The sequence below is a fragment of the Pygocentrus nattereri genome, chromosome 1 (genome assembly GCF_015220715.1).
Source record: "Pygocentrus nattereri isolate fPygNat1 chromosome 1, fPygNat1.pri, whole genome shotgun sequence".
Lineage (NCBI taxonomy): Eukaryota > Metazoa > Chordata > Actinopteri > Characiformes > Serrasalmidae > Pygocentrus > Pygocentrus nattereri.
Genome location: NC_051211.1, coordinates 15,721,507 through 15,863,133, shown reverse-complemented (window position 1 = coordinate 15,863,133; position 141,627 = coordinate 15,721,507). Strand labels below are relative to the sequence as shown.

The window sequence follows — 141,627 nt, the reverse complement described above, 5'->3', positions numbered from 1 at the left end:
AAGCTGCTGGTTTTATATGTGATTCGGTTCCCCATCAAATTCACATTCCCTTTGATAACTCAGGCCCTTAGACGCGCACATTAACTGAGCAGGATACCTCACCAAGCAAGTACGGAAAACGAAAAAGTTCAAAAAAGGATGAACGGCCGTGTGTGTTCACCCAATCCCCAATATAAATGTAAAGATAAGCTGGCATAATAACAATAACAAATATATCACATATATGCCATTTTTGCTTTCCGTAGTTCCGATGTTGCTTGGCGTTGTTTTGTGTTCCGTGACTGTACACATGAGCCTGATTAGTCAAAGAGAAAGTGAATTTGAAGGGGATCTGATTTGGATACAACACCAGTGTTAGCTGTGCTGAACGGCTGTAGCTACAGTCTAGTAACTACACAAGCACATTAGCTTGTGCATTGATCTCAGTTGAGAATGCGGTTTTGACAGGAAAGACAGAAGTGATCTGGGAGTAATATTTTTATTTAGTGAAAATACATTTTACACCAAAACTTTATAACAAATCTATCACAGAACAATGCATCAGATATCAAGCAACACATTCATAACCATTCTGTGTAATAACTTAATGGGATGTAACTTTTAGAGCCATTGAAGGCTTTGGATGTCTGGTTCCTAGTACTGTAATGGTGACCAACTCTCTCAGTAAACTTCTCTAGAATTGTACATTTCACACCAAACCCCTCCCCTTTAAACCTGAGAAAAACCCTTCCCCTTTAAACCCCAGAAAAATCCTTACTAGATTGCATGTAGCTTTAGTTTATGCTGTAGCGACACTGAATCCATCTAAAAAGTGGTGAACAAATCTCACTGACCAAATTGTGAATAAATGATTGCCTTGCATTTTCATGTCTATTATATTACATTTCAGTATACACTGTATAAGTTACTATTCAAAAACAATCTAATAGATGCAACATACATATTTTTAATGAAGTGGCTTGCAAGAGCATACAAGGGGAACACCAGTTGTGATGGGCCAAAAAAAATTCTGGATCAGTATTTTGTCCCAGTCCAAGTTATTCCACAGCGCCTCTGTTGAGTGCTCCCTCAATTCCCCTTTCAAAAATACGCTCTCTAAAAACATAAAGCTCTTTTATCAAAATAACAGAATGTTCTCTCATCCCGAGACAAACTGACACTTGTTCACCAAAACCAACATGTCTCATAAAAGGACAGAACATTAGATGTGAGCAGATGAAATACAGGTTTAATAGAACTTGGTGTTGTATAATCATTGTTTTTCTACCTAACTTGGTGAAATTGTGACATGAAATTAATGATGCTGAAAATGAATGCTGCTGTGCTCCAATGATAAATGAGTCTAAATTACATCCATGCTTTCATGTCAATTTGCATGTAGAGTGAAAATTAGACTATAACCCAATTTTCAGCATATTAACCAAATTTGGAGCAATTAGCATCACTGTGCTGCTTAATCAGATTCATGTGGAGCTCCTAAGATGAATATCAGCTATGACCATTACTCAGAGAGATGAAATAGAGTGAAGATTTTTCATTCTCTCTCTCTCTCTCTCTCTCTCTCTCTCTCTCTCTCTCTCTCTCTCTCTCTTTCTCTCTTTCTCAATCATTTGCCATCTAAGTTCAGTTCAGTGATCTTTGTTATTGTTAATATATATATATATATATATATATATATATATGTATATATATATATATATATATATATATATATATATATATATATATATGTATATATATATATATTCTGTTAATATGGAATATTGCTTACAATCAGTGTTCCACTGAACACATTTGGGGTGCAGGTCACTGGAGGTCCTCCACACCAAACTCATCAAACCATGTCTTTATGGACCTTGCTTTTTGCACAGGAACAGGAATGGGCCTTCTCCAAACTGTTGCCACAAAAATGAGAAGACCACAATTGTCTACAATGTTCTTGTAAGCTGCATTAACTTTACCCTTCACTAGAATAAGAATAGTAGTTATTGAATAATTCAATATTGGTTGATTCAGTAATTCATATTATGTGGGTGGTAGGATTACATATTTGACTACATAAAGACGTTTTTAGTAGTAGAATAGCATTGATGGTCAGTAGTTACTGAATAATTAATAGCAACTACTGAATAATTTATAGTAGTTACTGAATAATTCATACTTGTTACCATAAATCATTCTGTAACTACTATGAATTCTGTATGTACTGTAAATTATTCAGAAATGACTGAATTATTCCGCGCAACTACAATGTATTAATTGTTCATTAGTATAATTTTTTCAGCAATTAAAAAGTTTTCAGCAAATAGTATGTATATGTGTATGTATGTGTGCGTGTGTGTTCTACAATAACTATTTACATGTAATAAAGTACTAACAGTTCAATTGGTGACTTTCACATAACAGACCTCCAATTATGTACTGATACTGTAACATGTATTAACCCAATGATGTCACAGCTCAACAAAGCCCAATCAGTCATGCTGTTTATTATGTGGGAAAGACTGCTTATTTCCTCTTTTCTGCCATTACACCCACACATTCATTGGTGTTATCTGAAGAAACTGAGATGACAAGTGGGAATAGATAGATAGATAGATAGATAGATAGATAGATAGATAGATAGATAGATAGATAGATAGATAGATAGATAGATAGATAGATAGATGCATACATACAAACATACAATTAAAAAAAAATCTTTGCATAACTACAGCAACATTACTGTACATAATAAACAAAGAACAATTTAAAATGACTACGTAATCTTTAATCATATATAGTTCTATGTTCTATATAGTAGATAGGTAAGACATTATGGTTTAACGGGTGCTTGAATACTGAAGGGAATATAGGCCAAAAAAAGAAGATTTAAATGGATAGAGACTTCCTTTGTAATCGTATTGATGCTTGGATGACTTGAGCCTCTGTGTCCTAGTTTCTGTGAATGAACAGAATCGAGATCTAATTAACACCCCTGATCCTTGAGCCCACTGCTTATTCTCCTTGCATATTTTCTTAGTTCATTAAATCATTAGGGCTCCTACTAGTATCTCATCTTTGTAGGAGAGATGGAGGTAGACAGAAACACAGACGATCTCCTTCATGCTGTTTTGCTGAAGAACTTCACCACATGTCTGTTGCAGTCTGCGAGACGTAACCAAGGTTTCAGTCTGGAAAGTTTCAGCTAATTCTTGGAAATGACTGTGGGGACGATCTTTGTCAAACCAAAGCTGGCAGAATCTACAGAGCTCCCAACACGCATGTGGAAAAATGCTGAATGAAATTCAGTTGGTTTTCAAAATGCCAGTCAGATTCCATGCCAAGATTCAACTAAGGAGGTGACCCAATTTCAGTGGAGTGTATTGTTCATTTGGCTTTGAAGAACATTTTTTCCAGCCCACGCTAGAATAAACATCAAATGAAGTACATTATGTGTCCAAAAGTTTGTAGATACCTGCTCATCCAAAGCGTCTTCTGAAATCAAGGGTATTAATTGGACATTTGTCCTTCTTTGCTGCAATAACAGCCTCGACTCTTCTGGGAAGGCTTTACAGTAGATGCTGGAACCTTGCTGTGAGGATGTGATTGCATTCAGCTACAAGGACATTAATAAAGTCAGGTACTGATGTTGGATTATTAGTTCTGGATCACAAACTCCACTTCAACTCATCCCAAAAAGTATTGGATGGAGCTGCATCACTGCAGAGAACAGTCTTGACTAAAGCTAAACCCAAAGCTGAACCCAGAATTTCCAAAAACATAAACCTAAATTCAAACTCAAACCCAAAATCAACACAAGCTCATATCTGAAACAAATATAAATTCAAACATGAACCAAAATCAAAATTTTAACTCAAACTTAAAGAAAAATGCCAAAAGTTTTTCAACACCTGTCTTAAATTATTGAAAGTGGGTTTGATGTGAAATGGCAAAATGGTGGTTGCTACAGTGGATGTAATAGAAACCAAAGGTAGCAATGTCTGCAATGCAAATATAGCCATTTACTATGGAAAACAACTAGTGAACTTTTACATATGTAAATATTCATTTGTAATGATGATAATATTAAAATGATGGTAACTCCAAAAAAATAAGTTTTCTTTTAGGATACCTTTGCTTACATTGCCTTATACCTTTTCACTATAAATGTGATTTAGGCCAAAATTATGTCTCAAAACTATGATTAAAAGGTGTCTCAGGCACTAGACAGTGTATTTATAATCATTTCATGTAATAGGTTTCTGTGAGGTAGCTTTTATTAGCAATGAATGCTTCAGATGTCTGATTCCTATCACCACCATTTTGAACTTTTCTGACTTGGTAAGTTTCTCCAGAGTGATGCATTTTACATGAAGCCACTCTGAGTGACGTTTTTAAACTTAACAAATCAATTATGCAGAAATTCTGAAAATTTTATGGAATTCTCAATTAACCCAAAACTAAACACAAACCAAAATCTGAGCTTGAACTCTTAACACAAACTCATACTTAAACCTAACACCAAACACAAACCCGAATGACAGCCTAAACCCGAATCTGAATCCAGACACAAACCCAAATTTCAACTTTAACTCAAGCCTGATCCCAAAACTAAAACACAATCATAATTCAAAAGGCCAAACTTGAACATGAACCAGGGAGACTTGCACCAGAGCAGGATTACTAGGTTCACTGTCAAAACATGAATCTTCAGCATCGCTGTGGGAGTGCAGCCAGCAGGAATAAGGTGTTTCTGTATGTAATAGCTCCTGCTTTGGATTTTGATGCCACAAAATGAACATAAAAAGAAGGCTGCAATCATAAATCACACACTGAATCTCTTAATATGAGAGAAACGTCTTTTGTCCGTCTTTTATTGGCCTGCATGAATTCAAATGACCCATTACACATCCAGGAGCCTGTATTATACTTGATAAAATGAAGAAAGCTGGACCTTCCTTTTATGTGAGTGTGTGTGTGTGTGTGTCTGTGTTTGTGTGTGTGTGTGTCTTGATTCTGTGTCTTACTGTGAAAGTGTTTTTCAGAGCCTTTCACAGAAATCTTATTGCCATGGTAACTTTGACGTTTTTTTTTTTTTTTTTTTTTGTCAGAGCTCCAGTTAGTCGTCTGAAACCGTTCCAAAGCACTGTACAGGTCTAGCTCTGAGTTTAACAGCAAAGGTCATGTTAAGCGTATTTGGAGCGTGTGCTAATCAGCACCGTCTAGAAAAGTGTTGTTTGAAGGTGTATGTTAGTTCTGTAGGTAGATTAGGTCTGAATGACACAAAGAGGCCACTGGGAGATAGAGAGCTGCTGGGGCTGGGTGGTGAAATCCAATACTTTTATGGTACTGACCAAATTACTTCAATATTACAGAGTATTGAAATTTCTGTGTCATTCAATACCAGATTTCAATTCCTAAATAGTCAGTTTTATCAATATCAGTAAGACAATAAAAATCCTTGGTCCAAAATCTAGACTGCTGATTGGATGTCTAAATTACATTTCAAATGCATTTTATTCATTTTAATGCTTCTAAATTAGTCTGAAATCTGTTGTGGTGAGTAAATATATCCACATCCAGCACCTCATAGATTGAGGTTCGAGCTACACTCGCTTTTATTTTGTGATTTAAAAGAAAATATGGGGAAAAAATTATGTGGAAGTCAAGGTGTAGTATTGGACAATTTTGGAAAGTACTCAGTCATACAGGCTGCTTTATGTGTGTTTAGGGAGGTTTGTGTGATTGTTTGTGTATGTTTTAGCTCTTTGTGGGGAACAAAAGAAGACATTTTGGTTTATCACTGGACGTCATAGTGGTGTTTTTTTTAATGCCATTCATTTTTCCCATAGAAAAAAAATGTTTAGGCCCAGAGATCCTGGTATGGGCATAAAATAAAGTATGGCATATTCAAGTAAGATCATAAACCTTTTTGTCATATTTATCATTACATAGCTGACTTTAATGTACAAACTTTCACTTTTATGTATATTTTTATCTGATATCTGATATAGCACTGCTATGATCATTTCAGCTAGCTTCCAGATTCAGTCTCTAATAACGTGGCACTCATTGCTATTAAAAGAGGCACAGCTTATGCACATATAGTGGTGCTGTATTTTTCACAGCCATACCATACATAAGCAAAACTTAACTCTCTAGCAGCTCTCGCTGCACTATAAGTTAAGAAACAAAGGACAACTTGAATGTTTACAAATAAATCATAATTGCTGGAACACTAGAAGAAAGACCCTCTATTATTTGCATATATACTTACATATATATATATATATATATATATATATATATATATGGGGACTTCAATGCTCATGTTGGCAATGACTGTTCTAAACCCGAATGGTGAATTGTTATTGGACTTCTGTGCCAGACATGGATTGTCCACAACAAACACGAAGTTCGAACACAAGGATGTTCATAAGTGTACATGATGCCAGAGCTCCTTGGGTCAGAGGTCAATGATCGACTTTGTTGTCGTTTCATCTGAATTGGGACTGTATGTTCTGGTAAAGAGAGGTGCTGAGCTGTCAAATGATCACCATCTGGTGGTGAGTTGGATCAGATGGCAAGGAAAACTGATGGTCAGACCTGGTAGGCCCAAGCGAACAGTGAGGATGTGCTGGGAATGACTGTTGTAGGCACCTGTTTGGAATGTTTTTCCCTCCCACCTCCGGGAGAGCTTTTCTCATGTCCCGGGGGAGGTAGGGGACATGAAGTCTGAATGGACCCTGTTCAAAACCTCCATTGTGGAAGCTGCCAGGCATAGCCATGGCCAAAAGCTTGTGGATGCCTGTCGGGGCGATAACCCAAGAACCCCCTGGTGGACACCAGTAGTGACAGAGGTCATCAAGCTGAAGAAAGAGGCCTTTAGGGACTGGATGGCCCGAAGGACTCCCGACTCAGCAGATAGGTACCGACAGACGACAAAGGTGGCAGCTGCAAGCAAAATGGAAGAAGCAAAATCCAGGGCACGGGAGGAGTTTGGCGAAGCCATAGAAAAAGACTTTCAGCCGGCTTCAAGGAGGTTCTGGACAACTGTCCGGCAACTCAGGAGTGGTCAGGGTGGCTGCGCCCAAACTGTATTCAGCAAGGGTGGAGAAACTCTGACTTCAAATGAGGATATTGTCCGTCAGTGGAAGGAGCATTTTGAAGAACTCCTTAATCTGAAAGACATGCCTCCCTCACAGGAGGGAGGCCAGAGGCCTCTGGCGTGTCAAGCTTCATTTCCCTGGTGGAGGTCACTGAGGTAGTCAGCAAGCTCTTCATTGGCAAGGCACCAGAGGTGGATAAGATTCGTCCAGAGATGCTTAAGGCTCTGGATATTGTGGGGCTGTCGTGGCTGACATGCCTCTGCAATATTGCATCTCAAGAACAGTACCCTTGGACTGGCAGACCAGGGTGGTGGTCCCCATTTTTAAAAAAGGGTGTGTGCCAACTATTGGGGTATCACATTGCTCAGCCTCCCTGGGAAAGTCTATGCCAAGGTGCTAGAAAGGAGACTCCGACCGATAGTTGAAGCTCAGATCAAGGAGGAACAATGCGGATTACCTCCCGGCCATGGAACAATGGACCAGCTTTTTCGTGGATTGTTGAGTGGACATGGGAGTTTGCCAACCCAGTCTACATGTGTTTTGTAGATTTGGAGAAGGCTTATGAGCGTGTTCCCTGAGATGTCTTGTGGGAGGTCCTCCGGGTGTATGGGGTACTGGGGCTACTACTCCAGGCCATTCGATCTCTGTATTCCCAGAGTGAGAGCTGTATTTGTATACTCAGCATTAAGTCGGATCCTTTAAGTGTTAGTGTTGGGCTCTGTCAGGGTTGTGCACTGTCTCCACTCCTGTTCGTGATATACTTGGACAGGGTGTCAAGGCGTATCTGAGGTCAGGAGAGCATTATGTGTGGAGGCCGGAGGGTGGCATCTCTGCTATTTGCAGATGGTGTTGTTCCTTTAGCTGAATCACATGGATGCCTCCAGAGCTCACTGGAGCAGTTTGCAGCTGAGCGTGAAGCGGTTGGTTTGCGGATCAGCACCTCCAAATCTGAGTCCATGGTCTTAGCCTGGAAAAGGATGGCATGCCCACTCTAGTTAAGGGGAAAGGACTTGCCCCAGGTGGAGGAGTTTAAGTATCTCGGGGTCTTGTTCACGAGCGATGGGAAGAGGGATCATGAGATCGGACGCAGCCTGGAACAGGCGGCAGCAGTAATGTGGTCACTGTACCAGACTGTAGTGGTGAAGAGGGAGCTGAGCCATAAGGCAAAGTTTTCTGTTTACCGGTTGGTCTACATCCTGACCCTCACCTATGGTCATGAGCTGTGGGTAATGACCGAAAGAATGAGATCACGAATGCAAGCAATGGAAATGAGGTGGTTTGGGTATCTCATTCGGATGCCCCCTGGACACCTCCCGGTGGGGGTGTAGTAGTCACGCCCTACCGGGATAAAAAAATTTTCATGCGGCACTAACATACAACTAGAAATCTCATAGAGGTGCTAGCAGAAACTAGTATCATTGTAAGGGTGGGTTAGCCTATGCACTACTGAATCACCCAAGCAAATGTTAATAATTGCCTTCTCAAAGTTCAGTAATTGACTTTATTAAGGCACTTAATATCTGTGAACAAAACTAGCATCATCTCTTGATTAATGCTTGTAGGGTTTTGTGTGTTTTAATGTCAATGCTACATTTGCACTGTGTTTGCATGTCAAGACCTCCAGGAATGTTGTTATCTATAATTGGCATCAGGCTAATTCAGTCACAGCTAAATAGAGGTGCCTAAATATAACAGTCCAGTGGCTGTCCTTTCTATATGCTATAATCCATTCTGTGGCACCGTTTCCTATTGACAAGTGTGCATTTGTGTGTGTGTGTGTGTGTGTGTGTGTGTGTGTGTGTGTGTGTGAATGTTCATGCGAATGTTCGTGTGACTGTGCAGTTCATAGAGAGGCCAAAGGTTTTGCTAATCTGGATTATGTGTGCTTTCTGGCTGCTAAGCTGATGCTTCTTTCACACTTTTAAATATCCAGCATCTTACCCTGCAACTGTCCAGCTCATGAAAAATAATCTAATCAAATGTTCTGTTCCAAAATGCCACAAGCAATAAAAGAGTTCCACAGCTCTCTTTTTCTAATCAGGGATGAAAGGCAACTTTTTGTTGCCTATTTCCACAGTAATAATAACGTTAGCATGAATGTGACGTCACCATCACAAACATTGGTGTGGTTCTTTGTATCATGTGATGTTGTTGCTACAGAGTTGCCTGGTGGAGATCAGACATGAGGACCATGTGATGCTTAAGGTCACCCAGAATGAAAGAACACAAGAGACTTTTAGTCAAACCTGTTATAACACTGATATAAGGGAAATAAGTACTATATGAGTCTTGTGAAGCTTCGTATCTGTGGTTTTCAAAGTTTTAGACCACATGTATATCTTGTGAAGCAGCATATCTGGGCTTTGTGTGTTCTAAGCTGTTATAATGGAGCAGATATAAATCTTGTGAAGCTTCTTATTTGTGCTTTCAAGGTTGTTATAAGACAAGGTATATTGATCTTGTGAGGATTTATATGTGTTCTATTTACTGATGTTGTCCAAAAAAAATTGGACCAATGGACCAAAATGCTTCAAAATTACTTGGAATAAAGCCTCTTTACATTAACTTACACGTGAAGTTACTTATAGTTACTTACTGTGTTGGAAATTCTTTGGACAGGAATGAAATTCATAGTTGTTCTGCAAATTCAATGACAATTGTTTTAACAACATAACTGAATCTTGAGAAGTTTCGTATGTGTGCTTTGTATATTTGAAGATGTTATAATAGAACATATTGATGCTGTCCAAAAAAACAAGTATTTCTATTTTTTCCCTCCACATTTTGTGAAGATTTTATGATGAGTGAACCAATGCAAGTGTGAATAAAATCTCTTTACATTAACTTACATTGAAAAGAAAAGCAGGCTTTTGCCCTCTCCTGTAAAGATTTATTGAAGATTATATATATATATATATATATATATATATATATATATATATATATATATATATATATATATATATATATATATATATATAAGAATTAAAATGTACAAAGAATATATAAGAAACACATACATATCTTCTGAGGCTTTATGTCTGTGCATCATATAGTATTGTGCAAAAGGCAGAGACGCTTCATTAATTTAATTTCCAGTCAAAATGACCATTAAGTGCAACCTATTCATTTTTCGGGTGATGTAAAAATAAGGTAATTTACATGCATTAAGAAAAGGAAAGACAAAAGAAAATAAGTGCAAAAATATTAGCTTCTAAACTCAGACTTGAAAAAATAATTAGAAGGTACACAGAAAATGAGACTCCTAATAACCGTTCATGACCTGCTAGACCACCAAAACTGTCACCATCACATAAACAGGACTTAAAGCTTTCATCTTTGAGAAAAAGATCAAGCTCCACTCCTGCTTCAGATCTGAAAAACTGTTGACTTGAGAAATTACAAAACTGTACAGAACCAATTCTGTCACTGTAGAAATTGATTCTATATCTGTACTTGTAACTGAATCCTGACTGTAACTACATATGAATGTAAATCTTGCAGTGTAACCTTTCTTGCTGTGTTGTGATGCAGTTATAACTCTATGCAGAACACAAAGCCCAGCACTGTTGTTTACTATAACAGAATAGAAGCATCTTTGGTGCTTCTAATGGAGCATGAATAAGACTCCATGAGAATATTCTCTTATGATCCTGTTTCAATTAGTCTTCACACAAGAGTCTTAATGCTGCTATAACAGGCCTGAGTCTGAGTGCAGTATCCAGAGGAAGGGGTGGATAGAGACTTTGGAAAGGAATGGGTGGAAGCAGAAGAGGGATTTAGTGAAAGCTTTAGGGAGTGTTTTTGGGACTGCTGGGCCGTTATGTAACTCTTGGGTGCTGGCTGAGGCTGGGCTGTGCTTGGCCAGGCCACTCCAACAGGATCACCAGAGTACAGCACTGAAAACTTACCCAAACCTGATTCATACTGCATGCTGAAAACCCAGTGTTCAGCCAATAGCTAACCAATTCCCAGTTTACCCCTTTGCAGTCACAGTTGTCACAGGTGATAAAAAAGCATGTTGTTTTATATGAATTATTTCTCACCCATAGCTCAATGATATAGGCAGACGAATACAGTGGAAAGTGTGGATTCTAAATGTTCACTGCATACCACATTTGTATTTAAGTAGGAGATATTTCATCTGGGATCCAATACCTTACCAATAAGTAGTCCAAAAAACAAGACATATGACTTCGAAGTCTGATATACTGCAAACATACCAAAGATCAGGAGATTTTGCAGCAGCATTTTAAAGTAACTGGCAACCAAAATGATCACACTACTCCATTTACACAAAAAAAAACATGGTTCATGATTTAAGTGTGTTAAGTGGTTGGAATGTATTGCATCAACATGATTGCTTTCTTAAAGTTTACTTGTTTTGGCAATAATTGTGTTCATATAATACTAATTTTATTCATTTGCAACCACTCAACACGATTGAATCATGTACATTTTAAGTGCAGTTATTTTCAGTGTGTTTAACTCCTTAAAATCCTTGTCACATACTAAGCCTTACTATTATGTAACTACAGGGACTTCGGTGCAAACTGGCTCAGCTATTTAAGCTTATAGAAATGTGTAACAAATCTGGAAACATATTTAACAGAAATTAATAGAGTACCTTTATCAATCTAATCTAATCTAATCTAATAATATTTTTCAGTACTTAATGTCTCCACCCTATACCTTTATTACAGCTTCCATTCTTTCAGGTGACTTGCTTTCAGTTTTCCAATGAGATCTGCAGGGATGTTTCTCCAGACCTCCAAAGTTCAGTCTTAGAAGTTGGTTGCATTTTCTGCTTCTCATGATTGAAGTCATTCCAAACACATTCAATGATGTTGAGGTGGAGTCTGGGGTGATCAGTCCATTGCACTGAGAACAGCAGCAACTTTTTTGTTTGATTTGCAAATTTTCTTCTATTTTGTCTATTCTCTGAAATTGTGACTTAATTATTTTTCCCTCGAATCTATGTTAATGTAATCAGATTTTATTCTAAGATATTTTGGACCATTTCATTTGGTCCATTGATCACAAAATATTCACACTGTCTATACTAATTTGTGACAAAAAAGAATAAAAACAAACAATGAAAAAGTACAAGCAACAATGACGCTGTATATATAAGAGAGGAACAGAAATGATGTGTGCCTATACTATTGCATTGCCATATGTTCTCTTATAAAGAGAGTAGTATTTATGTGTGTGTGTGTGTGTGTGTGTGTGTGTGTGTGTGTGTGTGTGTGTGTGTGTGTGTGTGTGTGTGTTCTCTCTGTGGATCCTGTAGGAAGTGACCGCCCTGCCGTTATCATCCCCCAAAGAATATAAAAGACAGACAGATACAGTCACTCCACCAGAGCGAGACACTTAATACACTGAGACAGTCAGACAAACAATCGTTACAAAAACATACAAACAAACCAGACACTACTGTAGGTTGAACATCAGTAAATGTGTTCTTGGTTCAATCAATTCCAAACAGGCCGTATTTGCAGGGTAGTTGGACTGTACTGAAAAATCAGTTTTACATCATTCATTCAGGCTATTCTATTATTTATGAATCAGTGCAATGTTTTCATGTTCATGTTTTTTCAGTACAAATGCACTGTAAATGTTTAAAGAGCTCATATCCTACTTTTTCTGGTGTTTTATGCCCCTACCTCCCAGTCCATTTATAAGATTTGTGTATAATGTACCAAAAACCATAGCCATAGCTCATTTTCATTTGACCATTCACCAACCTTGCTTTATCCCTTATAATTAAACTACATCATTATTTTTAATTATTAATTAAAACTTAAATACTGATATACAGTCATGAAAACCCTTTAAATTACATGTGTTGTAGATTTAGTGAAGATAAGTTAACACATGCTCTACAGAGAACATGCCAAAACGTTTGCACAGGCTACACTTTGTATCCTTTTTTATATGTTAAAATATGTTAACTTCAGCAAATAAACAAACATATGGACATGTATTATATATATTTGAAAAAAATGTGATCTATTGCTAAATACATTCAAAACACTAAATGTATTTCAGATTATATTGCCACATTAACCAAATATATAATCTTTTTAAAATGTATGGGGTAATGTACCATAAAATAAATATACCAAAAAATAAATGTATTTTATGTATTTATGTTTATGTATTTATCAAATAAACAATAAGCTTTGCTTATTTATATATTTTATTATTGCTTAATTTTAAGTTAATGATTGATTTAATGATTTGATATCTTCTTTATTTGAAAAACATACGGATATTGAAATACATTCTGGTTATGGAAAGTACAAAAAATGACTGCTTTTAATTACTTAAGTGAATTAAGCTTATCACTGTAAGTGTACAGCAGAATACAGCTATATCACATGTAACCTTAGGTGTACAGTTGCTATTTTACTGTTATCTGCTGTTGATATGATTCAGTAAATTACTGTAAAAATAAGTAGCCAATAGTTTACTGTAATTTTACAGTGACTTTTTTACAGTGTGGAATGCTGCATATTTCTAGTTCGGTGTCCGCACTCTTGGGTCTGAAGTCATGTAACACTCTTCATATCATTTAGAAACGTAATACCCATATCAATCACAATAACAACTTGCATGCATCTACAAAATGTCCAAATGTATCCAGACACTCCTCTAATTATTGAGGTTAGATACTTCAAGGCGCTCCCATTTCTGACAAAGGTATTTTAATTGCACAAAAACAGCTCCATAGAAAACTTTTGCCAGTAGAATGGGACACCCTGGTCATCATGCCCAATGGCAAGTGGCTAAAGGGGTATAAAACCCCCAGCACTAGACTTTAGAGCAATGGAACTGTATGCTCTGTAGTGATGGAGCTTATGAGAGAGCCATTCAACATCAATACATGACTCTCATGACTTAAATAATTACCGACCAATTTCTAATCTCCCATTCACTGCTAAGCTGTTGGAAAGAGTAGTTGCTACACAGTTGCAGTCCCACCTGGAAGCAAATAATTTATATGAGCCTTTTCAATCCGGTTTCCGTCCCTTGCATAGCACAGAGACCGCACTTCTTAGAGTTACTAATGATCTTCTATGTGTAGCTGATTCAAGAGCTCTTAGTTTGTTGATAATTCTTGATCTTAGCTCCGCTTTCGATACCATATCTCATGATCTATTACTCTCTCGTATGCGCATCGGTATTACTGGATCCGCCCTTTCCTGGTTTTCCTCATATCTCAGTGACAGATGTCAATATGTAGCTATTCAGAATAATAAATCTTCTATGGTGTCTGTGACTAAGGATTTTCCTCAGGGATCAGTCTTAGGCAACCTCTCACTTATTTTTGACCCTACACTCTCTTTTGACATTCACATCAATTCCGTTGTTAAGACAGCATTTTTCTTCACAATATTTCTCGCCTCAGACCGTTTCTCAGTCAAGCCGATGTAGAAACACTTGTGCATGCATTTGTGACATCATGCCTGGACTACTGCAATGTTCTCTTTTCTGGCCCCCCTGTCAAAACCCTCATTAAGTTACAGTATGCTCAAAATGCCGCTGCTAGGATCGTCACCTTTTCAAAAGAATGACCACATCACCCCTGTCCTTCAGAGTCTTCTTTGGTTGTCCATTACATTCCGTATTCAGTACAAAGTTCTTCATATATCGTATAAAGTTCTGCACAGTTTGACTCCTCAATACTTGGCAGAGCTTCTTCATCTATATGTCCCATCCCATACTTTGAGATCGCAAAATCTAGACCTCCTTCATGTTCCTAGATTTAAACTGGTTTCTATGGTTGTCGATCATTTAATGTAGTAGCTCCCAAAGTTAGGGAATACTCTCCCACAGTCTATTCAGGACGCAACCTCTCTGTCTTCATTTAAATCTCTGTTAAAGACTCAATTGTTTTCACTGTATTATCGTTGTTCTGTTTATACTTGAATGTTTATCTGTATTGCCCTTTTGTTTAATATGTTGTTGTTTAATGTTTTAACGCTCTTTTATTGTAAAGCATCCTTGAGCATGGAAAGGCATTATATAAATAAAAGTGATGATGATGGTGATGACCCCGGGCGCTGCGGATCTTGCTGCCCACCGCTCCGGGCAAGTGTGCTCACTGCCCCCTAGTGTGTATGTGGTGTTGCCCTTCACGGATGGGTTAAATGCGGAGGTGAAAATTTCCTCATCGTGGGACTAATAAGGGACACTTAATCTTAATGATGATGATGATGAGATGTCAAAACATTTTACCTTGTACATATCTTTCAGTTACTCTTTACCGGCTTCCGCAACTGTTTTCCATTTTTACTATCTGATTTACTGAAATGCACTGGTCAGGCTACTGCTCTTATTCACAGTCAGTGACAGTCAAGTGTCTAAATCTTTAAGATTTTTTCACATGAAATTGGTCCTATTTAGTGGAAATCAACACATGATTGGTTGAATCCACTGTTATTTTGTAATTATGTTGGTGGCACTGAAGAGCTGAGTCCTGCAGGGAATTCTGGCTGTCGCATGTAAACATTGTCCAACATGGAATTTCATCCATACTAACCGTATGCCATACAGAGTTAGCAAATCTATTTGAGATTACTTAACAGTCTAGCAGTGCTTAAGGTGTGACATTATTTAGGCATGCAGTTTCTGTGACGGTAATTGGTGCTGTATGAACTTTCACTACTTGTCAGCTACATGAGCCTCATAGAAGAAAACTTTGTATCACAAACATGTCAGGGCTGATTGACAATTCTTAGTAGGAGGTCAAATTTGTGTACATTTGATATTTGGCCATGCCATTGTTTATCATAGCCTCTTTCTGACATGCACTTTTATGCAAGAATCTAACCATAATTACATATGAAAGGGTAAATGTGAACACAAGCTGGAGTCAAAAAATCCCAGAAAGATTGACACAGTAATTTAGCACCAATAGAGTTCCCAGGAAATTATCTTATTCATATGTGAACAGAAGCAGGTAATATCCAAGGACCAAGATGTCTTGATTAAGGCCAGCAAGCAAAATGTTTCTGTAAAGCTTCTGCTGCAGCAAAATTAAGTTTAGTTTTCATCTAAAAAAAAGCATCATGGGAGTGTATTTTGGCATACCACCAGTCCTGTTCTACCAAGGTGCAAAGGCATGCTGTGCACTCTCGGTTTGAGTTTTTGCACCTTCGGTTGAGCTGTGGAGAAAATGCATTTAGACAGCCTGCCTAACTTCTACCTGTGACCAGCCCCTTAACATGCAGATACTGTATTAGGTATGTAGAATGGCTCTGGTAGTGTAGTATGAAGCACTTGTACATCTGACAAACCTGAAATCTGATCACAGCAAATGGTGTATCGTGCTGGCCTTGCTATCTTGGATGTTTGCTAATGGGGGAAATTTATCAAACCTAGCAAGCACTTGATTGACGTGATCGACGATTGCAGTGTTTCAGTAGCAGCACATTTAATTACACATAAACTTACATAAACTATGCAGAAAAATACAAAATAGAAATAAATCTAGACATAAGTTAAATTACAAGAGAAATAAAATAAAGTATAAAATTATATCTATTTACATATTTACATGGCATATGAGACAGAGTCGCTGTATTTACAAGACAGCAGGCACTGAGTGGTATGAGGTAGTCTAAGAGCAAATATTATAGACATGACTAACTCTGAGTTGCATCAATATTGTAGTGAAAGGTGCATAGTGAAAAGTCTCAATGCAGTAATAGTTGTGACATATTGTGCAGTGGGTATTAATCAAAGAGGAGATACAGGAGATGGTTCAGCACAGTTCAGATAGCAGGAGATCAGTACCGTCTCTGCAGTTAGGAGAATTGTTGTAGAACCTTATAGCAGTAGGTAAGAAAGACCTCACACGGCGCTCTTTAACACAGCGCAGCTGTAACAGATGCCACTGAATGTGCTTCTTCATTCATCCAGTGTAGCATGCAGAGGGTGCGAGGTGTTGTCCAAGATGGCTTACAGCTTTTTGAGCGTCCTCTGTTCTGCCACAACCTCCAAATGGTCCAGCTTGACTTCTACAACAGTCTTCCTAATAGTTTTGTTCATTCTGTTCAGAGCACTTTTATTAATGCTGCTGCCCCAGCACACCACAGCATAGAATAGCGCACTAGCTCTAAGTGAGTCAGGTAACTGGCTTGTGCTGTACTTGAATGCTGCTGCTTCATTTATACAAATATATTGTAACATAATCACGCGTGACTTACTGTGCCACCTTTTAGCTTTTACTCATTTGATTCATGTTACTTAAATTGGCAACTATTTTCATTTACAAATTTGAAATACCAGTAAAGAGCAATTAATATTATTTATATAGTTTTGGTGAGAAAGTGTTGGAAAAGTGCTTCATGGGCTCATTTAGCCCACAAGGGTGTGAGCTTCAGGTTTAAAAAACAAAGGGCTAATAAAAATGTTTATGATAATGTTTTCCACACAGCTCCGCTCTCTGACTCCAGACTATTCCCTTTTGGTACTGCATTTCACTTTTAAATGGCCTGAAGTCAACCGAAACCTGTCACACAAGTTTGGAAAGTGATTACAAGCAATGGCAATGTGGGCTCACTTTGTTACTCGTGAAAATATGTAGTTCAAATGATAGGCCCTTTATTGTCACGAATACCTCACATAACAGTGTATCACAGGATACCTCTTCACAAAACTCCAGTCTTTTCTGGACGTGTAGCTCCAGTTCCAGTCTGCAGTTTAGAATTGTGTTTACTGGGGACAGTAGAAGGGCATGTTCTCAGTGTTGACTCAGGGGATGTCCATCTAATAACTGACTGAAACGCTAAAGCATGTCAGCTGCAGATGCTTGCGCATTACAATTTGCACAGATGTCTCTTTACCTCACAGGACTGGCTTGCATGAGTAGCTTTATTCATTTTTGCAATGGATACAACATTTTGACAATTATGTTGAAGACACTGAGTAATATGGTGACAGTTAAAGGAAATGTATTCATTAATTTATTTGTCTGTGTGTTCAGTTAGTGTACACGTTATCTGCTTAATTAATTGCACTAATAGACTGGCGACCCAGTGTTTAACAGTGGTTTAAGAGTGGTATGATGTGATGGCGCTGTACAGTGTTGGGCTGTATGATGTGATGGCGCTGTACAGTGTTGGGCTGTATGATGTGATGGTGCTGTACAGTGTTGTGCTGTATGATGTGATGGCGCTGTACAGTGTTGCGCTGTATGATGTGATGGCGGTGTACAGTGTTGGGCTGTATGATGTGATGGCGCTGTACAGTGTTGGGCTGTATGATGTGATGGCAGTGTACAGTGTTGGGCTGTATGATGTGATGGTGCTGTACAGTGTTGGGCTGTATAATGTGATGGCACCGTACAGTGTTGGGCTGTATGATGTGATGGTGCTGTACAGTGTTGGGCTGTATGATGTGATGGTGCTGTACAGTGTTGGGCTGTATGATGTGATGGCACCGTACAGTGTTGGGCTGTATGATATGATGGTGCTGTACAGAGTTGCGCTGTATGATGTGATGGTGCTGTACAGTGTTGGGCTGTATGATATGATGGTGCTGTACAGTGTTGGGCTGTATGATATGATGGCGCTGTACAGTGTTGGGCTGTATGATATGATGGTGCTGTACAGTGTTGGGCTGTATGATATGATGGTGCTGTACAGTGTTGCACTGTATGATGTGATGGTGCTGTACAGTGCTGGGCTGTATGATATGATGGTGCTGTACAGTGTTGGGCTGTATGATATGATGGCGCTGTACAGTGTTGCGCTGTATGATGTGATGGCGCTGTACAGTGTTGCGCTGTATGATGTGATGGTGCTGTACAGTGTTGTGCTGTATGATATGATGGCGCTGTACAGTGTTGTGCTGTATGATGTGATGGCGCTGTACAGTGTTGGGCTGTATGATGTGATGGTGCTGTACAGTGTTGTGCTGTATGATGTGATGGCGCTGTACAGTGTTGCGCTGTATGATGTGATGGCGGTGTACAGTGTTGGGCTGTATGATGTGATGGCGCTGTACAGTGTTGGGCTGTATTATGTGATGGCGCTGTACAGTGTTGGGCTGTATGATGTGATGGCAGTGTACAGTGTTGGGCTGTATGATGTGATGGCGGTGTACAGTGTTGGGCTGTATGATGTGATGGTGCTGTACAGTGTTGGGCTGTATAATGTGATGGCACTGTACAGTGTTGGGCTGTATGATGTGATGGTGCTGTACAGTGTTGGGCTGTATGATGTGATGGTGCTGTACAGTGTTGCGCTGTATGATGTGATGGCGCTGTACAGTGTTGCGCTGTATGATGTGATGGTGCTGTACAGTGTTGGGCTGTATGATGTGATGGCGCTGTACAGTGTTGGGCTGTATGATGTGATGGCGGTGTACAGTGTTGGGCTGTATGATGTGATGGCGCTGTACAGTGTTGGGCTGTATGATGTGATGGCGCTGTACAGTGTTGGGCTGTATGATATGATGGTGCTGTACAGTGTTGGGCTGTATGATATGATGGTGCTGTACAGTGTTGCGCTGTATGATATGATGGTGCTGTACAGTGTTGGGCTGTATGATATGATGGCGCTGTACAGTGTTGGGTTGTATGATATGATGGTGCTGTACAGAGTTGAGCTGTATGATGTGATGGTGCTGTACAGTGTTGGGCTGTATGATATGATGGCGCTGTACAGTGTTGGGCTGTATGATATGATGGTGCTGTACAGTGTTGCGCTGTATGATATGATGGTGCTGTACAGTGTTGCACTGTATGATGTGATGGTGCTGTACAGTGCTGGGCTGTATGATATGATGGTGCTGTACAGTGTTGGGCTGTATGATATGATGGCGGTGTACAGTGTTGGGCTGTATGATATGATGGTGCTGTACAGTGTTGCGCTGTATGATATGATGGCGCTGTACAGTGTTGGGCTGTATGATATGATGGTGCTGTACAGTGTTGCGCTGTATGATATGATGGCGCTGTACAGTGTTGGGCTGTATGATATGATGGTGCTGTACAGTGTTGGGATGTATGATATGATGGTGCTGTACAGTGTTGGGCTGTATGATATGATGGCGCTGTACAGTGTTGGGCTGTATGATATGATGGTGCTGTACAGTGTTGCGCTGTATGATATGATGGCGCTGTACAGTGTTGGGCTGTATGATATGATGGTGCTGTACAGTGTTGCGCTGTATGGTTTTGTTCTGCACCGTCATTCTCCTCCAGCTGCGCTGCGCACTGTCCCACTTTCAGCCCTGATGACGTCACAGCTCGCCCTTTGCTTTAGCAACCACCGTTACTAAGCATGACAAACGCGCGCGCCCAGCTCGCCCCTTCGCACGCACACTAACATAGAACCGCGGTCTGCGCACGCGCGTCCGGCAAAACACAACTCAGTACAACTTCTGCAAAGATTAGAAATATGCAAAGAAAGCTTTATCAGATAGGATTTTCAAATTGTGCTCGTTCGTTTTTTGGCTCAATCAATTTGGGCTTATTGTTAATTTGTTAACTATTATCTCTCTCTCTCTCTCTCTCTCTCTCTCTCTCTCTCTCTCTCTATATATATATATATATATATATATATATATATATATATATATATATATATATATAATATCTCTATCTAATATATATATATATTGTTTGTTTGTTTTTTGTTTTTTTTGTCTTTTAGACAAGAATCACTAGCATTCTCGGATTCCCCCGCCCTGTCCTGTGTGATGTGTGGTGTGTGTTCTTCAGCATGGCCCAGTCACTCTGTGGATTCGCACACATGACATTCAATGTGCCTGAGTGCGGCAGGCCTCGCTGCTATTGGCTGAAAGTAGGTCAGCGGCTAGCGGCTTCGAGCTCCTCACCGATTAACCGCTTTCTCATCGAGGCAAGCTCCAATTTGGCAGCACACGTCCAACGCCCGACAGCCAGCCAATAGGATTTCGGTGCGATGATTTGTATCAGCGAGCGGTGCTGTTACCGTGGAGACGAGGAGCAGTGGGGATTTCCGAGAAATGGATTTTATGTTTACTAGTACTTGAATTCGCATGGATGCACGACATAGAGACATAAACATAAAAATATCATTGCATTGAATGACAGTACAGTTAATAAATACGTTAGAACCTGAAATTGCTCAGGTTGTCTGCAATTTTTTAACGTCAGAGTAGTTTTTAGCCACGTTACAGTTTCATACGCGTCAACGGAGAGTTGCTACAGAGCTCGGTGTTGTCAAACGAAAAAAATGAGTAAGAAACTGCAGTCAGTTTAGAACTAGCTTAATGTAAGTGAATCTTGATGGACTGCCGGTGTGGCGCGGTCAGATTTCATTTCCCTCGAAATCGCAAAGCGAACAAAAATAAAAACAGGCGAGAATGTGAAACGTAATATTCTGTGTGGCATATTCATGTCCGACGCCACGCCCACTTTCTCTCGCCGACCCCGCCCGCCGCTCGTGACGTCAGTGGCAGCAGGCTTCGCACGCTCCATTTTGGCTTGAGCCGCTCCAGCAGCATCGAGCGAGCAGCAGAGGGACAGGAGCTGCCGTCCCCCGCACACCGACACGGGCTTGTTCTGTGGACTCCTGCGTCGTTCTTGCAAAAAAGTTTTCGGTTTCGGTTGCTTTTTTCCTTCTCTCTCTTAATTTGGACACGTTGTTTGTTATCCTTTGCTTTCCACCTGCGGACAGATTTCTCCTTTCGGTCCGGAGCAATGGAGAAAATGTCTCGACCTATAAACTCAACTTTCCTACCTCCGACCCATGGCGTGCTCAAATCCCTGCTGGAAAACCCAATGAAACTGCCCTTCCACCACGATGAAGGTAAACACAGCCCCCTCCTTTGCCCGCTTTCGTTCCAAACTGCTTGCATTGTTGTTCTTGGCATTTTGTTTTGCAGTGAGCCGGTTTCTTCCATTCAGTAAGGAAAGAGAGACCTTGTCATCTCTGATGTTGGCGGCTGTTGTCTTTCGCGTTGCATGTCACAGGAGTTCACTGAAATATTTGCTGATCATTTTTCTGTGTCAGATTTCAGTCAGTCGTCCTCTGGTTCTCACCATGTCTCCCAAAGACTGATTCTGTCACGGGAGTCGTAAGACATGATTTAATTGCATTGATTTTATTGCCGCAGCCTAAACTTAAATGCACGAGTTTATTAGATGTAAAATGTTTGAAATAAGCTGTTGGAAAATCGTCTTCAGTTTCTGTTAATAAAGAGCGAACAGCTTTTGTCCATATCGACTTGTTTGTTTGGACTTAAAGTTCTCTGGCTTTTAGCGGCGATTTTACCTGTTGTTGCCTGTAGAGGGCGCAGCCGAGCACAAACGTCTAGGAACCAATTTGGTGGTGACGGTTATTGCTGCATTAGTGGCTTTCTGACTATCTCAGTCACCTGAAATCCCACTTAACTGCGACATCATGATGTGCATTTTAAATATATTCCAGCTTGAGTCACTTAAATGTGGATGACTCCGTTCCAGGTGCAGACACAGTAGAGATGCTTTGGTCTTAGTTGGCACAATAAGTGACACCCCTACTTTGAATTCTGCTTTCAGGTTTTGGCAAAGAGAAGGAGAAAGAGAAGAAGTTGGAGGAAGATGGCGTGGGGGTCAACGCCCCCCAGTCTGCCTTCCTGGGGCCCACCCTGTGGGACAAGACCCTACCGTATGATGGAGACAATTTCCAGCTGGAATACATGGATCTGGAAGAGTTCCTGTCAGAGAACGGCATTCCCGCCAATCCACAGAGTGAGCAGAGCCAACCTGCCGCGCAGCCCCTGCAGCAGAGCCCCCCTCCTCCCCCCACGCCCTCTGTGGTCGACCTCAGTAACCGTGCAACCACCTCCGTACACCCGGGCATGGTCACACAGACCTGCCTACAGAGTCCCAGCAGAGCAGGTAAAAACCACATGAGCACTCGGCAACGCAGAGCTGTGTGACTGTGGTTAAGTGTGATTTACATCGATTACTTCAGAACGGATTCGCAGCACATTCTGCAAAAACACCTGTGGTTTGACAGAACCTTCTCAGCGCATTCTGCAGCAATGCTGTAACTGAGGAATTTATACATTGCCGTCTATGACATGAGCACTTTTCATGCCAAGCGTTTTATTGCCTTAGTTCGCTGCCATGCAAACCTGAAAACTGTAATTAATCTGCTGGTACATATTTATTATGACACTATGACATGAAACTACGCCCAGCCCACCTGGTTCATTTTAACCAGCCCAGCATGAGCTGAAAATTCACTGTGCAAGTATATAATCGATATATTACATATTCTTACCTGCATGAAGCTGCAGGTTTTTATTCCAGCCAAGCAAAAGCACACCTCATGTAACTAAACAGTTGTTTGAGGACTTAAACAAGAATAATTCGGTGTGCTGCTCCTTGATTACAATGAAAACCTGCAGCTGCACCACCACTTTTTTGTCACCCCTGTTTTAGTGAGATATTATCCAGTGATCATTATAAGAATTTTCATTTAAATTGCTCAACCCAACTCTCATAAACTCTCACGACAGCACAGCCAGCAGTCGCTCATTTCTTAGCCTGTCATCAGGAGTTGATATTGTTGGCACAGCTAGGCAAAATCAAACCTTTAAACTGCCGCTCCATGCTTATCATACACCGGCGTTCACGTTTCTCACAGGTTAATACTCAACCAAGATAAGTGTGAGCAATGACTCAGCCTTATTTCTAGTGGGATCCAGCCAGGGTTATCATCTGCATATCAATAAATGGCCTTGCTAGCTTTCTAGCATCGCTGATGAGTCAAATTAACAATCTCAAACAAAAGTTTCTTTCTCTTTGAAAGTTTTTTGTCTTTTTGTATCACCAAGCACAAAGGCTTTATGTTCAACACGGTGTTGAATGATGCTATATGAATTATGCTTATGGTAATGTTGCCAATTTGGTATTAGCCACATAAAAATTCTTAAACAGCATTTAAAATTTGCTGTCTCTCTATATTGCCACCAAACTGAAATACCCTTCATCTGACACCTCTGAAGTAGAGATTCAAAGCTAGTGGACCCCTTAATCTAAATAGTTCTAAATGGCCTTAGTTAGATTTCTAGTCACAGTAGGAATTAGAGTGTGGCCGGTTCCTTTGGATCAATATGGGAAGCTCAGTAAAAAGTCTAAGATGATGAAATGTGAATTGGGCCTTGCATAATAAGCGCACAGCTGCCCTTCTGCCCCCAGGTGTGGGGCTTTTCATTCCCTGCTAGTTTGGCATACATGAGAAATCTCCTGGGTAACAGAAGGGAGATAAGAAACGATAAGAAAAGGCGAACAGGCAGCTTGACCTATTATGTGTAGCTCACAGAACACGTCAGCCAGAACAGATAACGCAGTCAGCGTTTTGATCAGCGAGTTAGCGTGTGCGCTGTGTGGTACCTGTCTAGGGCTGCACGACATGGGCTGTATACCAGCTTGCAGTTACATCACTATGTATTACAATTGCAATATGTTAGAAATGCTTTGGTGATAGACTGGCATGCCGTTTTCTCAGAGTAATAGATTTTATATTTGTTGGGTCTCAGGAATCCTTGGATTGATCCAAACCAACATCTTGTCTATTGGACAGTGTTAACGAGTGAACCACATTCGCGAGGCCTGGGAATGGTTTAGAAATTTCAGTTTGTTAGTTTGTTCCTTAGAAAGTCTGTGTTCCCATCCACATTTAGCCCAACATTTCTTAGGGTTGTCCCCACATGTTCTCATTGTGAGATGATCTCTGGCCTTCTGAGACTAGTCACGGTGCTGACCACTGTTGGAAAACTCATTTGCATTTTGTAACCTTCTGTAATATTGATATCACAAAAAAAACTGTACCTCGATAAAGACTACTAAGCAAAATACCTCACCTGGCTACATCATCCTTTCTTCTGGGAGCTGAGAAGTTAGCAGTGACGTAGACCTGTGGTGGCTTTGGTGGTTAAACAAATTTCAGTAACTGGGACAGAAGATCTAGCCATGGTTTTCTTTCTCTGACACACACCTTTCCCCGGCTCCACACTCTGCTCCAAATGAAGAACATTCTAGAAAGTTAACCTGAGTGATCGCTCATTGCCTCAGCACACACACACACACACACACACACACACACACACACACACACACACGTGTGCTCTTTCACATATACAGGCACGCGTGAGTTTGCACTTACACAGTCACTCTGGCCACAGATTTACACAGCAAAGCGTGGTTTATTAACATACAGTAGCACTCATGCTTCATTCATGTGGGCAAATTGCATTCATGGTCTACAGCAAGGTTGCATTGTGGAAGACAGTGTTGGGTTAATAGCTCTGGCTCAAAGGTTACACCTACTCATAGGTGTAGAAAACTGAAAGTGCTTTCAAATCAAACTTCAGTAAGACGAGCATTCCGTCGCCATCAAAGCAAAACGTTTTATCTCCGAAATGGTAACTTTACAGGACGAGACCAAAACGCTCCTTACTTCGAATGTAAGTTAATGTAATGAGCTTTTTGCTGAGAAATTTTGGATCTGTTATAATTCTTATGTATGTGCATTCATTATAAAATTTCCACATACTGTACAGAGTAGTTGATGGTTTCAAATCATGCCCAAAAAACTTGCTCCGACAGCGACAACATGCTCCTGTGAAGTACAGCGCATTCTGTAGGAAATGATAGTTATGATGTTTGATGTTTCTGGCTTGGCTTGATAGAGCTGTAAATCTGTGTTTAATTCTCCCTGGTGATCTCCCTGATAAACCTCTCTGATTATTTGTGTTGGGATTATGGTTCAATTGCAGCCACAGAAGAGCTTCATGTAAAAATTGAGTGAAATTGGTCTAATATTGCTGTCTAAAAGCATGTGGCTTGATGATACATTTCCCATAGAGTCCTGTGGGAAATGATGGTTATGATGTTCCCTTTGGTTTGATAGCGCTATAAATATGTGTTTGATTCTCTCCAGTGATTCTCTGATCAGACTGACAGTGTTTCTCCTGTTGTGATGAATCTTAAACTCTTTATTAGGGTCAAAGCATGCAGAGCATAGGACCCCATTGTTTTGCTTTTTCTTCTTCTCTTCTTCTTATTCTTTTTCTCCTGATAAACTGTTGTGGAGAAGAGACCGTAAGTCGTAGAGACACCAAACTTGGTGGGTAGGTGTAGTTTGTGTGTACCTCACCAGGCAACAAAAATGACCCCAGTTGGCCAAAGGGGGGCGCTATAGAGCAGCAAAACACGTTTTGCTTCATAACTCCTACACCATGATGGGTAGAGACAAAATTATTTTTGTGCCTGATTCTTTGGGTCAAGCTACACATTTGGACCATTGAGCTCCGCCCACTTAGATTTTGTGCTAATATGCATAATATGGAAAACCTACTTTTGCAAACTAGTCTTATGATTTTCACTCAATCCTCATGGTTCTAGTGTCAAAAAATTAAGGAGAGTCTGAACCTCAAAAATTATCAAAAAAAAAACCTTGACTTTTCTAAACAATATGGCTGCCATATGCTAATTACCCCTTCTGAAAGAGTTCATAATTAATTTAAAACTGTATAAATCCAGAATGCTTCAGCCAGAAACATTGAAACTTGAAAAGCATATTCATGACAAGATTCTGTGGAATCCTGTCAATTTTGGTCGGCGTACGTCATTAGGGGGCGGTGCCATTGCCAATTAACTGTTTCTCAGCATCCGTGCATCTGATTGAGCTGAAACTTGGCAGGTAGCATCTACTAGACAGACTATGAATGAATCTCTAAGGACAATCTGACACTTTGAAATGTATAGCCACCATCCGCCAATCAGCATTCAGCAGGCTTTTGACAGGCTTAACATTGACCAGTCTTCATGAAACTTGAGTGGTGTCTCTATATAACCACTTTCTAACAACCAGTGAAGTTTCAACAGATTTGGTCACTGGGGACATGATTAATAAAAATCTATAAATTTTCACACGTTATTAATATACTATTACTATTTTGACGCAAACTATGTATGAATCTTATGCTGTACATTGTGTCAAACAATTTTACTATTATATATTTATTACAAAAATGCATTTTTTTGGTAATCATTACATGTTTGAAAACCATGCTTTTCAAACTAGTCTCTGGGTTTTTGATCCATATTTTTGACATTTGTGTTGATAATCTTTTGCATGTTATACAAACCTTTGTAGATCAGTATATTGGGTTTAAAGCCCCCTGCTCATTGTTCATGTCAAATGAAGGCCTGTCGATAAAATCTGGCTTCTTTTCAGCCTCTCTGCCTAGAAGCCCCAAACTGCATTAGCCCTTACTCGGCCTATTTAGCTCAAAGAGCATGAGAGCTTCTTGTGCTTATGCGTTCTTGGACCCGCTCATTGCCGCTTGCGGCTGTATTTCTATTTGAGTTTGTGTCTGTGTTTAATGTGGGTGTGTTAGTTTGGACGGTATGCTTACACTCTCTGCGTGTGTGTGTACAGCAGAGATGTTCAAACGTGGCTTCATGTGAGTCTGAGTCTCGAGTCTCTGCAGTGCAAGTTGAGTCTCGAGTCTTTAGTAGAGAATTATAAATTTGTCTGAAGTATTATTTGAATGCTTTGTGCAAAAGTAAAAACCTGTCAAATTCAATGTGACTTTAAATAGCAAGCATTTCATTATAATAGACCCTCAGTGTGAAGGACAAAGCTGAAGTGCTAGATCCTGTAAATGTCAAAACAACTTGAAATGGTCGATTATTCTGTAATTTATATAGGAAGCATGCTAGCTGGCTAATAACATTGATAATCCAGCTAAAGTTTTATTCAGTTTTAAAGGCCTGTGAGCTGTAATGTACTAAAACCTCAGATAAATTAGCTGAGAACTTTAGCTAAGTTAGCTGGGGCGCTAGCTAGCATACTTGCTATCCAAACTACATGCTAGCCATCCGTTTCAGGTCGTGTTGCCTCCTTCCTTTATAGGTGCAGGATGTAACATGTAAGGGGATCTGTTGGCAGGAATATAGTATACAGAGCCATGTTTTCTTTAGTGTATAATGACCTGTAACTAGGAATCATTGTGTTGTCGTTAGCTTGGAATGAGCTCTTCATATCTACATAGCGAATGGGTCCCCATTCAACAGAGGCCATGACGTTTCTGCAGTAGCCCCGAGCACACAAACCAAACCAAACACGGGCTCTAGAGAGAGACTTGCCCATGTTACGTGGAAGAGACGCTGGTTGGAAGACATCTGTGGCTAACCATTTTGGGTTGTGACAAGTTTAATAACCCAAATGTTGACAAATCTAGGATCATACTTATTATTTAAAACAAGAAAAAGCAAGGAAGAGTGAATCCTCATCATCAAAGAACTGAAAACATGAGGACTGCCGTAGTTTCTACTGCCCATGTGAGGGAGGGGTATTCAGTTGTTTGCAATGCAATCTCCAACCTCACTGCTAGATTCTAATAAACACGGCACGTTTAAAACACCACATCCATCAGACTGAGAAACAGGTCCATCAGTTATTTGAAACCGTGTTGAACCTGCCGCCATGGGAAGCTGTGGGAGAACAGCATTTCAGGAATGACTAGCAAGACAGGCAAATTCACACATGAGGCTTGAAACAACAGTTTATTCATTTACAGCTTTAACAGTAGAGGTCCAAATTTAGTTTGTTCATTTTCTCTGGTTGAAATTTGGCGAGTCCAAGTCAGCCTACTTGTGACTCAAGTCAGAGAGGCTGTCTCGACTCTCCATCTCTGGTGTACAGTGCGGTGCAAAAGTCTTATGCCACCTGAGAAAATTATATTTGGCTTTTGATCAGAGGAGTAAGCATTTTTGTTGTTTTAAAACATTAATATCAGCATACATACAAAAAAATATGAATACAGTAAAGTGTGTGTTTATTGCTGGTGTGTTAGCATAACTATTTCCACTTCCAGTGTCTCCCACTTCAGTAGCTTTTTTTGAAAGCAAGACATTTTGGATGCTTTTTATTGTATTTTTGCTTATTTGCATTTATTCAAAATTCAATTCCTGCAGAGCTGAATAGTTTTAAACAGTTTTCTTGGCTGCCTCAGGACTTTTTGCACACTAAAATATGGTTGGTGCCGTAGGTGTGTAATGATAGAACACCAGTTTTTCTGCACGGGATGGAAAATTCACAGTACACTGTGTTCATGCCCCCCAGTTATAAGCAACAATAGCACATGTGTCTGTGTGGATGTACGCGCTGAGTCTGTTTACATTTTTTGCATGTGCTTTTGCATGTGCCTGTCTGTGTCTGGAGGTGTGTGTGGGTGTATGTGTGGGTGTGTGTGTGTGTGTGTGTGTGTGTGTGTGTGTGTGTGTGTGTGTGTGTGTGTGTGTGTGTGTGTGTGTGTGATGGAGGCTGCAGTTTTCAAGCACATTACAGCTCACGTGAAGTGCGGCCTGTCTCCCAGCATCGTGCAGAGCCATGTGACATACACATGCAGCAGCCGTGTGAGGGAGAGCGACAGACAGGGAGATAGTGGAGAGAAAGAAAGGCAAAGCCAGAGGGAGGGGAGGTTTCTGGTGTGACTAGCCTGATCTCTCTCTCCCTCTCTCTCTCTCTCACTCTCCCTCTCTCTCTGGAACACAGTTTGTACTCTCAGTGAAAATCACATTGCTGAAGTTGTGCTCTAGTCACATGCAGACAGCATTGCCACAAACTTCTAAAACCAGAAAAACTACCATCACTGTAATACACAAAACACTGTGTGCTCATGCAGGTGTTTTTGTACCACATGACGTGTTTCCCATACGTACCTGTATGTACTAATAACATGTGCCCATTTACAGTGTCTGTATGTAAGCATTGATGGGTATTGATGGGTGATATGGTGAAATTATTAGTTTGAGAATTTTTTATGATACCTAAATTGTCACGATATTTATGTTTTCTGACATCTGAAATGTTAGAACATACAAAAAAGATCCAGTCGTGCCACAGTCATAAAATATAACCAAACACTTTGAGTACAAATTGGTTTTATTTAACATGTCACAAACTGCACTGCACTAAATCTAGTTCAACTGGACTAATTATGCTCTGCTTGTAATCAAACAGGCAGTTTGCCAGTGCTTAAGTGCTGCCGATGTCCATTATTTTGTTTCTGCGACTGAAAAAAGACACCAAACCAAAAAATATATACATAAACAGAACACACATTGTCACTGCGGAATGCAGCGCATACACTTTTTATTCGTTTTCCCAATCACTCTGCTTCTTCTTACTGGAAGTTGCAGCTTCATTGCTGACGTTCTTCCCAAATAAGCATCAACTTAGCGCTGCTTTATTATTATTATAATTTTTTAAATTACCTACACGTAATAAAAGTGTCTATTTTATGAAAGATAGTGTTTGATAACGTAGCGCTGCAGTGCTGTGAGGACTGAGGTCAGTTAGTCCCAGTCTGTATGGATGCTAGTGTACATTGCTGTGCATGAAAATGTATGTATATGTGTCAGTGTTTGCGTGTGTGTGGTTGGCAGCAGATGGGGAGAGAGTTAAAGGTGGGTAAAGGGTGTGATAGAAAGGGCAGCAGATAACAGAAGAGCTGTTAGTGCAGATAAACTCTAGTTACCTTTTCTCTCCCTCTCTTTCTTTTTCTGTTTTTCTCTCTTTTTCTTCTCTCTCTCTCCCTCTCTCTGTCTCTCTTTCTTCGTCTTCTCCCCTTTTCTCTCTCTATTTCTACTTCTCTTTCTCTGATCATGATTGCCTCCTGAGTTTCATAACTGCTGCAGGTGTTAATTGCGTTGCTCTTTTGTCGCTTTCTTGTATATTTACTTGTGTGAAAGTGTGTGTGTGTGTGTGTGTGTGTGTGCGGCTGGGGCGAGCTGCAGGAGGGTTTTCCCTCCACTGGGAGAGGGGAGGGAGTTTGTGCTCTCGGAAAAGATCGGAATGTTCTACTCACAAACACGTGGAATGAGGAAGGAGAGAGAGCAAGAGAGAGACTGAGACTGAGAGACAGAGGGAGGGGCACACACACACACACACACACACACACACACACATGAATGCACACATTATAGAAATTATTTTCCTGATGGCAAATCCTATTAGGCTGGAGACCATAATTAGTCTGTCCTCTTCAAACTCTTGTTTTTTCTTTTTATCCGTTCTTTCCATCGCTCTGTTTTCTCTTTTCCCTCAAATAAACATCAAAATAAAAGTGGTGGATTATTGTTTGGTAATGCGTTGTTATAATGTGGTAATGTAGCATATGAGGCCAGGGGAGCCTGGCATGTTATTGATCTGGGTCTGATTTCCCAAAATGAATCTCTCTCTGTCTCCCTCTCACACACACACACACACACACACACACACACACACACACACACACACACACACACACACACACACACACACACAGCATTGTGCTTTGCTGGCTTTTTGGATGTTTTCCACTGAACTGTGTCTGTAAACACTGCTGTGCTGCACATAAACCCTAAATTTATCCTTAATAAGACCAAAGGAAACCCCTTTTGCTAATTAAAATTGTCCTTTCATGATAAGGGAAGTACCCGTGTGGTAAATTGTTGTCCAGTATCCTATGTTTTTCATCTGCATATCTGCCAATACCAATGCCAATATGATTCCTTACATAGTTGAAGTTGATGTGTTTCATTTTCACTGTAAACAGCTGCAGACAGTTCTGTTCTGGTTCAGTGTCCTCCAAGAAACTGTGTGAAACATGTCGGCCACATTTTGTGAGAATTAACCCACTAGAAGCGTAACCATACTGCTTCAACTGTTTCTTGAGAAACTCAGCGAAGTGATGCTTCCAGTTTTTAGAAAAGTTATGCAGTTAACAACTAAACACGAAAGTGTGGAATAAGAATGGGTTATTAGGTTCTAGTAGAATAAAAGCACATTTCCATAATTCCTAAAAAGCATCCACAGACCTCTTCAGTGGAGGGGCACGGCGATGGACAATTATGCCACTGCGCTGTGCATATATAGATGCAGTGTATATATAGTCAGAAATATAGGCTTAATGGAATGTTACACTGATGCAACCCACTCGACTTATGTATATTTTACACCTGGGTGCCCACTAAAGTGCAGTTTCCCACCTTGTTTATCACTACATGCCTGAATAACGGCACTATTTACAACCATAATTACTTTTAACTCATTCACCCACTTGTGTCTACACACTTGTTGACTATACACTGTTTCACTCGGTCAGTACACCCTCATTCACTGCACACTCATTCTGTACATCCTCACTTAGCAAACAGTAAACACTTATTTACTGCACACTCATCCACTCATTCACTACATGCTCTTCCACTCATGCAATACATCCTCATCTACTTATTTACTACACCCTTGTCTACTCAATCATTACACACTCCTCCTCATTCTCTACACCCTCATAAATGTATTTAATACACTCTCATTTACTTGTTCACTACACACTCCTCCTCATTCACTCCACCCTCATCCACTTAGTCCACACACCCTTGTCTACTCATCCACTACACACTCGTCCTCTTTCATTTCCCCCTCGTCCATTTATTCACTGCTATCCACGTTCACTACTCTATTTATTAACTTCACATTCATTCACTACACCCTTCTCTACTCATTCACTGCACCCTCATCTTGATTCACTACACCCTTATACACTCATTCAGCTGTGATCCCTGAATCACAGCTACACCTTATTACACCTGCTCACCCGATTCCCCAGACAAGAAACAGCTACACTTTCACTCATCCATTCACTCATTCACCTTCAAACACATTACTGGCCTCTGAAAGAGAGCGGTCAAAGAAAACAGACTGATATAAGCTTCTGAGTGTTTCTGCTTGAGCTGCTCAGGTCAGATTGGTCAAAGAGGAGGTCAGAGCTTTTAATCAGCTTTACAGTCAGGCCATACATGCGCGCACGCACGCACACACACACACACACACACACACACACACAAACTTGCAGCATTGGTTCTTTACTGCTGCATAGATTTTATATTGTATTTATTGCATCCTACTAAATCATTAGCTGTGTGTGTGTGTGTGTGTGTGTGTGTGTGTGTGTGTGTGTGTGTGTGATTTCTCTCAGCGCAGCAGAAAGGAAGTGAGCTCAGGAGAAGAGAATGTTCCTTCAGTCTAAAATAGAAGAAAGACTGTTTGTGTTTATCACGAGATCACGTGACATAAATACACACACAAGTACGCATTTAACTAACACACAGCTGCTGTTACTGCGGTGGGTCCGCTGGGAGCAGGTAGCCATTAGAGCGTAAATTTGCATCCTTTCTGATGTACGACTGCTCTGATAATCACTATGTTTAACAACACACTATAGCTTTGTTTAGGAACAAACAAACATGAGCAAATGCTTGTGTGAGTATCAGCTTTATATGTTATTGGAATTTACCAATTTGATTTGATTTATTTTCATAGGTTGTGTGCACACTCTGCGGGTCTGGCTCAGAACTCACGTGCTCTAGTGCGGCTCGTTAGAACAAGCAAGAACGTGGTCATTTGAACCACGGTGAGCGTCAGGTTAGCACATCGAGACCCTCCAGAAACGTCTATGCAGACCAAAGACAGAATGAACTGTCGTCTCCTCTCTGCAGACCGTCTGCAGCAGTCAAAGCTCTGATGCTGTTTTGAATGCGGCTCAATTATCAGCCGAGATTTCAACGAGCCAGAGGCTTTATCTGCGTTATTAATGAGTTTTTGGTTGTAGCATCTCTAGAATTCAAACTCTAGAGTTCTTGCCAATACGAATTCATATTATTTGTTATTATTTGTTGAAAATATGAGTTTCTGCTGTTTCTTTTCAGTTCAGAAAATCCGAGGGTTGAGAGCTAACAGCCATGTCTGTTAGTAAAGCACTGTTTAACTAAAACTATTGTATGAAATTGAATTATGCATGATAACTATAACATTATATCAGCTGATAGCACTGATTTCTGAATTTTTAGCCCCTTAAAATAAGTGTGTCAGAAAACCTTAAAACACCGCACTTATAAACCTTATTATGCATTATAACGCAAAGAGCTATTAATAACCGTTGTGCTATTAATGGAATAAACTTTGAACATCATATTGCTTGGCAACTGTAGCCTAATAGCCTATGAACTAACTTACATTGCTTGCTGCAATCTTTGTTTATTGTGATTATCAGTAATATAATAAAATAATGCATTAAACTGTTTAGTTAACATCAGCGCATCTCACAATCTGTTTTTTGACATGAAGAATTAGAAAAAATCTTGTTTAACTGTTGTGTTGTCTAGTGTAAATGGTCCCTCCATATTTATTTATTCAGTGTTTATGTAGAAGTGATTCTGAATCGTACCAAAAAATTCCATGATGCGCCGAATCTTTTCAAATCATAATTGAGCTGAATTGTGATGATAGTGTACAGAATGACTAGTGACACACCACTGAATGGAACTTAAAGTGTAGTACGCTGTAAGTCAGCTGGACACTCTCCATGTCCTGCCATGGCTTCCTGCCCACTCAGGAAATTTCCTTCTCTTGGAGTCAGTGAGCCCTGCAGCTTGTCCGAGATTTACAGAGATTTGTGGTGTTCCAATATTAGTTACGACGTAACACACTCACCTTGTGTGCCTTTGACTTCATTTAGCGGCCGTCTCCTTCTTTATTCAGCGCGGCTCAGTTCAGTTCAGCAGTGCTTCACGGGCAAGTTTGTTTATGTTGTTGTCCACGCAGTTAACAATAGATATAAAGAGGGTAATGAAAAAATACAGAAATGATGTAGCAATAGACTATGCACTGTCTCTCTCTCTCTCTCTCTCTCTCTCTCTCTCTCTCGCTCTCTCTCTCTCTCTCTCTCTCTCTCTCTCTCTCTCTCTCTCTCTCTCTCTCTTTCGCTCTCTCTCGCTCTCTCTCTCTGTCTCTGTCTCTCTCTCTCTCTCTCTCTCTCTCTCTTTCGCTCTCTCTCTCTCTCTCTCTCTCTCGCTCTCTCTCTTTCGCTCTCTCTCTGTCTCTCTCTCTCTGTCTCTCTCTCGCTCTCTCTCTCTCTCTGTCTCGCTCTCTCTCACTCACACACACACACACAGAAACGCATCTGCAGAAGTGTGAAGTTTGACTTTAAGAGCTGATCAGCGGATTACGAAGTGTGTGCCCATGATCAGTTACCTTGTAAGTGTGTGTGTGTGTGTGTGTGTATGTGTGTGTGTGTGTGTGAGAGAGAGAGAGAGAGTGCGTGCGCCTGCCCTGCTTTAATAGATCTTAATACAGGAAGAGTTTTAATTAGGCTGTCTGAACCTTCGCTAATGAAGAGCAGAGAGAGAAGCAGAATGGCAGCAAGGTAACGGAGGCGAGCAAGAAACAGACAGACAGATGGAGAGAGACAGATTGGAGAAGAGAGAGATGGTGAGAGAAAGAGAGAATAGAAGAATAGAGAAAGAGAAAGAATGGAAGAGGGAGAAAACGAGAGAGTTATAAAGACAGGTGTACGTATAGAATGGATAGGGAGAGAGAGAGAGACAAAGAGAAACAGAATGGGACTGATGGAGAGGAGGAGAAAGAGTTGTAGAGAAAAAGCAAGAGAAAAAGATAGATAGGGATAGGGAGAGGAAAAGACAGAGCAAGAGAATGGGAGATAGAGACAGAAAGGAGATAGCGAGACTGTGTGAGAGTGAGATGGACAGATGGAAAGGACATGGGGAGAGGGAGAGGGAGAGAGAGATAGCCAGGGGATATATATATAGAGAGAGAGAATGAGAGGCAGCGTGAGAGAATGAATCTCTTGAGAGAATCTCTCTCGCTCTCTAATTCTCTCTCGTCCTGCAGTTGACCTGTATGCCACTTGTGTCAAATCACTTACTCTTTGTTACACAACTGAGTTCAGGAGAGCAGGAGCACATGTCCAGACTGACTGTCTAAAATTTACATTGTTACAGTTGTTTTTTTTTTTCTCTCTCCCAGTTTGGCTGATAAACAACACTGATTAGGTGACCACTATGTGTATGCAGCTTGTGTGCAGGCTTACTGTGTGTAGCTGCATAGTGAGCACACTGTGGTCTGTATGGTGAACTGCGAGAGACAGTGACAAGTACGGATCATTTTATGGCTCCATGTGCCATCGGGTGGTGTAAAGGTGCAACTGCGGGTCCATTATTTTTGTAGCTCCACTGCAGTTGAAGGTTCATTGATTTCTACCTCAACAGAAGGACATTACATCCGTTTGGGCATTTTATTTTATTGTCATACACCAGTGATTTCCTTTATAATTTGATTAATTAAGTACAGTAAATAAAAAAAAATTGTAAAATAAAAGACTATTTTGTAAACCTTCAAAAGAGATCAGCCTAAAAGCAAGGCGTATGCTTCAACCCACAATGATTACTATTGCATGTTTACTATTGATTACAGAATAATTGCTCTAGTAATATTTACTAGTTGGCCTACAATAATTTTCATTAGTGATGACCATTAGCATATTTATAGGAGGAACTATGCCAGTGCAATTCTCAGGGCTCTAGAGGGCAGTATTACTAACAAGAGTAACACAGGATTATGGATTATGAACAGTAAGGCCAGAGAAGGTAGAGAACCAGTTTGCGATATTGTGAATGTTCAGAATAAAACTTTTTCTTCTACCTCTTTCTCTCTCTCAGTTCTCCCATCTACCCGGAACACACCCAGTCCGATTGACCCAGAGACGATTCAGGTTCCAGTGAGCTATGAGCCAGACCCAGCAGACCTTGCATTGTCCAGTGTCCCAGGACAGGAAATATTTGACCCACGCAAACGCAAATTCACAGCAGAAGAGCTCAAGCCTCAACCCATGATCAAAAAAGCACGCAAAGTCTTCATCCCAGATGACATGAAGGTGCGTCTGCCCTCCTCTTCATTACTCACTCGCTTCTAGTGGTCTATGTATTGTGAATTTTTGAGGATGTAAATGGCAGCTGACGTTTTCGTATGTTTTATGGCCTATTCAAGTCCAAATGTTTACGTTTTTATGATGGTATGTCTTATACTGTTTTTTTGTAATGACAGTTTCTAACCATAGAGCCACTCTTGGCTTTATATTTTTGGGTGGTGGTCCACTCTCAATCTAGAAGTGACACTGATATGTGTAAGACACCCAGCAGCTAAATTGCACCTGATACACTTTTACCACCACCACACAAACTACCATGTCAGTGTCACCCGCTATGCTGGGAATGATATAATATCTGGCCAACGGTGGTCCTATGATAGAGGTAGAGGGTGGGAGCAAATTGTGCATCAACAGATGGGCTAAAGTTGTAACTGTACACCTATAATGTAGATGGACCTCACAGCGTGGCCGTTAAGTGGCAGTACAAAGCAGGGGGTTCTAGTTGTAGATAGTGGGTGTATGTTGCAATATTGAACAGTCTGAAGAACTAATGGAATAGTTGTGCTTTAAATGAATAATCGTGGAATCAAATATTCATGTTCAGCGTCCAACAACATTATCTCAATATCTCTCATTTAAAGCACCAAGCAGAAAACCCTGAGCCAGCAGCACAGCCTGAGCAGCAGCAGTTCTTAGTTTGCTAGCAGAGATTTTTTTGTGTGTGCACAGCTACTGGGTCTGCATAGAAAATGCTTGAATATTTCACAGATGGGGCTGCTGACTGGGTGAGGTGACAAATGGAATTGAGTGTGCTGTGGGGTTTAGTGTGACGACTGATTTGATTAATTCATGCTAGCAGTAAAGATGCTGAAGCAGAGAAGCAAAGTTTTTATGTAACAGTTGTATGTAACAATCCCTAAAATTATATATATATATATATATACACTGAAAATTCTACACTTTACAAAATAAATTCAACCCAACACCCAACATTCAATACCAATATATATATATATATATATATATATATATATATGCAGTGTAGATGTTGCAGTGTTGGGTTGAGTTTCAGTTTATGTTGTAAAGGGTACATTTGTATTAAAGCTGTAGGCTGTGTACAGTGCAGGGTTCAGCAGTCTGGCTTATGTGGTAGTGGTTGGATTATTTTATTTAGGCGGGCGGGAGGGGGGGGGTACTGTGCAGGCATTAGAGCTCAGTTATGTAACCAGGCTGATTCTGTTCAGATTTAAACAGAGAGATGGGGAGATTGAGATGGAGGGAGAGAGAGAGAGAGAGACTGTACAGATACAAAGTCATGGCTCCATTCCAGATGTGTGTGGGGCAGGACAGGGCGGGGTACTGTTAGGGCAAAGGCCAAATGCACAAGCTGGAACAAATGTTTTCAAAATACTGAGAATGAGTAAAAGGCTGGTACAGTTATGAAACTCTGACCTGCAGTGGGCATAGGCAGTGTGTGTGTGTGTGTGTCAGCATGTGTGTGCGCGTGTGTGTGTTTCTTTGGCTAGTACTCACACACTCTCTTCACCCTAATGTGTTCTCAATTCCGAGCTTAGCATATGTCATCAAATCAACAAGTCAACAAATCACCAGTAGCAACCACGCCTCTGTTTTAATAATTAGTTCTTGAACTATAATATTGGCCATAAGGCTCCCTGTGTCAAGAAGGTAGATGCGTCATGGATGTGTATCGCTCATATCATAAACATTATCTGGCTAGCTTATTGCTAACCATCCTTGCTTTCATGTATACGTTTATGTTTTTCCCTGCTTTGTAGCTCAAACTCAAGTCAAGCTTTGACTACCCACCTTTGTGCCGAGTCCAGCGTAGTTGTGGGCATGCAGCTTGCTTGGGCAGTATAAGCTTCCGTGCTGATTACTTTTTAGCATCATTAGTGCTGAAGAACAAGTAAAGAAGCACATTTCCTGGTTGACCATCTTTATATCTGGAGTAGTGCAGGTGTTTAAGCGCTGACCCTGTTGTCGGTCGATCATGAGTTCAGTTCCCTAAGGTTTTGGAAGTCCAACAGAGGTGGGTAGGGAAAATGGCATTCCCTCTGCCTCTGCCACTTAGCTTTCACTCTTCCAGCTTGGTAGCATCATGTGATATAGGGAGACCTAGCTATGTGGGAACTGGCATTGACTAAATTGAGAAGAAAACTGACTTAACTGAGAAAAGCTGTATTGTGGAGCGGAAAATGAACTAAATTAGATTTTTGTGAATCATCGCCTTAAAACTGAACTGTGAATGTCTCCTTAACACTCTGCTCTGTTTTCCTCTGTGCTGCAGGATGATAAATACTGGGCGCGGCGCAGAAAGAACAACGTGGCAGCGAAGCGTTCACGGGACGCGCGGAGGCTGAAGGAGAATCAGATCGCCATCCGGGCCGCCTTCCTGGAGAAGGAGAACGCCGCCCTCAGACAGGAGGTGGCCGACCTACGCAAGGAACTGGGACGCTGCAAGAACGTTGTGGCCAAATACGAGGCGCGGCATGGGGCACTGTGAACCGACCCCTCACTCCCCAAAAAAACGTCCCGCAAAAACCCCAAAACCCCAAAACCAACCTGTTCCAAGGACTTCTGCGTGCCCAGTTTAAGGCACCAGCCCTCCACCTCTGTCTCTCTCTTTCTCTCTCTCTCTTTCTCTCTTTGAACCTTGTTTGAATTCCCTCATATTGTTGTTTTAGTTCTTTTTATTTCCCCCCACCGCTCTGTCTCGTTACGTGTGTGTGTGTGTGTGTGTGTGTGTGTGTGTGTGTGTATGTATGTGTGTGACAGGCTTAGGGGAAGTATCTCTTAGTCCTTTTTTTCCCCTCGTTCATTCCTGCACTCGCTGATAGTTTATTTTATTGGAAGTGATGCTGTACGGTTGCTTTTCCTTTTTTCTTAACCGTTTTATACGTATAGTATGGAGTACCACGCTTAGTCCTGCCATACCTGTCTCTCTTTCTTTTTTCTTTCTTTCTTTCTTTCTTTCTCTCAGTCTTTTTCCCCTTCATGCTCAGATCAGCATTGTATTGACTTTGGTTTGTATTGTTTTTGTGTTGTATTTTAGTTGGGTAGTGAAATTTTATTGTCAGAACTCAACATTGTCTCTCTCTCTCTCTCTCTCTCTCTCTCTCTCTTTTTTCCTTTCTCTCCGTGCAGTACACATAAATAACACTAGGCCCTCCTCTTCTCACTGTTCATTTCTCATCTGTTTTGTTTGGATCCGATACCTAATTTCAGTTATCCTGATCTTGACACCAGCATTCTTTTTATTTCTCTACTTTTTTTTTTAATTCACCGGCCAATCACAGAGCAATAACTCATACTCAAGAGCATGTTTAGGAGAAAGGATGAGAATGCTGACTTGTCCTCCTTCTGACGCATTGTTTGTTTTCCGTCATTTTCATAGCAGAGGTGTTGGTGAGACAGGTAACGTTTTTTTTGAACGGTTCTTATGTGTGCATGTGTTTGTGTGTGCGCGTGTGTGTGCGTATGTAGAGGGGGGACCGATTTTTCTCTACGGCTGCTTTTGGGGGAGAGTCCACCCACACACGTTAAAACCTGGTTGCCAAATTGTTGGGTGGAATGTTTTTTTTGTTAAACTGAGCATTGTGGCATCGAGGCCACAACTATAATACATGTCAGAGTCTCTCTCTCTTCTTCTCTCCCAATGTCTCTCTATCTCTCCTAACAACCTGCACTAAAGCGTCTTTCACAATCTGATCTGGTGCAATGTCTCTACCTTCATTACTAGAATCTGCCTGATCTATTTATGGATATATTTTTGTTTTTCTTTTTTGTTTTTCTTTTTTTGAATGGAAGAACTATTTTGAAAATATTCAACCATTAATTGCTATTATTCTTATTAGAGCTGTTGATATTATCGTTGTCTGTATTGTAATTATCCTTTTTTTTTTTTTTTTTCTTTTGATGGATTTCTCTGCATGATCTCTGCTTCAGAACAGCAACCTCAAGCTAATTGTAAATGTTTTATTTTCCCACAATGACCCTTTGTTGTTTTTTTTTTTTTCCCTTCTTCTTTTCTATGTTTTGGTCGTTTTTCTGGAGCTCGATTTTAGGAGGGTTTTTTTAACTCATCACATACAGATCTATGTAGTCTTTTTGTAGCTTTACCTTTAGCCCTCTTTCTCTCAGATGGCTGTTTGAATGTATTGAATGTATAAGGTGTTTTTAAAAAGAGGCGCCAGTATGATGGTGTTGTCTATAATACTATGGTTAACTCAATCAGTTTGTTTACTACAGACCAAAACATGCAACACACACACACACACACACACACACACGTAAAAAAGATATATTGGTTAAACAGAGATGTAATGTTTATATGAAACTATTCTAGAGTCTAGGTTCTTTTTGTACAGTATTTTTCTTATACTGGCTATGTATTTTCAAGGCACAACAGATTCAGAATATTATAATAGAAAATAAACAGAATATATATATATGAGTCAAAGTCTATATATATATATAAAAATATATATATATATAATTATATAACTGTTCTTCAAGGTCAAATGAGATAGCGTTTTGATAAGTTCTCCTATATCTTCGCGAGTTCTGCTAAGAATCAAAGCGATCCAGGTGTTGTTTTAAACTTTCTCGGAGTATGAGTGCTGACCTAAGGTTGGTCTTTTGCGGATCACGGACAGCACTTGAGCTCTAAGACCAGGGCCAGCGTGTATTATGCTTCTCACAACATCTGAGTGCTTTTCTCTGAAGTGAGTCGCATTCGTTTCGGATGTGAGCGTCTAAACCTGATGCTGGATTAGCACTCTGTAGAACTAAAGGTGCCAGAAAGGGATATTTGGAGGCTCAGAAGAACCACTTTTGGTTGCCTAAAGAACGTTGCAGTTGAATGACTTGGGGATTTGTCTGACCACTATTGTGACTGTGATTTAAATTATGATCATTTTCTATAAATTAAGGTCCAGGCCTGTTGTTTCGGCCAAGATGACCAGCAGTTTTCCTGCCTTGAGGCTTGAATGCTGGGCATAGTGTGTGTGGTTGTGATTGTGCTGTCATGTATACACATGAACTCAGGGGTGATTGGTTGCTTTTGGTCTAACTCATCGACAAGCAGTTTATAAGCTTTTGTTATTAGGTCAGATTTCCCCAATATAAACTTAATGACATTGACTGTACAGGCTATATTTTAAATGGCAGCTCTTGCAGTTTGAAACCTGCTCTTTTTGAAATTGCAATTTATATGTAAAAATGATTAATCAATCAACTCTAGAACCAATGATTGAAACATTTTTTAGGAAAGCAAAAGTGGTTCTTCTATGGCAGAATTTCCCAAACTGGTCCTCAGGATCCCCCCAGGTGGACCACATTTTTGCTCCAACACAACTCGTAACACCTAGTTATAAAAGAAAAATGTGGACCATCTAGGGATCCAAGCTGGGACTCCCTGTTCTACAGCATTGCTCCATAAAAACCCTTTTGGCACCTTTACTTTTAAGGCATGTTCCTGTATCCTGATTAAGCCTAATCCTGCACTAAAAAGGACTTTCAATAATAAAACACCTTTGGCTTTGCTTTTTAGTCCATGTCTAGGCTTAATTAGTCCATGAACCAGAAATTGGCAGTGTATCTTGAGGTGCCTGATACAGTGATGGCCCAGAACTGTGACGTGATGTTTGGGCATTAAAGACTTACACTCCTCGTTCTCTTCCTCGTACGGAAGTTAGCCTATAGTTTCCTTTTTCCTCTTCGTGGAACTGCAGTGCATAGGGTTTTCACAACCATCCATATCTTTCTCTCTCTCTCACACAGCGAAACACCTTCCCTTCTGCCATTGAATGAAAGAGGTGCTCGTTGCGGTAGAGTTATACGTCTTTAGCTTTGGCCTTGGCTCAGTTTCTAGTTGCCATAGGAAGCTAGAGCTATTTTTCGTTCTTCTGCCGGTCATTGGAGATAGGATGTCTGTCGCTGAATGTCGTGTCCCGTGTTGTCAGTGGAATCGTTCTTTATAGTAGTTGCTATGAAGGGGGGTGAGGAGGTAGTTAAGTGAAAAATCTTCCCAAATCTAAAAAATCAGCCAGATTGTTTGGTATGATAAGTTTTCTAACTTAGGTTGCACGGCTAAATACAGCACTTTCATTGTCTATTTTTATAGATTACAGTATGTCAAATGGCATCAGGAAGTCTAACCACTCAACACATTTTTATGCATTAAAACTTGCACTGCGCTGTAAGCTTCAATACTTCTGTGAAAAACTAAACAGGCCAAGTTCAGAACTCCAAACATTTCTCGGCTGATCGATTAAATTTGTAAGTTAGTAAGTTAGTATGCACTATAGTGATTCCACTTATTTTTTAATTTAGAATGATGCACTGCCTCTCCCCTACTCACCCCTCCGTCATCACTGATCTGAGACCAGTGTTGGGGTCAGTGGGATTCAGAGGAGTTTGTGTTTAAGCATCGCATCTATGGGTGACCCCAATAAGGCTAGCGTAGTCAGAGGGTCTACCTGTCTTAGTTCTGGCCAAAGTTAAGCTGTGCACAACCTTAGATTTGTGAGGTTTTCTTTTCATTTTTTCTAGAATTGGTAGAATATGTTTATTTTTTTATGTCCTTATTGTCATTGTCATTTTCTGTACTCCTTTTTTGTTTGTGTATGTCAGAAATGGGTTGACTGAGCTTTATGCAAAGGCTAGTGTGTGAGTGAGAGAGTTTGTGTGTGTGTGTGTGTACGACGCCCTAGCTGTGTGAAAGCTATCTGTGTACAGTCTGTATAAAATAAAAATAAACCCAGGAATAAGCCAATACAAACTCTTGTCAAGCCCCCATTTAGTTTCTATAGAGTACAGGGGACATCTATCCATAATGCAGAATTTTAGTAACATGCACTATATGGACAAAAGTATCGGGACAACCCTCCTAATTATTGAGTTCAGGTGTTTAAGCCATGCCCATTGTTAACAGGTCGATAAAATTAAGCACATAGCCATGCAGTCTCCACCCCACAGCACCAGTAGTTTGTACATATTCTGTGGAGTGATGAATCATGTTCCTCTATCTGGCTGTCTGATTTGACAGGCTTGAGTTTTGATGAATGCCAGGAAAATGTTAACTGTCTGACTTCAGTGTTCCAGCTATAACGTTTGGTGGAGGAAGGATAATGCTATGGGTTATTTATCAGGGCTTGGCCTAGACCCTTTAGTTACAGTGAAGGGAAACCTCAACCCCATCAACACCTTTGGGATCAACTAGAATGGTCATTGTGAGCCAGGCCCTCTTGTCCAGCATCAGTGTTTGACCTCACAAATGCTCATCTGAATGAATGAGTAAAAATTCCCACAGACACTAATAAAATCTACTAGAAAGCTTCCCAGAAGAGTCGAAGCTGTTATAGCTGCAAAAATCCATATTAATGCCTATGGATTTAGAATGGGATGTCAGAAAAGCTCCTCTAGGTGTAATAGGTAGGTGCCCCAATACTTTTGTCCATATAGTGCATTTGTAACTTTTGAAATCAGTAGAAATGCCTATACCCTGATTACATCATGAATGTGTTTCTTCAGATGATGGGATGGTGTTCTGGACACAGTTTTAAATAATCACCAGTAAATTCTGTGAGAGAGGCTTTCATGCTCAGACTAACCTTAATGTTTGAAAAAATAGCACAGTTGAGAAGCAGAAGGCAAATGCCATGAACACAGTGAATGAGTTAGAAAATGAGCAACTACAATATTTAGGGGGGTTTAAAACTGTAGAATAAGGCAAGTTAATAGTTTTTATGGCTGCTTATGTTTTAGGTCTAAGGATGTTTTCACATAAGACCATGAGTTTCCAGGAATGCTCATTGGATTTGAATTCTTTTCTCCATCAAACTGTGCAAAATGATCCATTTTGGGGACATGTATTCCAAATGATTTTGGATCCTGCAGGTGCATGATTTCGGTCTTGCAGATGCACTTCAAGCTAGCTTAGCATGTCTCAATGCACCAGTAATCTCTTCAGGACTCTTTCAGGGCTTGTTTGAGCTTCACATTTTGCCGTTTGGAGGCCTGAATGTTCCAGGGTTTTTGGGAACATGTCCTTAGCCTAGCTTAGACGTTAGCATAAGCATTAGCGCTCTCAGGGTAGGAACACCAGTAAGATTTCAGGAACAGTGGTGCACCCCTGCCCCCACCCCCTTTTTCTGCATCCCTAAACCTTACTACCTCACTCACGAATAGAAGCAACATCTATAATTCTGAGTCTATTGCAGTGCCTTGAACTACACAGGCTGTTTCCACAGTCACTCATTCCCTCTCTTTCCCTTCATTTCTATCAACTCTTCATCGCACATTGCATAGACCTACACAGTAAGGGCTCCCTTTCTCCCTTCAGGTATCCGCTCACTGCGGCCCAGTCCCAAATTGCACACTTCGCCCTTCCCTAAACCCTCCTTCCAGACTTGAGATGACCCCAGATATGATGGACAACATTCAGCAGACAATAAGGTATAGTGAGGGTCATGACTGACTTTCTAATGGTATCTGAAGTTTGAAGGAAGTTTTAAGGAAAGGCCTAGGTAATGGTGGAGTTGGACCACATTATTACTATGGTTATTATTTTTTTTATTCAATCACTGCAGTAGGCTTGTTACCGCTGTATTGATGGCAACACCAAAAGACTGTTTAAAGGAGAGAAGGTGGAAATCATTTTGAGGTGTGTTTTAATCTTGTGTGTCAGAAGCATAAACCTTGATGTCTTTATGCTCCTGTGTGCCTGACTTCCTCCTGTTGTCTCACTGTAATTTCAGTGTGTCTAATAAATTCCTCTAAGTTCCTCTCACAGGCTCTGACCCTCCTTTTTTCCCCCCAGTGGCATGAGAAGCTAGTCACTGAAATGTGCTCAAGTCACTTTTGGAGGCAGTTTGAGACGCACAAATGTTTTTGCATAGAGGTACAGAGAAATGGTTTATGGGTAAAAATAAATAACATTTATCTACAGACAGATTTTCATACATGTAGCAGCTTAAAGTGCTTTACAATGAAATAGCAATTAAAAAAAAAAAGAAGAGGAACGTGCAAGATATGAATAATTATAAAAATGAATAAAATCATGGACAAAAAAGAATCATAAATTAGTTTCATTGTTAATTTAGGTAAAAGCTAAATTACAAACCTCAACTCCAAAAATGCTAATTAAAAACAGAAATTAGTGGTTAATATATTCCGTACCTCTATACCCCTATTAAATTAAAAACAGATTCAATATTTAATGTTTTATCTCATGAACATTTTTGTCGATGTGTGCCGATTCTAAATTTGATGCCTAAAACTTACTTCCACACACTACACTATGACAGACATTGGCTTTCGAACTTTATGCTGGTAACAATGTGAAAGTTTGACTCATCGGACAACAGTACACATTTCCACAGAGCATCAGTGCATTTCAGATGAGCTCAGGCCCAGAGAAGTTGGCGTTGTTTCTGGATGTTGTTAACATATGGCTTCCGCTGTTCACAGTACAGTCTTAACATGCTCTGTGGACAAAGCGACGAATACTGTTTATTAACAGCGGTTTATCAAAGTATTTCCAAGCCCATATGGTTTTTAATGCAGTGCTAACTAAGGGATCAAATAACACAGGCATTCAGTTGTGGTTTTTGCCCTTTTGGTACACAAATTTCTTCAGACTCCCTAAATCATTTGACGATGTTATGCACCATAGTGTGTGCAAAATCTAAAATCCTTGTAATCACTCATTGAGGAACTCTGTTTCTAAAGTGTTGGATTATTTGCTGATGCATTTTTTGGCAAAATGGCGAGCCTCGATCCATCCTAGCTTACAAAGGGTTAGGGTTAGGGTTAATCTTTCCTGAATGCTCCTTTTATATCCAATCATGAGTGAATCACCAGTTTAAGCTGTTTTTTGCTGCACACTGTTCAAGTCAATTTACAAATCACTGCTTTCTGCTCCATATGCATTTCACATACTGTCCCATCTTTTTTGGTTTTCATTTTTTGTTTCTTTAAAATGTGTGCACCAAACCTGGCTGCTTAACTGTGAAAGTTCCACATTTTAGAAGCATAAAATAGTGGCAGGTGGACAGGTGTTCATGTATCTTTTCCTGTGAAAAGGCCCAACTTGTCTCTAGTAAGTTTTGCTGGGATTTAGTATCAAGTATCAGTAGCTCTGTTTTGTCCTGATTGTTCTGTAAAAAATGTTGACATCCAGAAATACGCAGGCTAACCTTAAGCAATGCACAAACCTTTAAAAATGTATGTACATGTGAAAGTATTTGTGGTGCCTTGCATAAAGTAAATGCTGATTAACTGAGCAGGGAAGTACACCTGCTAGGACTGGGGTTGGGACAAGACCCCAAACACAGCTAAACCAAACAGCCAAACTACTGAATTCTCATTTATCGCATCAGATATTTAACTTCTATCCATTCAATCAATACTACAATGTAATATGAGCCTTTTCCTAGGCTTGAAAATCTACTTTCTTTTTTTCTGTATATTCTGCTTTTTTGAGTACAACACTGCCCCCTAGTGCAAACACTGTGTTTGTTGATTTGCATACACTTTAATTTGGCTACCTGATAGGAATGTAACTGTGTAGTTTCCTGTATCTTTAAGGGAAATTCCACAGTAGAAATCACGCTGAGAAAAGCTTGCTGAACTGCTGCACTTTCCAGGACAGGTAACATTTATTTCCTGGTTTTAAACTAAAACCAGTCGTTTACTTTGTGCCACATGACACTTATCAAAAGTATCTAAACAGAAGACAGTCATAGTAAAGAAGAAAATATTTGTATTATCTTTTCATCAACATTTCCGCATGCATCAAACCGGTTGCCGCCAATCTTCGTTCACACGGCAGTTCTTTCAGTTTTGGACTGAGAATTCCAATTTCAAATTTTGAGCAAATTTTGAGATTAAAATCAGATCTAAGAATATGATAGTAGAATAAGAAACTATACAGTCAGCTGTTACACCATAACTGGGGTTCATCACTGTGCTGATGCAATGACAGACCATAGAAATGGTCTGATTGACCCTATTGGGTGACAGCAAGGACCTGACCAATCTAAAGGTCACCATTAGTAACCGCAGTTCAAGAATATAGTAACAACTCTAATAGGAACCTTGTAGTTGTAACTTAGTTGAAGGTTCTGGCAGTAGTTATGATGTCCTGTCCACTGGACTAGATACCAATTTACTCTAAATATAAAGGTTTAATTCTAACAATGCAGCACTGACAAATGCTACTTTATCAACTACCATAATACTAAACAGACACATCACCATTTGTCTCTGAAGGGCTGAGTTGAACTATCCCTTCAATTTGTTACAGAGAAGAACAGAGCCAGTGTGTTAAAGCTGTTATCGTTTATTAATAATTTAGAAACTCGTTAAGAATTGGACACAAGTATTTGTCATGTACAGCACCAAACACTGAATGGATTAAGAGAAAAAGGAACTAGCAGTGCAGGAGGGATTCTCTCTTTCTTGTTTTGAAAAGGCCGGTACAGACATTATGTGCCAGAACAAGAGTATAGAAATATTACAAAAGTCAAGGGATCCTGCTAGTTCCAGGCTACGAAGAGTTATCAAAACTGGATCAGTCTTGTTCACACACAGTCTAAAACGATAACTGAGCTCACTATTTTCCAACCACAGTGAAATTATCTTAAAGCAAAAAGCGTAAGCTTTCAAACACGCTCATTTAAAGCTGGCTGAAGCCCGTGAAGATCCATGCGGTGATTCTGAAGTTAATTATACAGCCAAGCTAAGCCATCATAAATACAGCCAGCTATATTCAGCAAAGTACATAGAAGCAAATCCAGAGGACTTCTTTGGAATGAAAATACTGATACAAAAAAGAGCAGCTTATCTCAGAGTCCTCCATTTCCCACGATTCTTTTAAATGCACACAGAAGAGGAAACAATGATGGGAAGTGCAGTTCAAAAGCGACTTGGTTTTCGACTTGGTTAGCGAATGGCACAGTGAACAGTATGAATGGGTCGAGGAGAGTTTTGGCTGATTTATCAGAACTAAAAACCTCCACTTTAGGACAGAAACGGGAACAAATACCATCTTGAGAACTCCCATCTTCACAAACAAGGGGAAATCAAACAGCAATACAGTGGTCACAGCACTGTAGCAATACAGAACATGCTTCAAGTTCCCCAAAGAGCATGGTAGGAATAAGAAGATCATCTGGGCTGAGTACCTCTGTGGCAGTTGCGATGATCTTAAGGTTTAAAACACTTTTAGGGAACAAGCTAATATAAGAAAAACACATGAATCGCTGCCTCTGGGGGGCGTTTCACAAAGCATGACCGTTCAATAATCTGAATAAGCCAAACGTGAGCACTGCCCAATAAGAATGGGGCTCATTCACCAACTGTTCTTATGAAGAAATTTCCTCTTGAAACCCACTTGCGCAGTTTTATGAAGATTCTGACATCCACCAATGTTTTATTTGGCATTTCTTCTTAGGTCAGAGCAGAATCTACGCAAGCTCAGAAGTACAAAGGAGCAAACAACTCTGTCCTTTAAGAACATGTCATGAATCTGGTGTAGACTATTTCTTAGGACCATTTCTCTTACTCAAATTTAAGAAAAAATAGGGCGCTATTGGTGAATGAGGCCCACTGTCTATGATTTTCTTCTAATGGACAAGCTTATCCAAACATTTGAATGCGGCTAACTTCATAAGATGTAGAAGCCACCAATGTCAACATAAAGTGTTCCTTTACTGTTCTCAATATTAGCATAAGTAATACCAAAGATTTGTCAAAAATGTTTGCATCATTCAATAGTTAAGATGTAAACAAAGTCAGAGTGGTTTAAAAGTGAAATGTGCTGTTCTAGAGAGATTTAAGACACAACTGTTCATAGTAGTGGTGATGGGAACCAGGCATCTGAAGCATTGAATGCCCCTGAAAGCTACATCAAAGAACATTATTAAATAAAATGAATATGAATACATATCAATTTCCTGATGTCGGTTATATGAAAAGCTTTTGAACTAAAATATGTCTTTAAAAGATGTGCAGGGCAGAGTGATACATGCAGGATGTTATAAAGGAAATAAAATAAATAAGATTTTTTTATCTTATTAATAATTAATAGTGCTGGTCAGACAATCCTGAGTGTTTCGGTTCTTTTGGAACCCTTGCATTCAAAGCAGCTTCTGTACATCACATATTAAGTTCCGTTTGCACCAATCAGAATTCTTGCACCTCTGATGTTTCGACCGATCCCACTTGTCTTAGCCCAATGTATAAGCTGATGAACGGTTAAAATTAGCATGTGCTTCAATTGTATACATACTACTTATAATTAAGTTTGTCTTGTTTAACTTCTTAGTGCAAATTCTCAGCAGCAGTTGCTGAATTTCATGAACGAACAAGCTTAGTACAATTTATTTTTTACATCACTATAAATCAATACAATTATCTTGGCAAGTTGCGCTTGCACAGAAAATAAAAGTGGTACTCTATAACGTCCAAGAATCTCATTCAATCAATCTCATTGTGCTTTCCAACAATGCTGACAGTTCATCCTGCACTTAACAGTTTGGTAAGAAGAACAATGTGATGACTAGTCACCTTGATTCACACTGATTCATTTTCAGAAGACGTGTAGGTTCACTGGTCATTCTGGATAATAAATGAAATGGCTATATTTGAGTTGTAAACATCATGACCACGGATTCCTATCACCACCACTGTAAAGAAACTTGAGCTAGTATGTTTCTACAATTAACCATTTCACATCAAACGGGTCCAAACGACTTTGTCTACATCTTAACCATTATTGGTGGCATTCCTCTTTAAGAAATTCTGCTTGTGAACTGCCCTCATATCAAGCCACGTTTGTGTTCACAGTGCTCTCAGAAACTTTCCACTAGAAAAGCTGACTGCTCATAAGTCATTGTCCACTGGCTTCACACTTCTGCCCTCCAGGTACAGATACAGTACAGTTTCTTCAGGACCACTTACAGTAACAACAAGTCTCCCTTGGGATTAGCTACTGAACTAGCTACTCGAGAAAAACAAAAATATGGAGTATCAAATATAAGTGGTTCTTTATGTTACAAAAGTGCTTGTTTCTGGAAAAGAGAGCACTTTCAAATACTGCTGAATATATTACATTACATTACAACACAGTGGAACAACCTTCTTGGAAAGAAAACAGAAAGGTCCATGAGTTGAGTATCGTATGTGTGAAAAAGTGGAAAAAATGTTTGCTTTGATGCAAAAGTACACACTGATGCACTGAAAGCCTGTTCCAAAAAACCTGACAGTACTAGATTATAGCTGCTGAAACCAAAACAAGGAAAGGTGGAATGTGTATGTGTGTGATCACTCCAAAACAAAGTAACCGTAACAGTGAGTGCTAAAAATAAAAATAAAAAGACTGTACAGAAATGACGTTAACGTCCGGCCTCAGTTTGCAGTGAGCTGTGCAAAAACATTGGTCTAAAGGAAAAGAAGAGGTTTTACTTTCACCGTTTGTTACAGAAACAGACATGAGCTGTGTGGGGTGTCTGTAGCCACAAGTGAAGCGTGTGCAGTCACACATGCATACACACAATTACACTGTTCTCCAGCTTGGTAGAAAACAGTAAACAATGCACTGTCGTAGTCGTAAACTTCGGGAGCTGATGTTAGCGCACCTGATGTTAGTGAATTGTATAAATGTTGTGGAAAAAGAGCCTAGCACAAAAAACCTTTTCCCTGTTGAGAAAGACAAGAGTCGAAGGATGAGATCAGCTTGTATGCATGTTGGGTGAAAGGTGAGGGTTCAGGCATCTTTGAGGTCGTAGATGGGTGATCTCCTGTAGAGGTATTTCCAGATGGCGTAATAATGCACAGCTGCAGCCATGGCAACAAACACATGCCAGATAGCGTGAGCGAACGGGATGACACCATCTGACTTGAAGAAGACCACGCCCAGGCAGTAGATCACACCCCCAAAGGCCAACTCGTACAGACCATCTGTATTATTCTGCAAAGAGAAAGAAAGAGAGACATTAAGTGGGAAGCAAAATCAAAGTCATTAGGTGCCCTTGCATTTTCACAACTCTGCCACAAGAGGGTGACTGAGACTAGTCAGACAGGCTGACACTCAGCAAAGCTGCTGTGCTTGAGTCACACCAGAACCACATATACGACCATTTCGCTACCAATTTTAAATCACTACTCTACTAAAAAGGGTTCGCTGCCCAAATAATATGTCACCAGAGGCAGTCTGGTTGAATCTGTCCAATGAAGGATGGGGTAGAAGGTAGACTAATTGTGCACCAACAGAAGGGCTACCAACAGTAACAGTATACCTAAAAAGCGCACCTATATGGTAGGTGTACCAGATAAAATGACTTATGGATAGGAGTATTTCATGTCACGGTTCTGTTATCATGCACACCTCATGTACATACAAACACACAGTCATTCAAAAGATACAATAACCAGACAACATCTAATTATTACCAACTAAGGAACAGAAACAAAACTGTAATCAATATTCAATATATTGATTATTGATTATAATCAACATAATCAAGATCAGGAGTGGTATATAGAATTCCATTATAGGGAACAGAAATGCTCTCTAATCATTATTCTGTACCTTACAGAATCATGAGCACCAAATAGAGCACTATTATGGAGAGCATAATTCAACTGCTGTCAGAAACTTGGAAATAACAACTGACTGACTTATATAATGTCATCAGTTTACTTCAGACAGGAAAACTCTATTAGTTTACCAGAACATTAGTTTACCAGATGTGACGTACTTCACCGTCTCTGTACATAGATAACACTGCATTATTTCCTGTCTGCCAGGGTACAGAGTTTGTACACAGCCAATACCAATACAGTGAGGAACTGAGTAAAAACAGAGGCCCAAAATAAAGCACTCTATAGTGAATCGGGCAGTATAGAGAACTGTATATAGGTATATAGCAATTAGCAAGTTCCAACCACACAACCTTATCTGACAATCGGTTGGGAAGTGTTTGAATGGTTTTTTCCATAACTATCATTCCGCTGAACCCCAGCTGCCAAGTAACAACTTGCTTTATGCTGCAGCCAAACATTGTGAATGCACAAACATTACTTTAGCATACATACATATATGTACATATACATACATATATACATATATATATATATACATATACATATATATATACATATAAACATATACACACACACACACACACACACACACACACACACACACACACACACACACATATATATATATATATATATAACAGGAATCAGCTAAAAACAAGCAGAATACAGTTTGGCTGAAAAAATGGATGGGTTCTGAAGTGCTTCATAGAGCAGCTTGGAGCAAAAGGACATTTAGTTTAATCAGGCGGCGCTGAATCTGTTATATTGACGGTTTCAAGGCTCTGTAATGAAAAAGGCTACTACTTTTTTTGGTGGAAGCCATAGTAACAGGCTCTGTCTGAAACTGTGCCATAAGCACCCCATATTAATAAATTAATAGATTATTCTGTGATCTACTTAAACCCAAGTCATTGAGAGCAAAAAGCTAAATATGTACAGAAACATCATTTACAGAGTATTTTCTATTGGGAGGTGTCTGTGGAAATACTTTCAAATTTTTTTAAGAGTATTGTTTTTTTTTTTTTTTAATCTTTTTGATTCCTGAAGTTAAAAGATTTAGATTGATCCTATATTTAATTTTCAGATAAGTATTTAAAAAAAACACAATTACATGTCACTACCGAAACACAGAGTTTTAGCCCATTGGCGGAGCCTAATTTCAGCTTTGAAATAAATGTTTCCCAGAGTCCAAAAATCTCTGTGTCACATTAACAAACGTCACTATCGAAACCCATTTTCTGCAATTATGTGAAATTGGTGTTTTAATCTAAATATTATGATTTTTATGTGCACAACAGTTCAATGCTATGTCAGGTACATGGGTAGTGTTCTTGAATTAGGCTCAAAATTGGCTAAAATTATCACCACCAAAACATTTATTAAAGTAAATGTTACAGCAATGTTATGGCTGTACTGGTAGAGATAATACAATTCTAATTTAATTCCAATTCATTAAAAAAAAATATCAACAATTAAGGTAAAAGAAAAAAAGAGTTTAATTTAAAGTCCAACTCTCTCCAACACTGCTTAAATATAGTGATTTCTGTTCTATATATAGGTATTCTATATGGCAATCCTGCTTTTCTAGTGTACAGCAGTTTCAGACAGCCTGTTTCCAAAGTCTACCCATCTTAGTGGAGTATGCTGACCTGAATGAACTGATGTACCTCATTCATTATTTAAGCAACTGGAGTGAAAGTTACATCAGCTTATCTGGCCGCAGGGAGTGTATGCAAGGGGAAAGCTCAGGTAACTGGAGAAAGGGGAGCATTGTTAGTCAAGATTGCCTATCAATGTCAGAGGCCGCAACATGATACCTATATCCCGTCTAGTAGGAGGCATAGCAAATAACAGATCTCGGATTAAAAGGGGAAAATAATTTGAACCTCTGTCTTTACTAAGGAATGGTTTCTCCTAAAAATACAGTTCAACTTTACCCCTTATTTCAAACCTAGCCAAGACATGTTTGGTTAGTTTCTTTCTTTTTGCTCTGGAGCTACGGGACTCATTGTAATATCTTCATCTTCATCTTCTAAGCCGCTTTTACTTCTGGGTTGCAGGGGGTGTTGTAGCCTATCCCAGCTGTCATTGGGTGACAGGAAGATGAACTGATCACAACTGTCATTGTTATACTGCATGCCTAAATCATCACACACTCACCCCAAACCTTGTTCATGCTGCATGACTTCTGAGTCATAACCCTTTCATGTCTTGCATAGTCATGCAGAAATAATGAGCTATTTACAGTCGACACCTACCATTGAGGTCACCACCAGGGCTGGGAAAAAGCCCATAGTCAAGTAGAAGGCCAGTTCAACAAGTTTATACCTGCAACAAAACAACACAGTATAAACTCAGCATGCTAGAAAGACTGGAAAGTTTGGGCCATTTATCAGAGGTGTCACAAAACTCAATTAAACTTGATTAATCAGGTTTAAAGAAAAAAACAACAAAGATGATATGATGACAATGCCCTTTTTTGAACCAGAGGGACATATCTGTATTACATATTACCAGTGGTGGACAGTAACGAAGAAAATGTAATTCTTACTGTACTTAAGTAATTTTTTGTGTATCTGTACTTTTCTGAAGTATTTTAATTTTTGGTTAATTTTTACTTTCACTTCACTACATTTCAAAGTCAAATATCTTACTTTTTACTCAACTACATTTTGCGAAAATCTGTCATTCCTTTTGGATTATGTGTGTATAAAAACTTAACATGTCAAAACGAAAGAAGCATGAAGCCAGAACACCGATCAGGGCACATCGCGCAATTCATTTTCAGCTTGTTTTAACCTGTTGGACATACCGAAAGTGCAAGCATACAGCTCAATGTCAGTGCAACAGCATAAAAGTTTGGAAGTGCCTATGCCAACATAAATGATGGAAGAAACTCCTGACTCTAACCAATCTAACCACAATATAGAAATATCTACACATTTGCAGGTGTGACTGGCATGTTCCTTTTTCTGTTTTTATACAAACACTTGCATTTCATAGTAAATTTGTTTTGGCTAGTTTATGTTTATGAACAGAGATCTACAGATGCAATATAGTGAAGGAAAACACAATCATGAACCTGTGTTTAAAGCCAGTTTAAAGCAAACTTGTTTAAATTTAAACTAACTTTTATTTAAACGAAGTTGCACAACACACACTAACACACCAAAACCATGTCAGTGTCACTATAGTGCTGAGAATGATCCACCACCCAAATAACGTTATTTATGTATTCACACGTCTTTTTAAAGATTTCATAGTATTTCTTTTTCCAATCTTTTATTTATAGGATTTGTTTGGCCAAACTTCTAGGTACTGGCTAGCAATTTTATCTAGATTTTATCTTTACATAATTTTACATGTTGCTAGTATACGTGAAGGAAATGGATTTTTAAAATGCTCTACTGGTTTCTTAACATACAAAGTACAATGCCTGACGTGTATATTCAGTAAAAGGAATTGTTTAAACTGGTAATCTTTAAGTGTAACTGCTAATTATGTACTGATAAAGATGTGTTGCAGTAGGTGACAACTATGTAGTGTAAAGGGTTACACAGATTTAAAACTGTTATGCCATTCCACTACACGTTCTGTTACTAAAATTGTTTTTTAAATGAATGAAGCTACAATATTAAAAAGGTCTAGTTAAAAGCATGCAAAAGTATGTGCCTTCTCAAAGTATGAGAGAATAGGGGATTAGGCAACTCTCTGACAGCCCAAATCAAACATTCTTGTATACATAGCTCTCTACTGAACAGAAGATTTAGAGGTCATGAGAAGTGAAGGGTCAGACTTACTTCTCGTGGTAGTTGAAGACATATATTGTTCCTGCGGCAGCCATGAGCCAGACGAACCAGCGCATGTGAGAAGCAAGTGGCCCCAGCTCCCTCAAATTTAACCTATACACACACACACACACACACATACGCACAGACAGACAATTAGGCATTTTTTTAGTGTTCCCTGGCATTCATTCAGACCTGCACTCTTTATACCACTTCCTCTCTCAAGTTACTCCATATAATCTCCATCCATATAATGTTATGCATATTCTGACAAATCAGATATGAAACATTTGATGGAAATGGCAAATATTGAATCGGTCCACATTCGCTATCAAAGTGGATAAAGCTTTTTTGCTGATAAAACAAAATGAGATAAATCATGATAAAATGCATTTGCTGAACAAATAATATGTAAATAGATTAAAGTCATGACTGATCAAGTGACTCTGTTTTTGCCTGGCAGCAGCTGCGCAACACAATAGGAAGCAGCAGGTTCCAGTGAACTGACGAAGAAATGTAAACATACATCTTATCAAAGAAAAAAAACACAATAGTGATATAAAAGAATAAAAGGCAGCATAATGTGGCCTGGCCTGTTTCCAAATGTATGATGTAAAATATATCTGTATAATTAAAGAAAACAATAAAGAAAGCTGCTCAACTTTAAAGATTTGTTTTTGGATACATTTATCAAAATATTTTTACAGATGTGATGTAGAGTTTTATCATTATGTACAGACCTGATGGGAACGCACTCATTTTTTGCAACAATTCAATTGTTATGCTTTAATTTAAGGCAAGTCTGTAAAAATTGTCAAAACTCATCAGAAATACTGTATCATTTCAGCATATTTTATCATTCCCACATCTCACTGTACTACCCAAAAGTTAGCAACTTTTGATGCAAGGGACAACAATACTGTCTCTTATTCATGAAAATCATGTAAATTAAGAGCACAGAATTACTTTAACAACATATAAACTACTCTGCATCTGAATTCATACAGTGTGAAAACAAGTGGATGTTTTAGTGCAAATGGTCAATCAGCTTCAGTACTTGAATTCAAGCACCAGCTTCCTGGGAACTAGTTTACATATCATTTACATGAAGCATCCTGTAATTCATCCAGATGTTTGAGTAGGGAGCAATAAAACGATAGTATTCAGCAGCTTGTGAGCCAGTGGTTGTGCTTGTAGGTGGAGTCTGAGGTCGAGCAATGAGTACACTTCTCCCCTACTGACCAAACTTCACAAATTATGCTAACTTAAAAGAATAAAATGTGAAATAAACAAAAGGTCTCTTATTTTAAGATGGTAGACTGATGTGATTGTTTAATGTGATTATTCTCTTAAGATAACAGATTTAAATGCGCCATTATGAGACGTGTATGAGATGATCCTGCATTGCTGTTTTATATTATTATTGCTATTTTATATCAGGCAGTCAGTAGTTAGTATAAAACAAAAGCACAGTATAATTCCCAATGTAATCAGATGCGAGTTTGATCTACAGAAGCAGCAAAGATTAAACTGGTGATGAATGACAAAACTGCGTGAAATCTGTGTGAGCTCATTTTACATTCAGATTTGACCAGATGGTCACTGTTTCATTATCGTTCTGAAACTTGTTTCCTGTACAATCCTGTAGAAGCTAACTACAGGATAATTTTTTTTTTTTTTTTTTTTTTTACAGCATCCACACATTTGAGATCTCACTGGCTAACACAGTTTTTAAAATGGTTTATCTCCCTCTCAAAAAAAAATTCTCTACATTCACAAACAAAAACTTTAGCTTCTAGAACACCTGCGTTCATGAAAATGTACATCCATATTCTAAAGGATATTGTAGGATTTCCAAACGTACAAGCTACATTTGCTACTATAATAACAGAGCACAGCGCTTTCTTGATGAAACAATAAAACAATGGCATTTCTATCATCTGTCCTGTAAGGTCTTTTCTCTCTGAAGTGTGTCTTTACAATGAGAACTTTGATTCTGACATCATCCGAAGGATAGACTGGTTAGTAGATCAAAGACATAATTCTATAGTGTGATTAGATTGCTGCATATTGCGATTGCAATATACTCAAACCACACTGGTAGATTAATATAGTGATGTAGTTAAAGGCTGACCTGCACTACTGACCAAAGTAATTTACTTTAGGGGATTAGGCAACTCTCTGGCAGGCCAAATTAAATATCTTTGTGAGCCAACTTGCTATACATGGTTTGTTATTGAATAGAAGGTTCAAAGGTCAGAAGAAGTGACCATATGTTTGCACTATCCCTGTGTGTTGCAAAAGTCTACACTGGCATTTTTGAAAACAGAGTGTTTTCCATCGTTATAGCACAAGCACTCTGGAATTTAGCTACAGACACCTGAGGAGACCATAAAATCTTAGATTTTCACTATTCTACAACTCATCTGAACCATCTGGAAACTGAAACAGAAAATGTTGAGAATTTTCTTCATATGGCATTCTTTACACTACATAACACAGTTTCACAGTTCATCTTTCAGTAAACACAAACATCTACTTAAAGCCTGACTACGAATATTACTGAATTAGGATGTTTACCAGCTAGCATCTTCTGAGCTGGTTGTTCCTACATATGTGTCTCTGTTTTACAATAATTTTGGGCCGTTTACTTCATATGTAACCATTTTGTGACTGTAAACATAAGTGAGAATCTGCATTTTCTTTCCACTTCCAAGCCAGACTGTTCCAAACCATCCAACTTTATAATGTCTGTGTGTACATGTGAATTCATTTACTGTAGTGGAAACACAAAGGCCCTTAGGAGGCCATATGTCTGACTCTGACGTGATCTGTGATGCATATAATGACAGATTTTTTTCCCCTCACCATTAACATAAATGCCTTTATTCATCAAAACACCCACAGAAACACTCGTATGAAACCATGATTGGTCAGGATGTTCACACAGTACAAACGCTGTGACTGGTTAGAGGCAGGGTCCAACAATGACTGTCACAACTTGCTCAGTTGATCAAGTGAAGTGAAAGTCTACTGTCAGCAGAAGTTATCTATGCGCTTTTGCTGAACATTTTCAAAGAAGAGAGAGAGAGAGAGAGAGAGAGAGAGAGAGAGAGAGAGAGAGAGAGAGAGAGAGAGAGAGAGAGAGAGAGAGAGAGAGAGAGAGACAGACAGAGACAGACAGAGAGGAAAAAGGTAGAGAAATAGAGAAAGAGAGACAGATTGAAAGTAAAGAGAGAGTAAGGGGAAATGAATATAGAAAGGGAGATATGAGGGAGAGTGGGATAAAGAGTAAGAATGTGCACAAAAGAGACAAAAGTGAGAGACAGAGAAGACATGTGTCTTCTGTACTATTCAGTTAGAACTATTATCTCTGCATTAATCATTTGCAGAACTCCTGAGGAGCAAGCAGCATTTTAGGCATGAAATATCAGAAGGATTGTCACAGCCTTTGAGTTACTATTTCCTTTAAATGGCAGTGTCAACAAAGAACCTTTCAGTATGTTCCGTTTTTGTGTAGAACATCTGTGGTATGAATGGGCCAAACTTAGTCTAAGGAAATGAATATTTCCGAGAGGAAATAAAGTTTGTCCACTCACAGTCAAATTCTCCTGCATCAATGACATTTCAAATCACAACTACCACTACTAATGAGTACCAAAACCTGTGTGTTTGGCTAGACAGAACACCATGAACAACTGAACTTTCCATTTTCACAAGCATGGTTGTTAACCCTAAGGCGAAACATCTTGCCCAGACTGCTGCCGCTCCGGATGAATATTTTACTTGCCTGAAGCATTCGAGCAATTGTTAATGCTGAATGCTGAGGAGGGCTCATTTGCATATCGCAGTAAAATGCAATATCAATACTGAAAAAGCCAAAATCATAATCACCAGACAGTATATTGTGCTGCCCTAACACACACTCACAGACTCATACACTCTTTTAACCTTTAAGCTACATCCACAGCCCACATCCCTTCTCTTCCTGACTCTTGTGCTACATTTATGCCCTACATTGTGCAGCCCTTTCACTTCTGTTTCTATTCACAAACACCATCTCACACACTTACGTGCTCTAAGGCAGTGTTTCTCAACCTCAGTTCTTAAGGACCACTGCCCTGCACATTTTAGTGCTGTTCTTGCTTTAATGCAGCCACTTTAACTCAATAATGGGCTGTAAACTAGCTGATTTAGCAAGGCAGGGGGTCTCCAGGACCAGGAATGAGAAACAGTGCTCTAAGGGAATGATGAGACAGTAGAGACATTTGTCCCATTCTCTTTTCTAGGATCAGATTTAAGTGTCTGAAGTGTTTGCATAAGCTACTGCAGTAGCTCCCAATCCCAGCCTTATACAACTCGTCAGGTAATGGCCAAGCCATTAAAGGAGCTGGGTCAGCTGCAGTAAAACCACTGAGCTAGAAATGAGCATCATGATAAATTGCATCACAAATAGGAGTGGGCAATATGGCAAAACATACTTCAAGACATTTCCACAATACACAACATACATCACAAGGTTTAGTTTGATAAGTAGGAACTATGAGATGGCATAATACTACCTTTTTTCTGGTCCTACTGCCAATATTAAAATCTGGACTATCAACCAATACCCATATCAACTTGACATTTTTATCTTTCCTACTGTTTTTTAAGTGAAGCAATTCACTTAGCATCTAAAAACGTGGACATGCTCAAACTCTCTACTACCCCACTGGAAGAAAAACACATCTACCAACTTCACCTCACACTGAATATGATACTTCAGGCTAGATTAGTTACAGGATTGGATCAGACTGATTTTCTTTTAATATAACACTACAACGAAGGTTACTGGGCTATGCTATCAGTCACGGTAACATTTTCTTTTCATCTGAATGACCAACGGCAGAAATGGAAGCTTAAAACAAATGTTAAAACACCATTGGAGTCGTCCCAAAGTTATGAAAGTATTTAGGAAATCTTGTCTAGCTATGATGCTTCTGTAATACTCTTAGAAGAAGGTAAGATAACAACCTTAGGAAATGTTATTGTGTAATAGCTCTTAGCCCAAATTCAGTGACGCTGCCATGGCAACTAAAGAGATAAGATTAAATTTCAGAGTTGGCATGTTTCTGTAATACGACCTCTGAGCAACTGCATGCATCATAAAAATTGTAACTGGTGCATTTTATTAAGCTTACTTGACAAAGTTTTCAGAGATTGCAGTTTCTGAGCAAGAGCCACAAAACTTTACAGTACAGTTTACAGAACGGGAAATGCGCTTGCACTTTTAACACCAACTGCATGTATGGTTGTTTGCTCAAACACAAACCTTTTCCACAGCAATGTTGAATTCATATTTAACTGCCACTAAAAAAAGCACATATTAGCAACAACCTGGAATACCATAGCAATGGTCTTGCAACATCTTAGGGACCCCCTGGGATTTAACAGCAATGGCTCTGACAAACAAACTTAAACATTCACGAACTTTCGAGTTGTGCGCACTGTTTTTCAAGCCTTTTTTAAGATGTGGCACCAATGTTTTGCTGGTGCAGTCTTACAGTGTATGTTCTGATCTGTTACAGAGGTTGAATACTCACCATGGTGTGTAGGAGGCAGCGATAAAGAAGTAGATGACCACCCGGTCACACATGTGAAAGCAGTGCTCCATGGTCCTGCAGGCAGTGGAACAAAAACATTTGTAGAATTTTTACCCACACCTCACCTAATGTAAATTTCTTCTTGGAATTAGTTTCAATATTTGACCATAAGTTCACACCTAGGGGTGAAAATCTCTGACCTCATTTGACTGAGGTTCTTTAGGATATTATTGAATGCAGGACAAAATCTTAAACTTCATGTCATGTCAAAAACAATGCATTTCACTTCTGAAGAGTATTTTACATTTGAAAAAAAAATAGCCTTGAATTTTATTAACATAAATTTAACATTATGCTTTACTGATTTTTACTATAATCAGTTACAACATTCTGAAATTGATGCAGTTGAATTACTACCTTCAGACAGGCGCATGTTATTCTACATACCTATTCAGAATTACACTTTTTCAACAATTTTAACTCGAAGTTTTGCACAACCTACATGTGTTAAATGTAATTAACAAGAACTAGTTATATAAAAGCCAGGTTTATTTGTGAGAGGGTGGTAGAATGCTGAACATTTATTTATTCTTAAAGCTTTGAAAATCTGAAAATTCTCCCCCTTCCTCCTTCTATCTGTCCATCGGTCCTTCCTTCTCTCCCTTCCTTCCTCCCTCCCTCCCCAGCCCCTTTCGGGGTCAGTCTGACCTCATGTGGCTCTTTTTCCAGGTGATGATGTGGAAGGCGGTGGAGATAAGGAAGAGTGCACAGAGGCCCATGCCATAAACCCACGCTGTGATTCGCTCCCAGCGGTCGTCTGATAGCCGGTGGAGTAGAGCCATGCCCACGATTGCAGGCACAATCAGAAGCTAGACATACACACAAACCGAGGTCCATATAAGTACGTGCATATTAAAAAATGCCCTCTGAAATGACTGTTTCTCTCCAAAATTGTATTCAACAACTGCTGCCTCTTCAGATGAGCCAATGAGCCAAGACTAATCGGTATAGAGTTGGATCCTGATAAGGATCGTCATTGACATATTACTTTGTCAGTGAAATGCTTCTCATTGTTGGGCATATCTAGCGTCAACAGAAGTTGTTCATCTAGTTATTAACCCACACTACCTCTAACTCCTTAAGCTCATCCTTGGCAACAGGTCTTAATATTTTCTCATTCTTCCTATGATGGAACATAACAAACTCCAATATGGTAATTTCAGCTCTTCAATACTGACACCTGGAATGGTTAACTGAGCACTTTAGTACCCGTGCACACTCTTACTGACAATTCACTCCAAAGTCACACTGTTAAGTATAAAAACAGACAAAGGAACATTCTCAGGGTTCTAGATGACAGAGACTACTGTTTTTTAGCAGGCAGTGCACTCCTACCTTTTTTTCTTTTTTAAATAACAGTAGGTCATGCAGTGTCAGAAACCACACAAGTCTATTTGAGCTTACTTAATTACAAATACAAGGTCTGAGGCAAGCATGTGATAATTTTGTGGTGGACATTCATACGCCACCTATTCTTGCAGGCATAAACTTGACAAGCTGACCTTGTACTTGACTATGGGCTTTTTTCCAGTACTGGTGGTAACCTTTATGGTACGTATTGACTCTAAATAACTCATTATTTCTGCATATCTGAGAAATGTTGTGGTTGTGACTCAGAAGTCTCTATGTCCCAAAGGAACAGTGATGTAGTGCAGCACTTCCCACATCACTGTTCAGAGTAATGATGCAGCCAAAAATCAAATGTACAAAGTATTCCCCAATGTTTATGTCTGTACCTATAAAAACTGACAAGATTTATAGTTCCAGCTTCATCATAGAGGATACTAACATCTATAACTCTGTGACATACTTTTATCCATCAGCCATTCTGTTATGGACAAAAATGGACAAATGTACAGAAAAAAAAAAAAAATATGTCAAGCTTCATCTCCCGAACAGCTGTGCAATACTATGCAAGTGGATGCGGGAGTACAGTTATCTTTCCATTTCAGACATACGATCCGTACGAACAAGGGGTATCAGAGCAGAGTAAGCATTTGTGACACTTCATACAGCTTTCTCCTTCATTTTCATGCATTAATCCAAGGTGTCGTACTGAAATATGCTGCCTTTCGGATATTATGTAATCCCTGGTGATCTAAACCTGTACCTGATGCTACTAATCATTACCGAGGCTTATCCCCGGCAGCATGCGCCAACGTAATCCATCGGGTCACATATTCGGGTCACCATGTGACAGGCCAGGTAATGAGAGTGGGTGATATGGCAGGTAACAGACAGGGGGGATGAGAGGTGTCTTACCGCATGGGTGTAGCAGTTGGCTGCATGTTCGTAGCATGTGGGTCGATAGCGACAGTTCGCAGTAGCTCTGCTGTTCATGAATCTGTAAAGACACAAAAACACACAAGAAAAAATTAGGCCAGATGACATAAAGGTTTCATACAGGTTACATACAGCGGACCATCTATGAAAGCAATTCAGTGATGTAACGTCGCACACATATGAAGACTGGGAAGTATCGATAATAAAAAAGACAATAAATAAGAAAGAAAACCAGAAAAGCAAGACACAAATCAGCCGCCTTTTCTTTGGCATCCTTTAGCTTTATCTTTCCTGTCACAGCCAGGCTGAATTTGGCTTTATATTCTCCAGCTTCGTGCTCGAAATTTCCCGTTGCACCTTAAATGGTAGCTACAGCAGTTACTTTCTGGGGCGCCTTTTAAGGTGGAACGGTAACATTCTAACGAGGAGCTGAAAAACAGCTCCGTCCAGTTGTTCAACTACTGAAACAAATGCGAATGATCGGAGCACAGAAATGGCGTTATGTCATATATATGAATTACTCACACACACATGCTGTACTTTGGGTCTAATATTACTGATGATGGATCTGTGCGCTGCTGCAGAGGGGCAGCTCCTCCCGGCTCAACATCTGTAACGTTAACCAGTTAGCTGTGTAGCTACTCCGCTACCTATTTAACTTAGCTTTACAATCCCATTTTTGACTTAATACAGACTTTCGACACTTCGTGAAAACATCTATAATCGCAAAAGCGTTTTCTGGTCGCCGAATGAATGACTAGTCCGCAGTTTCCGTTCAGGAGGCGAGTTCACACTGTACATGGAAAGCTAGCTGCGTTAGCGGAATTAGCCGGATTCACAGCTTTGGTTAAATGAAAAATAACAATTTCTAGTATTTCTAGACATGTGCACGTTGTTATCTGACTCACCTTTGGAAACTGTTTACCCTCTTCATCTTAAAAGGTCACCGAATTGGCATAAAAAGGGAAAAAAACTCGGCGGGAGGAAGGCAAGCTGTATGGCTAAACTACACTAAAGGAAGGGGAAACGATTCCCGTGTCGAGCTACATTAACTCCTCATGAGACTTTGTGCTAAAATCCAACCACCGCATTCATTTGTCCAAAAGGCACGGCTTACAAAACGCCTCAACAACACCATAGCTGACTTCCAGCTCAAACAGAAACCCACAGGAAAACTCAGAGACTCATCCCCATCTCTCTAAAACTGGCGCTACAACAGCAGCACCAGGAAGACCATTGAACGTCCTGACCCTAAAAACACGATTCACAGCCTTGAGGTTGTATATTATAATATTCATCGATTCCTCCCTGATTGACAGGGGCGTCAGCCAATCACAGGCCCGTCAGAAAGCTGAACGGGGCAAAGTTGACCAATGGCGCTCTGAGGGTTTCACCGTTACTGTCGTCATAACTACGGGCGGCACCGAGAATGAGGCGAGCTACTGCACCAGTTTTATTGGTTTATTAGCCGACGTTCATGCAAGTGTGCGTTAGTGCTGTCACGCAAAAGAAGGCTGATATCATCTTCCACCGTGTCCTTCTGCATCATGATTACTGAAGACAATATCTGAGACCAAATGTCTGTTTATGATCTGGTTTTACAGACTTGGGTTAAAGCCAAGCCAACGTTAATGGTGGTTTACATTCACCAGTGAATGTCTTTTAGGCTTTAGGGTTAATCTGCATGGGAAACCAAAAATCATAATCTGTAGCTTTTAGGCTCAAGTCATGCTCTACTATTAATAAGTGGGTTAATGTGGAGTCCTTAATAGGCAAACTCACAGATTTCTCCACATTTCTGTAAAATTAAAGAGCTAAAATGTAAACATCCATCCATCCATCCATCCATCCATCCATCCATTTTCTAAGCCGCTTCTCCGTCAGGGTCGCGGGAAAATGTAAACACACATACAGAAATCTGACATATGGTCCTATATGTCCATATATCATAAAGGGTGAGGCATATATTTTAAAATACATGTAAATATGTGTTGTGTACATACACATATGTGTCAAATAATGGACATGTATGCATTACATATGGTTCTATAAATTTGTCTGATAGGTGAGTGAAGACATCCCAGTACAGTTATAACTGTTACTTTAATCTGTCTGCTTTTTCATTTTAAATTCGATGTGCCAGAGAGCAATTTTTCATTCATGTCATGTTTCAATTATTTTATTTCACCTCTTACAATGTGCACATTTATAGAGTATATATATACATATATACATATATATATATATATATATATATATATATATATATATATATATATATATATATATATATATATATATATATATCCATCCATCCATCCATCCATCCATTTTCTAAGCCGCTTCTCCGTCAGGGTTGCGGGGGGGAGCTGGAGCCTATCCCAGCAGTCTTCGGGCGGAAGGCAGGATACACCCTGGACAGGTCGCCAGTCCATCGCAGGGCAGACACACAGACACAGACAGTCACTCCCACACTCACACCTAGGGACAATTTAGCACACCCAATTGGCCTGACTGCATGTCTTTGGACTGTGGGAGGAAACCAGAGAACCCGGTTTCCTCTGGGTGGGTGGGTTATATATATATATATATATATATATATATATATATGTTGATATATTATAGAAAAACTCAAGCACATGTAGATTCACTGCTCACTTTGGTTAGTTACTAAAATGGCTATGTTCATGTTGTAGCCATCATCACTCCTGGTTCCTATCAGCACTACTGTAAATAAAATCTGAGTTTATACGTTTCTCTACAATGTGCTGTTTCATGTCAAGCTACTCTAAATGATGGAATCGTGCCGACAATGCATAAGGACAGACTACCTGGGTCAAATGTCAACCTGCAGGAGACACCTAAGCCACCTGTCAGCTCTTATATCCTACCTGGAATCTTTGTACCTCTGTCTGCCTGCTGTAAGAGGAAACAGCTACAAGGAAAGGTATTCAAAAGAGCTCAGCATGAAGTAAACACTCACACACGCACTAAATGGCTAGGCACCTAACAATGAAACAGTGCAGATGATTACAGGGCTTTTGTGCTTTCGCGCTTCCAGTGTTATTACGTAAGGCCACAGGAAACAAATCCATTAGGATCTTCCTTATGTAAGGCTTTTAGGGGAAATTTGAGGGTTTCCTATCTCAGAAAAGCAATGCCTCTCTCTCCCTCCCTCTCTCTCTCTCTCTCAGATGAACATTTTTATGCTTCACCTTCTCAGGTAATGTACAAGGCCTTTGTTTTGGCCTTTAGACAGCCTAGAGTAAAATTCTAAGAGCATGATGCCATGAGTAATACTGTCACTTCTGCTAAACAGCCATATTATGAAGTATAATCTGTGCATTAATCTTAATAGTATATGATTTTGGCAGTTTAGCATGCAAAATATTAACAAACAGCAGCGTTTGTACTAGTGTTTGTGGTTAAGAGATTGCCATCCCAACATACATCATGTATACTACTTTGGTAATGAAATATCATATAGACTACTTTGGTAATGAAATATCATATAGACTACTTTGGTAATGAAATATCATATAGACTACTTTGGCAGTGAAATATCATATAGGCTACTTTGGTAATGAAATATCATATAGACTACTTTGGTAATGAAATATCATATAGGCTACTTTGGTAATGAAATATCATATAGACTACTTTGGTAATGAAATATCATATAGACTACTTTGGCAGTGAAATATCATATAGGCTACTTTGGTAATGAAATATCATATAGACTACTTTGGTAATGAAATATCATATAGACTACTTTGGCAGTGAAATATCATATAGACTACTTTGGTAATGAAATATCATATAGACTACTTTGGCAGTGAAATATCATATAGGCTACTTTGGCAGTGAAATATATAGACTACTTTGGTAATGAAATATCATATAGACTACTTTGGTAATGAAATATCATATAGACTACTTTGGCAGTGAAATATCATATAGGCTACTTTGGTAATGAAATATCATATAGACTACTTTGGTAATGAAATATCATATAGACTACTTTGGTAATGAAATATCATATAGGCTACTTTGGTAATGAAATATCATATAGACTACTTTGGTAATGAAATATCATATAGGCTACTTTGGCAGTGAAATATCATATAGACTACTTTGGTAATGAAATATCATATAGGCTACTTTGGTAATGAAATATCATATAGACTACTTTGGTAATGAAATATCATATAGACTACTTTGGCAGTGAAATATCATATAGGCTACTTTGGTAATGAAATATCATATAAGCTACTTTGGCAGTGAAATATCATATAGACTACTTTGGCAGTGAAATATCATATAGGCTACTTTGGTAATGAAATATCATATAGGCTACTTTAGTAATGAAATATCATATAGACTACTTTGGTAATGAAATATCATATAGGCTACTTTGGCAGTGAAATATCATATAGACTACTTTGGTAATGAAATATCATATAGACTACTTTGGCAGTGAAATATCATATAGACTACTTTGGTAATGAAATATCATATAGACTACTTTGGTAATGAAATATCATATAGGCTACTTTGGCAGTGAAATATCATATAGGCTACTTTGGTAATGAAATATCATATAGACTACTTTGGTAATGAAATATCATATAGACTACTTTGGTAATGAAATATCATATAGGCTACTTTGGCAGTGAAATATCATATAGACTACTTTGGTAATGAAATATCATATAGGCTACTTTGGTAATGAAATATCATATAGACTACTTTGGTAATGAAATATCATATAGGCTACTTTGGTAATGAAATATCATATAGACTACTTTGGCAGTGAAATATCATATAGACTACTTTGGTAATGAAATATCATATAGACTACTTTGGTAATGAAATATCATATAGGCTACTTTGGCAGTGAAATATCATATAGGCTACTTTGGTAATGAAATATCATATAGACTACTTTGGTAATGAAATATCATATAGACTACTTTGGTAATGAAATATCATATAGGCTACTTTGGCAGTGAAATATCATATAGACTACTTTGGTAATGAAATATCATATAGGCTACTTTGGTAATGAAATATCATATAGACTACTTTGGTAATGAAATATCATATAGGCTACTTTGGCAGTGAAATATCATGCTCATAGCTTTAAGCTGTATTAATGAAACACTTTTATTCAAAATTTTATTCTAAGTGATTTTTTGATATTCTGATCATTTCTATTGCTCCGTTCATCATGAAATATTCTCATAATGTAAAGAGAGAAGATGGCATAATAAAAATGTGGTGCAACTGCCTAACCATATGTTCACTTTAGCAGGTGACAGAGCGACGTTTGATCAGTCATTTCCAATGGGAATGCAAAAAAAAAAAAAAAAAAAATTGTAAACTTTTATGCAAATTAAGTACTATATAGTGAATCACTTGAACCAATCATAGACATCAGATTCTGAGGTCCTCAGCATCTACTCTGAAATTTTGTTCCTACCAACATTTCATTCCTACTGCCAATAGTGTCACACATAAACAGCGATACATAGTAGATATTGTTGACATTTTCTTGCCAGAAACTGTACAGTGTACATGCCCACGTGATACCTAAAGCGGCCTTGAACGCACCCACAAGGGACAAACTTGGTCCTCTCTCTCCTCCCATCAGTCAGGGTGATGTTGAATTGGAAATGAATGTTCTCCTCCAAGCATGTTATAGTGTCCAGTGATGTTGTGTTAGCAGCAGTTTGCCAAGATGTAAGTCACTTTGGATAAAAGTGTCTGCTAAATGTAATGTAATGTAATGTAATGTAATGTAATGCAGTGGTCAGCTTCACATGGAAGCACATGCTAGCTTTCACCCTCCCAGCTTGGCAGCGTTGTGTGAAAGGAGAAGACCTGGATAACACGTGGAATTGTTCATGACTAAATTGAGAAGGAAATTTTTGTCAAATAAATAAATAAATATGGATATGAAAATGACGAAATGCCTAACAAATGCCAACAGCTCACACTTTTGAATGAATGAAAAAGAGTCGGAGAGAGAGATATGAGGAGTGGACAGCAATCTTTTCTAGTATAAAAACTTTTCTAGGGCAAAAAACAAAAAGAGCAATGATGCCTTTTCATGTAATTAATCGACAAATGACCCAATGTGCTTTTTAACTAAAGCAAAAAGGATATCTTTGTTTCTCCACTTCTCCTGAACAGAATTACTTAATGCAGTGTAGTATAAGGGGATTGATCTCCATGAACTGCCATGACTCCAGCTGCCATTGTCTGTGGTTTAAAGGGTTGCCAGGTCAGTGGATTATGTGCAGAATGCAATGCATTGTCCATGATGAAAAGGAGCTACAGCATTATAAAAAAAGCCAGGGACAATGGTAAGGCAATCCACACAAAAGTGTTTGAGTCCGTGCTGTAGAACATGGCCTGACTGGTCTGCCATGAGTTTTGTATCTCTCACGTTTGTAACTCAAAGCTTCCTTTGAAGGGTGAATAGAGTTCATTTCAAATGGATGACCTTCTGGTGAACCAGGAAACTAGTCATGAACGAAAAAGTGTTATCACTGAAGTTTGCTGCAGTTCTATGGGTTAAAATCACTTGTCATATTAATCAATTCAAGTATTTTTACCAGATATGACAGCTAATAAACTGTAAGGGGTAATTATTTAGAGTAATGTTTTGTCAAGTTATCCTGTAAAGAACATACAAGGTTTTGTTACAAAGCAGTAAATGTTACTATGTGTTACTATAACTTTGTTCTTCATGTTAAGAAGCTTTCTCTGTTTAACATTCTGGACACACCTTAAATGTAATTACAACACAAGTTCAGAAATCAATCTTTTAGTAGTGTCCAGCAATATTGGTCCTATGAGAAAATTTCAGAGATTTTAACCATTTTTATGAAAATTCTGGTGCACTTTTAAATTAAAAACATGGCAATAGCTGTAGAATTTGTAGTTCATCGAGTTCAAAAACTATGCAAATACAAGTCATGTCCAGCAATTGTACTATTTTATAAGTGTTTTAACTTATTTGTGAAAAAACCTATTGCTGACTATACTAAGGTCAGAAGATCAGTGTGTTCAATAAGTGGCTTCCTAAGTATTGAGGTGCTTGGGCCCTGATGATTGCCAATTGTCGTGTAAATTGTAGACTCTCTGTATGAAAGCTCACTGTACGAAAGCTATTCAGCGAAGAACTATGCAAAAATGACTGCTCATGAAACATGACTCTCTTTTCATGTTATCTTAATTCTGTTTTGGCAATAAAAATGTAATCCTATATATCTGCGGGTTGAATGCATATTTATCATGAACTCCAGTGGTGCTGTGTTTGGCAGAGCTTGCATCTATGTTTCTTACAGATCCTCACTACTGACCTGAAACCTTTTCTGCAAGAAAATTTATTTTATATCATTAAAAACATTGTTTTAAAACTTGAAACGAGTTTAGAACAAACTAATTAACAATTGCTTTTGTGCCAACTGTACATTTAATTTGTGACTTCTTTCCCCCCCTGAATCCAATGCTCAACCCATGCATGCTTTTGTCCCCTAACTGCTGTGCCACCATTGTAGACGGATGAATCCTTGGCAGGCCTGTTTCTCAGGCTTAACCCCTGCATATCTATGGCCTAGACAGCAGAACGGTGCCAGACACACATTAGCTGTACTGTGGCTCTTTGGACGCTGTAAGAGTTTGGACTCATTACAGCGTCGACCAAAATTGCAAGCAGAAACTGCAGCCAAGCTTCGAGCAGCCAAGGAAAAAAAAGAAGAGTTCATCGCTGCAGCAGGTACAAGAAGGTCAAAAGTTGCTGCTGCATTAGGCTAAGCCGATGAGAAGAAGACTTATCCTCTTCTTCCTCTTTCTTCTCCTCTGTGCGTCTGTGAGTTTGCACATGCAACAGTCTGACCCCATTTCTACAGACCGAGATCAGACAGACGTGAAGCATCACTACAGCATCCAGTTGCATCATCAGGCCTGATTTGCTCAATGTGGTTTATGGAAATTGTCCCATCAGGATGTTTTTAGCCCTCAGTTGCTTTTGTCGCAGGTGATAACAAAGGCATGTTGTAATTTAACATGGTTTATTTCACGTTTGTATCGCACTGAAACAAATCCTGTTCAAAGTGTAAATTGTAAACAAACCACTTTTGTGTCTGTAGAAGAGGAAATGATCTGAATTTAATGAAAAGTTGCAGAGTTCACTTCCTAATAGAAAAACAATGCTTTACATAGTGTATCAGCCACGTTGTAGTGTTGTTTGAACTGTCTACAATCAATCTTTTAGCTGTTCAGTAGACAAGGTGGGTGCTACTGGGAGGGGGGGTCAGCAACTGGTTAAGAATGGCCATGACCACCTGGCCCCCCTTAATGCTTTTGAAAAACAGCAAGGACACCTGCTACAGAGATCTACTGCAGATTTCTTGCCCTGTATGTTACTTGTTGTTTTCTGTTGCATGCACTGTGTGATAATAGCACTTAGCTAACTGGGAAGGCTTTAGCCAAACTTGAGTAGAACAATCATTTAAAGCTTTCTCACTTTTCACTAAACCTAGACTCATAAGTGTCAAATTACGTACAATTGATAGTGTCAAATTACATTGTTTTTATAATGTAGATGTTTATGACATATAGTTATTGCTCTACGTAACAAATAAGAATGATGTACCTTATTGTCCTGTAAAATTTAAGCTAATGTTATTGTTCTGGCATGAGAAACAACACTGCTGTGCGATCAAGCTGGCGTTTTAAAGCCCTTTTGTAAATGTATGGATGCAACCAAACTGTGTCTGCCCTTCGGGGATAGTTTAAGGTTATAACCATTAAAGCTGCACTATGTAAGTTTTGGGGATTTTGGACCTCTCTGGTGGAAAAGTGTAATTACACACAACATGTGAAAGAACATTTTGTAATTCCGGATCGCTTCCCTGAGTGGATAAATCTGATGACTGTGAGCGCATTGAAAGTATACTCAAAGAGAAGTCAGTCAAAACTTGCTAAAGGATGCGTCATCTGAGAATGTGAGTGAATGATCTACGATTGTCACATCTTCATCAGTATAAAGTTGACTTTGAGATCTAAACATTGAGCTGGATCTTCTTTTTGAGCCTGTGTGTGTGAAATTAATACAGAACGATATATGATGTGGTCTGAAAAACTGAAATCTGACCTGACGACTCTGACTATGAAATGCTATACAAGGTGATCATACACCATATTTAGTTTTAGAATCGTTTTTATTTGGCTAAAGTTTGATATATAAAGCTTGGACAGTAAGCGCAGTGGCTTATCCTAGAGCATGTTTATTTCCTACTGCTCCAGGCAGAGCTGGTTGTTTTTGTGTTCAGGCAGTGGAGATACACAGTATGTACTAGTGGAATGTACTGCAGTGCTGGTAACTGATGGTTAATGGAGGCCCTGAGGGATCAAGTGTACCAGTGTTTTTCCTTCTCAGTAATTGGCTTAAGGTGGCAGGTTAATTAGTGCAGAGACTGTGCACTCCCTCAGATTACAAACAACACAGCCATGGTGAAACTGCCTGCATGGCATTTGAAAGAGAAAGAAAGAATATTTAATTTAATCTACTTTTTATAATTGAATCTGCATGTGACAGCATTAAATATTGTTTAAAATTAATAACACACTCCAAATATTCTGGGGACAACTGTAGATTATGCACTCCAATTTTAGATTGAATGGAAATTTTGGCATGATTTAGTAAGGCTTTTCCAACAGTTGCTATTAACAAACGTATCTGGGGGCGGAGCATGGATAGGACAATTAAGGGTGACTGAGTGATGCCAAAAGGATAAGACTGGCTGCATGCGTAGAGACTGTCAAGTGTGTTTGGACAAAAATAAATGTACAGGACAAAACATCTTACTAATTTTAGTACATGTTTTATATCACTACCACTGCTTTACAGAGTGTGGGATTTTCCCTGCTCTAACACACGTTTGCTGTGTTGCAGTTCAATGCTAAACACTAATTCTGACTTGTAGTGTGTAGTAATTGTACACGAATCCACCAAGCATATTTAGAATCATTCATTTTCAGTAGGTTGGTGATGAACAGTACTGTGCCATAATGCAACACAAAGCAGCAGGTGAAGTGTAAAAGTGCGTAATAGCTAGCTAACAGGGCCGAGCTAGACGTAAATGCACGCATAGTAAAAAAAAGCAGCAATCGTCTATAATTGAGTCTTGGAGGGCCGCAATCCTGCAGAGTTCGGTGATTTTCCTGCTATTATTGAAAACGTTTTTATGTTGACACCTGCACCAAGAGAAATCCCTGGTCCATCTGGTTCTGGGGAAAAATAAAGATTCTCATTCTGATTTAAAAAATGTGATGAAAAATGAATTAATTTGGTGGCATTTCATTTTAATAAATTGGCACCTTAATATGATTATGTTGTTATAGCAACATCACTTAATTACTACAAATCAAGGGGGCAAAGTACAGGGAAGTCTGATACTCCTAATTAATCAGAATAGACTTCTCTAATTAAGAATTTTTAACCTCCACTGAGTAAAAACATTACTACGTGTAGTAATAGTAATAGTAAAATCTAAAATATACTCCCCCCCAGCCATGTCAGAAAGGGACATGTAATATGATATGAATACACCTGCAGTAGGTTATATCGTTTGTTAACTGCTGACTTAGGGCTGATGAAATTCCAGCATTGACCCTGATTCCGATTCCAAGTTATGGGACCTGAGTCTGCACTATAATTGTCTCGGTTCTCGATTTCGCGAAATCGAGACCTAAGCCCCTGTCACACACGTTGTTGCAGAAATTTAATGAAAAGCAAGCTGTACTTGATTTGCTGGGTGAGACCAAAGCAGCAATTTACCTCCACAAGACCGATTACAATTCCCACAGAAAGTAACAGGAGGGTTGAGAAGTGTGGAAATCTGCCCTGCAAGGAATGAAATGTGAAGCTGTGAATTTGACACGCAGTTATAATTATAAAAATAATTAGAATAATATTATCTAAAAATTTGATCATTATAATATTACATAATAATAATCATTATAGTATAATATAATTATATATTATTTAATTCTGAGGAGCAAATGGAAGTATCTTGGAATATTTGGAAAACTAGCTAGCTGGCTTATAATTAACATGGATGTGTGTTGTTGGCTAATGTACTTTGCTTTACTTGATGACGAACTTGCTTTATTGATGTTGGCTATGCACTAGCCTTAACTAGTAAAATGATCTTGCTAGCTAGGTAGCCATTAGGCTGATGGCTTCATTAACCATATAGTTCTTGAAAACATTGAGTAAGCCCAATGCTTTGTATGTGGAGCTCCATGAACGCTATATGTTCTCTGTGTGTCAAAAGTGTTGTGTACATTTGAAGCATGTCCTGCTGTAATTAATGCATTTATTGTAGAAAATACTCTGGCATTTGTTAACTCTTCTGTGGTGCTGTTGATTTGCTTACTCAGTGGATCCACCGCATTATTGTTTGTTTTTTTTTTTTTTTTTAATCAATACAGTCATAACAGTTTATGTAAAAATCCCAGACGTCTAAAATATCAGTGTTGTCAGTGTTGGCTTCTTCTTCAACAGCTGTAGCCAGTCCGTGTTGTCCTCCCTCACACACACACACACACACCTATACAAACACATACACACACAGACATACGCACTCTAACAGCAGACCATGTAGGAGGAGAGCAGAGTGAAGGGACACAGCAACCCCACAATTTCATCCCCTGCGGGTTCACCCCCACACCACATCTAATGTGAAAATGTGACACTGTACACATTTTATTATTTGATATGTTCTTATTTGTTCTTTTATTATTTTATATGTTCTATAATTCTCAGGTTTGTTTTTTTGTGCAGTAAATTGGTCTCTATCAATATCCCTCTCTCTCCTACGTCCTTGTGTCCTGCAGTTGCTGTTTTTGGCTTCATTCAGACCTGGCAGATGACCGTCCCTTATATGTCATAATCTTACTCTCTGGTTTAATTTAATGGAAGTGGGCGACACAGAAGGGGAATTAAGCCTTTACGTTTCTGCGTATCACTATTTTCATTTCACAAATGGAGCTTAACATCAGTAAGCCTACACACACGCGCACACACAGTTCCGTGTTCATTCCTTCCTACAGGCCTTATGTGCTAAGCTATTTCTGTCGGCCTGGGGCTTCTGCATGTGTGTGTAAGCTGTACAGACTAAGTGACAATAATAAGATGTAATGTCTTGTAAAGGCTTTTCAAAATCTTAACGGTGTTAGTTTCAGTTTCTGGTTAGTTTTTTTTTGTAACTGGGTGTGTCTGAAAGAATTGCCCTACATACAAGTTACACTGCACTGAATTTACTTGATTCAAACATATACATAATTTTAAAATGAATAAAATATATTACATTGACACAGATTTTCCTTTCAGTTTACTTAGTTATGGTAATAACTATATAAATATATACCAAATTCTCAAAATGTTGGAATAATAGAAGTAACAGATTTGTCATAGAATATGAGTAATAGTTTAACACAATATTTGATGTTTAACCTATGAATTTAATGTATTTATTTTTTTGTAAATATATAATCATTTCAAATCTGATGCCTGCAACACATCCTAAAAAAGTTGGGGCTAGGAGCAAGTTTACCATTGTGTTACATCACTTTTCCTTTTAACAACACTTAATAAACATTTGGAGACTGAAGATGCAAACTGATCCAGTTTTGAAAGAAACCAGAACTAGAATTTGTTGCTATTTGTCAGGTAAACAAATTCTCAATTGTCCAATCGTACACAGCCTTTGTTATTGTATTGCTGTCAAGCTTAATAATGCACCACCTGTTTTCAATAGGTGACAGTTCTGGACAGGGAGGTCAGTCTAGCGCAGAAAGTGGTTTGGTGTTGTCATGTTAAAATGTGCATGGGTGTCCCAGAAAAAAACACGTGTTGCTCTAAAATGTGTTGGTGGTACTTTCACAGATGTACAGGTTGCCCACTAAAACTATAAAACTACCCTATAACATAGAAGACCCAGTCTTCTGAACTTTACACTGGTAACAATCTGGTGATTTTTTTCTTCTTTGGCTCAGAGAACATGACGTCCATTATTTCCATAAACAATCCGAACAACTTTATGCTGATGCATTTTTGGCAAATTGGCAAACCTTGATGATGATTGACTCACCTGTTCAAGATGTGTTTTGAACATTTCACAATGTTCCTAATCTTAAATTGCCTTTGTCTCAACATTTTTGAATGTGTTGCAGGCATCAATTTCATAATGACTGTATGCTTACAAAAATAATGAAGTTGATAAGATAAAATGTTTGTATACACAAAGTCAATTCCAAACAAGCTGGAATAGTGTATATATAGGGTGATTCAAAAAGATTCATCCGATTTCAGAGGGCCATATTTTCACAACAACGAGGCGTCCAGAAACCAATCACACACCAAGAGAGGGGGTCATAGAGTTTCTGACTGTCACTGGAAGATGTCTCCCTTCAGTCTGCGAGGAGATGGCGATCCCTGAGCAGAAAGTGTTGCAATGACAGCGAACCTCTAACAGCTCAGAGCATTAGTTGTTAGTTCCACAACACTGGATGATCTCCAAAATTGCATTGAAAGAGCCATGAGTACAGTGACACCCAGCATACTCAATTGAGTATGGTATGAGGCCATATTGAGCACTTGTAACATAATACATTTTATGCTCACTTAAACCATTTAGAATTTACTGCATTGTTCTGTAATGATTTACAAGTGAAATTTATCATTTTGTATGAATGAATCTTTTTGACCCAGTACATACACCTATTTAGAGAGAGAGAGAGAGAGAGAGAGAGAGAGAGAAAGAGAGAGAGAGAAAGACACACACACACACACACACACACACACACACACACACACACACAGACACCCAAATTGTAACCGGTCAACTAAACATTACCTTATGGACCCTGTATGTGGGGCTAGACATACATTTCTTACTCATAACTATATTAGTTCTCTGAATAATGTACACGGTTGAATACTAATAAATAATAAGCCATCACTTTAAAGAGTTAATTCATTGTATGATTAGTAGAAACCAGCATAAAATGTCTTCTCACCTCCTCATTGCACCAGGGTTGGCTCTATGTCCAACAGCTTCTGCAACGCCAAGGCAAAAGGTACACACACACACACACACACACACACATACACACACGCACACACACACACACACACACACACACACACATACACACACGCACACACACACACACACACACACACACACACACACACACACACACACACACACACACAGACACCCAAATTGTAACCGGTCAACTAAACATTACCTTATGGACCCTGTATGTGGGGCTAGACATACATTTCTTACTCATAACTATATTAGTTCTCTGAATAATGTACACGGTTGAATACTAATGAATAATAAGCCATCACTTTAAAGAGTTAATTCATTGTATGATTAGTAGAAACCAGCATAAAATGTCTTCTCACCTCCTCATTGCACCAGGGTTGGCTCTATGTCCAACAGCTTCTGCAACGCCAAGGCAAAAGGTACACACACACACACACACACACACATACACACACGCACACACACACACACACACACACACACACACACACATACACACACGCACACACACACACACACACACACACACACACACACACACACACACACACACACACACACACACACACACACACACACACACACACCTATACACACACACACACACACACACACACACAGAGTTTCCATTTTGAATGCCCTCTTCACCAGTCAGGATCATTTTACCACTACAATGCTATCGGAAAACTGAGCTCGGTGAATGCTGGGAGTTCCCCACGGCTCTTGGGTTCTCTCAATACACACACACACACACACAAACACAGACGCAGTGACCCCACAGTGACTCTCTCTGAAACAGTACACCAGAGAGGAGACGGAGACAACACATGGCCAGACAATTCGCCTCCACACAAAAGATCCAGCACTTTCTCTGCTTCTGTGTGTGTGCGTATGTGTGTGTGTGTTTGTGTGTGTGTGTGTGTGTGTGTGCACATATATGTCTGTAGATTTGTTGTAAAATAAATAGCTCAGATTATTCTGAAATGAGTTTCATGTGAACCTGAACATGAAACATATTTCCATAGATCAAATACAGTTTCTTAATTTCATTATCAATGTCCACTGGACATGAACGATCTACTGTGGGTAGGCCATCCAAGTGAAAGGTTAACAAGAAATGCTTAATAGTATGTCTTTAGAAAAATGAGATGGTGGCCTTGGGACATCTCTCACTAGGACAACAGTAATTGAATAGACCTGACTTCTGGAAGCTTTTTAAATGGATGATGGCTTTGAATAAAGCTCTGCAGTTTTGAGTAAAGCTGGTTAGCTCAGTTTGGCCCTGTGCTGGACACAGCATTAACATATGGACCCTGAAATTCAGCTTAGCCTCCATGTCTGGCAGGAAATCATTTCGAGCAGGATAATCTGTGGACCATCACAGAACAGCTGTGCTAATAACTCTGCTGGAAATGGAAATCATACACCACGCACACTACAGTATAAAAGTTAAGAACACCTACAAAAACCTACAAAGTCGTATGTCATTTTGCATCATGCATGGGGCGGTCGTGGGCTGGAGGTTAGGGTATCAGCCTCATGATACCAGTTCGATCCCCAGAGCCGACAGCACATGACTGAGGTGTCCTTGAGCAAAACACCTAACCCCCAACTGCTCCCCGGGCGCTGAGGATTGGGCTGCCCACCGCTCTGGGCAAGTGTGCTCACTGCCCCCCTAGTTTGTGTGTACTCACTAGTGTGTATGTGGTGTTTCACTTCACAGATGGGTTAAATGCGGAGGTGAAATTTCCCCATTGTGGGACTAACAAGGGTCACTTAATCTTAATCATCTCCATACAAAAAATTAATGTTTGTTTTTTTTTTTTTTTCTAAATCGCTGGTATCACGCTCTGTGGTCACTAAGAAGTCAAAGTAAAAATATTGCTACATCCATGCTTCAAGCAAGCTAAAACTCTTGCGCATTGAACTAACATCACATGAGTCAGGCCAGTCAAAGCCTACATATAATAATATAACAACACCAGCTACACGAACAGCTTCAACTCATCACTCAGAAGTGCGTCACATGTTCATTACATGAGTGGCCACTCGTAATACAAAGGGTTTTCACTTAGAAAACCAACATAACATCTCAAACTTTCTGTTCTGTCTGGGACTAGTAGTGTGTATAGCTCTCTAGCAGTTTAGCGTGGTTTGGTGTTTTAAGGGTTTCTTTTCTAATAGGACACAAACAAAAAATTTGCCTTACTTCAAATGTAGCTAGTCAGCCAAGACAAGAGGTTTACTACTGTAATTTTGCACTGGAGCTTTGAGGCTAATGTAGCTAACAAGTGCGCGACATCTCAAAAATACATCAACGTAATACTATAAGACCCTTTCTCGTTACACAATGTGCATCACAGTATAGATTTTTCTGTGGTTTGATAAATTAGAACAGACAATGTTTTACATAGTGTGCTACAGTAAATCCAAGTAGGGCACTTTGAATCATGTAGTAGGTCAGCATTCTTTAAGTACTGGTGATATCTGCTCAGAAATATCAGATTTATCAGGATAGTATAATAACATAACCTCATTTATCATCATATTAATAAATATCACCACACTGCTCATCTCTAACCTCACCAAACTGCACAGAGGAAACTGCAGGTGTGAATCATCGCACACTTGTCTCAAACCATGATGTGAAGTAAGTTCAGATAGACTTGTTTACATGGTTTATGACACTGTATAACATACTGTTCTCTATAAAAATGGACAAAATGGGATGAGATGAAATGGAATGCAAGTAAATATCATATAATTAAATATCTGCATTCAGTTCAAGTTACAACTTGTAATGGTAGTATTTAGCAGTTATCTCAAGTATTTAGCAGTTCCTTTTAGGAAAATACTTTTGGAATACTTGTCCATTACATAAAAAGCATGCGTCTTTAAAAGAAACACCATCATTGTTTGTTTATTAACTATTTTAAAATCAGGACAGGTGTAGTAAACACACTTGTTAGACAGACATCAAAGAGGAACTCAACACTTGGTTTCTGTGCAAATGCTGAAGCTCCTGCTAAAGCCTGAGTAGACTGATAAATCAGTGTGATGAGCCTGTTATATTAATCTCAGTGTTGCTAAACTCTTCTGAGAGACAATGGAACTGAACAGTCAGCTTAGAAGTGGACATGTTTCCGCATGATAGGCTGAAAATCAGATGCAGGTAGCTATATAGTGGATTGAGAGAGCAGCTGTGGACTGAAGTAGACCAGTTAAGAGAGAAAAAATAGTGTTGAGAATTTTGCAACTTCAGATAATAAAACATTAACAGAGGAATCAAACAAAAAAAAACTGCCTTATCATTTACAGTAAAGAATGGTATAAATTGCGTAGAGCATAGTTTTTCTGTACACCTCATAAGGATATAGTCTAAATGTATTCTAAATGTATTATGAGTACATTTAAAGCAATGTATTCAGTATTCTTTCACTATCTCTATTTAAGTGTTTTGCACAACACTGTGAACTACACGGGAAGAAGAACTACAAGCAGGAAAAGAGGGAATTTGATTTCTTTAACTAGAATTACAATGAATGTAAATTTGTGCACGTAGTTTTGATGGCATGGCCACACTCAGACATATGCACTTATACTTTGAGTAGGAATGCAAGTGTTTGATTAGCACTTTACACCTCCACGTGGAGCACTTCTTATCAACACAGCATGCCAAATATTGACCCAGCTCTCAGCGTCACTCAACCTTTGAAACAATGCGTTTGATCAACACTATTACAACAGTCTGCACTGATAGAGTTTATGTTACTTGAGATGAGATATCACTCTTTCTAATGCTTTTGACAGGTCATCAGAGACTCTACACTTTCTTTTTTATAGTCAATGAATGTGCTGTAACGAGACTTTCTCCATCTATAAATGATTCTGTGGTATGAATTTAGTCTCTCAGAATGAATGATGGGACTACATTAATAGAAAAATAGTCCATTTCCCATCCCATATTAAAAAAATGCAAACCTAATTTTTAGAGGTTTTTTTTTTTTTTTTTAACTGACAAAGGTACAAACAAATGACTTTTGGCTGATGGATTGTATTTCATAAATATCAAATTTTTAATTTGACATTTCACAGTAAGAAGGTGAATTGGTAACAGGTGAGGGTATCATGATTGGGTATAAAAAGAGGATCAACCAAAGGCTCAGCAAAGGCAAAGCAAAGATGGGTCATAGTTTACTACTTTGTGCCAAACTTCGTTGTTAAACAGTTCAAAAAGAACATTTCTCAATACAAGATTGCAAAGAATGGTCAGATGAGTTCAGCTTGTTTTTGGAAAAATGAGTTCTCTGTGCCAAAGACAAATGGGACCATCCTGATTTTCATTAGGGCAAGGTACATAAGCCAACTTCTGTCATGGGTGACTTGCACATGTATGAAAGTACCATTGATACAGAAGCATATATTGGGATTTTAAAGATTCATAATCTGCCATAAATAAAATGTTTTTTCCTGGGATGCCCCTGTTTGTTTCAACAAAATAGAGCCAGGCCTCAGAGTGCCTGTGTGTGACTGGCCTGCCTGAAGCCCATACCTGTCAACTATTGAAATTGTAAGGCATATCATGAAAAGGAGAACCTTTTCCACCAATTCCACCTGCAAAACTGCAACAACTAGTATCCTCAGTTCTCAAATGACTGAAAGGTGTCATTAAAAGGAAAGGTGATGTAACACAGTGGTAAACATGCCTTTGTCCCAGCTTGTTTTGAGTGTGTAGCAAGCATCAAAATCAAAATTTGTTTGTATTGATAAAATACAATGAACCTTTCTTTGTACTTTTCTTTGTACTATTCAGTATTGACAGAGACTTCAATGCAAACTGGCTGAGCTATTCTTAGCTTATAGAAGTGTGTAACGAAACTTTCAAATTTCGCCAAGTTGTGTCCATCTCCCGGCAACCATATGGGTAGTGTTTCTCCATAAAATCCTGTTTTCTGCCTGGGTCTTCAGGCTTCTGAATATCTAGTTCATGATTCCTCTGATTGTATCCATCCATCTTGTTCCTGGTCATCCTTTTCCTCTTTTACCTTCAACTCCTCCAAGCACAATGGTCTTTTCTAAATAACTTGTTCTTCTTAGAAGTCCAAAGTAAGGGAGATTTATTTTGGTTACCTGGGCTTTGAGTGAGAGGTGAGGTTGATTTGATCAAGGATCCATCCATTTGTTTTCTTTGTTGTCCAAGGTTCTCTCAAAAGTCTTTGCCAACACCAAAGTTCAAAGGCATCTATATTTCTCTAGTCACGCTTGTTTATTGTAGCGCTTTCACATCCATAGAGAGCCACAGAAAAGACCTGTCTCTACAGTTCTTTGTTTGAAGAGACAAACCGTTGCATTTAAGATCTTTTCAACCACCTTTGTTCTTGTTCTGCTGAGCGCCAATCTGTTTCGTATTTCTTCAGTGCTGGATCCTCTGTTGTTAATAATTGATCCAATAGAAAAAGCAGTCCACCATTTCCACATCTTCTCAATCACTGGTAAAGTTAGCAGTCTTTCATGTCGTCATAACCTTAGTCTTCTTCATATTGAGCTGAGGTCTCACCACATCACTCTGTTCTTTTACCTTCTTTATAAGGACCTTCAAGTCTTCCAGTTATTTCTGGCTATGAGTTTTGTATCATCTGCATATTGAAGGTTATTAATATTTCTTCCATCAGTCCCAAATTCTCAATCATCTTCATCTATTCCTGCTTCTGTGAATGTATGTTTTGTATAGAGGTTGAACAGGTTCGATAATAGTATGCGGCCTTGTCTAACTCCTTTGCCAATGTGGAATCAGTCTGTTTCCATATTAGAATGATAAGATGCTCTGGTATTTCAATTTTCCTAAGGACATTCCATTATTTTACATAGTCCAAGTAGTCAAAGGCTTTGCTGCAGTCAATAAAATACTTGTTGACTTCTTTCTTGAACTCCATGGCTTTTTCAATGATCCAGTGTACACCCAAAATAATATCTCTTGTTCCTCTGCCTTTTCTGCTTGCCTGCCCAACAGTTCTCTTTCATTGTTTTAAAAATGTATTCCAAACATTGAAGTACATTAATCAAAATAAATGGAATAATGGAAGCACTTCAAAATTTCCTAGAAAAGAATCTTATTGTATTAGCAAGATTCTTATTATTTCTTTGTCCTGAAAAGTTACCATTTTAGAGATATAAGGTTTTGCTGCACCAGCTACGATATAGGATGAGCAATTATAGGCACATCATATGTTTATTTATCTTTCATTCCATGATCTATATATTGTAATTCTTCTTTACTTTGGCTGTTGTTTAAACTGATAAATGCATTGTGTCCTGCTTCTTGTCCTAGTATTATGCCTACATTAGTGTACTGAATGAACAGTAGGCTATTCAACATTAGGAGTTCAGCTCAGCGCGCTTCATAGTTTCAGTTCGTGTTTGTTTGTTTACACCAGAATCCCCTGCTGTTCGATCCTGGCAACAACAGCAAGGGGTTTAGGTGTTTTATTGGCAGGGAAAGCAAAACATTTCTCTAACCTGGAATCACTGAATATACTCAGCAACCAATCCAGTCAGTGTGGACCAGTGATTCCCAATCCTGATCCTGGAGCAGCCCTTCCCAGGGGTGTCGCCAGAACCTTTTCAAAGGGGTGGCCGGGTTAGGCCCAGCAATTTTATTGGGGTGGGAAAAAAGGTGTGAGGCAACATTATGAGAGAATAATATTTGTCAGGGTAACAATCTACTCTACTGTAGCATTAGCAGGAACATATACTCAGCACTGGATTCACCTCTGATGAAATCTAGCCTGCATCATTAAATATGAACTCAGCCATAAAAAGTATTTAGCTTACATAACAAATGAGGCATTATTACATGTTAATAAATGTTAGTAGTTACTATTTTTGATAGTTACCTGAACTTACCGTTGTTTATGTAAAGTAGATCACAGAGCAGCACTGCTGAAGTGCATATTATTAGCATGGTTATAATTATTTTATGCTGAACAAAATAATAGCAACATAATATTAACCATATACTGTGTGTTAAAATACATTTTCGCTATGAAAAATTGATAGTCTTTTTTTTAGTCTTTTTCCATTCTGTTATGTGAAAAATATTGTACGTTTGGTTCCCTGTACTGTGCTGAACGTCATTAAAATCTACAGTAATCCACACAGAGCATACATTGATTAATGAGTGCAGCATCAGATCATAACTGATTGATAACTTCGCTGATGACAGATTCAGAAGGTGGCAATGGCCACCCACTGGCTACACCCCTGGCCCGTTCCTGTGTATATGAGTATTTTCTGTACTTAAACATATCTGATCCAACTTACTGTCTAATTCGTAAGCCCTCCCTGAGTAGAAGTGGTCATGTTAGAGAAGGGAAAACACTAAAATGTGGGAATGTGAGATGAGCTTTCAGAATTGTAGAACTGCAGCTGGAAACCAGTAAAGAATAACAATAAAAGACCAGGAAACAGCATTTTCAGGATAGTATATATCAGGAGTATTGGACTTAAAGCTCAAAAGGTCCAGTTACATTAAATTTTATACTTACAAAGTGCTGGAAAAGTATTATTAACATATTAACATAAGCCAATGGTGACAACGGTTACCATTAAATGCTTAACCATTAACGATTATCAAATAGTGAAATTAATATTTTGATGAATTGCTTTATTTTGTATGTACTTTTATAAACTAGTGCACATTTTAATCTTGCTAAACCCCTGGCTGTGGTAAAAAAAAAAAAAGTTAAAAAATCTCAAAACTTTTGTGGCACAACCCAGTACACAGTACAATGGAAAAAATGATGCAACCTCATAAACATAATACAAATTCAGAAAACACTATCAGCATGACTATGCTTAGACTACATGACACAATTGCACTGCATTCTCAGAAAACATGCGCAACTTCAGAAATGCTGCAAAGCCAGTCACAACACAGCGGAAGTGACTCACAACTCTGAAAATTCTGAAAGGAGAGGGAATATCTGTGATGGAAAATCCCTGACAGAATCATTGACCACACATACTTGCATTACAGTGAATTCATGGTTAATGTGGCTGGTTAGCTAGTGACCTAACACATCATAGCCATACTATGGTAGTTATCAGTTATATCTGGTATTGTTATGAAATTTTACAGTAAATTCTCATTACGATACAATAATATTAGTCATCTGTTCAAATAAAAGTCAAAAATACAATTAATTTAAATTTAATAAAGGCTAAAACTCTGAACAGATGCAGATCCGTTTGAAATGGGGAGAAAAAAAATTGATACTCTCTTCATTTGTTTTTAAGCATTCTGCTTTCTCTGCTTTTCACTTTCTCTTCTGATATCTAGCTGACAATGAGCTGCCTTCAGCTGAAGACACTAAAATGTAGGAATACGGGAAGTGTTAAGGGAGCTGCAGCACCTCCTTCTTTCAGAATTGTAGAACTGCAACTGGAAACCGGTAAGGAGTAGCAATAAAAGACCTGAAAAAAGTATTTTAAGTATAATAGATATCAGGAGTATTCAACTAAAAACTCAGAAAGTTGCAGTTATTTCAATTTTCATGCTTCGAAAGATTTGGATAAAAAAAAAATAGATAAGTGAATAGCGACAATGGTTACCTTTAAATGCTGGTTACCTTTAAATGCTTTACATCAATTAAATAAACTGTTAATGATTAGCACCGTCAATTAAACATGACACATACAACTTATTATGATAAGCTGTTTCTTTTTGAATGTACTTTTATAATCTAGTAGATCTTCAACTGAGTTGTTTGCATAATCACATCAGATTGGATAAACAACACAGTACTACTAGAGACTCAATCCTTGGTGTAACAGGTGTAACAGGATGCGAGTAGGGAGATGGCACTGAGTAAATGGGAATAAATGCCTGGTTTCCCTAAACAAGCTGGGTTTTGTGGATGCAACAGAACAAACTGACTGTCCTTTCATTCATCTTCAACCTGTCTTCTATCATGTCTATCATTTTTAAACAAGCTACAATGTGTCTAACACAAAAAACAGAGATTGAGTGCGAAGAGTAACAGCAGATAACCTTGTGACAGTTAGGGCTCTTTTAGACACCAGCGTCTCAGAAAACTTATTTGCTTATATCGCCTAACGGAGATGGTACGACCAACAAAGGATAAAATACTGTGGAAAGTATGTTATAATCGTCTGGTACATACTGTACCTGTGTACTCTTCTTTTGAATACTAAAATAACTGAGAATGGTGTGCTGCGTCATTTCCCAGATATTAGCTCATCATAAATACCTTATTGACAATCTAAACTCATGAATCTACAAGATAAAACTAGCTGGCTAGTTTTATATCAGAAAAATGAGCTGGAGCAGGACAAAATAGCACAAACTGCCAAGACAGAAAACTGTGCTATTATCCCGTTAATTTACTTTTACTGCAGGAACAGCAGTCAGATAAGGCCAACTGAATGGGCCTGATGCAGCTGATGAAATAATAGTATTACCCGTAATGTTTCAGGTGCTATGCTTAGGTTTGTCAGTAGAAGAGTCAATGCTGATTGACTGATAAACATTGTTTGTACCTTGTTCTGTTCTGTACAGGTCTACCCATTCTTGGAGTGACAGATAGATCAAATTGTTTTAAAGGAGGGAGGATTGTAGTGGGACCAGAAGGCTCTCAGGTGTGATTGTGTGAGGTAGGGTCAGGTAGGAGGGCCCCTTTGTAGAATTTTGCTCAGGGAGGTCAGGACCAGCTCTGAGAGTGATCAGTAATGAATTCTTCAAACCAAACCTAACTGAAGAAAACTCTTGTAATCCCGGGAAGATATGACTGGCGTACAACTTCTGAAGTTGACTGGCCAAACAGGCATTACAGAGTTCCCCAATGACAAACAGCAGATGATTGCCATCTTCGCTTGTGTTAAAGAATCTCTACTGGTACAGGAGCCATGCTGATTTGATCAAGTGTTGAGTTTGGTGCTCTGAAATACTTTGCTGGGTTTGTAACCGTGTCTGGTGAATATGGAACATGAAAACAATGTGCCATGAATTTTATTTCTAATGGTACTTTTCAGCAGGACTCTCTCTACTCAAAACGCTTTACACAAATATATCAGTCCTGTGGAGTCAACCAATCCTGACCGCTAGCCTAGCCACTGAGATATACGCTAATAAATACCACTGAGCTAGCTCAGCTAGCTAGCAACTCTTACCTCATCGCCAAACTGTAAAGAAAACAGCGAGTCTGTCTTCATTCAGTGCAATGTGGAAGTCAGAGACAAATTTATTACAGTTTCAGCCAGAGAAAAGATATTAGACTGAGGTAAGACATGCAGGCAGTTACTTCACTAACTTTAGCTTTTAGCTTGTTAGCCTCCTCATCTCGTTCAACAAAACGTTTCTGTCATCTGAGCGATCCATTTGCTCCACTGTAATGCTGATTTGAAGACAGTTACTGCAGAATAACTGTAATAAGATATTAAATTTCCTTGCAGTAACATTAGTGATCTGCCTTCTTTCTGCATTCACCAGCTAGCAAAAGAGCAAAAACATGTAGGCTAGTCCATTTAACCTCAGGAACCAATAGTTAATCTTAGACCTCTTGTTCTTCTATTTAGAAAACCTTTCTGGAGAAAAATGTATTTAAGATGGGTCCTTAAAACCACTGTTGTACCTTTGAGGGTACATTTACATTATTTGCGCCTTGTTGAATGAAAAATGCAATGCACAGAACCTTTATTTCTATACCTGCTTGTACCTATGCTCTATAAATGCATTTTCACAAAATATGTTTTATCCCAAAACTTTAGCTCAAAACTATCATTAAATAAGCAATTTGTATAGATTTCAACTCTTCAGACGTCTGGTTCCTATTACCTCAGCTGTGCACAATTCTGATTCCCCTTTTAATGTGTTGACTTGCAAATTGACAATGAAGTCATATGCAAAATGAGATGTTCATAAATGGGAACAAAGTGACGTTTAAGCTTTCTGGATAGTTAACGTATCAATTGGTCGGTGTGTTAATCTCTGTGTGATAAATAGAACCTTTCATGATTTTTAATGCTTGATTAGAACATGAACCTTGCAGAATGATGGAGGCTAAGTAAGCCTAGGTGTCCCTGTGCTATCACGTGAAATCCTGCTTTATGAAATCTCAGAGCCAAGAGAGGAGGACACTGATCACACCCACCCACACACACACACACACACACACACACACACACACAGAGCTCAAATAAACATAAAAACAAAACAGACTTACCGTTTCATCTGCAGATCCAGTCCCAGCTTCTTCAGCCCAGCACAAAGATGTAAGAATAAAATTTTGTAAGATAAAAGTGGGTAAAATGTTTATACGGTAAATTATGTACACATTTGTCCAGTCTTATTCCCTCTTGCTGGCCAGAAGAGAAGACCTATTATCTCCCACATTTAAACAGGTCCTATGTACAGGTTAGTCCAGTTTGTGGTCAGACTAGCTCAGTTTTTCTCCCGCATTAAAAAAAGTCTTATGTACAGGTTAGTCCACTCCTGTGGTCAGACGAGTGTAGTTTTTTTCTCCCTCTGCTCTCCCCCTGCTGATTCATATGTGGTGACCGTTTTGTTCTGGTCCCAGCGGGTGGCAGGGGACCCCTGCATGACCACCAGGCGGATGGGTGTTTGTGTGGCGCTGGGCTGGGGGTCCGGTGCATACTCCTTGGTGGGGTCTTTTCCCTGGCAGTCGTAGAGGATGCAGGAGATGAGGAAGACCAGCAGCAAGATCACGTAACTCGCAATCAGGATGATCAGGTTCAGAGTGACCGGGTCGATCTCCACATCGTCTACCTGAAAGCCCATCATGGTGCCGGCCGGGTGGTGAGGGGCCCGAGGGGGGCCCAGATACTGTAGACAAATGTACTCTATATTCAGTAGAACTGGAGAGAACCTCACTGACAGAACAGAGTGAGATAAATGATAGAGCTCAAATCTCTCTATAAATCTGTCTCTCTCCCTCTCTGACTCTGTCCATCTGTCTGTCTCGCTCTCTCTCTCTCTTTTGTCCTCTTTCTTTCTGTCTCACTCTATCTGTCCGTCTGCATTTCTGTCTGTATGTTTTTCTCTCCCCCACTGTCTCTCACTCTATCTGTCTATCTGTCTTTCAGTCAGTCTGATTGTTTGTCTTTTTCTCTCTCCCTGCTCTCACTCTCTTTATTTATTCTTCTGCCTTTCTGCTTCTCTTTGTCTATTTGTGTCCATCTATCTTTAAGTCTGTTTGTCTCTATATCTCTCTCATTCACTTTTTATGTCTATCTGTCTCTCTGTCTCTGCCTATGTCGCTCTCTCTCTCCTTCTCTCTCTCTCTCTCTCTCTCTCTCTCTGTCCCACACTTTTTAATATCTATCTAAATATCTCAACTGGCTGCACTCCACTTTGTTGCTCTATCTCTATCTATGTCTATGTCTTACTCTCCTTCTCTCTCTCTCTCTCTCTCTCTCTCTCTCTCTCTCTGGCTTTGTGGTAAAAAATACTTTAATCCCCCCGCTGCTTTAACCTTGACTTCATTCAGCCAATGAACATACACCTCATAAGCTGCTCTCTTTCACTTTTGCCAGCAGATCCATATGCTAAAATACTGACTAAATTACTGAGCACCAGTCTAAAGAACATTTTCTACTGTATAATACACAAAACACACACACACACACACACACACACACACACACACACACACACACAATCACACACACTCATACATGTGTGCTGTAGATTAGGGAGGAAGGATAAGAAGACAATGGCGTCATCACACAGTAAGCCAATAACGTTCACTGTTCTTGATGGAGTGGCCTACGCACCAATCCATTGCCAGTAGCGCTCATGGGAATGCTGTAGAAGATGCATTTGGCTTCAGTTATACATATAGAAAAAGGTTTACACATGATTTGCTTGATTAAAAGGGAATTCCAGCAATTATTAGAATAATTAATTCTGCATCAATTCTAGGAATGTAACCAAAGTCATTAGTTTGATGTGAAATGGTGCTGTGGAGAAATTTACCAACTGATTGCTTTAAAGTGGTGGTGATAGAACCCAGGGGTCGCAATGTCTACAGTGAACATATAGATATTTGATTTACCATCCAAAGCAACCAGTAAACCTACACATATCCTCTAGGTTTGCATATGTGATGTTGATAATAATAAAACAATAGGAATTTAGATAAAAACATTTTATTTACTTTCTAAAATGACCAGTGAATCTACACAGGAGTTTTTATATGTAATGTTAATAAAGTTCAAAAATGGTAAAAATATTGTGTCCTTCCATTATCAAAAGTGTTTTAGGCTGTGAAATTAATGCAAAACCGTGTCTCAGGCATCAGGTACGACACTTGTAATCACTTAATGAAATAATTGTGATGTAGCTTTTTGACATTTTTTTTACTGGTTCCCATCACCACCACTGTGAAAAGTTTAGTCAGTCTAAAACAGCAATTTCCCATCAGACCACAAATCATTTTTTGAGAAGTTTTTAAAAAACAGTGATATTCCCAATTTAAAAGAATCTTGACCAAACATGCTAATGTGGAAATGTATAACATCTATTTCCATGGATGGTGCTATCTTCTCAGAATGCTGTAAAACAGAGAGAGCGACCTTGATTGTTAAATTCAATCAGTGCAGAGTTAAATCATTCAAACATGAAGAATCAGAGGTCAGGTGAAGTGTATTGTTGTTACGTTGACTGTGATACAGACACCCAGTAGGCCTGTGACTTATATTTCGTCTTTATTTTATGTAACAGAAAAAGGCCACCCATCTAAATGGATGTTAAGCAGTCCATGTAGTAAATGACACTATAAAAAACATACTGTAAACATACTGCATGTTGGAAATTGTGCAAAGCAGAAAAAACCTTATATTGCTAAAAAAAATTTAATTGTTTAAAAAAAGTCAATATTGCTAATAAAGAATTTATCAGACCCATATAATATTTGTGTACTTTGTAGTTCTACAGTTACTGTAGCTCGTCTGGTTCTCTGGCCCCTTTTTACCCTGTTCCTCAGTGGTCAGGACCTCCACTGGATCATCATAGAGCAGGTGTTATTTGGGTGGTGGATAATTCTTAGCACGGCAGTGACACTGATTGGTGGTGTGTTCATGTGTGTTGTGCTGGTAAAAGTGGATCAGACACAGCAGTGCTGCTGAAGTTTCTAAACACTCTGTCCACTTATCGTCCACTCCTACCTTGTTGGCCCACCTTGTATGTGTAAAGTCAGAGATTGAGGTCACAGACACCACCATGTCAGTGTTACTTCAGTGCTGAGAATGATCCACCGCTCAAATAATACCTGCTCTATGGTTGTCCTGTGGGGGTCCTGACCACTGAAGAACAGGGTAAAAGGTGACTAATAAATTATGCAGAATAACACACAAATACATATGATTTTTTTTTTTTCAAATTCACTTTGAACCATTTCTGTTGGTCCATTTATGATGAAATTAGTGGAAATAAGTCAAGTTTCCAAATAAAGCAAAAGGTAAAAAGATGACAAAAACATACATGCAGAGTTTTTGCATGACTGACACTATGGAGTTTCTCAGTTTCCATTCACTGTTAGCCACATTTGCATGTTTTCTCCTTACCTAGGTAATAATTACAACACAGGTTAGGACAGCAGAACAAGTATGAAGCTGGAAAAAATCTTCAAATGTAATAATTTGTCTCTACAAATAAAGATCAGAATCCAGGCTGTAGTCTTCTCTTTGTTTCTTAATGAATGTGACAACTGGACAATAAAAAACCAGGACAGGAAAAACATTAATGTCTGTGAATGATGCAATATGTCTGGAGTGCCCAAACTTTAGCACATGACTATATCTAAATGATGTTCCTTTGTCCATTTTATCCTATAGTGTTATAAAATACACAAACAGATTTCTTTGAGAGTACCGCGCGCGTGTGTGTGTGTGAGACTGCACATGTGCTGAGCGTAATCTTAATCTTGATTGTATGGAGGGATTGAGGGAGAGCCATCTGTTCCTGTACGATTCTTCTTCTCTTATTATAGTGACAACAAAGAATGAAAGAAAATCGTCAATGGAATATACAGGTTATTTGATTAAAATGTGTGCATCATTTCCACGTGAGAAAATATAGCAGGGCTGTTTTTTTAAATGCTGTTAACCCATTTTTTAGTTTGACTATTTGACTCATTGACTTATAATAACGTAAATTATAATATAAATTATAAATTATAATATAGAGGTTGCCCTGCGACCCTGACGAAAAAGCAGCTTAGAAAATGGATGGATGGATGGAATATAGAGGTTGCATAGGCTGTTCAGTTTGCTATATGAATGTGTGAAAATACTACACAGAATTAACCTACATCTAAAAGCTGTGTAAAACCTCATTAAAACACAGCCTCACACACCAGTCCAGGATGGTTTTAAGAATCACTGACTTTTGATAGGAAACAGCCATTTGACTGACGGGCCAATTACAGACCATTTAGTGCAACACATCCAAAACAAAAAGACCGAGAGTATTCATGAAGTTAATCTTGATGCAGTCTTGGTCTTAAACAAGTAAAGCATGAAGTTAATGTGTTTACTTGCTACTTACAGCAAGACAGTACAGACCCCCTGAAGGGCCGTGGTTAAAAAAAAGGCAATGCATTCTCTTGCAAATGTTTTGCATTCCCTTGCAATAAATTTGCCTTCTGTTGTAAATGTTTTGCAATACCTCAAAAACAATTTTGATTCCCTTGCAAATGCAATGGATTTTGCAAGAGAACACAAAATGTGTGCGGGGGAATGTGAAAGTTTTGCCAGTGAATGCAGAAATTTTGTGAGAGAATGCAAAAATATATCAAGGGAATTCAATCACGTTGCTTGTATTTCATTTATTTTTTTACAGTGCCACGTTAAAAGGCTCTAAACCCATTTCCAGACGTTTTGGCAATAAAGGAGACTCACAGATTTGTAGAAAGAGCCTGTTTTCTGGACACGTGTGTCCAAAAGCTTCTTATCTTTCGCACTGCCAGCCAATGGAGCTGTATTATGGTATTATCCTACACTATGTATTGGTAGCTATCAGTTAGGGGTCAGTGGACACTGCACACAGCCCTGCAGCGAGCAAACCATCAGTGTGCCATTGTAATCTGCAATGTAATGCCACTGTTTAACAACAGAGGGCAGTAATGGACTCCGAGAGAAATGGCAAGTCCTGTGGTCCTTCTCAAAGTTTATACCCTGGTAACATCAACAACAGCAAAATGCATTTGAGACAGACTTATGCATAGACCACATGCTGCATTTTGGCCTTATTCTTTTTATTAAAATGTGCTAATTTGCTTATCTACAGTAGCGTAATTCAGATTACAGGTGTAGAGCAGCTCAGTAACGCAGCTCAATAAATGAATAAATGCATTAAATGCATTTTTATCTAAATATCTTCCACTTTGCCATGTTGGTCAGACAAATGTAAACAAAACCACCCTTTCTGAATTTGCCGGAATCTAATGGAATTTTGGGTAAGAGGTTGCTGCTGAGTCCGTATTGCGAAGGCTACAGTAAGGAGTATAAAGGGTGGTCATAAGTTAAGTGATACTTTATTAATCCCACAAACGGGGAAATTCCATCTCGTCATTTAACCCATCCATGAAGTGAAACACCACATACACACTAGTGAACAGACACACACACACACACACTAGGGGGCAGTGAGCACACTTGCCCGGAGCAGTGGGCAGCCCTATCCATGGCGACATGCTTTAACTCCACTTCAACCCGCTTGGGGGATTGAACCCAGGCTGTGCTCACTGTGAGGCAACAGTGCTACCCACTGCGCCACTGCGCCACCCAGAGCACATTTGATTGCATAAAATGTGAGCATGCCATTTGGGACTGGGCTATAGATCTGAGATGTATCTAGAGTGGCCCTGCCCCAACAGAAATTTGAAGCAAGTAGTTGATTGGTTATTGTGTTGTCAATCCTGGATAGGGTTGGATATTGTCTGTCACTGCTGTTTAAGCTGTACTCGTTTTTAAACCAAAGCATAATTTAATAGATGATCTGTTGGGGTGGGCAACAACCCAATGGCAGGAGAGGGGAGCGAGCCTAGGTGGTGACACTGAGCTTCTCCCACAATGGGCGTAGTTAGGCAGCAAAATGACAAATCTGTCTTGACCTATAACATTAACATTATTCTATCAAAACATATTTCAAAGGTGAGCATGCAGTAGGCAGAGTTTGATAATATTATGATAATATACGCCACAGTCAAATTTATTAGAAATTTCCACTTTGTTCTTTCACTCACTGACCAATTTCTGAGCTTCACCTACCTTACAGGTCCACTGTTTAGTACTACTGATCTATATATAGTACTCAAGGCCCCAAATAAATCTTGGGTTTAGTACTATATTCATTTAGTCTTCCCTTGGCCTCATAGTAGAAAAGACTCTTACATAGTTGGTGTAGTGCTGTAGACTGGGGTTTAATCCCCTGCCTGGGCAAGCACTCTACACTATACCAATAAAAGCCATTGGGCAAGACTCCTAACACTACCTTCACCTACCTGTGTAAAAATGATCAAAGAGCCTCTGCTAAATACTGTAATTGTAAATGTAGTTCTTGAGGCTGGCTGAGTGCAAGGCTCCTTACCGACAGTGAGTAACAGTGGAAACTTTTTCTATGAGAATTGAATGTTCAAATAGAGTCTTTTGTTCTCTTGTGTGCTCCTCCACTAGGAGGAGTGTAGAGGCAGCTTAGCCAAACTGCTTATTTAGTACTGAAGTGGATTATATATTATTCAGCAGTTTTCACACAGCGAACTGAACGTACAAGTCAGAGAGGTAATGACGAGTAGGAATGAACAGTATGAGTCTACGAGTCGGATGGGCCAAGTCTCTTTTAAACGAGGAGGATGTTCTGATCATAAATAGGCAGATTTGATTTTTAGGTCTTGTTTGTTCTGGGGAAGCAGCTATGTCAGGTTTGTCTATTCATGGCCTGTACATGGGTGGAGTGTGTGCTGCTGAAGTGTCAGCGAGAGAAACCTGGAGCCAAACAGTCCAGAGAGATCCATAGAAAGAGAGATTAAAGGAAAGGAACAGTTTGTATTATTATTATTAGTAGTAGTAATAGTAGTGGTATTGTTCATTAAGTACATCTGTTTCTCTGCATAGTTTGTTAGCACCTTTTTCTTCAAGGACCAACAAAGAGCAGGTATTATTTGGGTGGTAGATCATTCTCAGCACTGCAGTGATATGGACATGATGGTGGTGTGTTAGTGTGTGTTGCACTGGTAAGAGGGGATCAGACTCAACAGACTCAGTGTCTGATCCACTCATACCAGCACAACACACACTAGCACACCACCATCATGTCAGCATCACTGCAGTGCTGAGAATGATCCACCACCCAAATTGTACCTGCTATGTGGTGGTCCAGTGGGGGTCCTGGCCATTGAAGTACAGGGTAAAAGGTGGGTAACAAGTTATGCATAGACACAGATGGACTACATTGTAAACTGTAGAACTACAAAGTGCACCTATATGGTAATTGAAGCAGAGCATAGAATCAAGGAGGGGTATGCAATGAATGGCTGGTCAGTGTGTACAATATACATCTGATTGTATGCAAACGTTTGGATGCCTCTGGAGAATTACAATAATTATGGTAAACGCAGTACATAGATAAAAATTTGTATTAAAAAATGTCATATTCAAGTGTGTTCCCTGTAGTGGATGTGTTAACGTATTTTCTCTTAGAAAATCAGGACAGAACATATGAGTCCTCTTGCCTTTTGGTACCTAAACCCCTTCCTTTCCCTTTATCACCAAGGCCATTGTGCTTTTCATCTTTGGTGAATAAGGAATACAGCCCTCTACATTAATAGTAGGTGAGAAGGAGCAAAATAGAAACACTATATGTTAATAACCGTGAAATAAAGTAGCAAATTCTTTAAACTGTCACCCATTAAACTTCAAACCATAAGTTGAACAACTACTAGTAAACGATGAAGGAAATCAAAATAGTGCTGATAAAACTAGTGCTAACTCAGCAGAGCGCATCTTTTTATCACTCCAGCACCTACTAGACTTTACTCATTCCAGTTTGAGTCTTTATCCTCTAAACTTGCAGATGCTGAACTTGTATTAAGGTGTATGAAACTGCTTTAGTCTGGTCGCTAAGCTAACAACATGCTACCAGTTTAATAGAACAAAGATTAGGCTAACACTTCAGCGTGCACAGCTAGTGTTGAAGTTCAGTGTAAGGTCGTGGGCAACCCTTTTAAATTTGTCTGCGTCTGTCCCTCACCCATGAAAACAGCCGGGGTCCCCACAGCCGGACGCTGATTCACACATCTCTGCTGGTGTTGGGTTTCTCTCGGACGTCAGAGTGTCATCCACTCCTCTAACCTTCCACACACTCTGGTTTCTAACTACAGCCATGAAGACGCTCCTCTCATGAAGACCAAGTGATAGTTCACTGCACAGCCTAATTTATGTAGCTAGAAAACAGTAGCAGCAAGTACTTTTGTCCAATTTTTACATTGCCATACCGTGTCAGAAATCCCATCAGCAAGTCTATTTGAGAAACTACACATGGGTTGAGGCCAAGGTGTGATCATTTAGTCATTGCTAAATGCTAAAAGCTAATTGGTAAGGTATGAGCTTCCGTTACTGGTTAGCTACATTAGCCTTGTAGCTTCATTATAAAACTACAGAAGCAAACTTCAGATAACAAACATGTCTTGGCTTTGCTTCTTGGTTCCCAAATGCCTCCTCTTCCCTTCATCACACGGGACATGGCGCATTTTATCTTTGGCGAATGGGGAACACAGCCTTCTATGGATCACATCAGAAATAATTTCCCGTTTTGATGTTAATAACAATAGCAGATAGTAAAAATTAGACCGTCATCTATCAAATGTTAAACCATGAGTTGAACAGCTATTGGCAAGTAATGAACAGTGTTAAGGAAATTAAAGTAAAGCTGATTAAGCTGCACTAACATAGAAGTCTAACAACTTTTTTCTTTAAGTCTCTGTGTCGGAGGGCATGTGCATACCATGAGCCTTTGCGTGTTGCCGTCTGTTCAGCCATACCTCCAGAGTGTCCAGTAGCAGGATGCCACGATATTTATGCAAAAGACTCCTAAAGGTCATGAGCACATTCACCCAGAGCTCCATGTCTACAGTTCGCTTCTTCAGATGGAAGTTTCCCTGCAGATGATTACTTTTTAACTCATATTTGAGTGGAACTGTTGCTTCTATCTCAGTACGCCTTTCAGGCTTGCTGGAAATAGAAGAACCCTTTTTGGTGCCATATAGAACCCTCTTTGAAAAAGGTTCCATATAGAACCATCTACAGCACATTCTCTGTAGAATCTGTAGAACCCTTTCACAATGCAACGAACCCTTTAATCATGCAAAAGGTTCTTTGAGTCTTCATGGTTCTATATAGAACCATTTTCTTTACTAAAGAACCCTCTGAGAAACCATCATTTGTAAGTGTGTGGTAATATACTCCCCACCACTGGCTTGGAAACACAGTGCAGAACCAGGATTAAAACATTGCCTATTCAAGTTCATTTCTCTCTCCCTTTTTTAATGTTTAAGGGTCTGTAAACATGTAATATCTCTCTCTGTCTCCCTCTCAATCTCTCTCTCTCTCTCTCTCTCTCTCTCTCTCTGTCTCCCTCTCTCTCTCTCTCTCTCTCTCTCTCCCTTTCTCTCTTTCTCTTTCTGCTTCTTTTTTTCAGGAAAGGGAACCGTTAATACATCTTAAACACTAAAATAACAGAAACAGCTTAAATACTGAGTGACAGATGGCACTGTACATCATAACGTGACTGTGCTTCATGAAAGAAGAGAAGAGACCAGAAACGAAGAAAGGGAAAGAAGAAGTGACAAGAGAGCAGATGAAAGTAGGAAAACACATACAGACAAAAGAAGCAGTGATTCAGGAAGCACTGCATGGCTAGATGAAAGAATGACTTCCAATAAATATCAGCAAACTCAGTCAAGAAGCTGTAGCCTAAAAGAGGTTGACTTGTACATTACAATAATCCAAAACATGCCTCAAAACCACCATGAACCACTTCAAGAAATGCAAGCTGAAGCTTTCGGAACGGCTCTCGCTCTGCCCTGACTTGAACATGATTGAAAATCTGTGGGTAGATCATGAAGCCCCCTCTACCCACTTTCTTTTATTTACATTTTTACTAGGATCTGGCAGGAAAAGAATGCTATTGGTATTTTCTGTAAGGATACTTTTGAAATCACCTTTTCTGCCATTTTATTCAGTTCTCCAAAGACCCGATCAGCTACTTACGTTCCTCTCCCTCACATAAAGTGACTGCAGTCCAAGCCAAAACTCCCAGCAAGTAGGTTATTTAAGCTTGTTTCAATTTGGTAACAAGAAATGAAGGTTTATTACACCGTTGTCTGTAGCATAGCTAGATGCTGCCTTCTACTTGCATTAGCCGACTTTGCAGGATATTATAAGTGATTCATTTTGTTTATGAGAGCGCAATAGTTGGCGTTCCACATTAACTGTAGGGAAAAAAAGATACATTAGCTTAATGTTATGTTAGCTCTCACCCTTAACAGCAAGGCTCACAGTGTTTCCCCACAACTGTACTGTATAGGCATGGTGCACAGTAAGGCACATGAGAAATGTCTCCAAAGTCTCTGCAAATATTGCATTTCTGCAAATTGCGTATTTCCAAAAGATGTTAATAGCTTTTTTTTTCTAGTGACCCGAAAGGAGGTCCTGTTCAGCCTGCCAATGATCAAACTGAAGACACACCCTCCTCCTCCAGACTGACTAAAAGTATGCAGATGAGTGTGTGGTCAAAAGCAAGTGTCCACAGCCTTTAAATGGGAAAGCAGATATGTAGAGGTCCATCCTGTGTGTTTGATTCTGTAGTTCTGGGTCATGCTGGGTCAACAACACATGTTTCAGTGCATGTGTGTGTGTGTGCTGCTCATGTCCACTTGGGTCACTCAAAGGTTCAGAGGGAGCCCTTTCCTTCCTGAGGGCTGCAGTGTGTGTGTGTGTGTGTGTGTGTGTGTGTGTGTGTATGAGCTCTTCTTCTGGGTGTGGGAACACAACTCCTCCCTGAGCTCTGAGCTTCCTTTAGTCAAGGACTAGCATGCACACACACACACACACACACACACACACACATATATACACCCACACCCACACACACACACCAGAGGACCAGTTGCACTGACCCATCAAACACCATAACATACCATTAAACCAATAAAATGGCAGCATACAACATCCCGTCAGTTGAAGTGCTTCCAAAGCAGTCAGTCAAAGCTAATGAAGCCAATGAAATAATACTGTAGCAATGCCAATAAAGTCAATAAAATAAGGGGAAACTAATTAAAATGGTGTCAAGAAAATAACAGCAAAATAAATTCTCCTGAAGCCAGTGGAAATAACAGAGTATCAGTGAAAATAAAGCCAATGAAATAAAAGCAAACCAATGCCAATGAACTCAATGAAATAGGAGCAAAGAAATGCCAAGGAGACCAATGAAATGACAGTGCCCAGTGCCAATAAGGGTAATGAAATAGAAACAGACCAAACCCCAATGAACTAACAGTGGACTAATGTCAATAAACTCAATGAAATAACAGCATACAAATGCCAAAGAAGCCAACAAAATCACAGCGTACCAGTGCCAAAGATGTCAATGAACTAATGAGCATACCAGTTCCAAGTGAAATGAAGTCAATGAAATAAGATCATATCAATTCCAAGTCAATTAATGTCAATTAATTAAAAGTACTCAGTAAAGCTGTCCAATCATAGCATTTGTTTCCTGACAGCCAGGAATAGCACAATGTTTAATTGCTTCCCACGTCTTCCACTCCAACAACTCTGATACAAACTGTCTAGAGTAACGACACTCATTATGAGTTATGGAGAGATAAAATGCTGTGTGCTGAATTAACAGTGGAAATGTAAATGCGTTCCCGTGTGTTGAGACATGGCAAACTTCAGCTTAGTTTCCATATATTAACTGTATGGACTGTGTAGTGAATGGTACTTTGAAAACTGTAACATTGCTCTTCAACAAACTCAAAGAAAATGCGTTTTTCCATTATATGGGCCCATGAATGTATGTTTCACTGGGTTCCCATATTTGGATTAAGATGTAGAATAAAACTTCTGTGTTTTAGATTCAGACAAAATGCATCCAGCCTCTGAAGAAACACACATCTTGGGATTTTCAAGAGGCTCGATTTTACTGTAGTGTGCATGGCCATGCTTACCAATCCTGAGGGAGTTATAACTGACACTCCAGCATCTCTCTCTCTCTCTCTCTCTCTCTCTCTAGTAGCTGTGTATTGTCATTGGAAACGCTTTTCCTCTCCTCCCTGCTGATCGTTGGGAGGGACGGGGTGGATGATGTAAAGCCTGTTCAGTAATGCCCTGTGATCACATTAAACATGCTCCTGCTGTGTCTAACAGAAAGCTGTTCACACACACACACACACACACACACACACACACACACACACACACACACACACACACACACACACACACACACACAGGAGTGACTCCTTCGCTCTCTTCTCATCTCTTTCCCTCTATCTGTTTACTCCTTTTTTATATCTAAAATCTGTGTGAAACACCAAAGCACTAAAATCTCAGTTTGCAGTCTTGTATGCAAAAGCTGTGGGGCCCAAGTCAAATGACATGTTTTGTTGATTTTTTATGTCACCATAAGTTCACAACCTCTACAGAGCACATATTTGCACATTTCAATACAAAATCACTGTGTACACGCTGAATGTAACACACTGGAGAAAAATAAAGCATAAAATGTGGCCTGTGCAAAAACCTTTTTTCAAAATGTTAAAATGTGCGCAAAAACATTGCAGGAAATGTCTTGTTTAAGTGTGTTCTTAGCCATGTGTTACTTTATTTTCACATAGAAGATCAACAAAACACGATTTAACCAGGGGTCTTAAACATGTGCAACACAATGAGGAGAGCTGTGGCTTCAGTGGGATTTGAACTCACAAGCTCCTTGTGTAAATGTACTCTCTCTGAGCATGAGGAGCTATTTGACACTGAGAAAAAGTACCTTTTCATTCTTTTTTGGGACTTTTTGGAGATTTAGGTCCTTTCAGAGCTCTTGTGGTGCAACTGTCTAACTGCCTAAGTATCAGAAGATCATGATCTTAAATCCCAGTAAAGCCACAGCACTCTGGTTAGGAGCTCGAGAGAAGGAAGCACTATTATTCCCCCTTCACCAGCTTAAAGACACCATGTGAAAGGGGTGTACTAACCATCCTACACTGCAGGCGTGATTTAGAAGGTGGAAGAGGTAATAATGTAAGCAAATTTACGCTGAATTACCTAAAAAATGCTGTAAAATCAGTTACATAATGATTCAAAGTTGGCCTGACTTATTTTTATTTTTTTACAGTGAGGGCAAAATGGCACTTATCTGTTTTATTTTACGTTAATGTGACTCAGATCTGACGTTTTCAGAGTTGCGTAGGGACACAAATCTTATTTTTCCAAGTCATATCTGAACCAATTTCATGAGTGGTTCTTGATCAGAAACATATCTGATTTGCATGCATTACTGTCATCATCCAGTGTTGGCAGCATGCCAGCAGCAGCTAATTTGAAGTTTCCAGTAAATGCTGCACAAGCAGTAACACATTTACCCTTTTTACCTTCTCACTAATCACGAACAGCTGATAACTGAGAGTCACTTGGGTTACTTACGAGCAACAATACAAACAGAAAAAAAAAATCACAGAAAATCACAGAAATCACAGAAAAATCTGATCTAAGCAAAACAAAAAGAAATAAAGGAACTGAGCAAAAAGACTTGCCATGTGTACATAAAGTAGTTTCACTAATTTAACCATTAACCATTTATTTAAGCATTAAAAAGAATGCAACTGATCTGAGACACACAGTGGAGTTCTTCTAACGACTCGGCTGAGATGAAAGGAAAATGGCTGTGAAGGAGTCACTTCCCATGGCATCATCGCTCTGAGCTCTACCACTTCCCTTTTCCTCTCCAAAGCCACTGTAATTATTCTGATCACCTATCCTCGGAGACCCTCGGAAACCCTTCGAAATCTGCACCGCCGCTGCCAGACCATCTTATGAACAAGCTGGCACATCTAATGCTTTCTGCAAAAACCGAGTCGAGTCACTTTGAGACTCCATCACAGAGCAACAGAGGCCTGCATATTATCGCATTTTGCACCATCAAACTGAAGCAACACTTCAGTGAGGAAACAAATTTACTCGATTTTCCTTTTTACCCCAAATGTAGTCCATCAGCCAAGATATGTTTGGTGTCTGATGTTTTCTTCCTCAGTTTTATACTGAAGTAATCTCAAATAGACGTGCTCATGTGGTTACCAGCACTATGGCATACTGATTAAAGGAGGTGCTTCAACTGCAATGATTTTGATATATCGTCACTGCCCAATGAAAAACATGTCCATCCATCCATTCATTTTCTAAGCCACTTCTCCGTCAGGGTTGAGGGGGGGTGCTGGAGCCTATCCCAGCAGTCTTCAGGCGGTAAAAACATGTATCTCCATTTTTTTTTTGCAATTTTTACCTTTGTGCATCATTTGAGCTCAGCAGCTGTCCTTTACATTGGTTGTAAATTTCATGATGATCAGACCAATAGAAATGCTCCAAAATTGCTTGGAATAAAATCTCTTTCCATAGACTTACATTGAAAGTAAAGAGCGTTTTTGCCCTCTCCTGTAAAGTTTCTTTTTTGGAGATGTTTTTCTTTGGACAGCGACGATATTAGAATCCATTCTAGTAATATTCAATATGTACTTTTTTGCCATTAAACTGAAAAAAATGGCTTTTATTTTATTACACAGCTTTTTAGAATTCACCCAACTTGAGGACACTTAAATTCATTCAACTAAAACTTCCTAGTCTAAAAGTTTTTCTAACCTTTTTAGCACTGCATCTAAGCTAGATAAATGACAATATTTCCTCCTCTTTCACTCCCAGTATTGGGTAGCTGTGGCATTGCTGGGGTTTGAACTTCTGATGTTGGTGTAAAACGTATACAGTTGCACCACTTATAAGCCCATGAAGTCACTTATAGTTGCTGTTTAGCATTACAAAGTAACTTTAACTTTGAAAAATAAGAAACATGGCTTAAAACTTTCAATTTTTTAAGATAATAAGTTTAAATAGCAATGTATTACACAGCTTTTTGCTCTGTTAACTTATTATTCAAAGTTTGAGGACAAGCGCAAATCATTAGAATCTAAATTTAAATGGAATTACAATTATTGAATAAAAATGCTTAGGGCAGACTGTGTTGGTCTCACTTTTAATCAAACATGTTTTTTGTGTTCTTTGTTCAAGTAACAAAAGGCCTAACGGCTGCATAGGCCAAAGAGAAAATAATGCAACTGTATAGTTTTAAATAGCTCCTTCAGTTTCATTTGTGTATTGAGTGTACTTTTTTTATTTCTGTCAAAATAATTCAGAATTGTACTAAAATATGTAAATTGAATTAAAGGTGAGGCTAAAGATCACTCTATTTTTAATAGATTTTAATCATTTTGAATCATTTTTCTGATTTTATTTACTGAATTTCACATATGGCGGGGGGGGGGGGTGTTGCATACAATTGTACATAAATGTATACAAAACACATAACATTAAAACTTTGCTGTTGAATTCTCATCCCAGCTTTGTTTAACATTATTGTGATTATGGTAAGCAATAATGTTAATGCATGTATAAATGCACAAGAATGTCACTCATCCACAATTAATGAAACCTTGTAGTTTTATTATTTCCTTCCTGGAATTTCTCCTTGTTTTTATAAACCACACATGGATGTGTAACTGAGGCTAAATGTGCGTTATACAATATCTAGGCTGAAGTACACAGTGCTTCTTCTAAGGTGTGTGCATTTGTTTGTATGTGTGCATGTGACTGAGTTACTTTGTTTACTGACATTAGCACACACAGTGTTTAACATGCAGCAGCAATGTCCATTCAGAACAGACGAGCTGGAATTGTTCCCGTTTTCATATCTTTGTTGCATGCGAGCATGTGTGTGTGTGTGTGTGTGTGTGTGTGTGTGTGTGTGTGTGTGTCTGAGGATTACACATGTGTGTGGTTAAAGGGATTAGATACTCATCAGGGTGAGAACACTCCAACACCAGAAGTGAGTCCTTTCCCAAATGCCACTAATATGAGTTATGATGTCATAGCACTTCCTTTGACATGTTTCCTCCGACTCCCTAGGGTCTAGCATATCAAGCAGTCATCAAGTTCACCCCACACCATGGTTTCTCTCTCTTTCTCAATGAAGGATTAAACCAAGTGAGGAATAGTAAAGTTTTGCTCAGCTTTGTTTAAACCTATTCAGGGTGAACTTCAACTACTCAGTAAATCTGATTCATTAAATCCACAACGTATTGTTTTGTTGGGGTCAAGCAAGACACAGGGGAGGACATGACTCTGCTGTGAGTAGTGCTCTTTATTGAAATGCCAGCAAAAAGACACACACAAAGCACCAAACCTGTATGGTAATTCACCACCAGCCACAGGCTCGCTGACAGTAAATCAACTAACACACTAACTAAATCCGAATAGTAAAAAAAAGTCTTCACAGTTTCTGTGTTGAATAGTTCTTGATTATGTGGTTTCTACGTTTACTAATAGCAATTCACATACACACTTCTCTTACACATTCACATTCGCATTCATATTAACAATATTTTACCCTGTAGCAGTTTTACAGCTAGTTCTTACAGCCAGAATTTCATATTTTTTCACATTTTACTGTGATTTCTGCTCATTTGACTCATTTGACTTCAATCTAATCTAAAAATACAGCAAATTACTGTGAGTTTGACATTGAGCTGTGCTGCTGGAACATTGAGGTATTGACAAAATGTCTGATATTTATCAGTATTGCCTGATATGAGTTTTTGGTTTCATGTTTGTTCAAATAAGAACAAATTGCATTTGGAAAATGACATATTTAAGATATTTTGTGAATATACAGTGCAAAACATGGTAAATAAATATGTTCAAGACTGTAAAATCTTTGTTTTCAGTCAAAACTAAATTAGAGTATTACTACAATACTTGTGTAATTTAAAAGCAATCTAAAAGCAGGCTGATTACAAAAAATAAAAAATAACCAAAAGTCACAGATATGTATTGTTTTCATTTCACAGACATGAATAGACCTTCTCTGAAGATCTAGAGGGCCTGAATGATTTCTCACTGGTAAAATAAGTGTACGAATGACAACAAAGCATGGCTAAAAACAACAGGAACGGTCATTTTGTAGCCTGAATTTTGTCTATAATTTTGTCCTTCAAACAGGTCAGCATAGAATGAAGCAAGAGTGTGATGAATGTAGTTCCCCAAAGTCAGTTCATTACAGTTCATGGCTTTCTAACTATATTATTTGTTAACTATATTATCCTTGTCACTCCAGGTTAAAGCTAAAGAAGTAAACTTTAAACACCAAACATGTTTCAGCTCATTGAGTAAATTTAGGGTAAGGAAAATCTGAAAAATAGATTTTTTTCTGCTGAATTGTTCCTGTAGAATACCATTTGGCAGCTCTGTGTAAAAATCATGCGAAGCCTAGTTACTTATTCTGCTATAAATGTTGCTTCTTCACAGCATATGGCTGTCATTTTTCAGCCCAGCCTCTACCCACCCCATTGCTGTCTCAATAGGATGTCATCTTGTGGTTTCCCCTGCTATGTCATTGATGTCCTTCCCTCTTTATTATGTGGGGGGATACTTCTATATTTCCCTTACTCAGTAACACGTGTGTGTGTGTGTGTGTGTGTGTGTGTGTGTGTATGTGTGTGTGTGTGTGTGTGTGTATGTGCATGTGTGTGTGTGTGTTTTCAAACAAACAATAAAATTTCTTAGTTCCAACTTTTGATATTTTGTACTATTTACAATAAACCATAGAATTTAAATGATTTGCACATCATTGGATTCTGATTTATTTACATTTTGCACAGTGTCCCATTTGTGGAAATGGGGTTCTATTTATTTGCATATATAAACTTTTTTTTTATTTATTTAGTGTCTATTCATTCAGTTATTTAATGAAATCTTCACAGATGTTTTTCTACACCTCCAAAATTCAGTCTTAGAAGTTGGGCGCATTCTCTGCATACACATTGAGTGATGTTGATGTCTGACTCTTGTGTGGTCAGTCCATTGTTCTGAGACCACCAGGAGCGTCTTTGTATTTTTTTGTAAATGTTCTTTTTGGTCTATTTTCTTTCTCAGTAAGAGCTTATTGACAGGGTGTCTTTTAGATCCATAGTGTCTTCTCACATTAGAAGGATGGACAGAAACGGCTGTGGATCGTTTTAAGATCTGAAGTAATAGTGGAGCTTCTCCTTTTTTCCTCAAACTTTTATAAATTTATGAATTTTCCTTTGCCTTTCTTCTTTTTCCTTATGCAGGTGAATTATCATATGTCTAATCTTGTAAGAAATACCTCTCGAAAAAATTTATAACTTGTACTTAATAGCCATTTTAACTGGTAATTAAATAATTTGACTTTTGGACAGTTCAAAATACATACATATGATTACATTCAGGTACTTCTGAATATAGAAAATACATATGGAACAAATTGTTATTACACTGTAAAAATGTCTGAACTTAGTCTTCAGACTGCCTTAAAATTTTTAGTTCACTGAAGGTCGAATAGTAACTTCACTGAGGAATCGGTGTTTTATACCCCATCTACTTATTATGTGAAGTTCAAATAACCTACAAGCAGCCCAGACACCCACCACATTTTTACAGCACACGTTTAAGCACGTACATTTATATATGAACCCATGTGCTGACATTGTATAAAAACATATGCGTGTGTGTGCATGTGCTCTATAACAGATGGTTATGGTGAAGCAATGAGGTCTTGACGAGGAAAACATAACAAAAGGCAAAGACTTTTACCAGAGTACTCCTGGGTTTAATTAGGAAGTGTGTGTGTGTGTGTGTGTGTGTGTGTGTATGTGTGTGTGTGTGTGTGTGTGTGTGTGTGTGTAAAGAGCTGGGTGGAGAAGTGTGTAGCAGCTGGGTGAGAAGAATGTGAGGGAATGGATGGAGAGGGAAAGAGCTGTTCTATAGAGTCTCAGAGATAAGGGTCTCCACTTTGTCTCCTTCACTCAACAACCCTAAAATACACACCTACTGCTAAAGTTGTGATAATGCTTACTTTAGAGCCAGAGAGAATTTATGGAAATGATTCGGAAACAAAAAAGCCATTGTTCCGTATGAGGTTTTTTTGCCACCACCCAGTTCGCTTAGCACACAATGGCCGAGAAAATGCCTTTCTGTGAGTTCTGTGAGAGTACACACACATGGTTTTTATACCTTGTCAGGACACGAGGTCAAACACACTACAAATCCTCAACAACAACGTTCCAACTCCTTGCCTGAAATCTGTTATTGCAACGAAGTTGGAAAAGAAACTTCATATTTATCCCTGTGATTTCAGAAGGGAAAAAAAAATTACACATTACCCTACACTTACACTACCTATATATAGTTTTTGTCATAATTTCAAAATACCTGTTGTCCTTTATATTGTGGGTGAATCTCAGGATGAAAAGACCAATACAAACGACTTAAAATAACTTCGAAAAATGTCTGGTTCCATTAACTTATATATATATATATATATAGGAGATATGTACCTCCTATACATATATATGTGTAATCTGATGGATGAGTCTGGGTTTCACGAATGCCAGAAGAACATTACTTGCCTGACTGCACCGTGTGCCACCTGTACATTTCCAGTGAAGGGGAATCATAATGCTTCAGCATACCAAGACATTTTGGACAATGGTATGCTTCCAACTTCAGGGGAACAGTTTGGGGAAGGCCCTTAACCCCTTTGAGATGAACTGGAACAGAGACTGCAAGCCAGGCCCTCTTGTCCAACATCAACCTCACACTTGGTCTTCTGGATGAAAGGCCAAAAATTCCTGCAAACACACTACAAAATCTTGTACAAAGGTTCCCAGAGGAGTGGAGGTTACTATAGTTTCAAAGGGGGCACCGACTCCAAATAAATGCCTATGGATTTAAAATGGGATGTCATAAAAGCATAGAAGTGTAATGTATAGGTGTCCCAATTCTTCTGTTCATATAGTGTATGTAAATATCTCAATGTAACATAAATTTCCTGAGCCTGACCGTAACCTCAGTAAAGACATTTTAATGGCCTTACAGGCTAACCATGCTTTTCAACTCTTTTTCAGGGACATTTTTGTCCTAAAAATCTTTTCCAACTGTGCATCAGCCTTGAGTCAAAAGAACAAAAGTCTAGGCAGCCTGCACTGTTTTCTTGCAAGTCCCAAGTGTTGCAACAGAAAAATGGCAAAGCCAAAACCACATTGACTCACGAACAATAATAGTTTAAAGAACTGCATGAAAAGGGTTGTGCAAGACTTTCAACACTTATAAGCATGAAGTGAGAAACATAAGCATCGCTTTAATGACATTTTCTTATACATTTTGAAGAGTTTTACATTTTGAAGAGGTTTGAATTGTTTACTGATTTTATATAAAAGATTGTTATTGTTTTCTTTTAAACTGAAAAACTTCGTATTACATATTACTACAGTCCAGTGCCAAATGCAAATGTTTGTTTTCTGCTCAATTTATTTCTATTGGTCCATTCATTATGAAATGTTCTCACTACGTAAAGAGCAGCTGGCATGATACAAGCTTTAATCCAGTGATTAATTATTTAAACTGAGTCTAGTTAGTGTTACACTGTTGAGTATTGACAGTGGACAAAGAGTTCTGCCCAACATGAGCTCTTTTTGTCAGTCATCACCACACCCAGACACTACTTTAGGTCCAGTTTTCTCTGGATTATAACTTTAGAAATCTCTCAATAATCCCCAGTACATATGTAAACAGATAAATAACTCTAAAAAACATGAAATGAGCCAGTTCTGCTGTTTCTGTCTGTCTCAGCTGTTCTTTTGTATGTCATTCTGTGTGGCTCTATCAGTCTGCTGCAGAATGTGTGTGTGTGTGTGTGCGTGTGTGTGTGTGTGTGTGTGTGCTCAGGAAGGGCTGTGCCTTAAGAGTGTGTGTGGGAATCTGGGCAAATCCAGAAGACACACCAATGGGCAGCACTTCACACACATCACACTGCTGCCTGCTGGCACAACATAACAGAGAGAGAGAGTAAGTGAAAGAGAAAGCCATAAAAAGAGAGTGTGAGAGAGAAAAGATGGATGGCTAGAGAATGAGAAAGAAAGAAATCTTTTGTTTTTGTTATTTAATTAAGTATACGTCCATGTATCTACATTCTTTGTCCATTTTCTCAGCTCCACTGACCTTTTTTCTCTTCTTCAATGGTCAAGACCCCCACAAGACCCCCACATAGCAGCTATTATTTGCTGGTGGATCATTCTTAGCTCTGCAGTGTCACTGACAGGGTGGTAGTGTGTTAGTGTGTGCTGCGCTGGTACGAGTGGATCAGACACAGCAGTGCTGCTGGAGTTTTTAAAAACCCTACTGTGACTGCAGGACTTAGAATAACCAAAAATATCCAGCTTCTGACCACTGATAAAGGACTAGAGGATGACTAACACAAACTGTGCAGCAACAGATGATCTACTGTCTCTGACTTTACATCTAAAAAGTGGTCAACAAGGTAGGAGTGCCTGATCTCTAGCCTGATCTCCTCATACCACGCCAACACACATCAACACACCACCAGGTCAGTGTCGCTGCTTTGCTGAGAATGATCCGCCACCCAAATAATACCTGCTCTGTGGGGTCCTGACAGTTAACAAACAGGGTAAAAGTATGCAGGGAAATAGATGGACTACAGTTTGTAATTATAGGAATACAAAGGGCACAGTATGTTCATTTCAAATGTACATATATAATGTATATATTTAAAAAACAAAGTTGATAAGGAATTAAAAAAAACATGTGCATGAACTATTAGTGTTATTGTTATTTTCTTTTTTCACTCCTATTATTGGTATTATAGATTATATTTATAATAGTTTTGGTTGGTTAACTGCAAATCGGGCAATTCAAGTCGTTAAACCACTACAGTAATTTGCATTCACTTCTATCAGACATACGTTTGATCATACAGACACACCAAAGATGAAATTCATGGATAACTGTCATTTCAAAATCAGATCTCACTCTATGCAACTTGTATGACTGTATGAATAAGAGTTAATATGTGTGTGAATCTGAAGTGCACAACTGCACTGGAAGTATATTCAATAGCGAAAAGTAAGTGGGTGAATACTTGTGTTCTCTCACTGTATCGGAGAAAAGCGGAGAAAGAAAGAGAAGGAAATCAAAGAGAGAGAGAGAGAAAGAGAGAGAAGGGACAGAAAGAGAGAGTGACAGTAATAAATATGCAACAGGGAGAATGAAAAAGAAAAAGAAAGATGGAGACAGAAGAAGTAAATAGCACATTTACAAATAACAGCTTTGATAACTTGACAGCCATGTCTAAAGCAGAACAATAAAAAAAGCACGGAGAGTTTCCAAATGCTGAGGTTAAAGAGCCATTAATCTCCACTGGGGCTTTGGATTCTTACTAAATGGGTGAATATCCAGCCTCATAAAAGCACTATTCTTCACGCTGGGCTTTTCAGCATGTCTTCCAGAAAGGGAGAGGGGATTGTGTTGCAATGCTGAATTTTAATGTGTTTCCCTTCACTGTCCTGTCACTCTGTTCAAACTATTAATCAGAGCCTCCCTGCACACTGGACTAATAAAGCTGGAGTTGTGTAAGGAGTGCACTAGGGGAGTGTAACCATATCGGCCTGGACCCGTGGGCTTTTGTATGTTTTGGACCCAGGTGCTGTGTGATAAGAGTTTTCTCGGCTCGGTGTCACGTGCTGTGAATAGCAAGCGCCTGCTTCAGGACAGCAGGAGAGATTCCCTGCTGTATTTCTACTGCAATATCAACTGCAACATCTGAGTTTTTCCAGGTCAGACCCTGGAGGAATGCAGCAGGTTCCCTGACATAACTGGAACACAAAGATTACCATGAATTGAAGATACACTATACTGTCAAAAGTATTCACTCAACTATCCAAATTGTTGAATTCAGGTGTTCCAATCACTTCCATGGCCACAGGTGTTGTCCAAAGGCCGAGTCTAGATTTGGTGGTTGCCAGGAGAACGCTACTTGTCTGACTGCATTGTGCCAAGTGTAAAGTTTGGTGGAGGGGGGTTGTTTTTCAGGAGTTGGGCTCGGGCCCTTAATTTCAGTAAAAGGAACACTTTTTCGCTGCTTCAGCAGACCAAGAGATTTTGACAATTTCATGCTTCCAACTTACGGTTTTTCCAACCCTTTCCTGTTCCAACATGACTCCGCACCAGTGGTTCATAAAGACATGGACAGAGGTGGACAAAGTACAAAAATCATGTACTGGAGTTAAAGTAGAGATACCCAAGGTAAAATATTACTCCAGTAAAAGTACAAGTCCTTACTCTAGAACTCAACTTGAGTAAAAGTGCAAAAGTATTTGCCTTCAAATGTACTTAAGTATAAAGTAAAAGTACTAAAAGATTAGTTATGGCTCTGATGTCCTGGTATCATTTTTGTAACAAGACCCGCTTCACGAACTCATTTTAGGTGAAAATCCTCCAGTGTCTCTCTTGGTAAACCAGTCTTTTAATAGAACGTCATTAATTAGTGACGCTGACGTCTGTTAAAATGATCAGAAGCACAAAACACTGAAGGCCTGCAGTTTCCATCAGGGAGAACCGAATTTCTCTGAAATCACTTTTACACACAAGCAAAGTTTCAGTTTAAGATTTATTTGTAAATTAGTTACAAGTTGGATAAAAACAGGCTTTAAACTCAGGTTCACAAATAAGTTTTCCTTTACTGTATTGCAGCTGTAGCTCTCTTTTAATGAACATAAACTAACTGAAACTAATTTACTATAAAATGAAAGTGTTTGTATAAATTCAGAAAAAGAAACATGCCAGTCAAACTGCATGTGTGTACATATTTGTATATTGTGGTCTATTTACACAAAGTTAGGTTAGTTCATCATTTAGGTAGACGAATGCGCTCCCAAACTTTTACGCTGCTGCACTGACATTGAACCGTGTGCTAGCACTGGGTCAATATGACCAACAGGTCAAAACAAGCTCAGAACAAAGTGACCGCTGTGCCCCGATTGGTGTTCTTGCTTTGCACTTCTTTTGTTTTGCCATGTTACATTTTTATACACAGAGAAACCAAAAGGAACAACAGATTTCTCAAAATGTAGTGGAGTAAAAAGTGAAATATTTGACTTTGAAATGTAATGCAGTGAAAGTAGAAAGTCGCCCAAAATGGAAATACTTAAGTAAAGTACAGATACATGAAAAAACTACTTAAGTACAGTAACGAATTACATTTACTTAGTTACTGTCCACCACTGGACATGGATGAGCGAGCTTGGTGTGGAAAAACTTGACTGACCTGCACAGAGTCCTGACCTCAACCCAATAGAACAACTTTGAGATGAATTAGAGCAGAGACTGAGAGCCAGGCCTTCTCGTCCAACGTCAGTGTCTGACCTCACAAATGTGCTTCTGGAGGAATGGTCAAAAAATCCCATAAACACACTCCTAAACCTTGTGGAAAGCCTTCCCAGAAGAGTTGAAGCTGCTATAGCTGCAAAGGGTGGGCTGACATCATATTAAACCCTATGGATTAAGAATGGGATCTCTCTCAAGTTCATATGCATGTGAAGGCAGACTTTCTTTTGGAAAAATTGTGTAGGGTCGACATGTGAGGGAGGACACTGCTCCATAGAGCAGGGCTTCTCAACATTTTTGAGCAGCGGCCATTCAAAAATATAGAAGGGGCTGTGACCCTCTCCCTCGACTCACCTTTGAAACATGTCTCAACTCCATATTTCTCCATGCAGGGAACAAGGACAGTAGTTCTGAAGATCTGCTCTGCAGTCTGCTTCTGTCGTAAACACTTGCTACATTGCTAGCTTTGGTTCTATGTGTAGTATGTTCGTTGGAAGGACATGATAACCAAATGCCTGGAAGAAAATAAGAACATTTATACGGCTATATGTAAAAGAAACAAGGTCAAGAGGCTTTTATTGTGGAGTGAAATTACATTCCTCCAGGAACAACACGCTGAAACAAGGAACAGAAGTACAAAGTGTGAACGTGCAGACATCGTGTGCCAACAAAAAAAAAAGCTAGAAACTATAAATATGATAAATTAAACAGACACACACAGTAAACAGACAGGACAGTGCAGCACCGACACAGGATTCATTTATGGACATGAGGTAGTGAGAATAAGGCACAGAGATATTTAACATGCTGTGATCTGTGAGTCACATAGTCAGTTGACATACATAAACACAGCAGTTACTGAGGTAGAAAAAAACAGTAAAACAGTGTAAACACAGTGTAGCAGCAAAGTTCCAGAGCAAGTAGAGCATCATATAGCAATCTACTTTGGTTTTAACTAGGGCTTTAGGTGATTGGCTAGTAGTTGCCTATATGCACAATCTTGCTTCCAGCTAAACGTCACCTTGTGACCAACTGGTGCAGCTTAGAACCAGATGTGAGCCCTGTTGGTGTGACCAGCCTGTGGTTTGCGTAATACAGAGACCAGCACTTCAAATACTCTCCTCAATGGTTATGCTAACTGCATGGCTATGGTAACTGTAGGCCAACTGCTTGGTTTCATGGCCGGCTAGCCTCCCTTCATCTTTAGTCAAATTAACATTTGTGGCCAATGATTCTTTTGAGGAATTGACCTCAGCTGTCAGGTCAATTGAGTGGGTGGTCAGAATTGATTACCCACTCTATGATACAGTAATGAGACATAGGAGCTCGAAATGCATCACAGAGCACCACAGAAAGTCAAGCTCTATAACTCCTCCCTCAATGTGTGATACTATGGTTCATCTGTGCAATACTCAATACCAAATTGTACTGTTCATATGTGTAATAATAATAATAATAATAATAATAATAATAATACAACCCCAATTCCAGTGAAGTTGGGACATTGTTTAAAACATAAATTAAAACAGAATATGATGATTTGCAAACCTTTTCAACCTGTATTCAGTTTAATACACTACAAAGACAAGATATTTAATGTTCAAACGGATAAACTTGTTTTTTGCAAATATTCACTCATTTTGAATTTGATGCCTGCAACAGGGACAGGGGCATGTTTACCACTGTGTTACATCACCTTTCCTTTCCAACTCAATAAGAGTTTGGGAACTGAGGACACTAATTGTTGAAGCTTTGTATGTGGAATTCTTTCCCATTCTTGCTTGATGAACTTCATTTGCTCATATTGTTGTCATATTTTGTGCTTCATAATGTGCCACACATTTTCAATGGGAAACAGGTCTGGACTGCAGGCAGGCCAGTCTAGCACCCGCACTCTTAACTACGAAGCCACGCTGTTGTAACACGTGCAGAATGTGGCTTGGCATTGTCTTGCTGAAATAAGCAGGGACATCCCTGAAAAAGACGGTGCTTGGATGGCAGCATATGTTGCTCCAAAACCTGTATGTACCTTTCAGCATTAATGTTGCCTTCACAGATGTGCAAGTTACCCATGCCATGGGCACTAACACCCCCCACATCATCAGAGATGCTGGCTTTTGACCTTTGCGTTGATAACAATCCAGACAGTCCTTTTCCTCTTTGGCCTGGAGGACATGACGTTCATGAATTCCAAAAACAATTTGAAATATGGACTCGTCAGACCACAGGACACTTTTCCACTTTGCGTCAGTCCATCTCAGATGAGCTTGGGCCCAGAGAAGCTGGCCCGAGTGCTAATATCCGTTACAGAATAATGTCGGTTTTTAATGCAGTGCTGCCTGAGGGATCGAAGGTCACGGGCATTCAGTGTTGGTTTTCTGCCTTGCTGCTTACTTGCAGAGATTTCTCCAGATTCTCTGAATCTTTTGATGATATTATGGACTGTAGATGATGAAATCCCTAAATTCCTTGAAATTGCACGTTGAGAAACATTGTTCTTAAACTGTTGGACTAACTGCTCACGCAGCTGTTCACAAAGTGGTGAACCTCGCCCCATCCTTGCTTGTGAATGACTGAGCCTTTCAGGGATGCTCCCTTTATACCCAATCATGACACTCACCTGTTTCCAATTAACCTGTTCACCTGTGGAATGTTCCTTTTGTTAACTTCTTTGGAACGTGTTGCAGGCATCAAATTCAAAATGAGTGAATATTTGCAAAAAAACAAAGTTTATCCATTTGAATATTAAATATCTTGTCTTTGTAGTGTATTCAATTCAATTCAATTTTTTATTACGTGTGCAATAACTCAGAGGTGCAATGATTGAGCTGCTTTATACAGTATGTTTCATATTTATTATCACAGCCACTGCCACTTACTGTATTCCTAAGAATGTAAACATGTACATATTGCAAATTTCACTTTTTGTTTTAAATGATTAAAGTGTTTATTCTTTACATAAATGGTTGCAACTGTAATAACTGCAATTTCCCTCAGGGATCAATAAAGTATTCTGATTCTGATTCAGTTTAGTGTTTATCATCTCATTCAGCTGAATTCAAGGCTGGATAATCTTCCTTGTGTAGCCAATGTGAGGAGGTGAAAAGATAAAGAAAAGAGATAAATGAATGCTGTATTTCTCAAGCTACAACAAGCAATAGGGCTGTGCAGAATGTATCCGTTACTCTGTAGCTCATCTGTTGCTAGTCCATTTTTTGGCTCTGTATTAAAATTAACATTCTGTTCATTCGTTCTGTCTGTATAAACATCTCCATCATGTCTGAGAGCACGTACCACATCGCAAGGTCTGTTTTCAATAAGTCTTCCAGCGTATGAGCACTGATCCAGTATCACGTTTCTCTCTAGTCTGGTCATACTGTGTCCTATAACTCCTGATCTGTACTGTGGGTTGTTAATATATCCAAAAATGTCATCATGTAGTAGAAATAATAAAATTAAACATTTTATTCTGTTAATATAACATCAATTCTTTTGCAAAAAAAAAGAAAAAAAAACAGAATGCTTTGTTTTTACAGTCCTATTAAATATGCTTATGCAGACATTGGTAGCTGATACGTCACTCTTAAAAATAAAGGTGCCAAATTGGACTGATGCCATGGAAGAGCCATTCCCTAAAGAACCTTTCAGTGGATGGCTCTTGTAAGAAGCATATTTGTGAATGAGATGTACGCGTGTGAATACTTTTTAGACTTTTTAAAGCTTAAAGAACCCCCATATAATGTAAAGTTTCCATACTTATTTAAGGATTTTTTTAGAACTGTCTAGAATGACCAAAATCCATTAAATAACTTTTTATAATAAAGAATGTAGAAAAGTTTTCTCTTCTTTTCTCTCTCTCTCTCTCTCTCTCTCTCTCTCTCTCTCTCTTTCTCTCTCTGTCTGTCTCTCTCTCTCTCTCTCTCTCTCTCTCTCTGTCTCTCTCTCTCTCTCTCTCTCTCTCTCTTTCTCTCTCTGTCTGTCTCTCTCTCTCTCTGTCTCTCTCTCTCTCTCTGTCTCTCTCTCTCTGTCTGTCTCTCTCTCTCTCTCTGTCTCTCTCTCTCTCTCTCTCTCTCTCTGTCTCTCTCTCTCTTTCTCTCTCTGTCTGTCTCTCTCTCTCTCTCTCTGTCTCTCTCTCTCTCTCTCTCTCTCTCTCTGTCTCTCTCTCTCTCTCTCTCTCTCTGTCTCTCTCTCTCTCTCTCTCTCTCTCTGTCTCTCTCTCTCTCCCTCTCTCTCTCTCTCTTTCTCTCTCTGTCTGTCGCTCTCTCTCTCTCTCTCTCTCTGTTTAAACTCTCTCTGACATGAAGGCGGTGGTTGGGGCTGATAAGTTGGCTGTGTGTGTGTATTGTTTCCTGGCTGGGCGGGGCTGACCCCATGCTCCTTGAAAAGGGTGTGTGTGTGTGCGTGTGTGTGTGTGTGTTTGCATGCATGTGTGTGTGTGTGTGTGTTTATGCATGTGTATGTTTGAGGAGAGGGGAATGATGACGTAGCCAGCCCCTCCAGGGGAAAAGTCAGTGACGCACAGACAATCTCCCCACCATCAGCTAACTATTGCAGCCCTGTCTTATTGATTCACAAATAGGGCTGTGCCTTCTAAGATTCCATCAGTCGGCACAATGTTTTAATTTCTTTATTTTGCAGGAGAATTACAATTAATTTTGAAGATATTTTTGCAAATGTAATTTGGCCTATACTGCTAGTGAGTTCCTGTATAAGGCTGGCGAGAAGGAAAGGTTTGGAGAAAAATCAAATGTACACATTTTTTTAAGATCACCTGAGATGGTTTTGAGTCAGAGTTTTGATTTTTTAATTCAACTAGAGCTCCAATGCTAACATCAATAGCCAAGTCAATAGCCACCCAAGTCTTTTCTGTAAAAGCATTCCCAGAACCTGTCGCAACTCATCCACATTCAAGTCTTCAGTAAGGTTGCATAGACTAGTCAACATATGACTTATGCTGTGACCTCTAAACCGCATAGGCAATGATTTTTTTAGACAACAGGTGTTGTACCAAACTCTGATTCCAGAGTCCCACTGTCCCACTGATTTGAAACTGTCTCACTGAATCAGAACTGTCTCAAAAATCCAGAACTGTCCCACTGATTTGAAACTGTCTCACTGAATCAGAACTGTCTCAAAAATCCAGAACTGTCCCACTGATTTGAAACTGTCTCACTGAATCAGAACTGTCTCAAAAATCCAGAACTGTCTCACTGATTTGAAACTGTCTCACTGAATCAGAACTGTCTCAAAAATCCAGAACTGTCTCACTGATTTGAAACTGTCTCACTGAATCAGAACTGTCTCAAAAATCCAGAACTGTCTCACTGATTTGAAACTGTCTCACTGATTTGAAACTGTCTCACTGAATCAGAACTGTCTCAAAAATCCAGAACTGTCACACTGATTTGAAACTGTCTCACTGAATCAGAACTGTCTCAAAAATCCAGAACTGTCTCACTGATTTGAAACTGTCTCACTGAATCAGAACTGTCTCAGTGATTCTGAACTTTCTGACTGATTCAGGACGCTGTCTCTGATTGTAGAACATGGAAAACAGTGAGATTAATTAGAAGTTGGATTGATGAAGATATCACTCATTTGATCTATTATTTTGATTGACTTAATTAAAAACAGGTCAAGCTAACTATATATTTTAGATATTTTTAGACAAAATATTCTTACCCCATCTCTTCTGTTTCATTTCTATGGTCCCACTTCACTCCCCTACTATTACCCCACATGAATGTTTAACATGTGCACACACACACACACACATAGAGGAAGCTTGGCTGGATCTCACTGACCCCCTGCTGCTCCTCTGTGGTGCAATGCAGCACAAAGTGGTCTTGTTTACTGTAATAAAACACGTTATCATACTGACCTGCCTTTTTTATACAGTCTTTCTCAATAAGGCTGCAGCGAGCCAAAAGTTTCAAAACATGGGCCTAATTCCAAATCGCCTGTTTGCTAGCTGGCTTTCGCACTCTTGGCCTGATTGTTTATCATGTTTATTGAGTTTGGAAAAAGTTCAGCACACTCCATTTTCCTTTCCACGAACAAGTACGTGAGCATCACTATTAAAGCAATTGACAACAGCAGTGAGTAGTCACCTCTCAAATAATCACCTCTCCGGTTTAAGGGCAGGTCAAGGGCAAGCTTTAAAACAACCTCCTCACGTTAATTCACAAGACATGACATTTAAACGCAGATTGCTTCCCATACCAAACTATATATTTATTGTCATGTGCACATAAGGATTGAAATAACAAGAGGTAATCCTGACACCATAGCGGTAGCAACAGCAACAGCATAAACAAACAAACCTAAAAGAGTTTGGTTTGTGTAGCCATAGCAATAACAAATATACTTTATGTATGTTGTCCTATGCTTGTTGAATACATGTATACAAACCATACAATTTTACAGGTATTCAACATTATGTATGTTATAATATGTATGTTGAATACATAGTATATAAACTATACACGTTTGCATGTATTTATGCATAGAATGTAAGAAAAGTATCTATCTATTTTCCCTCTTCATTGTCAGTTGCATGCAAATACTTGTGAATTGATTTTCCAGGATAATATAAAAATGATTATGAAGTTATTCCTCTTAAATATAGATCCGTACATTCTACAGTCATTATGAAAATGTCAGTAAGGTTATTTATATCAACGAATTATTCAAATACTTGCTCAGTTATACGCTCTAACATTGACGAGCATTAGTTACATAAGCTGCAGTTAGGTGTATGGAAAAAGTGGGTTAAGTCTGAGTTTGTCTCTGGCCTATCACACCTGTTCATTTCCTAGTCAGGTGCTTTCTTTTTCCTACATCAGGTTTCTTCTCTTTACCTCCTGTACTGTTCAGCCAAGTGGTGGGGCAGGTCTTTGCCCAGTGAGCAAACACTCCAGTGTTTAACCCCTTAAAATCCCAGGCTTATTACATACTAAGGCTTAATATTCAGTAACTACAGGGACTTCAATGCAAACTGGCTGAGTTATTCTAAGGTTATAGTAGCGTGTCATGAAACTTTGGGCCTTGGCTATTTAAAATAGTTAACCCCTCCAGACCTATGCTGCGTCAGAGGTGGGACGTTGAAGCTCAGAATTGTATTGTTTACTTGGACACCTCCATCCAGCTAATGTGAGCGATGGGAGCGATGATGTCAAGTCGTGATGCTCATGATGTCTTTACCTTCGCAAAACAGCAAACTTTATGATCAGTGTTACAGATTTACCCACCACTTTGTCTGTATGTTGACTGATCTAAAGGAATGTTTATCGTCTTTATTGAGTTTGGAAAAAGTTCAGCACACTCCATTTTACCTTTCCATGAACAAGTACGTGAGCGTCACCATTAAAGCAAATGACAACAGCAGTGAGTAGTCACCTCTCAAATAATCACCTCTCCGGTTTAAGGGCAGGTCAAGGGCAAGCTTTAAAACAACCTCCTCACGTTAATTCACAAGACATGACATTTAAACGCAGATTGCTTCCCATACCAAACTATATATTTATTGTCATGTGCACATAAGGATTGAAATAACGAGGTAATCCTGACACCGTAGCGGTAGCAATAGCAACAGCAACAGCATAAACAAACCTAAACATATTATTTAAAAGTATAAAATATCATTTAATTAAGTAGAGAAGTGGCTCTTCATTACTGTTGACAGTGTGAGCAGCCATATTGGTCTGACATGCAACGAGTTGAGAACACCACTCCAACTTTCCAAGTAGGAATTCCCAGTTGAGTGTGTGTTTTCCTTGACTTTTTCCTAGTTAGAGATGGGAAATTCTAAGGTATGAGCTTCCAGCGATCTCAGCATTATTATACAGTCATTAATTCTAGAGTTTGGAATCTTGAGTCTGGAGTTATTACTGTCATTTTGCTTTGCATTTTCAATGTAATTTCATAATTCCATGTCAATTATTCAGCAGCTACTTTAAATGATAAAATATCTTCTTTGAATTAAGCAGTAACTATTATGACTGATTCAGTTTGGGAACTACAATAATTTATTCAGTAAGTACTAAAAATTATTCAGTATCTGCTATGAATTATTCAGCATCTACTATAACTGATTCAGTAACCACTATAAATTGTTCAGTATCTGCTATGAATTGTTAGGGAAGTACTATAAATTTTTTAGTAAGTACTAAAAATGATTTAGTAAGTACTAAAAATGACTCAGTAGCTACTATTATACTGAATTATTCACTAACTGTTATAAATAATTCCGTAAACACCATCATTATTCAGTATTTACTATGAATTGTTTAGTAACTTCAACAAAATGAATGTGTAAGTTCTGAAGTTATGAAAGAGAGGAACTGAAGTGATAACCCACATTCAGAGCCTTAAAGTTGAAGGAGTTAATTATCTAATTAAGTAATTAATTAAATTAATTAATAATTAACAAATTATTGTTTCATCTATTCATCAAGCATCATGATGACCCTGCAGTCTACTGCTTTTCTACACAACTACCCCCCAGCACCCCTCTCCGGCCCACTGAGGGGTAAAGGTCAGCCATCAAATGTGACAAAGTGTGTCGTAGGTGCTGCTCTGACGCAAGCAAAGCAGTTAGTTGTAGTGTCTGGTGACAGCGGGACGCATAGCAACGCGCATGCTAGCTAAAAATACACTTCCACGTCTAAGTTATTTTAAACCCCTCCCCCTCATGTCCAGCGCAAAGGGACTTCACACTGCAAACTGGCCCATCACTAATGGCCAGTTTGGATCTAATATGATTTGGATAGTCTTAGGACAGACAGGTTTAATGATGTCACAGTCTAAGTTTTTAATACTGTCTATATTAAATTTTACTCTTGTGTTGGTAGGTTAATGGACCTCAGACATGCTGGCTTTAGAACTCTTTTAAATGTCATTTAAAATAAATTTGGTCACATTTTCATATATCTTGTTTTTTACAAAGTAGAATCTCATGAAATTGAAAACAAAATTAAATAATAAAGTTCTTCTAATCTTCTAAGCAAATTTTTACACTTAGCTAAGTTTGTGAAATGCCGTATAAAACATCCTACTTTCTTTGGATTTTTAAAATATAGAATTACTTAAAACATTTAGTTTCACTTTTCTCAAATAAGGATAAACAAATGTAATTAAAAATGTATTACTCTGCTTTTAATACTTTCTAAATTAAATTTCACTCTTGATCCTTGTAAGTTCCTGGAAGAGCACATTAACAGTCTTAATAAAATTAAAAATTTTATTTAATACCAATTTAGTTAAGCATGTTAAAAACATAATAAAATAATGTGAACTCTTTGTCATCGTTTGCCCCAGTCAACTAGCTTGCAGTTTGTCAGTTGCTCATTCCCTGAAGAGGGGATTTTTGTTTTTTTTGTCCTCTAACCTTAAAAAAACAACCTGCATTTCAAATCCAGAGCTAGAAACACAATCAGCCTCAGTCAGACAGCCAACTGCCTCCAGCAAGAGCATACACAATGGACCCAGGAGGACCTGCAGACTGGGAAACACTTTCGTACGTCAGAAAAGAAAGGAACACTTCCTTCAATTCATCATTGAAAGTTAAAATCACGCCGCTTCACCTAAGAGCACTCCGGGTTCGGCCACAAAACACAATACCAGGCTTTTCCAGGCCCTCTGAGCCGTGTCATTTAAACCCAGCATCATATTGTTAATGCACCAGTGTATGTGAGGAATAGAGCTCATTATTCAAACACACACGGGTCAGCTGTCTAGGATGTGTTACTTGAGTACAGGAAAGAAACAGACACACCCCTTCACAGGCCTGCCTCCTGAACTCCATTCATGATCTTTTAAATAAAAGCTCAAACAAGACATTTCTCTTCTTCTTCTTCTTCGTCTTCTTATATTATTAGTAGCAGTAGCAGTAGGGAAGAACAAGGCACATCCAAACACATTTTGTAATTTGCTTCGTTTTTAAAAACATTTTGCTTTTGTTTTTATACATATTCATATGCAAAATTTTGAACAAGTCAAATTACATGTTTTGTTGTTAAAGTAAAAATAAGCACAAATGCTCTGGAGGGAATGATATTAAATATGACATTGCTAATTATAGTGTGTATGTAGTATATGTTTTTTTTTTTTTTTGCTTTATTTAGTTTAACAGAAAAAACACAAAATATATATAAAATATAAAACATACCATAACCGTTACATTAGCCAATAAACAGTAATTTTGCATTAAAGTGTGCAAAAGTGTATTCATTTTCAATTAGAAAATCAACCAGAAATGCCCAAACTTTTGACTATGTTAACCTAAACAAATATGTTTTTAATCCACATTTACAGCATTTGGCTGACGCTCTTATCCAGAGCAACTTACAATTTGATCATTTTACACAGGAAGGCCAAGGCAGTGTTAGGAGTCTTGCCCAAGGACTCTTATTGACACAGTGTAGGTGGGTATTGAACCCCAGTCTACAGCATAGAAGGCAGAGGTGTTACCCACTACACTTGAACAGCTTGCATTCCTAATATTCTATGGAATGCTATTCCAGAGTTTAGGAGCTGTATAAAAAATGATCTTCCACCTACTGAGCTGTAAGTGATCCTAGATGTTTTCAGCAAGCCAGCCTCAGCTCTACTGCATGATTCAGATGAACCTGTGAATAAAGCCTTCCAAAAAATAATATATTTTAAATTATATATGGGAACATATGGACTTCCCTCACTCTGTATTTAGGGAGCTTAGTTGTAGCAGCTTATTAACCCTTTTGCAAGTGCAGTCCCACCAATGGAATTAACTGGGGCTGGACGCACAGCCCCTCCTGTGGGATTCATCCATGGATTAGAATGTTCAGTTTCAACGCTGCCAAACAATGAGCTTTAGTTCGACCCAGTCATCAAAACCGTTGCTGATTTGTCTTCCCACAAAATACAGAATATACTCAAAAACTGCAGCCACAAACATGGAGACATAGGTATTACTGATTATTATTATTATCTCATCACATAAATAATCTGTCAGAATCTGTTTAGGAAAGTTAGGCCACATGATTCTCAGTGTGATATCACTTACCTGTGACTAATCAAATGGTTCAACTCTGAATTCCAGCAGGGCTGGCTTTCTACTTGGTTCTTGCTTCTGCCAAATTCAAACAAATTTTTTATCCAAACTAAGCAGATTAGAGGGGCCGACATCAGTGGTGGCCGAAGTTGGCCACTGGGACAGAATAGGTGGAGGGGACCACTCTGACCTCTCTCTGTGGCTCCCCAAACTAAGTCAAGCACGTGGTATAAAAGTCACATAGTATAGAATTGACTTTCACATCCTTTGCATCATGTAGGGGTAATGGTTCACTCGCCCTGGACAACTAGCTAACAGGTAAGTTAGGCAAGTAGGAAACATTTAGCTTTAGTTTTGTAATCTTGATTTTGTTATCATAATCTTGTTTGCATGCAATGAAGCCTGCTGATTTCTCAGTGTTCTGCTAAACATGTACATCAATGCTGAATAATAATGACATCCTAGAACTGCAGCTATGTTTTTGCTGGATGAGCTCACTCTGGGCGGGCCGCTGAAGAAAGTCCATTGGAGCTACTTGCGAAGGGGTCAAAACTAACCCCGTCGTGTGGAGGCCGTACTTTTTCCTGCCTAGCTCTCGCTGAGAGCTGTTTATATGCTATGTTACACCCAGCAAGAGGGTGTTTAAAGTAATATGTGTGAATTCTGTGACTCTGTTACATTTTCCATTAGTTTGTGCCCCACTCTCCCATTATACTATTAGTTGATGACATTAATAAGGCCTTGAAGTATGTAATAATGATTTTAGAAAAGTTTATTAAAACAGTCTCTATCAACAGCTTATCACATTTCACAGATACACAACACAATAAGGAAATCAAATAATGGAAATAACTAAGATAAATATAAAACAACACTGAAATGGAATAAGGTTGACAAAACCTTTCTGCTTTTTCAGCTATTCAGAAGATAATCAGGTCCTGTAACTTTCTTTTTAAGATGAAGCAGTATTGCAAGTCATTGTGATGTGGTTTGTTTCATACAGCAAAGTGCAAAGAAAGAAAAAAGAATTACTGTGTTATAATACTATTACTTCATTTTAACAATGTCATATTTGTTATATTCGAATAGCCGAGTGAAAAAATCGAATTTATGCAGTTTTCCCACTTATGTAATATGTGGCCTGTACATATTTGCTGCGTCTTTAGTGTTACACTAGAGCTATTACAGCTAACAAATAATGGACGCTTATTTACGCCAGTTGGCATCGTGCTACCCGCGTTCTTAAATCAGCACACACTTGCTTTGAACTGTATCGAGCTGTTAGTCAATCTCAAACAGACTTGCTTAAGTAGTTTCTGACACTGTAAGACATATTTTTACAGGGATTTGCAAGGGTACTCGAGTACTTTGTTAACCAATTGAGATGCGAATTTTCAAATACTGAAATCACTATTTACTATTCTTTAATTACATCTCAGCACAAGAAGATACACTTATATGGAAAATATACTTAACAACAATACAGTGAAATGCAATGGTTTTGCTCAAGTTTGTGAGTATATTATGTTATACTTCACTACTCATGATTGAGAAGCCCAACAAAGCACAGATTGGCGCGGCTGAATCACTAGCTAGGCTTGCTACACTAGATGACGTCAGCATTGAAACAGTAAGAATACATTTCTCTGACTACTAACATGTTGGCACATTGTCCAGCTTTACTTTGTGTATTCCTCGTCAGCATTTAACGTGACACTGGCTAGCTCTGTTGGCTTTTCAGGCAACCTCCGCCACTCATCCAACATGAAAATCTACCAATTACCCTGTTTTTCAAAACAAGTCTCTTTGACGTTACTTAACAATACAATTTGTGCAACGCTAGCTGGGCCAAGATCTTCCATTACTTGTCAGTTACCTTAGCTTAGTAGCTCCAGTGTAAAACTAAAGAAAGAAAACTTAGGACGCTAAAAACGTCTCGTCTGATGAACCACATTTGGGGTAAAGTGGGTGTGTATAATTCGATTTTTGGCCAAACTATGGCTAATACTCAATTCTACATAAATTACTACTGCTCTGGAAGGCACTACATTTGTGCCTTGGGTCACTTTGTTATCATTCTAAAGTGTAGGAAGTCATTATGGTAAAGGCAGCAAAAAAGACAAATACATTAGTCTGATGTCCTCCAGCTGTCCAGAGTGAAGCCTACACACAATCATATGTTAATATAACCTAAGTACCGTGTCTCCAGGTGAGGTGGATGCTTCGAACGTAAGACAGACGTCCGCTTCAAAGGAAGTTGCATGAAAGATGCTGGGACTAAGTCATTGTTCTTTGTTTCGTCTTTCTTCGTCCACCCTCCCCTTTTCCATTTCCTCTCAGCATCAGCCCAAATTTCTTTCCATTAATTTGACAGAAAGAGAGAGAGAATAGGAAGCAGCAGTGGATTAATGGGGTTCTTCCTCTCTCAGGGTTTGTACAGCAGTTATTCGTCTTAATTCTAAAACTTTCTCTTTGGCTCGCTTCCCAGCTAGCCAGATGCAAACAATCTGCCTGACAGTACAGAGCGATCGAGCGTGCGCGAAAGAGGGAGAGAGAGAGAAAGAGGGAGGGAGGGAAGGAAGGAATAAAAATCCTGCCGCTTCTCTTCAAAGCCGGGGCTGTGGTGAAGCATGTTAAGGTCAGCATCCTGCGATCCGGCCATTTATTCAGGCTTCTCCAGAATATCTGGAAACAGCTGTATGTGTCTCCAAAAGCCCCAGAAACGCCCTGTTCACCTCCTTAACCCCTCACACCCCCTTCACCTATTCCCCACAAGCTACTGCATCCATCAGTGCCTCGGCCTGCGTGTCCACCCAGTGGCCTCTTTCCCGCCACATGCTAATGTTGTTATCAGTGGAATAAGGACAAAGCACTGTGAAATGGACCATGCTCCGCCCACAAATGCATTCTTTCATAGCAACTGTTGCCAGATTCAATAAGCATTAGAGAATGCCGGGGGGGAAATTCTATGCAGTCCAATGAGAAATTTTAGCATACAGATTTCATTAACAATTTTAAATGATATTTACTTTGTAAGCATGTGAAAAGTCACAAGGTTGCAGTAAAACGCGATCAAGGTACACGTGGCCTATGCAAGACTTAAGCAAGCATCCGTGATTAAGGCTCATCCACACATATCCGGATATTTTCAAAAACGTTGTTTTCTTCTCCGTTTTCAAAAAATCACCAGCAGTGCTCACGTAAGCATGCCAGCCAGCACCGTCCTAAAATTATACTGTGAGCAAGTGCATTGCGCAAAAGCTCAATAGCTGAAGCAGACATCTTCCAAAAAAGTGACAGCGGTGTGTTATCAACACAGTAAACTTTACCTTGCAAGGCAGGAGACCTCCAAAATTTGATATTTCACACAGATTCACAGTCTGACTTTTGCTAGAAAATACAAGCTTAAAAAGTGATAGAAAGCTCCTGCTTTCCAAATGTTTGTTTAGATTGCTAAGGCTACACCACCATCTCTGAAACATCCACAAAGTCCTGACGAGCACGATGGAGTTAGAATTTCAATTTTAACTTTAGTTCCTGATCAAGTCGCATATCCTTCAGAATCACATAGGTATTTTGTAATATTTGCAATTAAGGTGACACTCCATTTAAAGGAACTGAGTGCAAAACATTCAAACTGCCCCACGTATACAGAAACTACCCAATTCATCGGTCATTTTTCAGACAAAGTTCTGCATACTTAATAAAGGAAAGCAGCTACAGACGCGCACAAGTGATGCCATGGTGTCTTTTCAAAAAGCTGTTTTGTCCATCCACACAAAAACACTGAAAAAGTGTTCTCAGAAATCACCTTCGAAGGTGTTTTCATAAAAACGTTTTAGTGACCAAAACAGTTTTCAACTGGAAAGGAGGCCAAATCACACAGAAAAAAAACTCTCCTCGAAAATATCTGGATATATGTGGACTAGGCCTAAATCGTCACCGGAACATTTTGTAACTGAGTTAACTTCACTGATGTAGTTTGAGGCAACATATTGCTGTGCATTCTGTTTTTCGCCATAATGCTGGCGCATACGGCACATGCAATAGGGTAAATCTTCCTAGCAAATCTCAGTAATTTCAGCCGTGCTACAGTAGAGACGTGTGGGGGTGGGCTATATGGCAAAAAGATTACATCACAAATATCGGTGCACAATAGTTTGCCGAAACTGAAGCACAGGCAATTTGTACAATATGTCCTCAACAACAGAGAAGGCTTAGTCATTCAAGGCAATGAATTTCATTATTATAGTTATGCTTTGTATTTTAGATTTGTCGTTTGTCCATTCTTTCTTCATTGTACAAAACTGTGGCTACGGTTAGTATCTGTATTTCCTTTTTGCTTCTTTCGTTTTTTCTGTATTCTGTAAACCGAGTGGAATGTCATGTTTTCAAGTGGTGAAGTCAAAAAAATTCGAACTTTTTTGGTGGGTCATTTTCACCTTTTTCGTTAGAAAAATTCAGCAGCTTAAGCACAATACTTCCAGACAGTTTCATGATACATTATGACCATCACAATATACAGTTTCTATGATTGTTATCAGATTATTAGGCTATTCAGTTTAATAGGTTGGAACATAAGTTGATTTTCACATACTTCACTAAATCCAATTACATCGGCCTAATTATGTTTTTTTTTTCTCAATGAAACATTCAGTTGGTCAATGTTCTTTATGTCCTGATGGTGTCCATTGCATGCTCTGAAAAGCATTATGGAATTTATGTGAACACAGTTAAACAGCTGAAGATACTTAACCTTCTGCTCAGCCTTAGTTGTGTGCTACAGTTTCTCCTTAGGCTGAATTTTTGCCAATGTCCCGTGAAATTTGTCCAACTTCGCAACCGTGCCTATGAAAGATCACAGTAGTGGCAAAGCATGGGTAGGCCTATTTTCTGTCATGAAACATACTCCTACGGCTAAACCCCATGTGTAACACTCTTTGTCATTACACAGGCTTCTCTCTTATGTGCAGCTGCAGTCACGGTGATGAAGCAGAAGAACTTTTGCTCTCCCAGATAGCCTTCAAGGAGTGACTAACCATGTTTTTCTTAGTACATGTGTAATGTTTTTGATCTGTATCAGTAAACAGGCTGTGGGATCCACCTTAAGCCTTGCTTGTCTCCAGGTTGGCTTCTTTTCTCCACTATGTACAGCTGCAGCTAAGATCGGGCAGCATGTTTTTCCTAATGTAGGTTAAAGGTTGAGCTTGCTTGTCAGCCAGTCTCCAGGTTCAAGAGAGTAAAACCACTATGTGCAGCTGCTCTCACTGTGATGAAGCTAAAGCACTTGCATGTAAGGAGAAGTGAATAACAGCCTGGTTTTTCTTGCAGGTCACAGGTCAAGCAAGGCACAACTCCCCGAGCGAAGTTCTCCGCACTCACTTGCTTATGCAATAGAAGTGACGTGAAAAAGAAAGGAGTCTTTGGAAAAATCCAAAGTCTCAAACGGCCAAGTCAGGCGAAGATATTCCTGTGGTTGGTCACCAGCACTGTCTGGCTTTCCCTCCGTCTCTCCTTCTTCCTCTCCAGCCGGACCTTCCAACAGACAGCGCTGAGGCCCAGCAGAGCGAGGCCAGACGACAGCAACACCAGGCCAAAGTAGGAGATGGTGGAGCCATGGGAGTTGAAGCTGTAGGCCACAGCCGTCACCACAATGCCAGTGATGAGGACCACCAGGCCGAAAGGCACCGTGCACCTGAAGCAGAAGCAGTTTTCACTGTGCATGAAGTTCGTCAACATATTTAGTATGTGGCAGTGATTCTCAACTCTGGTCCTGGTATTTATACACTTCAACTCTACAAGCCTTATTTGAGCTGGATTAGTTTTACCTGGGGAGGGGCTGTAATCTGAATGATGAGATCTGTGATTTTAATCCAGCATGAATCTGCAATGTCTTTAGTTTTAAGAAGTCTGCTCAGTAAAAGTTCTGAAGTTAATACTTTCTATAATTTGCTGAACTTCAAATCGGTCAAATCAACATTGCAGTAATGTCATAACAAAACTGCAAAATAGAAAATGGTGGCTGCCTTTTCTCCTTTTTTCATTTTGTTCTTCACATTGTAAACTTGGAGCTTGCTTTGACCCAATTCATTAATCCTCAAGTTTATGACAAAGCTACTAAAACCCACAAGATTTCTGGTGATGTCCGAGTGACAAGGAGATAGAAAATGAAATAAAGTACCTCTTACAAGGCAAAGTATTTTCTTTCTTGTTGGGTGTCACTTTCTAAGTTTCCCTGTCATGGCACTTCTAGCATTCATCAAAAGCATACACCACGATTATGCACCATCATTTCAAACTTAATTTACTTTATATACTTCATTTATAATGGGTGTCCATTGTTGCACTTTGGGCTTTACATTTGGTGGCAAATCCAGAGGTAAATGTCCATGCAGTGTTGTTTCAATCTGGGATATTTAGGGTAATTTGGGGAAATTACATTTTACTTTATCCCTAGATTATGCACAAATTACTTTAAAGACCTCCTCTAGAAAACTAATCCAGCTCAAGTGGGCTTTAGAAGAGCAGAGTTATTACTACTGTTTTGCTATAAATGTAATTATGTTGCATAATTGTGCAAACGTCAGACATCACTAATTTCCAGTCAAAACACCTCATAAATGTAGTCATAGAAGATGTTTTTCTGCTTCTTACAATCCACATAACCTCACTCACAAATTTAGATGCACCAGCCCATGAATTTTACATCACAGATGTCCAATTTAGACATCTAGACATCTTTTCCTCTATTTTACATTTCAGAGTAAAAGATTCTTGACACCTACACATCTTTTCATACTCATAGTGTTGAGTGTTGTCCTCACAGTGGAAGGACTGACAGAAACACCATTGGATTTTTTCAGATCTGAAATGAGAGTGGAGCTTGATTATTTTCTCCTCTCTCAAAATTGAAAGCTTTAAGTACTGTTCATCTGATGGGGCAGTTCTGGTGCTCTCACAGGTCTTGCATGCTTGTTAGCAGTCCAATTTTCTCTCTATCTTTGAGTTTTGGATTATATGTATGGATTGTATGCAGTCTCTTCAGAAACACCTCCTGAAAAAATGAATTAACTTGGAATTAATGGCCATTTTGACTGGAAATAAAATGAATAAAGGGTGATCTTTGACTTTCGCACAGTTCTGCACACACTGAATTATATGTCTACTCAAATCAACAGGTTAATGCATTTCTGACTTTCACCATTTGCTTTGGTGTCAAATAATTGTTTTTTGTCTTCCTGCAAAACATAAAAAAACAATAACCTTTCATCAAATTCAAATCACAATAAAATATCTAACAGATGTGGTAACGACTTGGTTTAATAAGCTACAAATAACAAGTACAAGTGCAAAATTACAGCATGCTTTTGTTATTGCTCAGCACTGCATCTTCTAAAGTCCAGAGCATGCTGACCAAACAACTACAAACAACCAGAAACATTTGATTTGCGTGCCATAGCTGTATTTGATTGAAGGGAGAGTCCAGAACAGTGGTCACCAACCCTGCTCTTGGCGACCTACCTTCCTGCAGACTTCAGCTACGAAGTTAATGCACTGTACATGATCACATGATCATACTAATTACTGCCCTTAGAAGTCCCTGATTAGCTGAACCAGGTGTGCTAAACTGCTTATATCATAATAAAGTAACATAACTTCTGCACAAGCCAAAGCTGACAGTAATTATCAACAGTAATTATACATTAAAATAAAAATGTATGCAGAGGTTACTGGAACGTAACTTAACCAGGGGCACCCAGACTTTTACATGCATACTGTATGTTAATGTAGCTAGCCAGGAACTTTAAACTCACTTTCAGTAGATAGTCAAAGGTTTAGAGGAGTTACTGACCGGTAGCAGGAAAGCTCTGCCCCACCCGTGGCTGCCGTAAGCTGGCCCTCTGTGACCAGTGGGATGGTGACTGCGCTGACCAGCGGGTCATTGTTGTTGGTTTTGTCTGTGAGTGACCTCTCAGGGGCTGTGGGAACTGTCATGGTGTCTTTAAGGAGCTCCTCTGGCATCGCAGAGTTGATTTTAACAGGTTGTTGAGGCATGAACCACAGGGTGGTCCTCAGACTTTCAACGGTTAACGTCTGTGCACCTACACTGAAAACAGAACAGAGTATGATCGATAAAGAAAAAATACACTCCTTTGAACATCTGTACCATTTTAAATAATTGATTTGGACTTAAATACAAATCCTCATACAACACCCAAACTCTTCATGACAATCGAACTACAAGCATGCAGTATTTTAACGTTTTGATGGGTTTACATCAAACAGAAACAAAGTACAGGCGAATAATCACATGTGATGCAGCTATGGGCATCTTGTGTTCTGTCACTATATTAAAAATCTCTTTATCTTAATATGCTATGATGCAGTTCATGTCGTAAACAGAGCATAATAATCACATGTTGTGCTATTAAATGTTGTGTTACTGTGTAAGTAACTACTACTATGGGATCACCTGCAGTCCAGTGTTTGGATTCTGAGTAAATGTGTATGGTACTGTACTGTACTGTCCTCTGCAGTTTGGTGATATACCCTAGTGTTTGGAATGACAACTCAAAATTTTAGGAATGCAATTGGAGGAAGGCGATATTGCAAAAAACATTCAAAAGCAAAAAATTTCATGCTACACGATATATCACAATATTTCTTTTTACAGATATCTGGTCAGTTGGAACAGAGTAAAAAGTACCAACAGTGCTACATTAAAAAAATGACTATCAAAACGTGGTGATCAAATTTCAGGCACCAAGAAACAACTGCACATAAAGAAAACTGAATTACCATTTAACACCATGTTAGTCTTCCCAAAAAACTTGAAATACTGAATATCTTGAGATTTATTCTAGTGTCTATGGCTTATTTCAGTCTGCACGGTGTAAGTTAAAACTGAACAAGATTGAATTATTACATTCACTTATTAATATGACAAGTGATTCCAAACTTTTGAACGCCAGTGTATTATATACATTCTGAGATTTGATTTTTGTCTGGAGCCCTACTTAGTGTACACAGTCGAGATTTGGGACGCACTCCAGTCTGAACACTGGGCGCTAACGTTACTTTAGTCTTTAAATGCTTGTGCTCACTTTAGAAAACTCTCTGGACCTGGACTTCGGCGTTTAATCGCTCTAGTCCAGTTTTACACGTCCTTTTTTTAACCAAAGGGAACCTTTCAGCGATTCTGCGAGCGCTCAGTCATGCTATGCTGCTTTTGGCTACATGACGACTTCACGTTTCCTTTCTTAAACTTGAATGAAACTCTTTTTCATGAAAAAACAGACAAAAACACAAGCAAACGACGCCTCCAGCCTGTCTGCTGACACGCGGAACCGGGTTCCTGAGCTCCGGCTAGTAACCGTTAGAAGACGCCAGATCGCGGAGCTGCTCTCAGGGTGAGTTTGTTGGTAAAGGTGATGTGATATCCTGAAGAAGGGATAAAGCCGTGTAACTTTACCTGGTCAGCGTTTTCCATCACGCTCAGCTGCGCTCATGAATTTTCCATGAGTTCCAGTTATCCGGTTAGAGAGAGAGAGAGATGGTGCTGGAGAGAAAAGGCTGAGTGATGGAGCCTCGTGTGCTCTGAGCTGAACTGTGGCGGAACCTGGACTCCCTGTGTTCCTCCTCCAGAAAAAGAGAGAGAGAGAGAGAGAGAGAGAGAGAAAGAGTGTGAGGGAGGGAAGGGAGGGCGTCTGTGGGAGAAAATTGTGTGAGTGAAGGGGGGAGAGAGAGAGAGAGCACGAGAGAGGAGGTTGGGAAAAAAAGAGCAAAGGAGAAGAAGCTGAGAGAGAGAGAGAGAGAGAGGGAGAGAGAGAGAGAGAGAGAGAGAGAGATGAATTGGGAGAGAGAGGGGGGGGGAGCCTGTGTGTTTGTACGTGTGTGTGTGTGTGTGAGAGAGAGAGAGAGAGAGAGAGAGAGAGAGAGAGAGATGAATTGGGAGAGAGAGGGGGGGGGGAGCGAGCCTGTGTGTGTGTGTGTGTGCGTGTGTGTGTGAGAGAGAGAGAGAGAGAGAGAGAGAAAGAGAGAGAGACACAGAGAGAGAGAGAGAGAGAGAGAGACGAATTGGGAGAGAGAGAGAGAGGGGGGGAGCGAGCCTGTGTGTTTGTACGTGTGTGTGTGTGTGTGAGAGAGAGAGAGAGAGAGAGAGAGAGAGAGATGAATTGGGAGAGAGAGAGAGGGGGGGGGGGGGCGAGCCTGTGTGTTTGTGCGTGTGTGTGTGTGTGTGTGTGTGAGAGAGCGAGAGAGAGAGAGAGAGAGAGAGAGAGGTGAATTGGGAGAGAGGGGGGTGTTGTAAAGAAAAGCCGTGTTTGTAGAGGTGGCTGAGATGAGGAGAGGTGTGCACAGTTTTTTCTCTTTCATCTGTTTTCAAAAACATTTTCATCACTGCATCTGTTACAGTCTCGCAGACTTCGTGTAACTGTATGACAAAATCCCACATATAATCTATATTGACAGTAGATGGCCACTAACCGTCGCTCCTTTAATAAGTGCTCCTCATGTTTTAACGAAAAAGGTAATGACGCTGAATTTCCTCGCAAATTTTACGGTCCCTCGCAATGGTTTTGCGTTCCCTTGCAAAAGCAAGCTGTTTCGTAAGTGAACGCAAAACAGCTGCAAGGGAACGAAAACGTTTGCGAGGGAACGCAAAGCCATTGGAGATTTTCCGCAGTGGCACTTTTTCGGCTCTACCCAGCCAGCAAGCGTGTTTGGGCCGGATTACCTTGGCCGTCACAAAGTCCTCCTAGCAGTCGCATCGGCACTGCGGACTCGGGCCCCGTTCGGGCACACGTGGCCACATTTAACAGCACTAGACCCTCTGCCGGTCAGCGGACTCAGAGCGGACCTTTAAAACAGGCGCGCCTCGATTAAAATCTCCCCTTCCCTTTTTCCCCACTCAGTTCTCTGCAGTCCAGACTGTAAAACTCGCTGCTGTCTTTGAGGTGGCGTTAATGTGTATTTTGTCTTTATATTTGCACATTTATTAGAATTACGATCAAGCAAATTGGATTTTATCGTTTAATATGTTATTCAATTTGACGCTAGAGGGAATGACATCAATGCTAGATAGTAATGTTAGCTAAGGTAATGTTAGTGAGTCAAAATGTCTAATTCCAACCTAAATTAACATCCCAGATTTCTCTTTAATTACGTTTAATAACGACATCATCTTACATCCTCTCCCTCGCTGGCTGTGTAACTAGCCTAGTTTGGCTATGAGACGCAGCGGTTAGCATTCACAGGAAATGTGAAAATGTTCTAAGAGCAGCTTTAATATTTCTGCCTGTTTAGGGAAAAAAAACAAGTCTAAAGAAAACAGAGAAGTGAATTTGAGTGACTAAATGTAAAAAACTAATAGCTAGAATCTAAATTTAACCTCTACTGTGGTGTGTGGAGCTAGCCAGCCAGCGTTAGCTAGCTAGCTAAGCGGTATTAGCTAATGCCAGCACTAACGTTAGTTTAACCATCTTATCTTTTATTTGCTTTTTTGTAGTGTCGGATTTTACTATATATATGTATATATACATACGGGGTCAGTCTCAAAATTACAGAAAGGAAGTGTTATCATTACTAACATCATTGGTATTGTCTTTGTATGTACATCTACTGAAATGTTCAGAAGCATCAGCAGAGGTGTTTACAGGGATACTAAAGCTACTACTACTAGTAGTAATAATAATAGCTTCTCTTGTTTTGTGTTGTAATTTTGAGACTGAAGCAGACACAGGCAGGCAAGGTGATGGTGTGAGCTGAACCCTTTGGCAAAAATAAAATAGAAAAAAGAACAAGAAAAGAACGGCCCAGTTCAGTAAAAATGGGTTTGCTGTATTTGTCATCTTTAATTTGGCCCCGAAAGTGTAATTAATCTGACAACGCACTGATAAACTGATAAATGTTATAATAATGCCCCTTTTTGCCAGCATCTCTATAAGATTCACTCTATAAGAGTGCACTTTCACTTCTCCAAACTGGATTTATGCTGTACTTGACTAGGCTTCTTTGAGCTGCAACGTAGGGTAGAGATACCTTAAAACAAGTTAGCAAGCTGGCAAGTTAACTTAGTGATGATAACTTTAATGTTCATGTATTTACTTTCGCAAACAAGAAACTTTATGGTCTAAAAACTATTAACATTTTTAAGCTATGCACACATGCACTTTGTGTTTTTTCTTCATTCTAAACCACAAATCTCTGCAAATGTTCAAATTATGTGGAGAATTATAAGTCTTTAAACTCTAGAAATACTCTACACTCTCATATCTTATGATCCCTTCTTTAGGGAACCCAAAGTGGTTCCCTAAAACTAGGATGCCCAATTCTAGTCTTGGTGATCTATCACCCTGTAGAGTTTAGTGCCAACCCTAAACTAACACACCTGATCCAGCTAATAAAGGCCTTCAGGGACATCTGAATATTAAAGCCAATTGTGTTGGATTAGAACTTTTGGGTGGTCTCCAAGACCTGGATGGGGTACTATGAGGTTTCTATGGCTTTGCTTCAGAGAAGCCTTTTTGTCAATAGTGACAATATTCTATTCTGAACACACATTAAATGTTGATCATTTAGAAAAGCATGTGGTGCTAGACTTTGCATCTGATCGTCTTCTAGCCCTGATTTATGTTCATATTAATCATTAGGTTAATGGGAATTTCTGTTCTTGAGGTTGAATAAAACTCATTTAAAATATGTTTTCCTGAAGAAATAATAACAAAAAACATGCTAACACACAAGTAGTGAGAGCTGGTTTCAGTGTGATTGTGCTTCTAGGCATTTTCAAAAAGTGTGAACTACGAAAATCAGTTATGAGGTTTCAGTATGACAGCGATGTGTGTGCTGTTTGGGCCAGTCACCCTGACCTCAATCCATGTGTTTGGCTAAGCCCTGACCATTGCACTGGATGGCATGTGTTGGAGAAACTCTATCAGGTCAGCCCTGTTTTACTGCTCTGTGCACAGTGGCATAGTGTGTTCGGCTGTAAGTGGATATGGGGTGTTCCTTCCTGTCTGAAATCCCTGCCCAAAAAGATACACCAGTGCGTTCCAGCGAAGTGAGGCAACACCGGCTTCTAGGCCACAGACTGACTGACCTCAGCTTTCTACATCACACATTACTCATAGAATATAGCAGACTGTGTCTACAGTATCTTCTAAGAAAGAAATGTGTAAGATAATTCAAGAGAAAGTCGAATGAAAATAAGGGTTTCCAAAACTGGAGTTCAAAACATCATTAAGAGAAATGTGGAGAAAAGAACTGGTAGACCACCAAAGATCTAAACGCTCACCATGTGGACATGAGAGACAGGGATGCTGTATCACTTCCTTCTCTAAAATGCAAGGGTGTGGCTGAAATAAGGCTCCAACTTTGGACTAAAAGTCTTTGGGTTTCAATAATGACATGAAAAATAGATTATAAAATACATTTTATAATGTTTTTCTTTTTAAACTAAACTCATAAATCTGAATCTTTCAACTTTGCATTAAAAGGAATCAAAAGGATCTTTCAAAAAACATAAAAAAGTAACTATTATTTTCACTAGTTGACATTTAAGGGTTCAGGTTTGGGGCAGACACCTCCCTATAGAAAGCACTTTATAAATGATGATTATGTATATATTTAGCGTATTACTACCTCAGGTGTAAACAGATTATAATGTAATCATTGGAAATATCTACAATCTGAATACTTCTTTCTTTTTTGGACAGTTTTTATGGACTGTGGGACCATGTTTTGGTACTAATTTGGTAGAACTGTCTATTTTCATACATGAATAAGTACTTATTATTGACAATCCAGAACAGGTTTCACACATGTATGTCTGTGAACTAAGTCAAGACATATTTGCTGTAAATGTATTTTTTCTCCAATGTATTTTTTCAGTATGCTGACAAATACTAAGTAAATCATTTCAGTGATCACAGGATGTTAACTATTAAATACTGTTTGAATGTTATGATGTTATTTTGGCATGTGTGAAATGCCAACTATAAAATGGGGCCCATGGCATGAAAGATGTGTGTTGCAGCAGTTTAGTCAAAACACGGTGCAGATTGTAATTTGTGTCGTTCGCATACATGATTAAATCTGAAATGGTGCTGGGAGTCATTACTGATAGCTGCTGTGTCCAGAGCCTTTAACTCAGTTTGACTAGACAGTTTTGATTTGAAGCCATTCAACGAATAAAGGAATTATGGTGAGATTTGAGAAAATAAATAAATAAATAAGTAAATATCATGTAGAGAGAGGGTGTAGCTTTAATCTGTTTTACTAGGCAGTCGACAGCACAGCTAACAGCTACTAGTGGCCTGGAAAAAGCCACAGACACTGTAACCGCAGACAAAAGAAGGGATACAGTTTCGTCTGTTCTGCAAAATGACACAGCGACACCAATATTCTGCCTTCCTAACACACACACACACACACACACACACACACATACACACACACACACACACACACACACACACACACACACACACACACACAGGGAGAGAGTTATAGTACATGTATGTGTGTACACGTATATGCCTGTGTGCCCTGCAATGGACTGGCGGCCTGTCCAAGATGTATCCTGCCTTCCGCCCAGGGACTGCTGGAATTAGGCTCCAGCTCCCCCTGTGACCCAGAAGGATAAGTGGCTTATAAAATGTGTTCTGTTTGATAGTTGACAGTTATTATTTTTGTCCAGATTAGTTTCCTGTTTTCCTATGACAGAAAGGGAAGGACGCAAGGTGTGAATTTCAGGGGCTACTAGGGGGTCCAGAACCTTCTAATGAACCTTTTGGATCCTCTGAATTTCCCAAAATCAAAATTCTGGAGCATCCTTGAAAATAATCTGATGATGTTATGCAGTCTGTCGGAGAAAAATAGCCACTGAAATACAAATTCAGGGAAAGACCACTGTTGTTTTACTGTTTAAGAAGATGACTGGACTTCCCTTTTTACACTCTTCTGAGAACAGTGTTATATAGAATATTGTTTAGGCCAATTCTTCATTCCTCAGGTCAGTGCATGATTTTGAAAAATGTTTTTAGGTTTAGGTAAAAATGTGCCTTTTTTCTTAAATTGCATGTTATGTTTCGACGTTTAGTCTCAAGTAACGAATTTTGGAGAGGGGACTTTTATTGTGGTAGAATTGGGTCCAGCGCTGTGGCCGAGTGTTGCTACAATCCCATTGCTGGAGATTTGAAAACATGGCTCTGCAGTTCACCGACCAGCAGTTTCAGGAGGCATGGAAGGAGCTGGATGAGCCTCAGATAGGAGGAGAATGGGAATTTTTCACAGAGACCATGGGGGTTAAAATATATCGACGTTTCATCAAGGTAAACACGCAGTTTGTGAATGAAATGTCTGTAAACACACACTTGGCTCGGACCACTGAGCTCATCCGGACTGCAGCTCTTCAGCTGCTTCTTGGGGTTGAATTACCAGGGATTTTGGGGTTATTGGTCGAGGAAAGCTCAAGAATCTGGCTTGTGTGTAGTGACGGAGAACAAGACCATCAGGAAAGAACACAAAAACAGTGCAGTTCACCTGCTAGTTAGCTATAGCCACGCAGCGTTGATGCAGTTTTGAACTTGGCCAGTCACCTGCTCGACAGTCCAGGGCGTTAAATGATACCCAGCCTTAGCTGTGACCGTGCACTGGCCATAAGGCTGGCTTTGATTTATGCAGGGAAATGTGAGGAGGGTACATTAAGAAGCTGCGGCCAGGTTAAAAAAAGTGGCTTAAGAAAGAAAATCTTCTTAAATGAGCCTTTTTGTCTTAGCTATAGAGGTATAAGTGTAAGTGGTATTCTCAGAAAAAAATGGGTAAATTAGTTTTCCTAATCTTGTCTTAGTCTGTAAGAGTTTGATAGTCTATTGAACTACACACAAGGATTTCTTTATTTTTGTGAACTTCTTGGTGTTTAAGATCCTTCATAGTTTTTTTTTTTCCCCCATTCATGAATCTGGTCCCTGGACCTGAATGACAGGAGTGACTAACTGACTGAGGAACTTCATGTGACTTTGCTTATTACTTCCACATGCTCTTTCCATGGGGTGTGGCTCAAAGCTCAGTGAGAACAAAATGTGACTTTTATTATTTTTTTTCCTCCCTCTTTGTGTTTTCTTGTTTATTTATTTATGAAATACAGGAAACTGGACTCTATGAGTACAAAGTTTTTGGCTCGCTGTCCACCTGCACTCCAGACCTCTGTGCAGATGTGTATATGGATCTGGCTTACAGGAAGCATTGGGATGATTATGCCAAAGGTAATGTTAAAGCAGAGAAAAACACACGTTTGGCAGGTAGTTTTGTGTCTGACAAACATACATAAAAAAAAAACTTTTTAAATCTGAAAACTAGGTTTTTATGAGGTAATAAAAATAATAAGCGTAGTTCAATGATGTCACTTAGTTTAAAGTGCTTAGGATACCCTGTAGTTGGCCAAGTCATTTTGGTCAAAAAGGGTCAGCTAAAGTAAATTCTTACTGCAGCAAAGTAAGAATTCCATTGTACAGTGCAACTGCCTGTTCTGCTGTGCACATGACAGTAAAACCCTTGAATCTTGAAATGACAGTATGTTCCTGTCGTGTCCCATCTGTTATATTAATAAACTGCCTTTCCTCCACATAAAGGGACATTCTAGCCTAACTACCTTTTAATATCTTACTAAAGTTATGCAGTACTCTTTATTGC

The 141,627-nt window shown here is 39.1% G+C and overlaps 5 protein-coding genes across 6 annotated transcripts in view; 2 read left to right on the top strand and 3 right to left on the bottom strand.

The window, feature by feature from the left end:
• Window positions 1-21,589: 21,589 nt before the first annotated feature.
• hlfa (HLF transcription factor, PAR bZIP family member a) lies at window positions 21,590-45,678 on the top strand. The gene is made up of 4 exons (XM_017708105.2): window positions 21,590-21,901; window positions 22,633-22,974; window positions 36,658-36,872; window positions 39,175-45,678. Exons 1-4 carry the CDS (start codon window positions 21,793-21,795, stop codon window positions 39,388-39,390), a joined length of 882 nt encoding a protein of 293 aa, XP_017563594.1. The 5' UTR covers window positions 21,590-21,792; the 3' UTR covers window positions 39,391-45,678.
• Window positions 45,679-48,213: 2,535 nt separating this feature from the next.
• On the bottom strand, window positions 48,214-89,653 carry mmd (monocyte to macrophage differentiation-associated). Of its 2 annotated transcripts, none has more exons than XM_017708107.2 (7): window positions 89,588-89,653; window positions 64,192-64,273; window positions 62,578-62,738; window positions 61,870-61,944; window positions 56,297-56,398; window positions 54,755-54,824; window positions 48,214-51,861 (listed from the first exon to the last, which is right to left on the bottom strand). In XM_017708107.2, exons 1-7 carry the CDS (start codon window positions 89,593-89,595, stop codon window positions 51,658-51,660), a joined length of 702 nt encoding a protein of 233 aa, XP_017563596.2. In that variant the 5' UTR covers window positions 89,596-89,653; the 3' UTR covers window positions 48,214-51,657. The 2 variants fall into 2 exon arrangements, with proteins under 2 accessions (XP_017563596.2, XP_017563595.1); XM_017708106.2 differs by lacking the exon at window positions 89,588-89,653 and adding an exon at window positions 65,121-65,478.
• A 186-nt stretch (window positions 89,654-89,839) lies between these two features.
• LOC119263704 (small integral membrane protein 36-like) lies at window positions 89,840-90,174 on the bottom strand. Its single transcript, XM_037540126.1, has one exon. It carries the CDS (start codon window positions 90,163-90,165, stop codon window positions 89,863-89,865), a length of 303 nt encoding a protein of 100 aa, XP_037396023.1. The 5' UTR covers window positions 90,166-90,174; the 3' UTR covers window positions 89,840-89,862.
• Window positions 90,175-125,689: 35,515 nt separating this feature from the next.
• Window positions 125,690-134,661, bottom strand: tmem100a (transmembrane protein 100a). Its single transcript, XM_017708110.2, has 3 exons — window positions 134,408-134,661; window positions 132,788-133,042; window positions 125,690-130,630 (listed from the first exon to the last, which is right to left on the bottom strand). Exons 2-3 carry the CDS (start codon window positions 132,988-132,990, stop codon window positions 130,390-130,392), a joined length of 444 nt encoding a protein of 147 aa, XP_017563599.1. The 5' UTR covers window positions 132,991-133,042; window positions 134,408-134,661; the 3' UTR covers window positions 125,690-130,389.
• Window positions 134,662-140,098: 5,437 nt separating this feature from the next.
• LOC108433498 (phosphatidylcholine transfer protein) overlaps window positions 140,099-141,627 on the top strand; it is an 18,249-nt gene continuing 16,720 nt past the window's right edge. The window contains exons 1-2 of the mRNA XM_017708108.2: window positions 140,099-140,267; window positions 141,083-141,200. Of these exons, the coding sequence (XP_017563597.1) occupies window positions 140,139-140,267; window positions 141,083-141,200 (247 nt within the window). The 5' untranslated portion in view covers window positions 140,099-140,138. The remainder of the gene's footprint in view (window positions 140,268-141,082; window positions 141,201-141,627) is intronic.

Coding starts and splice junctions, on each gene's coding strand:
- LOC119263704 (XM_037540126.1), bottom strand. CDS start 90,165: ATGATGGGCTTTCAGGTAGACGATGTGGAGATCGACCCGGTCACTCTG.
- mmd (XM_017708106.2), bottom strand. CDS start 65,146: ATGAAGAGGGTAAACAGTTTCCAAAG. Junction 64,274..65,120: donor AGGGTAAACAGTTTCCAAAG/GTGAGTCAGATA, acceptor GTGTCTTTACAG/ATTCATGAACAGCAGAGCTA. Junction 56,399..61,869: donor GCTGCCTCCTACACACCATG/GTGAGTATTCAA, acceptor GTGTGTGTATAG/GTTAAATTTGAGGGAGCTGG.
- tmem100a (XM_017708110.2), bottom strand. CDS start 132,990: ATGCCTCAACAACCTGTTAAAATCAACTCTGCGATGCCAGAGGAGCTC. Junction 130,631..132,787: donor GCAGAGCTTTCCTGCTACCG/GTCAGTAACTCC, acceptor CTTCTGCTTCAG/GTGCACGGTGCCTTTCGGCC.
- hlfa (XM_017708105.2), top strand. CDS start 21,793: ATGGAGAAAATGTCTCGACCTATAAACTCAACTTTCCTACCTCCGACC. Junction 22,975..36,657: donor ACAGAGTCCCAGCAGAGCAG/GTAAAAACCACA, acceptor TCTCTCTCTCAG/TTCTCCCATCTACCCGGAAC. Junction 36,873..39,174: donor TCATCCCAGATGACATGAAG/GTGCGTCTGCCC, acceptor TCTGTGCTGCAG/GATGATAAATACTGGGCGCG.